Source organism: Atractosteus spatula, chromosome 5 (assembly GCF_055471065.1).
Source record: "Atractosteus spatula isolate fAtrSpa1 chromosome 5, fAtrSpa1.hap1, whole genome shotgun sequence".
Lineage (NCBI taxonomy): Eukaryota > Metazoa > Chordata > Actinopteri > Semionotiformes > Lepisosteidae > Atractosteus > Atractosteus spatula.
The window spans coordinates 10,746,972-10,891,150 of NC_142710.1; the positions used below are offsets into that span (position 1 = coordinate 10,746,972).

The 144,179-nt window shown below is 54.1% G+C and overlaps 5 protein-coding genes across 5 annotated transcripts in view; 1 reads left to right on the plus strand and 4 right to left on the minus strand.

Moving 5' to 3' along the window:
• Nucleotides 1-12,230: 12,230 nt before the first annotated feature.
• LOC148834062 (kinesin-like protein KIF22) lies at nt 12,231-25,439 on the minus strand. Its single transcript, XM_088915727.1, has 9 exons — nt 25,252-25,439; nt 20,317-20,525; nt 19,901-20,028; nt 19,561-19,721; nt 14,652-14,861; nt 12,865-13,103; nt 12,701-12,790; nt 12,525-12,626; nt 12,231-12,462 (listed from the first exon to the last, which is right to left on the minus strand). The coding sequence occupies exons 2-9, from the start codon at nt 20,517-20,519 to the stop codon at nt 12,231-12,233; spliced, it is 1,365 nt and encodes a 454-aa protein (XP_088771853.1). The 5' UTR covers nt 20,520-20,525; nt 25,252-25,439.
• A 323-nt stretch (nt 25,440-25,762) lies between these two features.
• pagr1 (PAXIP1 associated glutamate-rich protein 1) lies at nt 25,763-40,992 on the plus strand. The gene is made up of 5 exons (XM_088915694.1): nt 25,763-26,009; nt 27,850-28,067; nt 31,677-31,944; nt 34,506-34,594; nt 39,228-40,992. Exons 2-5 carry the CDS (start codon nt 27,854-27,856, stop codon nt 39,449-39,451), a joined length of 795 nt encoding a protein of 264 aa, XP_088771820.1. The 5' UTR covers nt 25,763-26,009; nt 27,850-27,853; the 3' UTR covers nt 39,452-40,992.
• A 1,604-nt stretch (nt 40,993-42,596) lies between these two features.
• mvp (major vault protein) lies at nt 42,597-75,902 on the minus strand. The gene is made up of 17 exons (XM_088915321.1): nt 75,717-75,902; nt 65,901-66,062; nt 62,291-62,486; nt 61,170-61,293; nt 60,011-60,142; nt 59,614-59,708; nt 58,531-58,767; nt 58,181-58,306; nt 56,716-56,913; nt 56,196-56,434; nt 55,072-55,269; nt 54,020-54,164; nt 50,793-51,004; nt 45,828-45,944; nt 45,616-45,742; nt 43,811-43,999; nt 42,597-42,928 (listed from the first exon to the last, which is right to left on the minus strand). Exons 2-17 carry the CDS (start codon nt 66,056-66,058, stop codon nt 42,803-42,805), a joined length of 2,619 nt encoding a protein of 872 aa, XP_088771447.1. The 5' UTR covers nt 66,059-66,062; nt 75,717-75,902; the 3' UTR covers nt 42,597-42,802.
• Nucleotides 75,903-88,019: 12,117 nt separating this feature from the next.
• LOC148834065 (ceramide synthase-like) lies at nt 88,020-109,297 on the minus strand. The gene is made up of 5 exons (XM_088917060.1): nt 108,114-109,297; nt 103,961-104,044; nt 100,027-100,243; nt 97,904-97,999; nt 88,020-93,358 (listed from the first exon to the last, which is right to left on the minus strand). The coding sequence occupies exons 1-5, from the start codon at nt 108,236-108,238 to the stop codon at nt 92,927-92,929; spliced, it is 954 nt and encodes a 317-aa protein (XP_088773186.1). The 5' UTR covers nt 108,239-109,297; the 3' UTR covers nt 88,020-92,926.
• Nucleotides 109,298-128,948: 19,651 nt separating this feature from the next.
• LOC148834066 (myc-associated zinc finger protein-like) overlaps nt 128,949-144,179 on the minus strand; it is a 35,158-nt gene continuing 19,927 nt past the window's right edge. Inside the window, exons 5-8 of the mRNA XM_088915396.1 lie at nt 137,271-137,334; nt 136,987-137,158; nt 132,078-132,417; nt 128,949-129,921 (exon numbers count right to left, since the gene is read on the minus strand). Of these exons, the coding sequence (XP_088771522.1) occupies nt 132,083-132,417; nt 136,987-137,158; nt 137,271-137,334 (571 nt within the window). The 3' untranslated portion in view covers nt 128,949-129,921; nt 132,078-132,082. The remainder of the gene's footprint in view (nt 129,922-132,077; nt 132,418-136,986; nt 137,159-137,270; nt 137,335-144,179) is intronic.

Genomic DNA, 144,179 nt, shown 5'->3' on the forward strand with positions numbered 1-144,179 from the left:
CAGAGAGTCCTGCACACACAGAGACACTGAGAGCACAGCACACACCCCTACACACACCACAACACACCCCTCACACACACACCACAGCCCAGAGAGTCCTGCACACACAGAGACACTGAGAGCACAGCACACACCCCTACACACACCACAACACACCCCTCACACACACACCACAGCCCAGAGAGTCCTGCACACACAGAGACACTGAGAGCACAGCACACACCCCTACACAACACACCTCTACACAACCCCACAACACACCCCTCACACACACCACAGCCCAGAGAGTCCTGCACACACAGAGACACTGAGAGCACAGCACACACCCCTACACACACCACAACACACCCCTCACACACACACCACAGCCCAGAGAGTCCTGCACACACAGAGACACTGAGAGCACAGCACACACCCCTACACACACCACAACACACCCCTCACACACACACCACAGCCCAGAGAGTCCTGCACACACAGAGACACTGAGAGCACAGCACACACCCCTACACAACACACCTCTACACACACACCACAGCCCAGAGAGTCCTGCACACACAGAGACACTGAGAGCACAGCACACACCCCTACACAACACACCTCTACACAACCCCACCACACACCACAGCCCAGAGAGTCCTGCACACACAGAGACACTGAGAGCACAGCACACACCCCTACACAACACACCTCTACACAACCCCACCACACACCACAGCCCAGAGAGTCCTGCACACACAGACACTGAGAGCACAGCACACACCCCTACACACACCACAACACACCCCTCACACACACACCACAGCCCAGAGAGTCCTGCACACACAGAGACACTGAGGGCATAGCACACACCCCTACACAACACACCTCTACACAACCCCACAACACACCCCTCACACACACACCACAGCCCAGAGAGTCCTGCACACACAGAGACACTGAGAGCACAGCACACACCCCTACACACACCACAACACACCCCTCACACACACACCACAGCCCAGAGAGTCCTGCACACACAGAGACACTGAGAGCACAGCACACACCCCTACACACACCACAACACACCCCTCACACACACACCACAGCCCAGAGAGTCCTGCACACACAGAGACACTGAGAGCACAGCACACACCCCTACACACACACCAACACACCCCTCACACACACACCACAGCCCAGAGAGTCCTGCACACACAGAGACACTGAGAGCACAGCACACACCCCTACACAACACACCAACACACCCCTCACACACACACCACAGCCCAGAGAGTCCTGCACACACAGAGACACTGAGAGCATAGCACACACCCCTACACACACCACAACACACCCCTCACACACACACCACAGCCCAGAGAGTCCTGCACACACAGAGACACTGAGAGCACAGCACACACCCCTACACAACACACCTCTACACACACACCACAGCCCAGAGAGTCCTGCACACACAGAGACACTGAGAGCACAGCACACACCCCTACACAACACACCTCTACACACACACCACAGCCCAGAGAGTCCTGCACACACAGACACTGAGAGCACAGCACACACCCCTACACACACCACAACACACCCCTCACACACACACCACAGCCCAGAGAGTCCTGCACACACAGAGACACTGAGAGCACAGCACACACCCCTACACAACACACCTCTACACACACACCACAGCCCAGAGAGTCCTGCACACACAGAGACACTGAGAGCACAGCACACACCCCTACACAACACACCTCTACACAACCCCACAACACACCCCTCACACACACACCACAACACACCCCTCACACACACACCACAGCCCAGAGAGTCCTGCACACACAGACACTGAGAGCACAGCACACACCCCTCACACACACACCACAGCCCAGAGAGTCCTGCACACACAGAGACACTGAGAGCACAGCACATACCCCTACACAACACACCTCTACACACACACCACAGCCCAGAGAGTCCTGCACACACAGAGACACTGAGAGCACAGCACACACCCCTACACACACCACAACACACCCCTCACACACACACCACAGCCGAGAGTCCTGCACACACAGAGACACTGAGAGCACAGCACACACCCCTACACAACACACCCCTCACACACACACCACAGCCCAGAGAGTCCTGCACACACAGAGACACTGAGAGCACAGCACACACCCCTACACACACCACAACACACCCCTCACACACACACCACAGCCCAGAGAGTCCTGCACACACAGAGACACTGAGAGCACAGCACACACCCCTACACAACACACCTCTACACAACCCCACAACACACCCCTCACACACACACCACAGCCCAGAGAGTCCTGCACACACAGAGACACTGAGAGCACAGCACACACCCCTACACAACACACCCCTACACACACACACCACAGCCCAGAGAGTCCTGCACACACAGAGACACTGAGAGCACAGCACACACCCCTACACACACACCAACACACCCCTCACACACACACCACAGCCCAGAGAGTCCTGCACACACAGAGACACTGAGAGCACAGCACACACCCCTACACAACACACCTCTACACACACACCACAGCCCAGAGAGTCCTGCACACACAGAGACACTGAGAGCACAGCACACACCCCTACACAACACACCTCTACACACACACCACAGCCCAGAGAGTCCTGCACACACAGAGACACTGAGAGCACAGCACACACCCCTACACACACCACAACACACCCCTCACACACACACCACAGCCCAGAGAGTCCTGCACACACAGAGACACTGAGAGCACAGCACACACCCCTACACAACACACCTCTACACAACCCCACAACACACCCCTCACACACACCACAGCCCAGAGAGTCCTGCACACACAGAGACACTGAGAGCACAGCACACACCCCTACACACACCACAACACACCCCTCACACACACACCACAACCCAGAGAGTCCTGCACACACAGAGACACTGAGAGCACAGCACACACCCCTACACACACACCAACACACCCCTCACACACACACCACAGCCCAGAGAGTCCTGCACACACAGAGACACTGAGAGCACAGCACACACCCCTACACACACCACAACACACCCCTCACACACACACCACAGCCCAGAGAGTCCTGCACACACAGAGACACTGAGAGCACAGCACACACCCCTACACACACCACAACACACCCCTCACACACACACCACAACACACCCTCACACACACACCACAGCCCAGAGAGTCCTGCACACACAGAGACACTGAGGGCATAGCACACACCCCTACACAACACACCTCTACACAACCCCACAACACACCCCTCACACACACCACAGCCCAGAGAGTCCTGCACACACAGAGACACTGAGAGCACAGCACACACCCCTACACACACCACAACACACCCCTCACACACACACCACAGCCCAGAGAGTCCTGCACACACAGAGACACTGAGGGCATAGCACACACCCCTACACAACACACCTCTACACAACCCCACAACACACCCCTCACACACACCACAGCCCAGAGAGTCCTGCACACACAGAGACACTGAGAGCACAGCACACACCCCTACACAACACACCTCTACACACACACCACAGCCCAGAGAGTCCTGCACACACAGAGACACTGAGAGCACAGCACACACCCCTACACAACACACCTCTACACACACACCACAGCCCAGAGAGTCCTGCACACACAGAGACACTGAGAGCACAGCACACACCCCTACACAACACACCTCTACACAACCCCACAACACACCCCTCACACACACATCACAGCCCAGAGAGTCCTGCACACACAGAGACACTGAGAGCACAGCACACACCCCTACACACACCACAACACACCCCTCACACACACACCACAGCCCAGAGAGTCCTGCACACACAGAGACACTGAGGGCATAGCACACACCCCTACACAACACACCTCTACACAACCCCACAACACACCCCTCACACACACCACAGCCCAGAGAGTCCTGCACACACAGAGACACTGAGAGCACAGCACACACCCCTACACAACACACCTCTACACAACCCCACAACACACCCCTCACACACACATCACAGCCCAGAGAGTCCTGCACACACAGAGACACTGAGAGCACAGCACACACCCCTACACAACACACCTCTACACACACACCACAGCCCAGAGAGTCCTGCACACACAGAGACACTGAGAGCACAGCACACACCCCTACACACACCACAACACACCCCTCACACACACACCACAGCCCAGAGAGTCCTGCACACACAGAGACACTGAGAGCACAGCACACACCCCTACACAACACACCTCTACACAACCCCACCACACACCCCTCACACACACCACAGCCCAGAGAGTCCTGCACACACAGAGACACTGAGAGCACAGTACACACCCCTACACAACACACCTCTACACAACCCCACCACACACCACAGCCCAGAGAGTCCTGCACACACAGACACTGAGAGCACAGCACACACCCCTACACACACCACAACACACCCCTCACACACACACCACAGCCCAGAGAGTCCTGCACACACAGAGACACTGAGAGCACAGCACACACCCCTACACAACACACCTCTACACAACCCCACCACACACCACAGCCCAGAGAGTCCTGCACACACAGAGACACTGAGAGCACAGCACACACCCCTACACAACACACCTCTACACACACACCACAGCCCAGAGAGTCCTGCACACACAGAGACACTGAGAGCACAGCACACACCCCTACACAACACACCTCTACACAACCCCACAACACACCCCTCACACACACACCACAACACACCCCTCACACACACACCACAGCCCAGAGAGTCCTGCACACACAGACACTGAGAGCACAGCACACACCCCTACACACACCACAACACACCCCTCACACACACACCACAGCCCAGAGAGTCCTGCACACACAGAGACACTGAGAGCACAGCACATACCCCTACACAACACACCTCTACACACACACCACAGCCCAGAGAGTCCTGCACACACAGAGACACTGAGAGCACAGCACACACCCCTACACACACCACAACACACCCCTCACACACACACCACAGCCGAGAGTCCTGCACACACAGAGACACTGAGAGCACAGCACACACCCCTACACAACACACCTCTACACACACACCACAGCCCAGAGAGTCCTGCACACACAGAGACACTGAGAGCACAGCACACACCCCTATACAACACACCCCTACACAACCCCACAACACACCCCTCACACACACCACAGCCCAGAGAGTCCTGCACACACAGAGACACTGAGAGCACAGCACACACCCCTACACAACACACCCCTACACAACCCCACAACACACCCCTCACACACACCACAGCCCAGAGAGTCCTGCACACACAGAGACACTGAGGGCATAGCACACACCCCTACACAACACACCTCTACACAACCCCACAACACACCCCTACACACACACACCACAGCCCAGAGAGTCCTGCACACACAGAGACACTGAGAGCACAGCACACACCCCTACACAACCCCACAACACACCCCTCACACACACACCACAGCCCAGAGAGTCCTGCACACACAGAGACACTGAGAGCACAGCACACACCCCTACACAACACACCTCTACACACACACCACAGCCCAGAGAGTCCTGCACACACAGAGACACTGAGAGCACAGCACACACCCCTACACAACACACCTCTACACAACCCCACAACACACCCCTACACACACACACCACAGCCCAGAGAGTCCTGCACACACAGAGACACTGAGAGCACAGCACACACCCCTACACAACACACCCCTCACACACACCACAGCCCAGAGAGTCCTGCACACACAGAGACACTGAGGGCATAGCACACACCCCTACACAACACACCTCTACACAACCCCACAACACGCCCCTCACACACACACCACAGCCCAGAGAGTCCTGCACACACAGAGACACTGAGAGCACAGCACACACCCCTACACAACCCCACAACACACCCCTCACACACACACCACAGCCCAGAGAGTTCTGCACACACAGAGACACTGAGAGCACAGCACACACCCCTACACAACACACCTCTACACACACACCACAGCCCAGAGAGTCCTGCACACACAGAGACACTGAGAGCACAGCACACACCCCTACACAACACACCTCTACACAACCCCACAACACACCCCTACACACACACACCACAGCCCAGAGAGTCCTGCACACACAGAGACACTGAGAGCACAGCACACACCCCTACACAACACACCTCTACACAACCCCACCACAGCCCAGAGAGTCCTGCACACACAGAGACACTGAGAGCACAGCACACACCCCTACACAACACACCTCTACACAACCCCACCACACACCCCTCACACACACCACAGCCCAGAGAGTCCTGCACACACAGAGACACTGAGAGCACAGCACACAGCCCTACACACACACCAACACACCCCTCACACACACACCACAGCCCAGAGAGTCCTGCACACACAGAGACACTGAGAGCACAGCACACACCCCTACACACACACCAACACACCCCTCACACACACACCACAGCCCAGAGAGTCCTGCACACACAGAGACACTGAGAGCACAGCACACACCCCTACACAACACACCAACACACCCCTCACACACACACCACAGCCCAGAGAGTCCTGCACACACAGAGACACTGAGAGCATAGCACACACCCCTACACACACCACAACACACCCCTCACACACACACCACAGCCCAGAGAGTCCTGCACACACAGAGACACTGAGAGCACAGCACACACCCCTACACAACACACCTCTACACACACACCACAGCCCAGAGAGTCCTGCACACACAGAGACACTGAGAGCACAGCACACACCCCTACACAACACACCTCTACACACACACCACAGCCCAGAGAGTCCTGCACACACAGACACTGAGAGCACAGCACACACCCCTACACACACCACAACACACCCCTCACACACACACCACAGCCCAGAGAGTCCTGCACACACAGAGACACTGAGAGCACAGCACACACCCCTACACAACACACCTCTACACACACACCACAGCCCAGAGAGTCCTGCACACACAGAGACACTGAGAGCACAGCACACACCCCTACACAACACACCTCTACACAACCCCACAACACACCCCTCACACACACACCACAACACACCCCTCACACACACACCACAGCCCAGAGAGTCCTGCACACACAGACACTGAGAGCACAGCACACACCCCTCACACACACACCACAGCCCAGAGAGTCCTGCACACACAGAGACACTGAGAGCACAGCACATACCCCTACACAACACACCTCTACACACACACCACAGCCCAGAGAGTCCTGCACACACAGAGACACTGAGAGCACAGCACACACCCCTACACACACCACAACACACCCCTCACACACACACCACAGCCGAGAGTCCTGCACACACAGAGACACTGAGAGCACAGCACACACCCCTACACAACACACCCCTCACACACACACCACAGCCCAGAGAGTCCTGCACACACAGAGACACTGAGAGCACAGCACACACCCCTACACACACCACAACACACCCCTCACACACACACCACAGCCCAGAGAGTCCTGCACACACAGAGACACTGAGAGCACAGCACACACCCCTACACAACACACCTCTACACAACCCCACAACACACCCCTCACACACACACCACAGCCCAGAGAGTCCTGCACACACAGAGACACTGAGAGCACAGCACACACCCCTACACAACACACCCCTACACACACACACCACAGCCCAGAGAGTCCTGCACACACAGAGACACTGAGAGCACAGCACACACCCCTACACACACACCAACACACCCCTCACACACACACCACAGCCCAGAGAGTCCTGCACACACAGAGACACTGAGAGCACAGCACACACCCCTACACAACACACCTCTACACACACACCACAGCCCAGAGAGTCCTGCACACACAGAGACACTGAGAGCACAGCACACACCCCTACACAACACACCTCTACACACACACCACAGCCCAGAGAGTCCTGCACACACAGAGACACTGAGAGCACAGCACACACCCCTACACACACCACAACACACCCCTCACACACACACCACAGCCCAGAGAGTCCTGCACACACAGAGACACTGAGAGCACAGCACACACCCCTACACAACACACCTCTACACAACCCCACAACACACCCCTCACACACACCACAGCCCAGAGAGTCCTGCACACACAGAGACACTGAGAGCACAGCACACACCCCTACACACACCACAACACACCCCTCACACACACACCACAACCCAGAGAGTCCTGCACACACAGAGACACTGAGAGCACAGCACACACCCCTACACACACACCAACACACCCCTCACACACACACCACAGCCCAGAGAGTCCTGCACACACAGAGACACTGAGAGCACAGCACACACCCCTACACACACCACAACACACCCCTCACACACACACCACAGCCCAGAGAGTCCTGCACACACAGAGACACTGAGAGCACAGCACACACCCCTACACACACCACAACACACCCCTCACACACACACCACAACACACCCTCACACACACACCACAGCCCAGAGAGTCCTGCACACACAGAGACACTGAGGGCATAGCACACACCCCTACACAACACACCTCTACACAACCCCACAACACACCCCTCACACACACCACAGCCCAGAGAGTCCTGCACACACAGAGACACTGAGAGCACAGCACACACCCCTACACACACCACAACACACCCCTCACACACACACCACAGCCCAGAGAGTCCTGCACACACAGAGACACTGAGGGCATAGCACACACCCCTACACAACACACCTCTACACAACCCCACAACACACCCCTCACACACACCACAGCCCAGAGAGTCCTGCACACACAGAGACACTGAGAGCACAGCACACACCCCTACACAACACACCTCTACACACACACCACAGCCCAGAGAGTCCTGCACACACAGAGACACTGAGAGCACAGCACACACCCCTACACAACACACCTCTACACACACACCACAGCCCAGAGAGTCCTGCACACACAGAGACACTGAGAGCACAGCACACACCCCTACACAACACACCTCTACACAACCCCACAACACACCCCTCACACACACATCACAGCCCAGAGAGTCCTGCACACACAGAGACACTGAGAGCACAGCACACACCCCTACACACACCACAACACACCCCTCACACACACACCACAGCCCAGAGAGTCCTGCACACACAGAGACACTGAGGGCATAGCACACACCCCTACACAACACACCTCTACACAACCCCACAACACACCCCTCACACACACCACAGCCCAGAGAGTCCTGCACACACAGAGACACTGAGAGCACAGCACACACCCCTACACAACACACCTCTACACAACCCCACAACACACCCCTCACACACACATCACAGCCCAGAGAGTCCTGCACACACAGAGACACTGAGAGCACAGCACACACCCCTACACAACACACCTCTACACACACACCACAGCCCAGAGAGTCCTGCACACACAGAGACACTGAGAGCACAGCACACACCCCTACACACACCACAACACACCCCTCACACACACACCACAGCCCAGAGAGTCCTGCACACACAGAGACACTGAGAGCACAGCACACACCCCTACACAACACACCTCTACACAACCCCACCACACACCCCTCACACACACCACAGCCCAGAGAGTCCTGCACACACAGAGACACTGAGAGCACAGTACACACCCCTACACAACACACCTCTACACAACCCCACCACACACCACAGCCCAGAGAGTCCTGCACACACAGACACTGAGAGCACAGCACACACCCCTACACACACCACAACACACCCCTCACACACACACCACAGCCCAGAGAGTCCTGCACACACAGAGACACTGAGAGCACAGCACACACCCCTACACAACACACCTCTACACAACCCCACCACACACCACAGCCCAGAGAGTCCTGCACACACAGAGACACTGAGAGCACAGCACACACCCCTACACAACACACCTCTACACACACACCACAGCCCAGAGAGTCCTGCACACACAGAGACACTGAGAGCACAGCACACACCCCTACACAACACACCTCTACACAACCCCACAACACACCCCTCACACACACACCACAACACACCCCTCACACACACACCACAGCCCAGAGAGTCCTGCACACACAGACACTGAGAGCACAGCACACACCCCTACACACACCACAACACACCCCTCACACACACACCACAGCCCAGAGAGTCCTGCACACACAGAGACACTGAGAGCACAGCACATACCCCTACACAACACACCTCTACACACACACCACAGCCCAGAGAGTCCTGCACACACAGAGACACTGAGAGCACAGCACACACCCCTACACACACCACAACACACCCCTCACACACACACCACAGCCGAGAGTCCTGCACACACAGAGACACTGAGAGCACAGCACACACCCCTACACAACACACCTCTACACACACACCACAGCCCAGAGAGTCCTGCACACACAGAGACACTGAGAGCACAGCACACACCCCTATACAACACACCCCTACACAACCCCACAACACACCCCTCACACACACCACAGCCCAGAGAGTCCTGCACACACAGAGACACTGAGAGCACAGCACACACCCCTACACAACACACCCCTACACAACCCCACAACACACCCCTCACACACACCACAGCCCAGAGAGTCCTGCACACACAGAGACACTGAGGGCATAGCACACACCCCTACACAACACACCTCTACACAACCCCACAACACACCCCTACACACACACACCACAGCCCAGAGAGTCCTGCACACACAGAGACACTGAGAGCACAGCACACACCCCTACACAACCCCACAACACACCCCTCACACACACACCACAGCCCAGAGAGTCCTGCACACACAGAGACACTGAGAGCACAGCACACACCCCTACACAACACACCTCTACACACACACCACAGCCCAGAGAGTCCTGCACACACAGAGACACTGAGAGCACAGCACACACCCCTACACAACACACCTCTACACAACCCCACAACACACCCCTACACACACACACCACAGCCCAGAGAGTCCTGCACACACAGAGACACTGAGAGCACAGCACACACCCCTACACAACACACCCCTCACACACACCACAGCCCAGAGAGTCCTGCACACACAGAGACACTGAGGGCATAGCACACACCCCTACACAACACACCTCTACACAACCCCACAACACGCCCCTCACACACACACCACAGCCCAGAGAGTCCTGCACACACAGAGACACTGAGAGCACAGCACACACCCCTACACAACCCCACAACACACCCCTCACACACACACCACAGCCCAGAGAGTTCTGCACACACAGAGACACTGAGAGCACAGCACACACCCCTACACAACACACCTCTACACACACACCACAGCCCAGAGAGTCCTGCACACACAGAGACACTGAGAGCACAGCACACACCCCTACACAACACACCTCTACACAACCCCACAACACACCCCTACACACACACACCACAGCCCAGAGAGTCCTGCACACACAGAGACACTGAGAGCACAGCACACACCCCTACACAACACACCTCTACACAACCCCACCACAGCCCAGAGAGTCCTGCACACACAGAGACACTGAGAGCACAGCACACACCCCTACACAACACACCTCTACACAACCCCACCACACACCCCTCACACACACCACAGCCCAGAGAGTCCTGCACACACAGAGACACTGAGAGCACAGCACACAGCCCTACACACACACCAACACACCCCTCACACACACACCACAGCCCAGAGAGTCCTGCACACACAGAGACACTGAGAGCACAGCACACACCCCTACACAACACACCCCTACACACACACACCACAGCCCAGAGAGTCCTGCACACACAGAGACACTGAGAGCACAGCACACACCCCTACACAACACACCCCTACACAACCCCACAACACACCCCTCACACACACATCACAGCCCAGAGAGTCCTGCACACACAGAGACACTGAGAGCACAGCACACACCCCTACACAACACACCTCTACACAACCCCACAACACACCCCTCACACACACACCACATCGAACCTGCAGCAGGCGGGTCAGCTGGCTGTCGCGGTAGGGGACCCCACACCCCCAGACCCCCAGACGGAGCCCCACACTCTCGAACCTGCAGCAGGCAGGTCAGCTGGCTGTCGCGGTAGGGGACCCCACACCCCCAGACCACCAGACGGAGCCCCACACTCTCGAACCTGCAGCAGGCGGGTCAGCTGGCTGTCGCGGTAGGGGACCCCACACCCCCAGACCACCAGACTGAGCCCCACACTCTCGAACCTGCAGCAGGCGCGTCAGCTGGCTGTCGCGGTAGGGGACCCCACACCCCCAGACCCCCAGACGGAGCCCCACACTCTCGAACCTGCAGCAGGCGGGTCAGCTTGCTGTCGCGGTAGGGGACCCCACACCCCCAGACCCCCAGACGGAGCCCCACACTCTCGAACCTGCAGCAGGCGGGTCAGCTTGCTGTCGCGGTAGGGCACCCCACACCCCCAGACCCCCAGACTGAGCCCCACACTCTCGAACCTGCAGCAGGCGCGTCAGCTGGCTGTCGCGGTAGGGCACCCCACACCCCCAGACCCCCAGACGGAGCCCCACACTCTCGAACCTGCAGCAGGCGGGTCAGCTTGCTGTCGCGGTAGGGGACCCCACACCCCCAGACCCCCAGACGGAGCCCCACACTCTCGAACCTGCAGCAGGCGGGTCAGCTTGCTGTCGCGGTAGGGCACCCTGCCCAGCCCCTGGCCCAGCGCGTCCACCACCTTGCTGAGCGTGAACAGCGAGCGGTTGATGGCGCTGCTCTCCTTCAGCCTCAGGCCCGCGTTGCCAGTGCGCCGGTTGTCCTCCGAGCCGGCCAGGTCCACCAGGTACAGCTTCCCCAGCAGCTGCCTGAAGGGGGCGACGTTCTGGGACTTCACCACCTGACACACACAGAGAGAGAGAGACAGAGGGGTTCGTACAGACAGAGAGAGAGAGACAGAGAGGGGTTCGTACAGACACACCCGACACACACAGAGAGAGAGAGACAGAGGGGTTTGTACAGACACACCCGACACACACAGAGAGAGAGACAGAGGGGTTCGTACAGACACACCCGACACACACAGAGAGAGAGACAGAGGGGTTCGTACAGACACACCCGACACACACAGAGAGAGAGACAGAGGGGTTCGTACAGACAGAGAGAGAGAGAGGGGTTCGTACAGACACACCGGACAGACAGAGAGAGAGAGAGGGGTTCGTACAGACAGAGAGAGAGAGAGAGAGAGAGAGAGAGAGGGGTTCGTACAGACACACCCGACACACACAGAGAGAGAGAGACAGAGGGGTTCGTACAGACACACCCGACACACACACACAGAGAGAGAGACAGAGGGGTTCGTACAGACACACCCGACACACACAGAGAGAGAGACAGAGAGGGGTTCGTACAGACACACCTGACACACACACACAGAGAGAGAGACAGAGGGGTTCGTACAGACACACCCGACACACACAGAGAGAGAGACAGAGAGGGGTTCGTACAGACACACCTGACACACACACACAGAGAGAGAGACAGAGGGGTTCGTACAGACAGAGAGAGAGAGGGGTTCTTACAGACAAACCCAACACACACAGAGAGAGAGACAGAGGGGTTCGTACAGACACACCCGACACACACAGAGAGAGAGAGAGGGGTTCGTACAGACAGAGAGAGAGAGGGGTTCGTACAGACACACCGGACAGACAGAGAGAGAGAGAGGGGTTCGTACAGATACACCGGACAGACAGAGAGAGAGAGAGAGAGGGGTTCGTACAGACAGAGAGAGAGAGGGGGGTTCGTACAGACACACCCGACACACACAGAGAGACAGAGAGGGGTTCGTACAGACACACCTGACACACACACACAGAGAGAGAGACAGAGGGGTTCGTACAGACAGAGAGAGAGAGGGGTTCTTACAGACAAACCCAACACACACAGAGAGAGAGACAGAGGGGTTCGTACAGACACACCCGACACACACAGAGAGAGAGAGAGGGGTTCGTACAGACAGAGAGAGAGAGGGGTTCGTAGAAGACACACCGGACAGACAGAGAGAGAGAGGGGGGTTCGTACAGACACACTGGACAGACAGAGAGAGAGAGAGAGAGAGAGAGAGGGGTTCGTACAGACAGAGAGAGAGAGAGGGGGGTTCGTACAGACACACCGGACACACACAGAGAGAGAGAGAGGGGTTCGTACAGACAGAGAGAGAGGGGGGTTCGTACAGACACACCGGACAGACAGAGAGAGAGAGAGAGAGGGGTTCGTACAGACAGAGAGAGAGAGAGAGAGAGAGAGAGAGAGAGAGAGAGAGAGAGAGAGAGAGAGAGAGAGAGAGAGAGAGAGAGAGGGGTTCGTACAGACAGAGAGAGAGAGAGAGGGGGGTTCGTACAGACACACCGGACAGACAGAGAGGGACGGACAGATGGGGACAGACCTTGACCAGCAGCACGGCGTGGCTGCGGCTGGAGCGCTGGTTGAGCCGCGTGCAGGCGGTGGTGCGCTTCAGGGACGCGGGGACGAACAGGCGGTCGAAGTCGCTGAAGGAGGACAGCGGGCGCAGCGCCAGCCCCGGGATCACGATGTTCCGCTCGCGGTCCTCACGGATCGGCAGGTCCTGGTCCCGGGGCTCCAGCAGGTCCAGCACCTGGGCAGGACAGGGCCGGGAGAGTGTGTCTCCTGTCTCTGAACTCTCACTCACACTCACAGGCTCCTGTCCCTGAACTCTCACTCACAGGCTCCTGTCTCTGAGCTCACACTCACAGGCTCCTGTCCCTGAACTCACACTCACAGGCTCCTGTCCCTGAACTCACACTCACAGGCTCCTGTCCCTGAACTCACACTCACACTCACAGGCTCCTGTCCCTGAACTCACACTCACACGCTCCTGTCTCTGAGCTCACACACTCACACTCACAGGCTCCTGTCCCTGAACTCACACTCACAGGCTCCTGTCCCTGAACTCACACACTCACACAGGCTCCTGTCCCTGAGCTCACACTCACATGCTCCTGTCTCTGAACTCACACTCACACTCACAGGCTCCTGTCCCTGAACTCACACTCACACTCACAGGCTCCTGTCCCTGAGCTCACACTCACACTCACAGGCTCCTGTCCCTGAACTCACACTCACAGGCTCCTGTCCCTGAACTCACACTCACAGGCTCCTGTCCCTGAGCTCACACACTCACACAGGCTCCTGTCCCTGAGCTCACACACTCACACAGGCTCCTGTCCCTGAGCTCACACACTCACAGGCTCCTGTCCCTGAACTCACACTCACAGGCTCCTGTCCCTGAGCTCACACTCACACGCTCCTGTCCCTGAACTCACACTCACAGGCTCCTGTCCCTGAACTCACACTCACAGGCTCCTGTCCTTGAACTCAAACTCACAGGCTCCTGTCCCTGAACTCACACACTCACAGGCTCCTGTCCCTGAACTCACACTCACAGGCTCCTGTCCCTGAACTCACACTCACAGGCTCCTGTCCCTGAACTCACACTCACAGGCTCCTGTCCCTGAGCTCACTCACACACACACTCACATGCTCCTGTCTCTGAGCTCACACGCTCACTCACACACACGCTCACTCACACACACGCTCACTCACAGGCTCCTGTCCCTGAGCTCACTCACACTCTCACTCACAGGCTCCTGTCTCTGAGCTCACTCTCACACACACTCACAGGCTCCTGTCCCTGAGCTCACACACTCACACACTCACACAGGCTCCTGTCCCTGAGCTCACACACTCACACAGGCTCCTGTCCCTGAGCTCACACACTCACACAGGCTCCTGTCCCTGAGCTCACACACTCACAGGCTCCTGTCCCTGAGCTCACTCACACACACACACACAGGCTCCTGTCCCTGAGCTCACACACTCACACACTCACAGGCTCCTGTCCCTGAGCTCACACACTCACACACTCACAGGCTCCTGTCCCTGAGCTCACTCACACACACACACACAGGCTCCTGTCCCTGAGCTCACACACTCAGACACTCACAGGCTCCTGTCCCTGAGCTCACACACTCACACACTCACAGGCTCCTGTCCCTGAGCTCACTCACACACACACACACAGGCTCCTGTCCCTGAGCTCACACACTCAGACACTCACAGGCTCCTGTCCCTGAGCTCACACACTCACAGGCTCCTGTCCCTGAGCTCACACACTCACAGGCTCCTGTCCCTGAGCTCACACACTCACAGGCTCCTGTCCCTGAGCTCACACACTCACACACTCAGTACCTTCTCGTTGTAGATCTCCAGGTAGGACATGCCGATGCTGCAGTCCCACTCGGAGCCCTGAGCTCACACACACACTCACACACTCACACACACACTCACAGGCTCCTGTCCCTGAGCTCACACACACATACACACACACACACACACACACACACACACACACACACACACACACACACACACACACACACACACACACACAGGCTCCTGTCCCTGAGCTCACACACTCACACACTCAGTACCTTCTCGTTGTAGATCTCCAGGTAGGACATGCCGATGCTGCAGTCCCACTCGGAGCCCTGAGCTCACACACACACTCACACACACACACACAGGCTCCTGTCCCTGAGCTCACACACTCACAGGCTCCTGTCCCTGAGCTCACACACTCACACACTCAGTACCTTCTCGTTGTAGATCTCCAGGTAGGACATGCCGATGCTGCAGTCCCACTCGGAGCCCTGAGCTCACACACACACTCACACACTCACACAGGCTCCTGTCCCTGAGCTCACACACTCACAGGCTCCTGTCCCTGAGCTCACACACTCAGTACCTTCTCGTTGTAGATCTCCAGGTAGGACATGCCGATGCTGCAGTCCCACTCGGAGCCCTGAGCTCACTCACACACTCACACACTCACACACTCACACACTCACAGGCTCCTGTCCCTGAGCTCACACACTCAGACACTCACACAGGCTCCTGTCCCTGAGCTCACACACTCACAGGCTCCTGTCCCTGAGCTCACACACTCACACACTCAGTACCTTCTCGTTGTAGATCTCCAGGTAGGACATGCCGATGCTGCAGTCCCACTCGGAGCCCTGAGCTCACACACACACTCACACACTCACACAGGCTCCTGTCCCTGAGCTCACACACTCACAGGCTCCTGTCCCTGAGCTCACACACTCACAGGCTCCTGTCCCTGAGCTCACACACTCACACACTCAGTACCTTCTCGTTGTAGATCTCCAGGTAGGACATGCCGATGCTGCAGTCCCACTCGGAGCCCTGAGCTCACACACACACTCACACACTCACACAGGCTCCTGTCCCTGAGCTCACACACTCACAGGCTCCTGTCCCTGAGCTCACACACTCAGTACCTTCTCGTTGTAGATCTCCAGGTAGGACATGCCGATGCTGCAGTCCCACTCGGAGCCCTGAGCTCACTCACACACTCACACACTCACACACTCACACACACACTCACAGGCTCCTGTCCCTGAGCTCACACACTCAGACACTCACACAGGCTCCTGTCCCTGAGCTCACACACTCACAGGCTCCTGTCCCTGAGCTCACACACTCACACACTCAGTACCTTCTCGTTGTAGATCTCCAGGTAGGACATGCCGATGCTGCAGTCCCACTCGGAGCCCTGAGCTCACACACACACTCACACACTCACACAGGCTCCTGTCCCTGAGCTCACACACTCACAGGCTCCTGTCCCTGAGCTCACACACTCAGTACCTTCTCGTTGTAGATCTCCAGGTAGGACATGCCGATGCTGCAGTCCCACTCGGAGCCCTGAGCTCACACACACACTCACACACACACACACAGGCTCCTGTCCCTGAGCTCACACACTCACAGGCTCCTGTCCCTGAGCTCACACACTCACACACTCAGTACCTTCTCGTTGTAGATCTCCAGGTAGGACATGCCGATGCTGCAGTCCCACTCGGAGCCCTGAGCTCACACACACACTCACACACTCACACAGGCTCCTGTCCCTGAGCTCACACACTCACAGGCTCCTGTCCCTGAGCTCACACACTCAGTACCTTCTCGTTGTAGATCTCCAGGTAGGACATGCCGATGCTGCAGTCCCACTCGGAGCCCTGAGCTCACTCACACACTCACACACTCACACACTCACACACACACTCACAGGCTCCTGTCCCTGAGCTCACACACTCAGACACTCACACAGGCTCCTGTCCCTGAGCTCACACACTCACAGGCTCCTGTCCCTGAGCTCACACACTCACACACTCAGTACCTTCTCGTTGTAGATCTCCAGGTAGGACATGCCGATGCTGCAGTCCCACTCGGAGCCCTGAGCTCACACACACACTCACACAGGCTCCTGTCCCTGAGCTCACACACTCACAGGCTCCTGTCCCTGAGCTCACACACTCACAGGCTCCTGTCCCTGAGCTCACACACTCACACACTCAGTACCTTCTCGTTGTAGATCTCCAGGTAGGACATGCCGATGCTGCAGTCCCACTCGGAGCCCTGAGCTCACACACACACTCACACACTCACACACTCACACACTCACAGGCTCCTGTCCCTGAGCTCACACACTCACAGGCTCCTGTCCCTGAGCTCACACACTCACACACTCAGTACCTTCTCGTTGTAGATCTCCAGGTAGGACATGCCGATGCTGCAGTCCCACTCGGAGCCCTGAGCTCACACACACACTCACACACTCACACACAGGCTCCTGTCCCTGAGCTCACACACTCACAGGCTCCTGTCCCTGAGCTCACACACTCACACACTCAGTACCTTCTCGTTGTAGATCTCCAGGTAGGACATGCCGATGCTGCAGTCCCACTCGGAGCCCTGAGCTCACACACACACTCACACACTCACACACTCACACACTCACACACTCACAGGCTCCTGTCCCTGAGCTCACACACTCACAGGCTCCTGTCCCTGAGCTCACACACTCACACACTCAGTACCTTCTCGTTGTAGATCTCCAGGTAGGACATGCCGATGCTGCAGTCCCACTCGGAGCCCTGAGCTCACACACACACTCACACACTCACACACTCACACACTCACAGGCTCCTGTCCCTGAGCTCACACACTCAGACACTCACAGGCTCCTGTCCCTGAGCTCACACACTCACACACTCAGTACCTTCTCGTTGTAGATCTCCAGGTAGGACATGCCGATGCTGCAGTCCCACTCGGAGCCCTGAGCTCACACACACACTCACACACTCACACACTCACACACTCACACACTCACAGGCTCCTGTCCCTGAGCTCACACACTCAGACACTCACAGGCTCCTGTCCCTGAGCTCACACACTCACACACTCAGTACCTTCTCGTTGTAGATCTCCAGGTAGGACATGCCGATGCTGCAGTCCCACTCGGAGCCCTGCGGCAGGGCCTGCTGCTCACGGACCAGCTGGAACAGCTCCCTGACGGCTCGCGGGATGATCCCAGGCTGCTCAGCGCTGCCCAGCATGGTGTGGGTCTTCCCTGCAGGGGTCAGGGGTCAGGGGTCAGGGGTCAGGGCAGCAGCAGAGGGGGTTTGGGGGTGAAGAGAGACAGGACAGTAGGAGAGGGGGAGACAGGGGATCAGGGTCAGGGCAGCTGGAGAGGGGGAGACAGGGGGGTGAAGAAAGACAGGGCAGCAGGAGAGGGAGACACGCACTGACCTGCCCCCGTGGGCCCGTAGGCGAAGACGCTGGCATTCTGTCCGGCCAGCAGGAAGGGGAGCACAGGCTTGACAGAGGAGAGGTAGACCTCCTGCTGGGAGCTCCTGTCCCCGTGGAGAATGTCAAACCTGCAGCAGAGCTGAGCGTCAGGGGTGGCCTCTGTTAGACACACACGGCTCCCGTCTCTCTCTCACACACAGACACACATGGCTCCCGTCTCTCTCAGGCACAGGCACAGGCACAGGCACAGGCACAGGCACAGGCACAGGCACAGGCACAGGCACAGACACAGACACAGACACAGACACAGACACAGACACAGACACAGACACAGACACAGACACAGACACAGACGGCTCCCGTCTCTCTCACACACAGACACGGACGGCTCCCGTCTCTCTCCCTCTCTGACTCACTGGTAGTGCAGTGTCTCGTTCGTGTTCCTCCAGTTGACGATCTCCAGGCCCTGTGTCCCAGCAGCCCTCACACACGGCCCCTCTTTCTTCTCGTCCTCCGCGGACATGAAGGGGCGTAGGCGCACGGCCACCCGCAGGTGAGCAGGGGGGGGGCGCCGTGACGCCCCGGCCTCTCCCGCGGCAACCCTCTGAGGCAGTGCCATCGCAACCTGGGGAGAGGGGAGAGGGGAGAGGGGCGCTGAGGGCATGACTTCGCCAGAGCGGCAGACCGGGCTGGACCGCTGTTGTGACCCGGTCAGTCTACAGAGCGAGGGCACAAGTGTACACGAGCGCACGTTTGTGTGAGCCTGTGTGCGTGAGCACGAGCGCACGTTTGTGTGAGCCTGTGTGCGTGAGCACGAGCGCACGTTTGTGTGAGCCTGTGTGCGTGAGCACGAGCGCACGAGTGTGTGAGCCTGTGTGCGTGAGCACGAGCGCACGTTTGTGTGAGCCTGTGTGCGTGAGCACGAGCGCACGTTTGTGTGAGCCTGTGTGCGTGAGCACGAGCGCACGTTTGTGTGAGCCTGTGTGCGTGAGCACGAGCGCACGAGTGTGTGAGCCTGTGTGCGTGAGCACGAGCGCACGAGTGTGTGAGCCTGTGTGCGTGAGCACGAGCGCACGTTTGTGTGAGCCTGTGTGCGTGAGCACGAGCGCACGTTTGTGTGAGCCTGTGTGCCTGAGCACGAGCGCACGAGTGTGTGAGCCTGTGTGCGTGAGCACGAGCGCACGAGTGTGTGAGCCTGTGTGCGTGAGCACGAGCGCACGAGTGTGTGAGCCTGTGTGCGTGAGCACGAGCGCACGAGTGTGTGAGCCTGTGTGCGTGAGCACGAGCGCACGTTTGTGTGAGCCTGTGTGCGTGAGCACGAGCGCACGTTTGTGTGAGCCTGTGTGCGTGAGCACGAGCGCACGTTTGTGTGAGCCTGTGTGCGTGAGCACGAGCGCACGAGTGCGTGAGCCTGTGTGCGTGAGCACGAGCGCACGAGTGTGTGAGCCTGTGTGCGTGAGCACGAGCGCACGAGTGTGTGAGCCTGTGTGCGTGAGCACGAGCGCACGAGTGTGTGAGCCTGTGTGCGTGAGCACGAGCGCACGAGTGTAAAAACCTTATTTTTCCACTCAGAAATATTGCCAGACGCTAACCGTTACTGAAAAGCTGGTCAACACTAGAACTGACCACTGTAACACTCCACTCGCTGGGGGGTTTCTGAATCCACCCTGAACAAACCCCAGTCTGTCCAGAGTCCTGCCCGGGTCCAGTGCAGGTGATCCCATCACTCCTGTCCTGGAGTCCCTGCACTGGCTTCCTGTCTGGTTTCATGTCCACGCCCAGATCCTCCTGCTCACCTGTAAGACTCTGCATGGCTCAGCGCCTCAGTACCTGTGTGAGCTGCTCTCGTCCTGCGCCCCACTCCTCTGACCCCACTCTCAGAGTGTAGACGTCTCCTGCTGCGCCCCCGAACCCCAGGAGCTGTATCCCCAGGGGTATCAGAGAGCCCCCCAGCCTGAGCTCTTCCACATCGTCTAATTCTGCTCTCCTGTCTGTCCCCCAAGACTGCCGACACTCTGGGGGTGACAGGGGCTTCTCCTGCTGCGCCCCAACACTCAGGAGCTGTATCCCCAGGTACAGGGGTATCAGAGAGCCCCCCAGCCTGAGCTCTTCCACATCGTCTAATTCTGCTCTCCTGTCTGCCCCCCAAGACTGCCCTGTCACCCCCAGAGTGTGGACTTCTCCTGTTGCGCCCCAACACTCAGGAGCTGTATCCCCAGGTGTGTCAGAGAGCCCCCCAGCCTGAGCTCTTCCACATCGTCTAATTCTGCTCTCCTGTCTGTCCCCCGAGACTGTCCTGTCACCCCCAGAGTGTGGACTTCTCCTGCTGTGCCCCAACACTCAGGAGCTGTATCCCCAGGGGTGTCAGAGAGCCCCCCAGCCTGAGCTCTTCCACATCGTCTAATTCTGCTCTCCTGTCTGTCCCCCAAGACTGTCGACACTCTGGGGGTGACAGGAGCTTCTCCTGCTGCGCCCCAACACTCAGGAGCTGTATCCCCAGGTACAGGGGTATCAGAGAGCCCCCCAGCCTGAGCTCTTCCACATCGTCTAATTCTGCTCTCCTGTCTGTCCCCCAAGACTGTCCTGTCACCCCCAGAGTGTGGACTTCTCCTGCTGCGCCCCAACACTCAGGAGCTGTACCCCAGGGGTGTCAGAGAGCCCCCCAGCCTGAGCTCTTCCACATCGTCTAATTCTGCTCTCCTGTCTGTCCCCCGAGACTGTCCTGTCACCCCCAGAGTGTGGACTTCTCCTGCTGCGCCCCAACACTCAGGAGCTGTACCCCAGGGGTGTCAGAGAGCCCCCCAGCCTGAGCTCTTCCACATCGTCTAATTCTGCTCTCCTGTCTGTCCCCCGAGACTGCCCTGTCACCCCCAGAGTGTGGACTTCTCCTGCTGCGCCCCAACACTCAGGAGCTGTATCCCCAGGGGTGTCAGAGAGCCCCCCAGCCTGAGCTCTTCCACATCGTCTAATTCTGCTCTCCTGTCTGTCCCCCAAGACTGTCGACACTCTGGGGGTGACAGGGGCTTCTCCTGCTGCGCCCCAACACTCAGGAGCTGTATCCCCAGGTACAGGGGTATCAGAGAGCCCCCCAGCCTGAGCTCTTCCACATCGTCTAATTCTGCTCTCCTGTCTGTCCCCCGAGACTGCCCTGTCACCCCCAGAGTGTGGACTTCTCCTGTTCCGCCCCAACACTCAGGAGCTGTACCCCAGGGGTGTCAGAGAGCCCCCCAGCCTGAGCTCTTCCACATCGTCTAATTCTGCTCTCCTGTCTGTCCCCCAAGACTGTCCTGTCACCCCCAGAGTGTGGACTTCTCCTGCTGCGCCCCAACACTCAGGAGCTGTATCCCCAGGTGTGTCAGAGAGCCCCCCAGTCTGAGCTCTTCCACATCGTCTAATTCTGCTCTCCTGTCTGTCCCCCAAGACTGTCGACACTCTGGGGGTGACAGGGGCTTCTCCTGCTGCGCCCCAACACTCAGGAGCTGTATCCCCAGGTACAGGGGTATCAGAGAGCCCCCCAGCCTGAGCTCTTCCACATCGTCTAATTCTGCTCTCCTGTCTGTCCCCCGAGACTGCCCTGTCACCCCCAGAGTGTGGACTTCTCCTGCTGCGCCCCAACACTCAGGAGCTGTACCCCAGGGGTGTCAGAGAGCCCCCCAGCCTGAGCTCTTCCACATCGTCTAATTCTGCTCTCCTGTCTGTCCCCCGAGACTGCCCTGTCACCCCCAGAGTGTGGACTTCTCCTGCTGCGCCCCAACACTCAGGAGCTGTATCCCCAGGGGTGTCAGAGAGCCCCCCAGCCTGAGCTCTTCCACATCGTCTAATTCTGCTCTCCTGTCTGTCCCCCGAGACTGCCCTGTCACCCCCAGAGTGTGGACTTCTCCTGCTGCGCCCCAACACTCAGGAGCTGTACCCCAGGGGTGTCAGAGAGCCCCCCAGCCTGAGCTCTTCCACATCGTCTAATTCTGCTCTCCTGTCTGTCCCCCGAGACTGTCCTGTCACCCCCAGAGTGTGGACTTCTCCTGCTGCGCCCCAACACTCAGGAGCTGTACCCCAGGGGTGTCAGAGAGCCCCCCAGCCTGAGCTCTTCCACATCGTCTAATTCTGCTCTCCTGTCTGTCCCCCGAGACTGCCCTGTCACCCCCAGAGTGTGGACTTCTCCTGCTGCGCCCCAACACTCAGGAGCTGTATCCCCAGGGGTGTCAGAGAGCCCCCCAGCCTGAGCTCTTCCACATCGTCTAATTCTGCTCTCCTGTCTGTCCCCCAAGACTGTCGACACTCTGGGGGTGACAGGGGCTTCTCCTGCTGCGCCCCAACACTCAGGAGCTGTATCCCCAGGTACAGGGGTATCAGAGAGCCCCCCAGCCTGAGCTCTTCCACATCGTCTAATTCTGCTCTCCTGTCTGTCCCCCGAGACTGCCCTGTCACCCCCAGAGTGTGGACTTCTCCTGTTCCGCCCCAACACTCAGGAGCTGTACCCCAGGGGTGTCAGAGAGCCCCCCAGCCTGAGCTCTTCCACATCGTCTAATTCTGCTCTCCTGTCTGTCCCCCAAGACTGTCCTGTCACCCCCAGAGTGTGGACTTCTCCTGCTGCGCCCCAACACTCAGGAGCTGTATCCCCAGGTGTGTCAGAGAGCCCCCCAGTCTGAGCTCTTCCACATCGTCTAATTCTGCTCTCCTGTCTGTCCCCCAAGACTGTCGACACTCTGGGGGTGACAGGGGCTTCTCCTGCTGCGCCCCAACACTCAGGAGCTGTATCCCCAGGTACAGGGGTATCAGAGAGCCCCCCAGCCTGAGCTCTTCCACATCGTCTAATTCTGCTCTCCTGTCTGTCCCCCGAGACTGCCCTGTCACCCCCAGAGTGTGGACTTCTCCTGCTGCGCCCCAACACTCAGGAGCTGTACCCCAGGGGTGTCAGAGAGCCCCCCAGCCTGAGCTCTTCCACATCGTCTAATTCTGCTCTCCTGTCTGTCCCCCGAGACTGCCCTGTCACCCCCAGAGTGTGGACTTCTCCTGCTGCGCCCCAACACTCAGGAGCTGTACCCCAGGGGTGTCAGAGAGCCCCCCAGCCTGAGGGGTGGGACTTCACTCGTGTGTCTGTGTTGTTACTGTGCGCAGCCGAAGCAGCTGGACGGACACCGGCTCTGTGTCTCAGCGAGGACTGTCAGAGCGGGTTTCGGTTGTTTTGCTGTTGTTCCGCTTTAAAAAAAACGTTATATAGAAATAAAGATACTCCAAAATAAGAAGAAATAAGAATAAGAAACCCCAAAAGAAGAAATAGAGCACAGCTTTCCAGAGTGAATTCATCCTCCACCCCGGCCCCGAACCCGGATCGGAACCGGCCGGCCTCTTACCGAACCTCGGCTCCAATCTCTCCCGGCGTGGCCCTCAGTCCCTCGGGTACGGGTACAGGTACGGGTACAGGTACGGGTGGAGGAGGTGAAATGAACCCAGGAGAAACACAGAGAAAAACCGGACACCGATCGTATCACAGCGCGGCTCCGCGGGCCGCACACGAACACGGGCCGTTACAGGATTTTCAAACCTGCGGGCTCCGGGCCACCAATCAGCGCCCGCCGATGGGCCCGACGTCACGCAGGCGAAGGGAGGGCGAGCTGCGATTGGGTGAGGCGATGAAGATGCCACCTCCAGTGGGCGGGGTTAGAAAGAGACACGGTGGCTGTGATTGGCTGGCGCAACGGGAAGGCTTGGGCAGTGATTGGTCGCGGCTCTGTGAAATCGCTGAGGCAGTAGCGTCCACAACACAAGAGCCCACCCAACTTTCAAAGGAGACCAATCACTAGAGCCTTTAACCAACCGAGCCAATCGGGATTGAGCGAGTGAGCTCACAACTGGGCCGGAAGTAGAGGAACGACAGACGGAAACCGGAAGAGGAAGTGGCCCAAGATGGCGCTTTGTTTACAGTCGATACTGGGCGCCGAAGGTTGAAAACTTTCTTCGCGGCGGGTTTTAATGACCCATGAATTTCACCTGTTGTAACACTGTCGATTTATCGTATCCTGCGTCATCAGTATCTCTGGGGTTCTCCTTCCATGTTTGTCTTCAACTCAGTGTCTTCGGCGCTGTTTTAGTACTTGGAAGACAGAGAACGGTAAATATCCCTGAGATATTGTGTGATCTGTCTCTCTCAGTCCAGTGTTAATGTACTGGAGTGTCCAGTCAGTGTGTGTGTATTAACCCCTCTCTCTCTCAGTGCAGTGTTAATGTACTGGAGTGTCCAGTCAGTGTGTGTGTATTAACCCCTCTCTCTCTCAGTGCAGTGTTAATGTACTGGAGTGTCCAGTCAGTGTGTCTGTATTAACCCCTCTCTCTCTCAGTGCAGTGTTAATGTACTGGAGTGTCCAGTCAGTGTGTCTGTATTAACCCCTCTCTCTCAGTGCAGTGTTAATGTACTGGAGTGTCCAGTCAGTGTGTCTGTATTAACCCCCCTCTCTCTCAGTGCAGTGTTAATGTACTGGAGTGTCCAGTCAGTGTGTCTGTATGAACCCCTCTCTCTCTCAGTGCAGTGTTAATGTACTGGAGTGTCCAGTCAGTGTGTGTGTATTAACCCCTCTCTCTCTCAGTCCAGTGTTAATGTACTGGAGTGTCCAGTCAGTGTGTGTGTATTAACCCCTCTCTCTCTCAGTCCAGTGTTAATGTACTGGAGTGTCCAGTCAGTGTGTGTGTATTAACCCCTCTCTCTCTCTCTCAGTGCAGTGTTAATGTACTGGAGTGTCCAGTCAGTGTGTCTGTATTAACCCCTCTCTCTCTCAGTGCAGTGTTAATGTACTGGAGTGTCCAGTCAGTGTGTCTGTATTAACCCCTCTCTCTCTCAGTGCAGTGTTAATGTACTGGAGTGTCCAGTCAGTGTGTGTATTAACCCCTCTCTCTCTCAGTGCAGTGTTAATGTACTGGAGTGTCCAGTCAGTGTGTCTGTATTAACCCCTCTCTCTCTCAGTGTAGTGTTAATGTACTGGAGTGTCCAGTCAGTGTGTGTGTATTAACCCCTCTCTCTCTCAGTGCAGTGTTGATGTACTGGAGTGTCCAGTCAATGTGTCTGTATTAACCCCTCTCTCTCTCAGTGCAGTGTTCATGTACTGGAGTGTCCAGTCAGTGTGTCTGTATTAACCCCTCTCTGTCTCTCAGTGCAGTGTTAATGTACTGGAGTGTCCAGTCAGTGTGTCTGTATGAACCCCCCTCTCTCTCAGTGCAGTGTTAATGTACTGGAGTGTCCAGTCAGTGTGTCTGTATTAACCCCTCTCTCTCTCAGTGCAGTGTTAATGTACTGGAGTGTCCAGTCAGTGTGTGTGTATTAACCCCTCTCTCTCTCTCAGTGCAGTGTTAATGTACTGGAGTGTCCAGTCAGTGTGTCTGTATTAACCCCTCTCTCTCTCAGTGTAGTGTTAATGTACTGGAGTGTCCAGTCAGTGTGTCTGTATTAACCCCTCTCTCTCTCAGTGCAGTGTTAATGTACTGGAGTGTCCAGTCAGTGTGTGTGTATTAACCCCTCTCTCTCTCAGTGCAGTGTTAATGTACTGGAGTGTCCAGTCAGTGTGTCTGTATTAACCCCTCTCTCTCTCAGTCCAGTGTTAATGTACTGGAGTGTCCAGTCAGTGTGTGTGTATGAACCCCTCTCTCTCTCAGTGCAGTGTTAATGTACTGGAGTGTCCAGTCAGTGTGTGTGTATTAACCCCTCTCTCTCTCAGTGCAGTGTTAATGTACTGGAGTGTCCAGTCAGTGTGTCTGTATTAACCCCTCTCTCTCTCAGTGCAGTGTTAATGTACTGGAGTGTCCAGTCAGTGTGTCTGTATGAACCCCTCTCTCTCTCAGTGCAGTGTTAATGTACTGGAGTGTCCAGTCAGTGTGTGTATTAACCCCTCTCTCTCAGTGCAGTGTTAATGTACTGGAGTGTCCAGTCGGTATGTGTGTATTGACCCCTCTCTCTCTCTCAGACTCATGCAGTCTGCAGAGTCCTCAGACTCCTGCCTCAGAGAGGGGATCCAGTCTCTGGGTGTTGGAGAGAAAGAGCGACCAGAGACAACAACACAGGCTGAGGACGGAGGAGAGGAGGAGAAAGAGGAGCAGGAAGAGCTCGAGGAGGAAGATGAAGATTGTGTCAGAGAGACAGGGGAGTCCCAGCAGGGAGAGGGAGAGAGGGACGGAGATAAAGGTAAAGTATGTGCAGTGTGTGTGTGTAGTGACCCCTCTCTCTCTCAGTGCAGTGTCAGTGTCCAGTCTGTGTGTGTGTGTAGTGACCCCTCTCTCTCTCAGTGCTGTGTCAGTGTCCAGTCTGTGTGTGTGTAGTGACCCCTCTCTCTCTCAGTGCGGTGTCAGTGTCCAGTGTGTATGTGTGTAGTGACCCCTCTCTCTCTCAGTGCGGTGTCAGTGTCCAGTGTGTGTGTGTGTAGTGACCCCTCTCTCTCTCAGTGCAGTGTCAGTGTCCAGTCTGTGTGTGTGTGTAGTGACCCCTCTCTCTCAGTGCAGTGTCAGTGTCCAGTCTGTGTGTGTGTGTGTGTGTGTGTGTGTGTGTGTGTGTGACCCCTCTCTCTCAGTGCAGTGTCAGTGTCCAGTGTGTGTGTGTGTAGTGACCCCTCTCTCTCTCAGTGCAGTGTCAGTGTCCAGTGTCCAGTGTGTAGTGACCCCTCTCTCTCTCTCAGTGCAGTGTCAGTGTCCAGTCTGTGTGTGTGTGTAGTGACCCCTCTCTCTCTCAGTGCTGTGTCAGTGTCCAGTCTGTGTGTGTGTAGTGACCCCTCTCTCTCTCAGTGCGGTGTCAGTGTCCAGTGTGTGTGTGTGTAGTGACCCCTCTCTCTCTCAGTGCGGTGTCAGTGTCCAGTGTGTGTGTGTGTAGTGACCCCTCTCTCTCTCAGTGCAGTGTCAGTGTCCAGTCTGTGTGTGTGTGTAGTGACCCCTCTCTCTCAGTGCAGTGTCAGTGTCCAGTCTGTGTGTGTGTGTGTGTGTGTGTGTGTGTGTGTGTGTGTGTGTGGTGACCCCTCTCTCTCAGTGCAGTGTCAGTGTCCAGTGTGTGTGTGTAGTGACCCCTCTCTCTCTCAGTGCAGTGTCAGTGTCCAGTGTCCAGTGTGTAGTGACCCCTCTCTCTCTCTCAGTGCAGTGTCAGTGTCCAGTCTGTGTGTGTGTAGTGACCCCTCTCTCTCTCAGTGCAGTGTCAGTGTCCAGTGTCCAGTGTGTAGTGACCCCTCTCTCTCTCTCAGTGCAGTGTCAGTGTCCAGTCTGTGTGTGTGTATAGTGACCCCTCTCTCTCTCAGTGCAGTGTCAGTGTCCAGTCTGTGTGTGTGTGTAGTGACCCCTCTCTCTCTCTCAGTGCAGTGTCAGTGTCCAGTCTGTGTGTGTGTATAGTGACCCCTCTCTCTCTCAGTGCAGTGTCAGTGTCCAGTCTGTGTGTGTGTAGTGACCCCTCTCTTTCTCAGTGCAGAGTCAGTGTCCAGTCTGTGTGTGTGTAGTGACCCCTCTCTCTCTCAGTGCAGTGTCAGTGTCCAGTCTGTGTGTGTGTAGTGACCCCTCTCTCTCTCAGTGCAGTGTCCAGTGTCCGTGTAGTGACCCCTCTCTCTCTCTCAGTGCGGTGTCAGTGTCCAGTCTGTGTGTGTGTGTGTGTGTGTGTGGTGACCCCTCTCTCTCTCAGTGCAGTGTCGGTGTCCAGTCTGTGTGTGTGTGTGGTGACCCCTCTCTCTCTCAGTGCGGTGTCAGTGTCCAGTGTGTGTGTGTGTAGTGACCCCTCTCTCTCTCTCAGTGCAGTGTCAGTGTCCAGTCTGTGTGTGTGTGTGTGGTGACCTCTCTCTCTCAGTGCAGTGTCAGTGTCCAGTCTGTGTGTGTGTGTAGTGACCCCTCTCTCTCTCTCAGTGCGGTGTCAGTGTCCAGTGTGTGTGTTTGTGTAGTGACCCCTCTCTCTCTCTCAGTGCAGTCAGTGTCCAGTCTGTGTGTGTGTGTAGTGACCCCTCTCTCTCTCTCTCAGTGCAGTGTCAGTGTCCAGTGTGTAGTGACCCCTCTCTCTCTCTCAGTGCAGTCAGTGTCCAGTCTGTGTGTGTGTGTAGTGACCCCTCTCTCTCTCAGTGCTGTGTCAGTGTCCAGTCTGTGTGTGTGTATAGTGACCCCTCTCTCTCACAGTGCAGTGTCAGTGTCCAGTCTGTGTGTGTGTAGTGACCCCTCTCTTTCTCAGTGCAGTGTCAGTGTCCAGTGTGTGTGTGTGTAGTGACCCCTCTCTCTCTCAGTGCGGTGTCAGTGTCCAGTCTGTGTGTGTGTGTAGTGACCCCTCTCTCTCTCAGTGCAGTGTCAGTGTCCAGTCTCTGTGTGTGTGTGTGTGTGTGTGTGTGTGGTGACCCCTCTCTCTCTCAGTGCAGTGTCAGTGTCCAGTGTCCAGTGTGTGGTGACCCCTCTCTCTCTCTCAGTGCAGTGTCAGTGTCCAGTCTGTGTGTGTGTGTGTAGTGACCCCTCTCTCTCTCAGTGCAGTGTCAGTGTCCAGTCTGTGTGTGTGTGTGTGTGTGTGTGTGTGTGTGTGTGTGTGTGTGTGACCCCTCTCTCTCTCAGTGCAGTGTCAGTGTCCAGTCTGTGTGTGTGTGTAGTGACCCCTCTCTCTCTCAGTGCAGTCAGTGTCCAGTCTGTGTGTGTGTGTAGTGACCCCTCTCTCTCTCAGTGCAGTGTCAGTGTCCAGTCTGTGTGTGTGTGTAGTGACCCCTCTCTCTCTCTCAGTGCGGTGTCAGTGTCCAGTCTGTGTGTGTGTGTGTAGTGACCCCTCTCTCTCTCAGTGCAGTGTCAGTGTCCAGTCTGTGTGTGTGTGTAGTGACCCCTCTCTCTCTCAGTGCAGTGTCAGTGTCCAGTGTCCAGTGTGTAGTGACCCCTCTCTCTCTCAGTGCAGTGTCAGTGTCCAGTCTGTGTGTGTGTAGTGACCCCTCTCTCTCTCAGTGCAGTGTCCAGTGTCCGTGTAGTGACCCCTCTCTCTCTCAGTGCAGTGTCCAGTGTCCAGTCTGTGTGTGTGTGTAGTGACCCCTCTCTCTCTCTCAGTGCGGTGTCAGTGTCCAGTCTGTGTGTGTGTGTGTGTAGTGACCCCTCTCTCTCTCAGTGCAGTGTCAGTGTCCAGTCTGTGTGTGTGTAGTGACCCCTCTCTCTCTCAGTGCAGTGTCCAGTGTCCGTGTAGTGACCCCTCTCTCTCTCTCAGTGCGGTGTCAGTGTCCAGTCTGTGTGTGTGTGTGTGTGTGTGGTGACCCCTCTCTCTCTCAGTGCAGTGTCGGTGTCCAGTCTGTGTGTGTGTGTGGTGACCCCTCTCTCTCTCAGTGCGGTGTCAGTGTCCAGTGTGTGTGTGTGTAGTGACCCCTCTCTCTCTCTCAGTGCAGTGTCAGTGTCCAGTGTGTGTGTGTGTAGTGACCCCTCTCTCTCTCTCAGTGCAGTGTCAGTGTCCAGTCTGTGTGTGTGTGTGTAGTGACCCCCCTCTCTCTCTCAGTGCAGTGTCAGTGTCCAGTCTGTGTGTGTGTAGTGACCCCTCTCTCTCTCAGTGCAGTGTCAGTGTCCAGTCTGTGTGTGTGTGTAGTGACCCCCCTCTCTCTCTCAGTGCAGTGTCAGTGTCCAGTCTGTGTGTGTGTGTGTGTAGTGACCCCTCTCTCTCTCTCAGTGCGGTGTCAGTGTCCAGTCTGTGTGTGTGTGTGTAGTGACCCCTCTCTCTCAGTGCAGTGTCAGTGTCCAGTGTGTGTGTGTGTGTGTAGTGACCCCTCTCTCTCTCAGTGCGGTGTCCAGTGTCCGTGTAGTGACCCCTCTCTCTCTCTCTGTGGTCCAGGTGGAGAGGTGGACGGAGTGCAGGAGGAGGAGTGGGGGGTGCCCTGCAGTGATGAGGAGATCGAGGACCCGGAGCACTGGACACCCCCCCCCGAGGAGATCAAGCGTCTGTACGGCATCCTCGCACAGGGGGGCGTCCTGGAGCTGAGCCTCCCCCCTCTGCCCCGCCGACCCCCCACGCCCGAGCACAGCAGCTCCCCCGAGAGAGACGGCGAGGACTCGGAGGAGGAGAGGGAGAGGAGAGAGAGGGAGGAGAGAGAGAGAGACAGGTGAGTCTGGATTCGCGGGAGGAGAGGGAGAGGAGAGAGAGGGAGGAGAGGGAGAGAGACAGGTGAGTCTGGACTCGCAGGAGGAGAGGGAGAGGAGAGAGAGGGAGGAGAGGGAGAGAGACAGGTGAGTCTGGACTCGCAGGAGGAGAGGGAGAGGAGAGAGAGGGAGGAGAGGGAGAGAGACAGGTGAGTCTGGACTCGCAGGAGGAGAGGGAGAGGAGAGAGAGGGAGGAGAGGGAGAGAGACAGGTGAGTCTGGACTCGCAGGAGGAGAGGGAGAGGAGAGAGAGGGAGGAGAGGGAGAGAGACAGGTGAGTCTGGACTCGCAGGAGGAGAGGGAGAGGAGAGAGAGGGAGGAGAGGGAGAGAGACAGGTGAGTCTGGACTCGCAGGAGGAGAGGGAGAGGAGAGAGAGGGAGGAGAGGGAGAGAGACAGGTGAGTCTGGACTCGGAGGAGGAGAGGGAGAGGAGAGAGAGGGAGGAGAGGGAGAGAGACAGGTGAGTCTGGACTCGCAGGAGGAGAGAGAGGGAGGAGAGGGAGAGAGACAGGTGAGTCTGGACTCGCAGGAGGAGAGGGAGAGGAGAGAGAGGGAGGAGAGGGAGAGAGACAGGTGAGTCTGGACTCGCAGGAGGAGAGGGAGAGGAGAGAGAGGGAGGAGAGGGAGAGAGACAGGTGAGTCTGGACTCGCAGGAGGAGAGGGAGAGGAGAGAGAGGGAGGAGAGGGAGAGAGACAGGTGAGTCTGGACTCGCAGGAGGAGAGGGAGAGGAGAGAGAGGGAGGAGAGGGAGAGAGACAGATGAGTCTGGACTCGCAGGAGGAGAGGGAGAGGAGAGAGAGGGAGGAGAGGGAGAGAGACAGATGAGTCTGGACTCGCAGGAGGAGAGGGAGAGGAGAGAGAGGGAGGAGAGGGAGAGAGACAGGTGAGTCTGGACTCGCAGGAGGAGAGGGAGAGGAGAGAGAGGGAGGAGAGGGAGAGAGACAGGTGAGTCTGGACTCGCAGGAGGAGAGGGAGAGGAGAGAGAGGGAAGAGAGGGAGAGAGACAGGTGAGTCTGGACTCGCAGGAGGAGAGGGAGAGGAGAGAGAGGGAGGAGAGAGAGAGAGACAGGTGAGTCTGGACTCGCAGGAGGAGAGGGAGAGGAGAGAGAGGGAGGAGAGGGAGAGAGACAGGTGAGTCTGGACTCACAGGAGGAGAGGGAGAGAGACAGGTGAGTCTGGACTCGCAGGAGGAGAGGGAGAGGAGAGAGAGGGAGGAGAGGGAGAGAGACAGGTGAGTCTGGACTCGCAGGAGGAGAGGGAGAGGAGAGAGAGGGAGGAGAGGAGAGAGACAGGTGAGTCTGGACTCGCAGGAGGAGAGGGAGAGGAGAGAGAGGGAGGAGAGGGAGAGAGACAGGTGAGTCTGGACTCGCAGGAGGAGAGGGAGGGAGAGAGACAGGTGAGTCTGGACTCGCAGGAGGAGAGAATGAGGGAGAGAGACAGGTGAGTCTGGACTCGCAGGAGAAGAGAATGAGGGGAGGAGAGGGAGAGAGACAGGTGAGTCTGGACTCGCAGGAGGAGAGGGAGAGGAGAGGGAGAGAGACAGGTGAGTCTGGACTCGCATGAGGAGAGAGAAAGGAGAGAGAGGGAGGAGAGGGAGAGAGACAGGTGAGTCTGGACTCGCAGGAGGAGAGGGAGAGGAGAGAGAGGGAGGAGAGGGAGAGAGACAGGTGAGTCTGGACTCGCAGGAGGAGAGGGAGAGGAGAGAGAGGGAGGAGAGGGAGAGAGACAGGTGAGTCTGGACTCGCAGGAGGTGAGGGAGAGGAGAGAGAAGGAGGAGAGGGAGAGAGACAGGTGAGTCTGGACTCGCAGGAGGAGAGGGAGAGGAGAGAGAAGGAGGAGAGGGAGAGAGACAGGTGAGTCTGGACTCGCAGGAGGAGAGGGAGAGGAGAGAGAAGGAGGAGAGGGAGAGAGACAGGTGAGTCTGGACTCGCAGGAGGAGAGAGAAAGGAGAGAGAGGGAGAGAGACAGGTGAGTCTGGACTCGCAGGAGGAGAGGGAGAGAGACAGGTGAGTCTGGACTCGCAGGAGGAGAGGGAGAGGAGAGAGAGGGAGAGAGACAGGTGAGTCTGGACTCGCAGGAGGAGAGGGAGAGGAGAGAGAAGGAGGAGAGGGAGAGAGACAGGTGAGTCTGGACTCGCAGGAGGAGAGGGAGAGGAGTGTCAGAGGGAGTGAGAGAGTGTCGGAGTGAGAGAGTGCTCACAGAGGAGTGAGAGAATGTCAGAGGGAGTGAGAGAGTGTCAGAAGGAGTGAGACTGCACACAGAGAGGAGTGAGAGAGTGTCAGAGGGAGTGAGAGACTGCACACAGGAGTGAGAGAGTCGGAGGTAGTGAGAGACTGCACACAGAGGAGTGAGAGAGTGTCAGAGGGAGTGAGAGAGTGCACACAGAGAGGAGTGAGAGAGTGTCAGAGGGAGTGAGAGACTGCACACAGAGAGGAGTGAGAGAGTGTCAGAGGGAGTGAGAGATTGCACACAGAGGAGTGAGAAGGATGTCCTGTGTTATTTCTCTCTTTATCTTCTGTTTATAGGGCTCCCAGTCCAACAGAGTTTGACTTTGATGATGAACCAACTCCTGTGACCCCGAAAAACACCTACATCAACCGTCGCAGAACTCCAGGTACCCCATTCTCTCTGCTCACCCTCCACTGTCCCCCTGTTTGCAGTCAGTGTGTCTGTATTAACCCCTCTCTCTCTCAGTGCAGTGTTAATGTACTGGAGTGTCCAGTCAGTGTGTCTGTATTAACCCCTCTCTCTCTCAGTGCAGTGTTAATGTACTGGAGTGTCCAGTCAGTGTGTGTGTATTAACCCCCTCTCTCTGTCAGTGCAGTGTTAATGTACTGGAGTGTCCAGTCAGTGTGTGTGTATTAACCCCTCTCTCTCTCTCAGTGCAGTGTTAATGTACTGGAGTGTCCAGTCAGTGTGTGTGTATTAACCCCTCTCTCTCTCAGTGCAGTGTTAATGTACTGGAGTGTCCAGTCAGTGTGTCTGTATTAACCCCTCTCTCTCAGTGCAGTGTTCATGTACTGGAGTGTCCAGTCAGTGTCTGTATTAACCCCTCTCTCTCTCTCAGTGCAGTGTTCATGTACTGGAGTGTCCAGTCAGTGTGTCTGTATTAACCCCTCTCTCTCTCTCAGTGCAGTGTTAATGTACTGGAGTGTCCAGTCAGTGTGTCTGTATTAACCCCCCTCTCTCTCAGTGCAGTGTTACTGTACTGGAGTGTCCAGTCAGTGTGACTGTATGAACCCCTCTCTCTCTCAGTGCAGTGTTAATGTACTGGAGTGTCCAGTCAGTGTGTGTGTATTAACCCCTCTCTCTCTCAGTGCAGTGATAATGTACTGGAGTGTCCAGTCAGTGTGTCTGTATTAACCCCTCTCTCTCTCAGTGCAGTGTTAATGTACTGGAGTGTCCAGTCAGTGTGTCTGTATTAACCCCTCTCTCTCTCTCAGTGCAGTGTTAATGTACTGGAGTGTCCAGTCAGTGTGTCTGTATGAACCCCTCTCTCTCTCAGTGCAGTGTTAATGTACTGGAGTGTCCAGTCAGTGTGTCTGTATGAACCCCTCTCTCTCTCAGTGCAGTGTTAATGTACTGGAGTGTCCAGTCAGTGTGTGTGTATTAACCCCTTTCTCTCTCTCAGTGCAGTGTTAATGTACTGGAGTGTCCAGTCAGTGTGTGTATTAACCCCTCTCTCTCTCTCAGTGCAGTGTTAATGTACTGGAGTGTCCAGTCAGTGTGACTGTATGAACCCCTCTCTCTCTCAGTGCAGTGTTAATGTACTGGAGTGTCCAGTCAGTGTGTCTGTATTAACCCCTCTCTCTCTCTCAGTGCAGTGTTAATGTACTGGAGTGTCCAGTCAGTGTGTCTGTATTAACCCCCCTCTCTCTCAGTGCAGTGTTAATGTACTGGAGTGTCCAATCAGTGTGTGTGTATTAACCCCTCTCTCTCTCTCAGTGCAGTGTTAATGTACTGGAGTGTCCAGTCAGTGTGTGTGTATTAACCCCTCTCTCTCTCAGTGCAGTGTTAATGTACTGGAGTGTCCAGTCAGTGTGACTGTATGAACCCCTCTCTCTCTCAGTGCAGTGTTAATGTGCTGGAGTGTCCAGTCAGTGTGTGTGTATTAACCCCTCTCTCTCTCTCAGTGCAGTGTTAATGTACTGGAGTGTCCAGTCAGTGTGTCTGTATTAACCCCTCTCTCTCAGTGCAGTGTTAATGTACTGGAGTGTCCAGTCAGTGTGTGTGTATTAACCCCTCTCTCTCTCTCAGTGCAGTGTTAATGTACTGGAGTGTCCAGTCAGTGTGTGTATTAACCCCTCTCTCTCTCTCAGTGCAGTGTTAATGTACTGGAGTGTCCAGTCAGTGTGTCTGTATTAACCCCCCTCTCTCTCAGTGCAGTGTTAATGTACTGGAGTGTCCAATCAGTGTGTGTGTGTATTAACCCCTCTCTCTCTCAGTGCAGTGTTAATGTACTGGAGTGTCCAGTCAGTGTGTGTGTATTAACCCCTCTCTCTCTCAGTGCAGTGTTAATGTACTGGAGTGTCCAGTCAGTGTGACTGTATGAACCCCTCTCTCTCTCAGTGCAGTGTTAATGTGCTGGAGTGTCCAGTCAGTGTGTGTGTATTAACCCCTCTCTCTCTCAGTGCAGTGTTAATGTACTGGAGTGTACAGTCAGTGTGTATGAACCCCTCTCTCTCTCAGTGCAGTGTTAATGTACTGGAGTGTCCAGTCAGTGTGTGTGTATTAACCCCTCTCTCTCTCAGTGCAGTGTTAATGTACTGGAGTGTCCAGTCAGTGTGTCTGTATTAACCCCTCTCTCTCTCAGTGCAGTGTTAATGTACTGGAGTGTCCAGTCAGTGTGTGTGTATTAACCCCTCTCTCTCAGTGCAGTGTTAATGTACTGGAGTGTCCAGTCAGTGTGTGTATTAACCCCTCTCTCTCTCTCAGTGCAGTGTTAATGTACTGGAGTGTCCAGTCAGTGTGTGTGTATTAACCCCTCTCTCTCTCAGTGCAGTGTTAATGTACTGGAGTGTCCAGTCAGTGTGTGTGTATTAACCCCTCTCTCTCTCAGTGCAGTGTTAATGTACTGGAGTGTCCAGTCAGTGTGTCTGTATTAACCCCTCTCTCTCTCAGTGCAGTGTTAATGTACTGGAGTGTCCAGTCAGTGTGTGTATTAACCCCTCTCTCTCTCTCAGTGCAGTGTTAATGTACTGGAGTGTCCAGTCAGTGTGTGTGTGTATTAACCCCTCTCTCTCTCAGTGCAGTGTTAATGTACTGGAGTGTCCAGTCAGTGTGTGTATTAACCCCTCTCTCTCTCTCAGTGCAGTGTTAATGTACTGGAGTGTCCAGTCAGTGTGTGTGTATTAACCCCTCTCTCTCTCTCAGTGCAGTGTTAATGTACTGGAGTGTCCAGTCAGTGTGTGTGTATTAACCCCTCTCTCTCTCAGTGCAGTGTTAATGTACTGGAGGGTCCAGTCAGTGTGTGTGTATGAACCCCTCTCTCTCTCAGTGCAGTGTTAATGTACTGGAGTGTCCAGTCAGTGTGTGTGTATTAACCCCTCTCTCTCTCAGTGCAGTGTTAATGTACTGGAGTGTCCAGTCAGTGTGTGTGTATTAACCCCTCTCTCTCTCAGTGCAGTGCTAATGTACTGGAGTGTCCAGTCAGTGTGTCTGTATTAACCCCTCTCTCTCTCAGTGCAGTGTTAATGTACTGGAGTGTCCAGTCAGTGTGTGTGTATTAACCCCTCTCTCTCTCTCAGTGCAGTGTTAATGTACTGGAGTGTCCAGTCGGTGTGTCTGTATTAACCCCTCTCTCTCTCAGTGCAGTGTTAATGTACTGGAGTGTCCAGTCGGTGTGTCTGTATTAACCCCTCTCTCTCTCAGTGCAGTGTTAATGTACTGGAGTGTCCAGTCAGTGTGTCTGTATTAACCCCTCTCTCTCTCAGTGCAGTGTTAATGTACTGGAGTGTCCAGTCAGTGTGTGTGTGTATGAACCCCTCTCTCTCTCAGTGCAGTGTTAATGTACTGGAGTGTCCAGTCAGTGTGTGTGTATTAACCCCTCTCTCTCTCAGTGCAGTGTTAATGTACTGGAGTGTCCAGTCAGTGTGTGTGTATGAACCCCTCTCTCTCTCTCAGTGCAGTGTTAATGTACTGGAGTGTCCAGTCAGTGTGTGTATTAACCCCTCTCTCTCTCAGTGCAGTGTTAATGTACTGGAGTGTCCAGTCAGTGTGTGTGTGTATTAACCCCTCTCTCTCTCTCAGTGCAGTGTTAATGTACTGCAGTGTCCAGTCAGTGTGTATTAACCCCTCTCTCTCTCAGTGCAGTGTTAATGTACTGGAGTGTCCAGTCAGTGTGTCTGTATTAACCCCTCTCTCTCTCAGTGCAGTGTTAATGTACTGGAGTGTCCAGTCAGTGTGTCTGTATGAACCCCTCTCTCTCTCAGTGCAGTGTTAATGTACTGGAGTGTCCAGTCAGTGTGTGTGTATTAACCCCTCTCTCTCTCTCAGTGCAGTGTTAATGTACTGGAGTGTGCAGTCAGTGTGTCTGTATTAACCCCTCTCTCTCTCAGTGCAGTGTTACTGTACTGGAGTGTCCAGTCAGTGTGTGTGTATTAACCCCTCTCTCTCTCAGTGCAGTGTTAATGTACTGGAGTGTCCAGTCAGTGTGTGTGTATTAACCCCTCTCTCTCTCTCTCAGTGCAGTGTTAATGTACTGGAGTGTCCAGTCAGTGTGTCTGTATTAACCCCTCTCTCTCTCTCAGTGCAGTGTTAATGTACTGGAGTGTCCAGTCAGTGTGTGTGTATTAACCCCTCTCTCTCAGTGCAGTGTTAATGTACTGGAGTGTCCAGTCAGTGTGTGTATATTAACCCCTCTCTCTCTCAGTGCAGTGTTAATGTACTGGAGTGTCCAGTCAGTGTGTGTGTATTAACCCCTCTCTCTCTCAGTGCAGTGTTAATGTACTGGAGTGTCCAGTCAGTGTGTCTGTATTAACCCCTCTCTCTCTCAGTGCAGTGTTAATGTACTGGAGTGTCCAGTCAGTGTGTCTGTATTAACCCCTCTCTCTCTCTCAGTGCAGTGTTAATGTACTGGAGTGTCCAGTCAGTGTGTGTGTATTAACCCCTCTCTCTCTCAGTGCAGTGTTAATGTACTGGAGTGTCCAGTCAGTGTGTGTGTGTATTAACCCCTCTCTCTCTCAGTGCAGTGTTAATGTACTGGAGTGTCCAGTCAGTGTGTGTATTAACCCCTCTCTCTCTCTCAGGGTCCTCAGCCCGCTCTCAGCGCCGGGAGGCCCGTTTAGACAAGGTTCTGTCCGACATGAAGCGTCACCGCAGGCTGGAGGAGCACATCCTGCAGACGGGCCGAGACCTGTTCAAGCTGGAGGCCTCCGAGGCGAGCCCCACGCCCATCCCCCCGCCAGCGCCGGGCTCGCAGAACCGCACAGACCCCAGCCACATCTTCTCCCCCCGCCAGCGCCGGTACTAGGAGCCGGGGCTTGGGGCGCTGTCTGTCTGTCTGTCGGGGTGGAGCTTGCATGGTCTCGCCCTGTTGGGGTGGGTTTCCTCTCCCAGTCCAGCGACATGCTGGGGGGTTAGTGGGCTACTGGGGAAACTGGCCCCGGGCTGGGAGTGTGCGTCTGGGTGTGTGGGTGTGTGTCCTGTGATGAACTTCTCCCTACAATGGTACAAAAACTCATTCAGCTCCCAGTCCAGTCAGACCAGTCCAGCCTGGAGAGTCTCAGACTGCTCTGTCAGTGTCAGTGGAGTCTGATTATAATCCCAGTTCAGAACTGATCCAGCTCCCAGTCCAGTCAGCCCAGTCCAGCCTGGAGAGTCTCAGACTGCTCTGTCAGTGTCAGTGGAGTCTGATTATAATCCCAGTTCAGAACTGATCCAGCTCCCAGTCCAGTCAGTCCAGTCCAGCCTGGAGAGTCTCAGACTGCTCTGTCAGTGTCAGTGGAGTCTGATTATAATCCCAGTGAAGAACTAATCCAGCTCCCAGTCCAGTCAGCCCAGTCCAGCCTGGAGAGTCTCAGACTGCTCTGTCAGTGGAGTCTGATTATAATCCCAGTTCAGAACTAATCCAGCTCCCAGTCCAGTCAGACCAGTCCAGCCTGGAGAGTCTCAGACTGCTCTGTTAGTGTCAGTGGAGTCTGATTATAATCCCAGTGAAGAACTAATCCAGCTCCCAGTCCAGTCAGCCCAGTCCAGCCTGGAGAGTCTCAGACTGCTCTGTCAGTGGAGTCTGATTATAATCCCAGTTCAGAACTAATCCAGCTCCCAGTCCAGTCAGACCAGTCCAGCCTGGAGAGTCTCAGACTGCTCTGTTAGTGTCAGTGGAGTCTGATTATAATCCCAGTGAAGAACTAATCCAGCTCCCAGTCCAGTCAGCCCAGTCCAGCCTGGAGAGTCTCAGACTGCTCTGTCAGTGTCAGTGGAGTCTGATTATAATCCCAGTTCAGAACTAATCCAGCTCCCAGTCCAGTCAGTCCAGTCCAGCCTGGAGAGTCTCAGACTGCTCTGTCAGTGTCAGTGGAGTCTGATTATAATCCCAGTGAAGAACTAATCCAGCTCCCAGTCCAGTCAGTCCAGTCCAGCCTGGAGAGTCTCAGACTGCTCTGTCAGTGTCAGTGGAGTCTGATTATAATCCCAGTTCAGAACTAATCCAGCTCCCAGTCCAGTCAGTCCAGTCCAGCCTGGAGAGTCTCAGACTGCTCTGTCAGTGTCAGTGGAGTCTGATTATAATCCCAGTGAAGAACTAATCCAGCTCCCAGTCCAGTCAGTCCAGTCCAGCCTGGAGAGTCTCAGACTGCTCTGTCAGTGTCAGTGGAGTCTGATTATAATCCCAGTTCAGAACTAATCCAGCTCCCAGTCCAGTCAGACCAGTCCAGCCTGGAGAGTCTCAGACTGCTCTGTCAGTGTCAGTGGAGTCTGATTATAATCTGTCAGTCACCAAACTATTTCCTTGTCTGTATAAATGCTTTGTACATATTTTTCATTTGGAATTAAACAGCCTGTCCCCACCTCGTTCTCCTGTCCCTGCTGATGCGTGACTCGGGTTTCCTCACACAGACAGAGGCGGGACGGTTCTGAGGTTCTTGTCCAGCACGTGATCTGTGGGCCCTGTGGGTCTGTCTGATCCCTGCAGCAGTGTTTTGAAGAACAATGCTGAACAGTGAACACTGAACCAAACCCTTGAACAGTTGGAACAGTAAAGCCGAACGTGCTGACAGCTGTGTGGTCAGGTCACCCCGAAAGATGCAGTTCGCCAGGGGCATTCATCTAGAGCAGACGCGGGTCAGGAAGAGCTGGTCTAGAGCAGACACGAGACAAGTGGTGATCTAGAGCAGACGCGAGTCAGGAAGAGCTGGTCTAGAGCAGACACGAGACAAGTGGTGATCTAGAGCAGACGCGGGTCAGGAAGAGCTGGTCTAGAGCAGACACGAGACAAGTGGTGATCTAGAGCAGGCGCGAGACAGGAAGAGCTGGTCTAGAGCAGACACGAGACAAGTGGTGATCTAGAGCAGACGCGAGTCAGGAAGAGCTGGTCTAGAGCAGGCACGAGACAAGTGGTGATCTAGAGCAGACGCGAGTCAGGAAGAGCTGGTCTAGAGCAGACACGAGACAAGTGGTGATCTAGAGCAGGCACGAGACAGGAAGAGCTGGTCTAGAGCAGACACGAGACAAGTGGTGATCTAGAGCAGACGCGAGTCAGGAAGAGCTGGTCTAGAGCAGACACGAGACAAGTGGTGATCTAGAGCAGACGCGGGTCAGGAAGAGCTGGTCTAGAGCAGACACGAGACAAGTGGTGATCTAGAGCAGGCGCGAGACAGGAAGAGCTGGTCTAGAGCAGACACGAGACAAGTGGTGATCTAGAGCAGACGCGAGTCAGGAAGAGCTGGTCTAGAGCAGGCACGAGACAAGTGGTGATCTAGAGCAGACGCGAGTCAGGAAGAGCTGGTCTAGAGCAGACACGAGACAAGTGGTGATCTAGAGCAGGCACGAGACAGGAAGAGCTGGTCTAGAGCAGACACGAGACAAGTGGTGATCTAGAGCAGACGCGAGTCAGGAAGAGCTGGTCTAGAGCAGACACGAGACAAGTGGTGATCTAGAGCAGGCACGAGACAGGAAGAGCTGGTCTAGAGCAGGCACGAGACAGGAAGAGCTGGTCCAGAGCAGACGCGAGACAGGAAGAGCTGGTCTAGAGCAGACGCGAGACAAGTGGTGATCTAGAGCACACACAACACACAGAAAGTGCTGATCTAGAACAGACAACAGGAAGTCCTGCTATAGAAGAGAGACACAGGAAGTCTTGGTCTAGAATAGACAACACAGGAAGGGCCGATCTAGAACAGACACAGGAAGGGCCGATCTAGAGCAGACACAGGAAGTCTTGTTCTAGAGCAGACACGAGACATGGGGAGCGCTGATGGAGAACAGGGTGTACACTCTGTATGAACACACCCGCCCCGTCAGCGGTTCTGAAAACCCGACCAGGGAAGGACGGGCTTGCCGCTCTGGGATCGTTTCAGACCACAGCCATCAGATACGCCGCCCTTCCTTACACAGAGGGCGGTGGGAGAGTGGAACAAGCAGCCCAGGCGCGTCACAGACAACACGAGAGACTCCTCTGCGATGAACCATCAGTTTATTGGACAATCCGAGAGGGATGATCACAGACGAGCCGGCAGACACGGCGAGTGGCTCACAGGCTCCGGCCGCGTCTGCCCCACCCACCCACCCAACTCCCACTTCAGAAGGGCAAATCAGCCATCGGAAAAAGCTCAGCGTCTGGCGTCGGGCCTTCTCCTTCCTCCCAGCTCCCCCCCCCACTCTCTCACTCCTTCGGCCCAGAGCTCGGCAGCGCCCCCAGCAGGCCGTTGGCGGTGGTGAAGAGATTGATGGGGGAAGAGCCGTCAGTGATCAGCGTGGACTGGAGACCCAGAGACTGGAGCATCTTCACCTGGAGAGAGAGAGAGAGAGAGAGAGAGAGAGAGAGAGAGAGAGAGAGAGAGAGAGGGGTTAATACAGACACACTGACTGGACACTCCAGTACATTAACACTGCACTGAGAGAGAGAGGGGTTAATACAGACACACTGACTGGACACTCCAGTACATTAACACTGCACTGAGAGAGAGGGGTTAATACAGACACACTGACTGGACACTCCAGTACATTAACACTGCACTGAGAGAGAGAGGGGGGTTCACACAGACACACTGACTGGACACTCCAGTACATTAACACTGCACTGAGAGAGAGAGGGGTTAATACAGACACACTGACTGGACACTCCAGTACATTAACACTGCACTGAGAGAGAGAGGGGTTAATACAGACACACTGACTGGACACTCCAGTACATTAACACTGCACTGAGAGAGAGAGGGGTTAATACAGACACACTGACTGGACACTCCAGTACATTAACACTGCACTGAGAGAGAGGGGTTAATACAGACACACTGACTGGACACTCCAGTACATTAACACTGCACTGAGAGAGAGAGGGGTTAATACACACACACTGACTGGACACTCCAGTACATTAACACTACACTGAGAGAGAGAGGGGTTAATACACACACACTGACTGGACACTCCAGTACATTAACACTGCACTGAGAGAAAGAGGGGTTCATACAGACACACTGACTGGACACTCCAGTACATTAACACTGCACTGAGAGAGAGAGGGGTTAATACAGACACACTGACTGGACACTCCAGTACATTAACACTGCACTGAGAGAGAGAGGGGTTAATACACACAGACTGGACACTCCAGTACATTAACACTGCACTGAGAGAGAGAGGGGTCAGTGCTCTGCAGACGCAGTACCTGAAGCTCGGGTCCAGCTCTGGCGATCTCTCGGATGGTCTCTGCTCCAATGCTCTCGATCATGTCCTTGAACTTCCGGCTCTCGATGGCGGCAAACTTCTCCTGCTTCTCCACCTCCAGCCTGTTCATCTCGCGCTGGTACTCCAGCTCCTGCTCTCGTGCCTTAGACAGGCGGGCCAGCTCGGCCTCCTGCACACAGACAGCAACACAGAGCCCCGAGCTCACACACAGACAGCAACACAGCCCCGAGCTCACACACAGACAGCAACACAGAGCCCCGAGCTCACACACAGACAGCAACACAGAGCCCCGAGCTCACACACGGAGAGTAACACAGAGCCCCATGTTCACACATAGACTCTCACACACAGACTCACACACAGAGCCATCGTGTTCACACACAGACAGCAACAGAGCCCCGAGTTCACACACAGACAGCAACAGAGCCCCGTGTTCACACACAGACAGCAGCACAGAGCCATCGTGTTCACACACAGACAGCAGCACAGAGCCATTGTGTTCACACACAGACAGCAGCACAGAGCCATTGTGTTCACACACAGACAGCAACACAGAGCCCTGTGTTCACACATAGACTCTTACACACAGACAGCAACACAGAGCCATCGTGTTCACACACAGACAGCAACACAGAGCCCTGTGTTCACACATCTTACACAGAGCCCTGTGTTCACACTCTTACACACAGACTCACACACAGAGCCATCGTGTTCACACACAGACAGCAACAGAGCCCCGAGTTCACACACAGACAGCAACAGAGCCCCGAGTTCACACACAGACAGCAACAGAGCCCCGAGTTCACACACAGACAGCAACAGAGCCCCGAGTTCACACACAGACAGCAGCACAGAGCCATCGTGTTCACACACAGACAGCAACACAGAGCCATCGTGTTCACACACAGACAGCAACACAGAGCCCCGAGTTCACACACAGACAGCAACACAGAGCCCCGAGTTCACACACAGACAGCAACACAGAGCCCTGTGTTCACACATAGACAGCAACACAGAGCCCTGTGTTCACACATAGACTCTTACACACAGACAGCAACACAGAGCCATCGTGTTCACACACAGCAACACAGAGCCCCGAGTTCACACACAGACAGCAACACAGAGCCCCGAGTTCACACACAGACTCACACACACAGACAGCAACCCAGAGCCCCGTGTTCACATACAGACTCACACATACAGACAGCAACACAGAGCCATCGTGTTCACACACAGACAGCAACACAGAGCCCCGAGTTCACACACAGACAGCAACACAGAGCCCCGAGCTCACACACAGACAGCAACACAGAGCCCCGAGCTCACACACAGAGCCCCGAGCTCACACACAGACAGCAACACAGAGCCATCGTGTTCACACACAGACAGCAACACAGAGCCCCGAGTTCACACACAGACTCACACACACAGACAGCAACACAGAGCCATCGTGTTCACACACAGACAGCAACACAGAGCCCCGAGTTCACACACAGACTCACACACACAGACAGCAACACAGAGCCATCGTGTTCACACACAGACAGCAACACAGAGCCCCTAGTTCACACACAGACAGCAACACAGAGCCCCGAGCTCACACACAGAGCCCCGAGCTCACACACAGACAGCAACACAGAGCCCCGAGCTCACACACAGAGCCCCGAGCTCACACACAGAGCCCCGAGCTCACACACAGACACACATACACACACACGCACACTCAGACACACGTACACACACACGCACACTCAGACACACGTACACACACGCGCGGCTCCTCACCGCCTCGATCTGCTGAGCCTCGGCCCTCAGTCTGGCCTCCGCGACGGCTGCCTCTCCCTGAATCTTCGCTGCCTCGGCCTTGGACTGGGCCTCAGCCTTGGCGGCGCCGGTGCTCTCCACCGCAGAGCTGGAGGGGCAGAGAGCAGGGGGCGGGCGTCAGCGCGGGGCGGGGCCCGAGCGGGGGGGGGGGCGGGGGTTTGGCGTGGGCTGACCTGAGCGCCTCCAGCTCCAGCAGCTCCCTGCGGGCCTTCTCTGCCTCCGCCTGGTCCGTGATCCGCTGCCTCTCCAGCCTCCCCTTGGCCTCCTGCTCCAGCCGCTCGGCCTCGTGGCTGACCACCGGGAGGGGGGGGAGAGAGGGAGAGAGATTGTCAGAGAGAGAGAGGGAACTGGCAGCCCAGTACGTGATCTCCTGTCCCAGCCTGAGGAACAGACAGTGAGCCTGTCTCTCAATAATAATAATACAGTGTGTGATCTCCTGTCCCAGCCTGAGGAACAGTGAGCCTGTCTCTCAATAATAATAATACAGTGTGTGATCTCCTGTCCCAGCCTGAGGAACAGTGAGCCTGTCTCTCAATAATAATAATACAGTGTGTGATCTCCTGTCCCAGCCTGAGGAACAGACAGTGAGCCTGTCTCTCAATAATAATAATACAGTGTGTGATCTCCTGTCCCAGCCTGAGGAACAGACGGTGAGCGTGTCTCTCAATAATAATAATACAGTGTGTGATCTCCTGTCCCAGCCTGAGGAACAGTGAACCTGTCTCTCAATAATAATAATACAGTGTGTGACCTCCTGTCCCAGCCTGAGGAACAGTGAGTCTGTCTCTCAATAATAATAATACAGTGTGTGATCTCCTGTCCCAGCCTGAGGAACAGACAGTGAGCCTGTCTCTCAATAATAATAATACAGTGTGTGATCTCCTGTCCCAGCCTGAGGAACAGACAGTGAGCCTGTCTCTCAATAATAATAATACAGTGTGTGATCTCCTGTCCCAGCCTGAGGAACAGACAGTGAGTCTGTCTCTCAATAATAATAATACAGTGTGTGATCTCCTGTCCCAGCCTGAGGAACAGTGAGCCTGTCTCTCAATAATAATAATACAGTGTGTGACCTCCTGTCCCAGCCTGAGCAACAGACAGTGAGCCTGTCTCTCAATAATAATAATACAGTGTGTGATCTCCTGTCCCAGCCTGAGGAACAGACAGTGAGCCTGTCTCTCAATAATAATAATACAGTGTGTGATCTCCTGTCCCAGCCTGAGGAACAGTGAGCCTGTCTCCCAATAATAATAATACAGTGTGTGATCTCCCGTCCCAGCCTGAGGAACAGACAGTGAGCCTGTCTCTCAATAATAATAATACAGTGTGTGATCTCCTGTCCCAGCCTGAGGAACAGACAGTGAGCCTGTCTCTCAATAATAATAATACAGTGTGTGATCTCCTGTCCCAGCCTGAGGAACAGACAGTGAGCCTGTCTCTCAATAATAATAATACAGTGTGTGATCTCCTGTCCCAGCCTGAGGAACAGACAGTGAGCCTGTCTCTCAATAATAATAATACAGTGTGTGATCTCCTGTCCCAGCCTGAGGAACAGACAGTGAGCCTGTCTCTCAATAATAATAATACAGTGTGTGATCTCCTGTCCCAGCCTGAGGAACAGACAGTGAGCCTGTCTCTCAATAATAATAATACAGTGTGTGATCTCCTGTCCCAGCCTGAGGAACAGACAGTGAGCCTGTCTCTCAATAATAATAATACAGTGTGTGATCTCCTGTCCCAGCCTGAGGAACAGTGAGCCTGTCTCTCAGTAATAATAATACAGTGTGTGATCTCCTGTCCCAGCCTGAGGAACAGACAGTGAGCCTGTCTCTCAATAATAATAATACAGTGTGTGATCTCCTGTCCCAGCCTGAGGAACAGACAGTGAGTCTGTCTCTCAATAATAATAATACAGTGTGTGATCTCCTGTCCCAGCCTGAGGAACAGACAGTGAGCCTGTCTCTCAATAATAATAATACAGAGTGTGATCTCCTGTCCCAGCCTGAGGAACAGTGAGCCTGTCTCTCAATAATAATAATACAGTGTGTGATCTCCTGTCCCAGCCTGAGGAACAGACAGTGAGCCTGTCTCTCAATTATAATAATACAGTGTGTGATCTCCTGTCCCAGCCTGAGGACCAGTGAGCCTGTCTCTCAATAATAATAATACAGTGTGTAATCTCCTGTCCCAGCCTGAGGAACAGACAGTGAGTCTGTCTCTCAATAATAATAATACAGTGTGTGATCTCCTGTCCCAGCCTGAGGAACAGACAGTGAGCCCGTCTCTCAATAATAATAATACAGTGTGTGATCTCCTGTCCCAGCCTGAGGAACAGACAGAGAGCCTGTCTCTCAATAATAATAATACAGTGTGTGATCTCCTGTCCCAGCCTGAGGAACAGACAGTGAGCCCGTCTCTCAATAATAATAATACAGTGTGTGATCTCCTGTCCCAGCCTGAGGAACAGACAGTGAGCCTGTCTCTCAATAATAATAATACAGTGTGTGATCTCCTGTCCCAGCCTGAGAAACAGACAGTGAGCCTGTCTCTCAATAATAATAATACAGTGTGTGATCTCCTGTCCCAGCCTGAGGAACAGACAGTGAGCCTGTCTCTCAATAATAATAATACAGTGTGTGATCTCCTGTCCCAGCCTGAGGAACAGACAGTGAGCCTGTCTCTCAATAATAATAATACAGTGTGTGATCTCCTGTCCCAGCCTGAGGAACAGACAGTGAGCCCGTCTCTCAATAATAATAATACAGTGTGTGATCTCCTGTCCCAGCCTGAGGAACAGTGAGCCTGTCTCTCAATAATAATAATACAGTGTGTGATCTCCTGTCCCAGCCTGAGGAACAGACAGTGAGCCTGTCTCTCAATAATAATAATACAGTGTGTGATCTCCTGTCCCAGCCTGAGGAACAGACAGTGAGCCTGTCTCTCAATAATAATAATACAGTGTGTGATCTCCTGTCCCAGCCTGAGGAACAGTGAGCCTGTCTCTCAATAATAATAATACAGTGTGTGATCTCCTGTCCCAGCCTGAGGAACAGACAGTGAGCCCGTCTCTCAATAATAATAATACAGTGTGTGATCTCCTGTCCCAGCCTGAGGAACAGACAGTGAGCCCGTCTCTCAATAATAATAATACAGTGTGTGATCTCCTGTCCCAGCCTGAGGAACAAACAGTGAGCCTGTCTCTCAATAATAATAATACAGTGTGTGATCTCCTGTCCCAGCCTGAGGAACAGACAGTGAGCCTGTCTCCCAATAATAATAATACAGTGTGTGATCTCCTGTCCCAGCCTGAGGAACAGACAGTGAGCCTGTCTCTCAATAATAATAATACAGTGTGTGATCTCCTGTCCCAGCCTGAGGAACAGTGAGCCTGTCTCTCAATAATAATAATACAGTGTGTGATCTCCTGTCCCAGCCTGAGGAACAGTGAGCCTGTCTCTCAATAATAATAATACAGTGTGTGATCTCCTGTCCCAGCCTGAGGAACAGTGAGCCTGTCTCTCAATAATAATAATACAGTGTGTGATCTCCTGTCCCAGCCTGAGGAACAGACAGTGAGCCTGTCTCTCAATAATAATAATACAGTGTGTGACCTCCTGTCCCAGCCTGAGGAACAGACAGTGAGCCTGTCTCTCAATAATAATAATACAGTGTGTGATCTCCTGTCCCAGCCTGAGGAACAGACAGTGAGCCCGTCTCTCAATTATAATAATACAGTGTGTGATCTCCTGTCCCAGCCTGAGGAACAGACAGTGAGCCTGTCTCTCAATAATAATACAGTGTGTGATCTCCTGTCCCAGCCTGAGGAACAGACAGTGAGCCCGTCTCTCAATAATAATAATACAGTGTGTGATCTCCTGTCCCAGCCTGAGGAACAGACAGTGAGCCCGTCTCTCAATAATAATAATACAGTGTGTGATCTCCTGTCCCAGCCTGAGGAACAGACAGTGAGCCCGTCTCTCAATAATAATAATACAGTGTGTGATCTCCTGTCCCAGCCTGAGGAACAGACAGTGAGCCCGTCTCTCAATAATAATAATACAGTGTGTGATCTCCTGTCCCAGCCTGAGGAACAGACAGTGAGCCTGTCTCTCAATAATAATAATACAGTGTGTGATCTCCTGTCCCAGCCTGAGGAAAAGACAGTGAGCCTGTCTCTCAATAATAATAATAATAATACAGTGTGTGACCTCCTGTCCCAGCCTGAGGAACAGTGAGCCTGTCTCTCAGTAATAATAATACAGTGTGTGACCTCCTGTCCCAGCCTGAGGAAAGGACAGTGAGCCTGTCTCTCAATAATAATAATACAGTGTGTGATCTCCTGTCCCAGCCTGAGGAAAAGACAGTGAGCCTGTCTCTCAATAATAATAATAATAATAATAATAATAATAATAATAATACAGTGTGTGACCTCCTGTCCCAGCCTGAGGAACAGTGAGCCTGTCTCTCAGTAATAATAATACAGTGTGTGACCTCCTGTCCCAGCCTGAGGAACAGACAGTGAGCCCGTCTATCAATAATAATAATACAGTGTGTGATCTCCTGTCCCAGCCTGAGGAACAGACAGTGAGCCTGTCTCCCAATAATAATAACACAGTGTGTGATCTCCTGTCCCAGCCTGAGGAACAGACAGTGAGCCTGTCTCCCAATAATAATAACACAGTGTGTGATCTCCTGTCCCAGCCTGAGGAATAGACAGTGAGCCTGTCTCTCAATAATAATAATACAGTGTGTGATCTCCTGTCCCAGCCTGAGGAACAGTGAGCCTGTCTCTCAATAATGCTCCATCTGTCTACAGTATATGTAAATATTTTATGATATGTGTTTGTTGTAAATGTCTGTAGATTTTATTTTACTTTTATTTTTTGTTTTGTTCCATGTTCATTTTATTATTTTTATCTGCTTTGGCAACACTGATTGTACCCATCGGTCATGCTAATAAAGCACCTTGAATTGAACTGAAATTGAATTGAGAGGGAGAGATTGTCAGAGAGAGAGAGACAGGCAGGGGGAGAGAGAGAAACTGGCCTTGTTGCTGAGAGAGAAAGGGGCTGGCCTCTTCACTAAGAGAGAGAGACAGGCAGGCAGGGAGAGAGAGAGAGAGAGAGAGAGACAGGTACCGGGCGGCTGCCTCCTGCGAGTTGGTGGTGATCTCGATGGCCAGCTGCACGCTCTTCTGCAGGGCGTCCCGGGTCCTCTGGTCCACAGGCTCCACCGACTGGATGTCCACGCTGGTGATGACCAGTCCGTTCTGGGGGAACCGCAGACTGGACCGGATCTTCATCGACTCGTCGAACCCGAACACCGCCGAGCAGATGATGCGGATTGAGTTCTAGACAGACAAGAGAAGAAAGAACTTAATACAGACCCAGAGACACTCCTCACACAGAGAGATGAACACAGACCCTAATACAGACCCCAGAGACACTCCTCACACAGAGAGATGAATACAGGCCCTAATACAGACCCCAGAGACACTCCTCACACAGAGAGATGAACACAGACCCTAATACAGACCCCAGAGACACTCCTCACACAGAGAGATGAATACAGACCCCAGAGACACTCCTCACACAGAGAGATGAACACAGACCCTAATACAGACCCCAGAGACACTCCTCACACAGAGAGATGAACACAGACCCTAATACAGACCCCAGAGACACTCCTCACACAGAGAGATCAATACAGACCCTAATACAGACCCCAGAGACACTCCTCACACAGAGAGATGAATACAGACCCCAGAGACACTCCTCACACAGAGAGATGAACACAGACCCCAGAGACACTCCTCAAACAGAGAGATGAATACAGACCCTAATACAGACCCCAGAGACACTCCTCACACAGAGAGATCAATACAGACCCTAATACAGACCCCAGAGACACTCCTCACACAGAGAGATGAATACAGACCCCAGAGACACTCCTCACACAGAGAGATGAATACAGACCCTAATACAGACCCCAGAGACACTCCTCACACAGAGAGATGAATACAAACCCTAATACAGACCCCGGAGACACTCCTCACACAGAGAGATGAATACAGACCCTAATACAGACACCAGAGACACTCCTCACACAGAGAGATGAATACAGGCCCTAATACAGACCCCAGAGACACTCCTCACACAGAGAGATGAATACAGACCCTAATACAGACACCAGAGACACTCCTCACACAGAGAGATGAACACAGGCCCTAATACAGACCCCGGAGACACTCCTCACACAGAGAGATGAACACAGACCCTAATACAGACCCCAGAGACACTCCTCACACAGAGAGATGAATACAGACCCTAATACAGACCCCAGAGACACTCCTCACACAGAGAGATGAATACAGACCCTAATACAGACCCCAGAGACACTCCTCACACAGAGAGATGAATACAGACCCCAGAGACACTCCTCACACAGAGAGATGAATACAGACCCTAATACAGACCCCAGAGACACAGCTCACACAGAGAGATGAATACAGACCCCAGAGACACTCCTCACACAGAGAGATGAACACAGACCCTAATACAGACCTCAGAGACACTCCTCACACAGAGAGATGAACACAGACCCTAATACAGACCCCAGAGACACTCCTCACACAGAGAGATGAACACAGACCCTAATACAGACCTCAGAGACACTCCTCACACAGAGAGATGAACACAGACCCTAGACACTCCTCACACAGAGAGATGAATACAGACCCTAATACAGAGCCCAGAGACACTCCTCACACAGAGAGATGAATACAGACCCCAGAGACACTCCTCACACAGAGAGATGAACACAGACCTTAATACAGACCCCAGAGACACTCCTGACACAGAGAGATGAATACAGACCCTAATACAGACCCCAGAGACACTCCTCACACAGAGAGATGAATACAGACCCCAGAGACACTCCTTACACAGAGAGATGAATACAGACCCCAGAGACACTCCTCACACAGAGAGATCAATACAGACCCTAATACAGACCCCAGAGACACTCCTCACACAGAGAGATGAATACAGACCCTAATACAGACCCCAGAGACACTCCTCACACAGAGAGATGAACACAGACCCCAGAGACACTCCTCACACAGAGAGATGAATTCAGACCCTAATACAGACCCCAGAGACACTCCTCACACAGAGAGATCAATACAGACCCTAATACAGACCCCAGAGACACTCCTCACACAGAGAGATGAACACAGACCCTAATACAGACCCCAGAGACACTCCTCACACAGAGAGATCAATACAGACCCTAATACAGACCCCGGAGACACTCCTCACACAGAGAGATGAACACAGACCCTAATACAGACCCCAGAGACACTCCTCACACAGAGAGATCAATACAGACCCTAATACAGACCCCGGAGACACTCCTCACACAGAGAGATGAATACAGACCCCAGAGACACTCCTCACACAGAGAGATGAACACAGACCCTAATACAGACCCCAGAGACACTCCTCACACAGAGAGATCAATACAGACCCTAATACAGACCCCAGAGACACTCCTCACACAGAGAGATGAATACAGACCCTAATACAGACCCCAGAGACACTCCTCACACAGAGAGATGAATACAGACACCAGAGACACTCCTCACACAGAGAGATGAACACAGACCCTAATACAGACCCCAGAGACACTCCTCACACAGAGAGATCAATACAGACCCTAATACAGACCCCAGAGACACTCCTCACACAGAGAGATGAACACAGACCCTAATACAGACCCCAGAGACACTCCACACACAGAGAGATGAACACAGACCCTAATACAGACCCCAGAGACACTCCTCACACAGAGAGATGAACACAGACCCTAATACAGACCCCAGAGACACTCCTCACACAGGGAGATGAACACAGACCCTAATACAGACCCCAGAGACACTCCTCACACAGAGAGATGAATACAGGCCCTAATACAGACCCCAGAGACACTCCACACACAGAGAGATGAACACAGACCCTAATACAGACCCCAGAGACACTCCTCACACAGAGAGATCAATACAGACCCTAATACAGACCCCGGAGACACTCCTCACACAGAGAGATGAACACAGACCCTAATACAGACCCCAGAGACACTCCTCACACAGAGAGATGAACACAGACCCTAATACAGACCCCGGAGACACTCCTCACACAGAGAGATGAACACAGACCCTAATACAGACCCCAGAGACACTCCTCACACAGAGAGATGAACACAGACCCTAATACAGACCCCAGAGACACTCCTCACACAGAGAGATGAATACAGACCCTAATACAGACCCCAGAGACACTCCTCACATAGAGAGATGAACACAGACCTTGTGGAAGTCGTCGAACTGCACAGAGGCCACGGCTCCTCGGATTCTCGAGGCCACGGCCTTGCAGGCGTCGCCGATGAAGTCAGGGACGGAGAAGATGCGGGACGCCTCCGCCGGGTTGCTCGGGTCCTTGATGTCGAAGTGCCTGGGGGGTGATGGGAGAAGGAGAGATGGAGACGCGTCTCTGTGGAGACAGCGGTGTGCTTGCCCCAGGACAGCCCTCCTCAGACCCCCTACCAGTCCGGCTTGGCCCATATCTCCCCAGTACTGGTACCAGTACCAGTCCAGCCCATATCTCCCCATGCAAATACCAGTCCAGCCCAGCCCATATCTACCCAGTACCAATACCGGTACCGCTCTGGCCCATATCTCCCCAGTACCGATACCAGTACCAGTCTGGCCCATATCTCCCCATACCAATACCAGTCCGGCCCAGCCCCTATCTACCCAGTACCAATACGGTACCAGTCTATGGTACCAGTCTGGCCCATATCTCCCCAGTACCGAAACCAGTACCAGTCTGGCCCAGCCTATTTCTCACCAGTACCAGTACTGTTACCAGTCCAGCTCAGCCCATATCTCCCCAATACCGGTACCAGTACCGGTCCAAATCCAATCCGCTATTACCCCAGTAACAGTCCTGGTACCAGTCCAGCCCAGTGTGCTCCACCAAGGCTCGCCCAGTACCCGTATCCAACCTGGTCATCTGCAGTCTGGCTCTCCACAGGTCCAGTCTGCTGACCAGCAGCAGTCCAGTCCCATCCAGTCCAGTCTGGTCGGGTCCGGTCGGGTCCGGTCAGCGGTCAGTACCAGTTGTAGGACAGCTGCAGCTGCAGCCGGGCGTGGTCCGCGGTCTCGATAGTGATGATGTCAGTGCAGAAGTCCAGTCCAGTCCGGTCCAGTCCGGTCCGGTCAGCGGTCAGTACCAGTTGTAGGACAGCTGCAGCTGCAGCCGGGCGTGGTCCGCGGTCTCGATGGTGATGATGTCGGTGCAGAAGTCCAGTCCAGTCCAGTCCAGTCCGGTCCAGTCCAGTCCGGTCAGCGGTCAGTACCAGTTGTAGGACAGCTGCAGCTGCAGCCGGGCGTGGTCCGCGGTCTCGATGGTGATGATGTCGGTGCAGAAGTCCGGCCCCAGCAGCAGGCAGATGGCCTTGATGACGTTGGAGCGTTTGGGCTTGTCACCGGACAGTGACAGAACCGTGAACTGCTCGTCCGGGCCCAGCATGACCAGCTCTGGCCCGAACACCACCCTGGGAGAGACAAAGAGGAACTTCAGAACCCGTCCTGCTGCCCACAGGGACCGGCCAGTCAGCCTGACCAAAACCCGGATCGACTCCACTGTCCAGTCCAGTTTAACACACAGCGCTGATCCCAGCAGACACGCTGTCTCACACTCAGTTTAACACACACACTGATCCCAGCAGAGACACTGTCTCACACTCAGTTTAACACACAGCACTGATCCCAGCAGAGACACGCTGTCTCACACTCAGTTTAACACACACACTGATCCCAGCAGAGACACTGTCTCACACTCAGTTTAACACACACACTGATCCCAGCAGAGACACTGTCTCACACTCAGTTTAACACACACACTGATCCCAGCAGAGACACTGTCTCACACTCAGTTTAACACACACACTGATCCCAGCAGAGACACGCTGTCTCACACTCAGTTTAACACACACACTGATCCCAGCAGACACGTTGTCTCACACTCAGTTTAACACACACACTGATCCCAGCAGACACACTGTCTCACACTCAGTTTAACACACACACTGATCCCAGCAGAGACACTGTCTCACACTCAGTTTAACACACACACTGATCCCAGCAGAGACACTGTCTCACACTCAGTTTAACACACACACTGATCCCAGCAGAGACACGCTGTCTCACACTCAGTTTAACACACACACTGATCCCAGCAGACACGCTGTCTCACACTCAGTTTAACACACACACTGATCCCAGCAGACACACTGTCTCACACTCAGTTTAACACACACACTGATCCCAGCAGAGACACTGTCTCACACTCAGTTTAACACACACACTGATCCCAGCAGAGACACTGTCTCACACTCAGTTTAACACACACACTGATCCCAGCAGAGACACTGTCTCACACTCTGGAACTGGGGAGCCCCGGGGGACCCCGATACTCTACCTGGCCTTCTTCTCCCTGTAGTCGTACACCTGCACCGCGGCGTTGTGGGGCACCCTGTAGGAGACGACGCGCGTCTTGTCCCTCTGGGTCGGCCGCGGCCCCTCGTTCCGGCGGTCCGAGCGTTCGGCCAGGGGGTCGCGGGCGGCGGTCAGCAGGGCCTCCACGTTGGAGGGCAGCTCCTTCGCCCACAGCTCCTCGTCCTGGTTCAGCATGTAGGTGCGGCCAATCACAGCGCGGACCTGCGGGGGGAGGCCGGCCAATCACTGCCATGGGTGAGGGGGAGAGGGCGGGACTCACGGCCGCTGCCATTGCGGCTCCAGCAGTTGCACTGGTGTAAAAGGAAGCTGCAGTAGAAACTGGAGCGCTGGGCACTCATGCGGCCGCCATTGTGGCTCCAGCAGTTGCACTTATATAAATGGGAGGTATAGTAGTAACGGGAGCGCTAGGCGCTCAGTGTGGCCGCCATTGTGGCTCTGGAAGGGATTGTGGGAAGGAGAACAGCCCCCTGCCCTCTCCTCACCTTCCCCGTCTTGATGTCCCGGACGTAGATCCCCTCGTTCTCGTCCAGTGGTATGGCCTGTTGCCGTAGCAACACCTCCACCCCCACGGGCGGCACGTACTCCAGCGGCCCGCGGAGCATCCAGCGGTCGCCGGGGCGACGGAGCGTGCCTCTCTGTGGCTCCTCCTCCTCCTCCTCCTCCCCCTCCCGTTCCTGCGGCTGAGAGAGAGAGACGGGTCACAACTCAGAACCAGAACCACGCTCCAGAACGGACACCAGCAGAGCCCAGGAACAGGACACCACCTGTCTCACCCCTCTGTATCCCCGACATCACCTCCCCCTGTCTCACCCCTCTTTGTACCGGACATCACCTCCCCCTGTCTCACCCCTCCCCCTGTCTCACCCCTCTGTGTCCCGGACATCACCTCCCCCTGTCTCACCCCTCTGTGTCCCTGTCATCACCTCCCCGTCTCACCTCTCTGTGTCCCTGACATCACCTCCCCCTGTCTCACCCCTCTGTGTCCCTGTCATCACCTCCCCCTGTCTCACCCCTCTGTGTCCCTGACATCACCTCCCCCTGTCTCACCCCTCTGTGTCCCTGTCATCACCTCCCCCTGTCTCACCCCTCTGTGTCCCTGTCATCACCTCCCCCTGTCTCACCCCTCTGTGTCCCGGACATCACCTCCCCCTGTCTCACCCCTCTGTGTCCCTGTCATCACCTCCCCGTCTCACCTCTCTGTGTCCCTGACATCACCTCCCCCTGTCTCACCCCTCTGTGTCCCTGTCATCACCTCCCCCTGTCTCACCCCTCTGTGTCCCTGTCATCACCTCCCCCTGTCTCACCCCTCTGTGTCCCGGACATCACCTCCCCCTGTCTCACCCCTCCCCCCGTCTCACCCCTCTGTGTCCCGGACATCACCTCCCCCCGTCTCACCCCTCTGTGTCCCCGACATCACCTCCCCCCGTCTCACCCCTCTGTGTCCCCGACATCACCTCCCCCCGTCTCACCCCTCTGTGTCCCGGACATCACCTCCCCCCGTCTCACCCCTCTGTGTCCCCGACATCACCTCCCCCCGTCTCACCCCTCTGTGTCCCGGACATCACCTCCCCCTGTCTCACCCCTCTGTGTCCCCGACATCACCTCCCCCCGTCTCACCCCTCTGTGTCCCCAACATCACCTCCCCCCGTCTCACCCCTCTGTGTCCCCGACATCACCTCCCCCTGTCTCACCCCTCCCCCCGTCTCACCCCTCTGTGTCCCCGACATCACCTCCCCCCATCTCACCCCTCTGTGTCCCCAACATCACCTCCCCCCGTCTCACCCCTCCCCCTGTCTCACCCCTGTGTGTCCCCGACATCACCTCCCCCTGTCTCACCCCTCTGTGTCCCGGACATCACCTCCCCCCGTCTCACCCCTCTGTGTCCCGGACATCACCTCCCCCCGTCTCACCCCTCTGTGTCCCTGTCATCGCCTCCCCCTGTCTCACCGCCTCTGTGTCCATGAAGGCCTCCACAGCCTTCAGCACCAGACCCTCCTCTTCCGACAGGACATAGACATCCTGAATCCCCTGTTCCAGGAGCTCTCCAGGCTGGAGGAAGAAGGACTTCTCCCCCTGAGAGAGAGACAGGTGAATACACCCAGTTCACACGGCACCGAGAGACAGAGACAGAGACAGAGACAGAGACCCAGTACACACGGCACCCAGAGACAGAGACAGAGACAGGTGAATAGACCCAGTTCACACGGCACCGAGAGACAGAGACAGAGAGATAGTGAGAGAGACAGAGAGACGGAGAGGGGGGTCAGGGTGAGGGTCAGGCAGAGACAGACACTGACCTTGACGACCCGTTTCTGGCCCAGCTGCGGCTTCCCATCAGCCCCCACGGGGTCGAGCACAACGCAGTACTGGCGGCTGCTGAGCGTGGTGACGTCGACGACCCCCACGACCTCCTCGCTGACCTCTGGGATGTGGGCCTCACAGTCCGCCAGCGTGATCAGCCACTCCTCCCCGGTCCGGCGGTCGTGACCCCGGCTGTCCCTGAAGGGCCTCAGAGCTCGGACATGGAGCGCTTTCTGACAGAGAGAGAGAGGGGTTAATACACACACACAGACTGGACACTCCAGTACATTAACACTGCACTGAGAGAGAGAGAGAGGGGTTAATACACACACACTGACTGGACACTCCAGTACATTAACACTGCACTGAGAGAGAGAGAGGGGTTCATACACACACACTGACTGGACACTCCAGTACATGAACACTGCACTGAGAGAGAGAGGGGTTAATACAGACACACTGACTGGACACTCCAGTACATGAACACTGCACTGAGAGAGAGAGGGGTTAATACAGACACACTGACTGGACACTCCAGTACATTAACACTGCACTGAGAGAGAGAGGGGTTAATACAGACACACTGACTGGACACTCCAGTACATGAACACTGCACTGAGAGAGAGGGGTCAATACAGACACACTGACTGGACACTCCAGTACATTAACACTGCACTGAGAGAGAGGGGTTAATACACACACACTGACTGGACACTCCAGTACATTAACACTGCACTGAGAGAGAGAGGGGTTAATACACACACACTGACTGGACACTCCAGTACATTAACACTGCACTGAGAGAGAGGGGGGTTAATACACACACACTGACTGGACACTCCAGTACATTAACACTGCACTGAGAGAGAGGGGTTAATACACACACACTGACTGGACACTCCAGTACATTAACACTGCACTGAGAGAGAGAGGGGTTAATACAGACACACTGACTGGACACTCCAGTACATTAACACTGCACTGAGAGAGAGAGGGGTTAATACACACACACTGACTGGACACTCCAGTACATTAACACTGCACTGAGAGGGGGGGTTCATACACACACTGTCCTGTACCTTGTCTGTCAGGACGAAGGCGTTGACGATGTCCATGACCTCCTCGTGGACTCCAGGCAGGTAGGCCCCCACCTTGCGCACGAGCCACTCCTCCCCTGTGGACAGAGGGGTCAGTCAGGCTGGTCAGCGCCAGGCTGGTGGGCTGGTGGGTCGGTCACTCGCCTGTCCGGTCACTCACTGGTCACTCACTGGTCACTCTGGTCCGGTCACTCAGTGGTCACTCAGTGGTCACTCAGTGGTCACTCACCGGTCCAGTCACTCACTGGTCACTCAGTGGTCACTCAGTGGTCCAGTCATTCACCGGTCACTCAGTGGTCACTCACCGGTCCAGTCACTCACCGGTCACTCAGTGGTCCAGTCATTCACCGGTCACTCTCGGGTCACCCTGGTCACTCACCGGTCACTCTCTGCACACCGCTGCGGTCTCGCCCCTCCTTGCGAGCGCGCAGCCGGATGGCCTGGTTGTGCTGGATGACCGTGGCCCTGACCGTCTCCAACACCTCCACCTCCTTCCTGGGGATGTAGGTGCCTGTCGCACAACACGCCAACAACACAACACAACCGTCACACAACACAACCTGCAGCTCTCATTAAGGGCACAAGACAACAACAACACAACACAACCGTCAGCTCTCATTGAGCTCACAGGACAACAACAACACAACACAACCATCACACAACACAACCTGCAGCGCTCATTAAGGGCACAACACGCCAACAACACAACCGTCACACAACACAACCTGCAGCTCTCATTAAGGGCACAAGACAACAACAACACAACACAACCGTCACACAACACAACCCGCAGCTCTCATTGAGCTCACAGGACAACAACAACACAACACAACCATCACACAACACAACCTATAGCGCTCATAAAGGGCACAGGACAACAACAACACAACACAACCCGCAGCTCTCATTGAGCTCACAGGACAACAACAACACAACACAACCGTCACACAACACAACCTGCAGCGCTCATTAAGGGCACAGGACAACAACAACACAACACAACCGTCACACAACACAACCCGCAGCTCTCATTGAGCTCACAGGACAATAACACAACACAACCGCCACACAACACCACCTGCAGCTCACATTGAAGGCACAGGACAATAACAACACAACCATCACACAACACAACCTGCAGCGCTCATTGAGGGCACAGGACAATAACAACACAACCATCACAGAACACAACCTGCAGCTCTCATTGAGGGCACAGGACAATAACAACACAACCTGCAGCTCTCATTGAGCTCACAGGACAACAACACAACCATCACACAACACAACCTGCAGCTTTCACTGAGACACAGGACAACAACACAACCGTCACACAACCTGCAGGTCTCACTGAAATCAAAGCACACTGGAAGGCTTCACTGAGCTCAGACAACAACAACACAACCATAATACAACACCACACAACAAGACAACTGTCACACAACAAACCCAACCCTGGCAACTCTCAACTCCACACACATCTTCCCTCACACAACACACAACACACAACACACAACACACAACACACAACACACACTGACCGGGCCCTTCAAACAGCCACTCATCTCCTGCAATCCTCTTCACCCCCCCCACATCCTCGAAGTCCAGCAGAGCCTGCAGACGCAGAGCAGAGTCCGGGAGCACAATCTGGAGAGCAGTCACATCCTGAGAGAGAGAGACAGGTTAGCACACACTGAGAGAGAGGGGTTCATACACACACACTGACTGGACACTCCAGTACATTAACACTGCACTGAGAGAGAGAGGGGTTAATACACACACACTGACTGGACACTCCAGTACGTTAACACTGCACTGAGAGAGAGAGGGGTTAATACACACACACTGACTGGACACTCCAGTACATTAACACTGCACTGAGAGAGAGAGAGGGGTTAATACACACACACTGACTGGACACTCCAGTACATGAACACTGCCCTGAGAGAGAGAGAGGGGTTAATACAGACACACTGACTGGACACTGCAGTACATTAACACTACACTGAGAGAGAGAGAGGGGTTAATACACACACACTGACTGGACACTCCAGTACACTAACACTGCACTGAGAGAGAGAGGGGTTAATACAGACACACTGACTGGACACTCCAGTACATTAACACTGCACTGAGAGAGAGAGGGGTTAATACAGACACACTGACTGGACACTCCAGTACATTAACACTGCACTGAGAGAGAGAGGGGTTAATACAGACACACTGACTGGACACTCCAGTACATTAACACTGCACTGAGAGAGAGAGGGGTTAATACACACACACTGACTGGACACTCCAGTACATTAACACTGCACTGAGAGAGAGTGGGGTTCATACAGACACACACTGACTGGACACTCCAGTACATGAACACTGCACTGAGAGAGAGAGAGGGGTTAATACAGACACTGACTGGACACTCCAGTACATGAACACTGCACTGAGAGAGAGAGAGGGGTTAATACAGACACACTGACTGGACACTGCAGTACATTAACACTGCACTGAGAGAGAGAGGGGTTAATACACACACACACTGACTGGACACTCCAGTACATTAACACTACACTGAGAGAGAGACGGGTCCGTACAGACGCACAGAGAGACAGACGGGTCTGTACAGACGCACAGAGAGACAGACGGGTCCGTACAGACGCACCTGCTCCAGCTCCTCTCCGGGATAAAGAGGGAAGGGCTCCTGGCTCAGTCGGATCTCCAGGTCGGCATGGCGAAGCTTGGCCTGGCCCGGCGGGTCGAACAGCACGTCGCCGTCGTCGTCGCGGGCGACGGGGTTCAGGATGACGCAGTAGTGGCGGGGCGGGACCACGATCATGCGGACCGGGGCAAACAGAACCCTGAGACAGAGAGACAGGTCCGTACAGGCACACTGAGACAGAGGGTGAGACAGGTCCGTACAGACACACTGAGACAGAGAGAGAGACAGGTCCGTACAGACACACTGAGACAGAGGGAGAGACAGGTCCGTACAGACACACAGAGAGAGAGAGCCCGGTCCGTACAGACACACTGAGAGAGAGAGACAGGTCCGTACAGACACACTGAGAGAGAGAGAGCCCGGTCCGTACAGACACACTGAGAGAGAGAGAGCCCGGTCCGTACAGACACACTGAGACAGAGGGAGAGACAGGTCCATACAGACACACTGAGAGAGAGGGAGAGACAGGTCCGTACAGACACACTGAGAGAGAGAGAGCCCGGTCCGTACAGGCACACTGAGACAGAGGGTGAGACAGGTCCGTACAGACACACTGAGACAGAGAGAGAGACAGGTCCGTACAGACACACTGAGACAGAGAGAGAGACAGGTCCGTACAGACACACTGAGAGAGAGAGAGCCCGGTCCGTACAGACACACTGAGACAGAGGGAGAGACAGGTCCGTACAGACACACTGAGACAGAGGGAGAGACAGGTCCGTACAGACACACTGAGAGAGAGAGAGCCCGGTCCGTACAGACACACTGAGACAGAGAGAGCCCGGTCCGTACAGACACACTGAGAGAGAGAGAGCCCGGTCCGTACAGACACACTGAGACAGAGGGAGAGACAGGTCCGTACAGACACACTGAGACAGAGAGAGAGAGACCGGTCCGTACAGACACACTGAGAGAGAGAGAGCCCGGTCCGTACAGACACACTGAGACAGAGGGAGAGACAGGTCCGTACAGACACACTGAGAGAGAGAGAGCCCGGTCCGTACAGACACACTGAGAGAGAGAGAGCCCGGTCCGTACAGACACACTGAGACAGAGAGAGAGACAGGTCCGTACAGACACACTGAGACAGAGAGAGAGAGACCGGTCCGTACAGACACACTGAGACAGAGAGAGAGAGACCGGTCCGTACAGACACACTGAGAGAGAGAGAGCCCGGTCCGTACAGACACACTGAGACAGAGGGAGAGACAGGTCCGTACAGACACACTGAGAGAGAGAGAGCCCGGTCCGTACAGACACACTGAGAGAGAGAGACAGGTCCGTACAGACACACTGAGAGAGAGAGAGCCCGGTCCGTACAGACACACTGAGACAGAGGGAGAGACAGGTCCATACAGACACACTGAGAGAGAGGGAGAGACAGGTCCGTACAGACACACTGAGAGAGAGAGACAGGTCCGTACAGACACACTGAGACAGAGGGAGAGACAGGTCCGTACAGACACACTGAGACAGAGGGAGAGACAGGTCCATACAGACACACTGAGAGAGAGGGAGAGACAGGTCCGTACAGACACACTGAGAGAGAGAGAGCCCGGTCCGTACAGACACACTGAGACAGAGGGAGAGACAGGTCCGTACAGACACACTGAGAGAGAGAGCCCGGTCCGTACAGACACACTGAGACAGAGGGAGAGACAGGTCCGTACAGACACACTGAGAGAGAGAGACCGGTCCGTACAGACACACTGAGAGAGAGAGAGCCCGGTCCGTACTGACACACTGAGAGAGAGGGAGAGACAGGTCCGTACAGACACACTGAGACAGAGGGAGAGACAGGTCCGTACAGACACACTGAGACAGAGGGAGAGACAGGTCCGTACAGACACACTGAGAGAGAGGGAGAGACAGGTCCGTACTGACACACTGAGAGAGAGAGAGCCCGGTCCGTACAGACACACTGAGACAGAGGGAGAGACAGGTCCGTACAGACACACTGAGACAGAGGGAGAGACAGGTCCGTACAGACACACTGAGACAGAGGGAGAGACAGGTCCGTACAGACACACTGAGAGAGAGAGACAGGTCCGTACAGACACACTGAGAGAGAGAGAGAGCCCGGTCCGTACAGACACACTGAGAGAGAGGGTGAGACAGGTCCGTACAGACACACTGAGACAGAGGGAGAGACAGGTCCGTACAGACACACTGAGAGAGAGCCCGGTCCGTACTGACACACTGAGACAGAGGGAGAGACAGGTCCATACAGGCACACTGAGAGAGAGAGTCAGGTTCATACTGAAGTAGGAAAACACTTATATGTATTATTGATGGAAAATCTATATATAATTTATCTGTATTCAACACTACAGTGTTGGTTCAGGCGCACTGTTTAATATGTCGGCTGTTTTAACATCTCTTAAGCAGCTCCAACAATTACAGCTACAGATCAAAGGACAGGACTTGGGACAGGACCAACCGGTCATCTCATGCTACATATCAAAGGGCAACACGAATACCACGAAGCTGTGAGAAAAAACCTCTTCCTGAGATCGTCCTGTGTGTAAGAGCTGGAAACCCTGCGGTCAGGCTGTCTGTCTGTCGGTCGTGCAGACCCCACGCGCGCTGATGTCATTATTGAGCTCAATAAAACAACTGAGTCCACAGAGACTGCGTCCTGCTCCCTGGAGGAGGGATTTCCCACAACAATACTGAGAGAGAGAGACAGGTCCATACAGACACACTGAGAGAGAGAGACAGGTTCATACTGAGAGAGAGAGAGACCGGTCCGTACAGACACACTGAGAGAGAGAGACAGGTTCATACTGAGAGAGAGAGAGACAGGTTCATACAGATTTTCAGGGGGGCAGTATTGTGTATTTTGGGGTGAAATTCAGGGGGGCAGTATTGTGTATTTTGGGGTGAAATTCAGGGGGGCAGTATTGTGTATTTTGGGGTGGGGGTGAAATTCAGGGGGGCAGGATTGTGTATTTTGGGGTGGGGATGAAATTCAGGAGGGGCAGGACTGTGTATTTTGGGGTGGGGATGAAATTCAGGGGGGCAGGACTGTGTATTTTGGGGTGAAATTCAGGGGGGCAGTATTGTGTATTTTGGGGTGAAATTCAGGGGGGCAGTATTGTGTATTTTGGGGTGGGGATGAAATTCAGGGGGGCAGTATTGTGTATTTTGGGGTGGGGGTGAAATTCAGGGGGCCAGTATTGTGTATTTTGGGGTGGGGATGAAATTCAGGGGGGCAGGACTGTGTATTTTGGGGTGGGGGTGAAATTCAGGGGGGCAGTATTGTGTATTTTGGGGTGGGGGTGAAATTCAGGGGGGCAGTATTGTGTATTTTGGGGTGAAATTCAGGGGGGCAGTATTGTGTATTTTGGGGTGGGGGTGAAATTCAGGGGGGCAGTATTGTGTATTTTGGGGTGAAATTCAGGGGGGCAGTATTGTGTATTTTGGGGTGGGGGTGAAATTCAGGGGGGCAGTATTGTGTATTTTGGGGTGGGGGTGAAATTCAGGGCGGCAGTATTGTGTGTTTTGGGGTGAGTGTGAAATTCAGTATTGTGTGTTTTGGGGTCACACTGACCTCTCATTGTCCTGCCGGATGTAGGTCTTGGGCCCGGTCTCGACCCGGGCGATGTTGCTGTTCTGGTCCAGCACGTGGATGTAGTGGTGGGGAGGGATCCGGATGATGGAGTCGCTAACAGCCTCCTGAGCCTCCATCCTGGGTTTCTTCACAGACATCACTCTGGGGGGGACAGGGACAGGGTTCGAGTGAGACAGGATTAGTGTGGAGTGTGTCTATACTGGCTCTTCACAGACAGCACTCTGGGAGAGAGAGAGAGACAGGGACAGGGTTCGAGTGAGACAGGATTAGTGTGGAGTGTGTCTATACTGGCTCTTCACAGACAGCACTCTGGGGGAGAGAGACAGGGACAGGGTTCGAGTGAGACAGGATTAGTGTGGAGTGTGTCTATACTGGCTCTTCACAGACAGCACTCTGGGAGAGAGAGAGAGACAGGGTTCGAGTGAGAGAGCATTAGTGTGGAGTGTGTCTATACTGGCTCTTCACAGACAGCACTCTGGGAGAGAGAGAGAGACAGGGACAGGGTTCGAGTGAGACAGGATTAGTGTGGAGTGTGTCTATACTGGCTCTTCACAGACAGCACTCTGGGAGAGAGAGACAGGGACAGGGTTCGAGTGAGACAGGATTAGTGTGGAGTGTGTCTATACTGGCTCTTCACAGACAGCACTCTGGGAGAGAGAGACAGGGACAGGGTTCGAGTGAGACAGGATTAGTGTGGAGTGTGTCTATACTGGCTCTTCACAGACAGCACTCTGGGAGAGAGAGACAGGGACAGGGTTCGAGTGAGACAGGATTAGTGTGGAGTGTGTCTATACTGGCTCTTCACAGACAGCACTCTGGGAGAGAGAGAGAGACAGGGTTCGAGTGAGACAGGATTAGTGTGGAGTGTGTCTATACTGGCTCTTCACAGACAGCACTCTGGGAGAGAGAGACAGGGACAGGGTTCGAGTGAGACAGGATTAGTGTGGAGTGTGTCTATACTGGTGCTTCACAGACAGCACTCTGGGAGAGAGAGACAGGGACAGGGTTCGAGTGAGACAGGATTAGTGTGGAGTGTGTCTATACTGGCTCTTCACAGACAGCACTCTGGGAGAGAGAGAGAGACAGGGACAGGGTTCGAGTGAGACAGGATTAGTGTGGAGTGTGTCTATACTGGCTCTTCACAGACAGCACTCTGGGAGAGAGAGAGAGACAGGGACAGGGTTCGAGTGAGACAGGATTAGTGTGGAGTGTGTCTATACTGGCTCTTCACAGACAGCACTCTGGGAGAGAGAGACAGGGACAGGGTTCGAGTGAGACAGGATTAGTGTGGAGTGTGTCTATACTGGCTCTTCACAGACAGCACTCTGGGAGAGAGAGAGAGACAGGGTTCGAGTGAGACAGGATTAGTGTGGAGTGTGTCTATACTGGCTCTTCACAGACATCACTCTGGGGGGGACAGGGACAGGGTTCGAGTGAGACAGGATTAGTGTGGAGTGTGTCTATACTGGCTCTTCACAGACAGCACTCTGGGAGAGAGAGACAGGGACAGGGTTCGAGTGAGACAGGATTAGTGTGGAGTGTGTCTATACTGGCTCTTCACAGACAGCACTCTGGGAGAGAGAGAGAGACAGGGTTCGAGTGAGACAGGATTAGTGTGGAGTGTGTCTATACTGGCTCTTCACAGACAGCACTCTGGGAGAGAGAGACAGGGACAGGGTTCGAGTGAGACAGGATTAGTGTGGAGTGTGTCTATACTGGCTCTTCACAGACAACACTCTGGGAGAGAGAGAGAGACAGGGACAGGGTTCGAGTGAGACAGGATTAGTGTGGAGTGTGTCTATACTGGCTCTTCACAGACAGCACTCTGGGGGAGAGAGACAGGGACAGGGTTCGAGTGAGACAGGATTAGTGTAGAGTGTGTCTATACTGGCTCTTCACAGACAGCACTCTGGGAGAGAGAGACAGGGACAGGGTTCGAGTGAGACAGGATTAGTGTGGAGTGTGTCTATACTGGCTCTTCACAGACAGCACTCTGGGAGAGAGAGACAGGGACAGGGTTCGAGTGAGACAGGATTAGTGTGGAGTGTGTCTATACTGGCTCTTCACAGACAGCACTCTGGGAGAGAGAGAGAGACAGGGACAGGGTTCGAGTGAAACAGGATTAGTGTGGAGTGTGTCTATACTGGCTCTTCACAGACAGCACTCTGGGAGAGAGAGACAGGGACAGGGTTCGAGTGAGACAGGATTAGTGTGGAGTGTGTCTATACTGGCTCTTCACAGACAGCACTCTGGGAGAGAGAGACAGGGACAGGGTTCGAGTGAGACAGGATTAGTGTGGAGTGTGTCTATACTGGCTCTTCACAGACAACACTCTGGGAGAGAGAGAGAGACAGGGACAGGGTTCGAGTGAGACAGGATTAGTGTGGAGTGTGTCTATACTGGCTCTTCACAGACAGCACTCTGGGAGAGAGAGAGACAGGGACAGGGTTTGAGTGAGACAGGATTAGTGTGGAGTGTGTCTATACTGGCTCTTCACAGACAGCACTCTGGGAGAGAGAGACAGGGACAGGGTTCGAGTGAGACAGGATTAGTGTGGAGTGTGTCTATACTGGCTCTTCACAGACAGCACTCTGGGAGAGAGAGAGAGACAGGGTTCGAGTGAGACAGGATTAGTGTGGAGTGTGTCTATACTGGCTCTTCACAGACAGCACTCTGGGAGAGAGAGAGAGACAGGGACAGGGTTCGAGTGAGACAGGATTAGTGTGGAGTGTGTCTATACTGGCTCTTCACAGACAGCACTCTGGGAGAGAGAGACAGGGACAGGGTTCGAGTGAGACAGGATTAGTGTGGAGTGTGTCTATACTGGCTCTTCACAGACAGCACTCTGGGAGAGAGAGAGAGACAGGGACAGGGTTTGAGTGAGACAGGATTAGTGTGGAGTGTGTCTATACTGGCTCTTCACAGACAGCACTCTGGGAGAGAGAGAGAGACAGGGACAGGGTTCGAGTGAGACAGGATTAGTGTAGAGTGTGTCTATACTGGCTCTTCACAGACAGCACTCTGGGAGAGAGAGACAGGGACAGGGTTCGAGTGAGACAGGATTAGTGTGGAGTGTGTCTATACTGGCTCTTCACAGACAGCACTCTGGGAGAGAGAGACAGGGACAGGGTTCGAGTGAGACAGGATTAGTGTGGAGTGTGTCTATACTGGCTCTTCACAGACAGCACTCTGGGAGAGAGAGACAGGGACAGGGTTCGAGTGAGACAGGATTAGTGTGGAGTGTGTCTATACTGGCTCTTCACAGACAGCACTCTGGGGGAGAGAGAGAGACAGGGTTCGAGTGAGACAGGATTAGTGTGGAGTGTGTCTATACTGGCTCTTCACAGACAGCACTCTGGGAGAGAGAGACGGGGACAGGGTTCGAGTGAGACAGGATTAGTGTGGAATGTGTCTATACTGGCTCTTCACAGACAGCACTCTGGGAGAGAGAGAGAGACAGGGACAGGGTTCGAGTGAGACAGGATTAGTGTGGAGTGTGTCTATACTGGCTCTTCACAGACAGCACTCTGGGAGAGAGAGACAGGGACAGGGTTCGAGTGAGACAGGATTAGTGTGGAGTGTGTCTATACTGGCTCTTCACAGACAGCACTCTGGGAGAGAGAGAGAGACAGGGACAGGGTTCGAGTGAGACAGGATTAGTGTGGAGTGTGTCTATACTGGCTCTTCACAGACAGCACTCTGGGAGAGAGAGACAGGGACAGGGTTCGAGTGAGACAGGATTAGTGTGGAGTGTGTCTATACTGGCTCTTCACAGACAGCACTCTGGGAGAGAGAGACAGGGACAGGGTTCGAGTGAGACAGGATTAGTGTGGAGTGTGTCTATACTGGCTCTTCACAGACAGCACTCTGGGAGAGAGAGAGAGACAGGGACAGGGTTCGAGTGAGACAGGATTAGTGTGGAGTGTGTCTATACTGGCTCTTCACAGACAGCACTCTGGGAGAGAGAGACAGGGACAGGGTTCGAGTGAGACAGGATTAGTGTGGAGTGTGTCTATACTGGCTCTTCACAGACAGCACTCTGGGAGAGAGAGAGAGACAGGGACAGGGTTCGAGTGAGACAGGATTAGTGTGGAGTGTGTCTATACTGGCTCTTCACAGACAGCACTCTGGGAGAGAGAGAGAGACAGGGACAGGGTTTGAGTGAGACAGGATTAGTGTGGAGTGTGTCTATACTGGCTCTTCACAGACAGCACTCTGGGAGAGAGAGACAGGGACAGGGTTCGAGTGAGACAGGATTAGTGTGGAGTGTGTCTATACTGGCTCTTCACAGACAGCACTCTGGGAGAGAGAGAGAGACAGGGACAGGGTTCGAGTGAGACAGGATTAGTGTGGAGTGTGTCTATACTGGCTCTTCACAGACAACACTCTGGGAGAGAGAAACAGGGACAGGGTTCGAGTGAGACAGGATTAGTGTGGAGTGTGTCTATACTGGCTCTTCACAGACAGCACTCTGGGAGAGAGAGACAGGGACAGGGTTCGAGTGAGACAGGATTAGTGTGGAGTGTGTCTATACTGGCTCTTCACAGACAGCACTCTGGGAGAGAGAGACAGGGACAGGGTTCGAGTGAGACAGGATTAGTGTGGAGTGTGTCTATACTGGCTCTTCACAGACAGCACTCTGGGAGAGAGAGACGGGGACAGGGTTCGAGTGAGACAGGATTAGTGTGGAGTGTGTCTATACTGGCTCTTCACAGACAGCACTCTGGGAGAGAGAGACAGGGACAGGGTTCGAGTGAGACAGGATTAGTGTGGAGTGTGTCTATACTGGCTCTTCACAGACAGCACTCTGGGAGAGAGAGACAGGGACAGGGTTCGAGTGAGACAGGATTAGTGTGGAGTGTGTCTATACTGGCTCTTCACAGACAGCACTCTGGGAGAGAGAGACGGGGACAGGGTTCGAGTGAGACAGGATTAGTGTGGAGTGTGTCTATACTGGCTCTTCACAGACAGCACTCTGGGAGAGAGAGAGAGACAGGGACAGGGTTCGAGTGAGACAGGATTAGTGTGGAGTGTGTCTATACTGGCTCTTCACAGACAGCACTCTGGGAGAGAGAGAGAGACAGGGACAGGGTTCGAGTGAGACAGGATTAGTGTGGAGTGTGTCTATACTGGCTCTTCACAGACAGCACTCTGGGAGAGAGAGAGAGACAGGGTTCGAGTGAGACAGGATTAGTGTGGAGTGTGTCTATACTGGCTCTTCACAGACAGCACTCTGGGAGAGAGAGACGGGGACAGGGTTCGAGTGAGACAGGATTAGTGTGGAGTGTGTCTATACTGGCTCTTCACAGACAGCACTCTGGGAGAGAGAGACAGGGACAGGGTTCGAGTGAGACAGGATTAGTGTGGAGTGTGTCTATACTGGCTCTTCACAGACAGCACTCTGGAAGAGAGAGACGGGGACAGGGTTCGAGTGAGACAGGATTAGTGTGGAGTGTGTCTATACTGGCTCTTCACAGACAGCACTCTGGGAGAGAGAGACGGGGACAGGGTTCGAGTGAGACAGGATTAGTGTGGAGTGTGTCTATACTGGCTCTTCACAGACAGCACTCTGGGAGAGAGAGACAGGGACAGGGTTTCGAGTGAGACAGGATTAGTGTGGAGTGTGTCTATACTGGCTCTTCACAGACAGCACTCTGGGGGAGAGAGACAGGGACAGGGTTCGAGTGAGACAGGATTAGTGTGGAGTGTGTCTATACTGGCTCTTCACAGACAGCACTCTGGGAGAGAGAGACGGGGACAGGGTTCGAGTGAGACAGGATTAGTGTGGAGTGTGTCTATACTGGCTCTTCACAGACAGCACTCTGGGAGAGAGAGACAGGGACAGGGTTCGAGTGAGACAGGATTAGTGTGGAGTGTGTCTATACTGGCTCTTCACAGACAGCACTCTGGGAGAGAGAGAGAGACAGGGACAGGGTTCGAGTGAGACAGGATTAGTGTGGAGTGTGTCTATACTGGCTCTTCACAGACAGCACTCTGGGAGAGAGAGAGAGACAGGGTTCGAGTGAGACAGGATTTGTGTGGAGTGTCTCTTTTCTGGCTCTTCACAGACAGCACTCTGGGGGGGACAGGGACAGGGTTTGAGTGAGACAGGATTAGTGTGGAGTGTGTCTATACTGGCTCTTCACAGACAGCACTCTGGGGGAGAGAGACAGGGACAGGGTTCGAGTGAGACAGGATTAGTGTGGAGTGTGTCTATACTGGCTCTTCACAGACAGCACTCTGGGAGAGAGAGACAGGGACAGGGTTCGAGTGAGACAGGATTAGTGTGGAGTGTGTCTATACTGGCTCTTCACAGACAGCACTCTGGGGGAGAGAGACAGGGACAGGGTTCGAGTGAGACAGGATTAGTGTGGAGTGTGTCTATACTGGCTCTTCACAGACAGCACTCTGGGAGAGAGAGACAGGGACAGGGTTCGAGTGAGACAGGATTAGTGTGGAGTGTGTCTATACTGGCTCTTCACAGACAGCACTCTGGGAGAGAGAGAGAGACAGGGACAGGGTTTGAGTGAGACAGGATTAGTGTGGAGTGTGTCTATACTGGCTCTTCACAGACAGCACTCTGGGAGAGAGAGAGAGAGACAGGGACAGGGTTCGAGTGAGACAGGATTAGTGTGGAGTGTGTCTATACTGGCTCTTCACAGACAGCACTCTGGGAGAGAGAGAGACAGGGACAGGGTTCGAGTGAGACAGGATTAGTGTGGAGTGTGTCTATACTGGCTCTTCACAGACAGCACTCTGGGAGAGAGAGAGAGAGACAGGGACAGGGTTTGAGTGAGACAGGATTAGTGTGGAGTGTGTCTATACTGGCTCTTCACAGACAGCACTCTGGGAGAGAGAGACAGGGACAGGGTTCGAGTGAGACAGGATTAGTGTGGAATGTGTCTATACTGGCTCTTCACAGACAGCACTCTGGGAGAGAGAGAGAGACAGGGACAGGGTTCAAGTGAGACAGGATTAGTGTGGAGTGTGTCTATACTGGCTCTTCACAGACAGCACTCTGGGAGAGAGAGACAGGGACAGGGTTCGAGTGAGACAGGATTAGTGTGGAGTGTGTCTATACTGGCTCTTCACAGACAGCACTCTGGGAGAGAGACAGGGACAGGGTTCGAGTGAGACAGGATTAGTGTGGAGTGTGTCTATACTGGCTCTTCACAGACAGCACTCTGGGGGAGAGAGACGGACAGGGTTCGAGTGAGACAGGATTAGTGTGGAGTGTGTCTATACTGGCTCTTCACAGACAGCACTCTGAGAGAGAGAGACAGGGACAGGGTTCGAGTGAGACAGGATTAGTGTGGAGTGTGTCTATACTGGCTCTTCACAGACAGCACTCTGGGAGAGAGAGACAGGGACAGGGTTCGAGTGAGACAGGATTAGTGTGGAGTGTGTCTATACTGGCTCTTCACAGACAGCACTCTGGGGGAGAGAGACAGGGACAGGGTTCGAGTGAGACAGGATTAGTGTGGAGTGTGTCTATACTGGCTCTTCACAGACAGCACTCTGGGAGAGAGAGAGAGACAGGGACAGGGTTCGAGTGAGACAGGATTAGTGTGGAGTGTGTCTATACTGGCTCTTCACAGACAGCACTCTGGGAGAGAGAGACAGGGACAGGGTTCGAGTGAGACAGGATTAGTGTGGAGTGTGTCTATACTGGCTCTTCACAGACAGCACTCTGGGAGAGAGAGAGAGACAGGGACAGGGTTCGAGTGAGAGAGCATTAGTGTACAGTATGTGTGTAGAGTACTGTAGTGTTAGAGTATTACTGTGGAGTATTAAGTGTGTCTATATATCGGTGCAGCACCACTCTGGAACTGTCTGGGTGGAGTCTGCATGTTGCCCCAGGGCTTGTCGTGAGTGCTGTCCCGTCCGCGAGAGTGGGGGGGCTGGGCTGGGCTGGGCTGCCCCCCCACCCCCGTCTCACCAGCACGTCGCCGGGGCACCTGTGTCATCAGACCCGTCAGACCAGAATTCCAGACCCTGGGAGCGGCGTCCGTCACCACGGCAATGGCCCGGGACTCAGTTACCTAGCAACCTCCCCGGCAACGCCCCAGACACAGCAGACACACACACACACACACACACACACACACAGTGTCAACATGGGTGGCCACACAGACCACTGCACACAGGAGAGACCGTCTCCACCCCACTGAAGCCCCAGCTGGACCAGTGCAACCCTGTCCCAGGGACTGGGAGCGACACCGCAGGGTCCCAGCAGGGGCTCCTGATAACCAGGACCCCCCCCAGCAGGGTGTCTTTCACCGGACAGTGAAAACACGAGGGCGAGAGTGATGTCATCGGGGTACTCATTGGTCCCTGATGATGTCATCAAAGGTGGAAGCAACGATGTAATTGGCAGACAGAGACCCAGAGACAGAGCTGGTCCTGTGGACAGACAGACTGACACCCAGAGACCCAGAGACCCAGAGACCCAGAGACCCAGAGACAGAGCTGGTCCTGTGGACAGACAGACTGACACCCAGAGACCCAGAGACCCAGAGACCCAGAGACCCAGAGTCAGAGCTGGTCCTGTGGACAGACAGACTGACACCCAGAGACCCAGAGACCCAGAGTCAGAGCTGGTCCTGTGGACAGACAGACTGACACCCAGAGACCCAGAGAGTGTCCTGGGGTCTGTACTGACCAGCGGACTGGACACCCCTACTCTTACTGACAGTGTCCTGGGATCTGTACTGACCAGTGGACTGGACACCCCTACTCTTACTGACAGTGTCCTGGGGTCTGTACTGACCAGCGGACTGGACACCCCTACTCTTACTGACAGTGTCCTGGGATCTGTACTGACCAGCGGACTGGACACCCCTACTCTTACTGACAGTGTCCTGGGATCTGTACTGACCAGCGGACTGGACACCCCTGCTCTTACTGACAGTGTCCTGAGGTCTGTACTGACCAGTGGACTGGACACCCCTACTCTTACTGACAGTGTCCTGAGGTCTGTACTGACCAGCGGACTGGACACCCCTACTCTTACTGACAGTGTCCTGGGATCTGTACTGACCAGCAGTCAGGACACCCCTACTCTTACTGACAGTGTCCTGGGATCTGTACTGACCAGTGGACTGGACACCCCTACTCTTACTGACAGTGTCCTGGGATCTGTACTGACCAGTGGACTGGACACCCCTACTCTTACTGACAGTGTCCTGGGATCTGTACCGACCAGCGGACTGGACACCCCTACTCTTACTGACAGTGTCCTGGGATCTGTACTGACCAGTGGACTGGACACCCCTACTCTTACTGACAGTCTCCTGGGGTCTGTACTGACCAGTGGACTGGACACCCCTACTCTTACTGACAGTGTCCTGGGGTCTGTACTGACCAGCGGACTGGACACCCCCTACTCTTACTGACAGTGTCCTGAGGTCTGTACTGACCAGCGGACTGGACACCCCTACTCTTACTGACAGTGTCCTGGGATCTGTACTGACCAGCGGACTGGACACCCAGCTCGGGGCTGGAGGAGTGTGAGTCCACGCGTGAGCAGAGCCCACCCGTGTCAGGCCCTCTCGCTCCACTGTCCACAGCCTCGCAAGGTCCGGCCTCACGCCCGGCCAGTGGTACCGGATCGGAGGAACCCGGGCCCGAACCGCAGCGGACGAGCCCCGAGCGACCCGGCCGCAGCCCCACCCCCGCTGGCGTCCGGAGACACAGCGAGCGAGCGAGCGAGCGAGCTGCCGTCCCCACCCTTGGAGTGGAATAAGTCGAGTTTCTCCTTTCCACTTTCGAATCCACGCACACGCACTCGCCTACCTGAAAACAGGACCGCGGGTAGGACCTCCTCTCGGACTGCGGGTAGTTCAGTTCAGTTCAGTTCAGTTTCTGGGTGGGTTGAGGCTGGGTGTAGCTGCCGCAGGGCTGCCGAACTCTGCCGTCTCGGGAAACTGAGCCACGCAGGAGCCTGAACTGAACACGGAAGAGGCGAGCGGAGACACGCCCTCCTTACCGTAACACCCCGGAGAGAGGCGCACCCCGCAAACCGTTAGCTGTGGGACGGGAAGCCGCCCCTCTCTGCGCTCTGCAAGATCTCCTTGAGCGATTTGAAGACTCGCGAGGTCGATACTGGACTCTGTCGTCCACGGGTGCGTGGGTTCGTCTCCTTGGCTTACCCCAGTATTTCTTCTCCCAACTAGTTTTAATGTGACAACAAACACGCATACAGTACAGAGGAGAGCACACACAGTGCCTGCCATTGTGCCTGGCCAGTACAGCGATCTCTTGTAACACCCTGGAAGAGCGAGCTTCTCTTCTCGGCCCGCGCTGCTGTGACACAATCACACTCTCAGAGCTGAGTTCCCTTTTCATTCCAGTTCTCTTTCAGAAGCGAAAGGCAAGACCTCCGAGGGGAATATGTCAGAAGGATCATTTTTAGTTTTTAACAATTGTGAATTCCCTCCAACTCCCAGCTCCCAGCCCACTGGAGCCCAGCAGGGGGAGCCTGGCCAGTACCTGGAGGGCAGACTCCTGGGAGAGGGGTGAGTGGGGCCAGCAGGGGGCGCTCTCACCCTGCAGTCTGTGTGGGTCCTGATGCCCCAGTACAGTGACGGGGACACTAGACTGTAAACAGGCGCTGTCCTTCGGATGAGACGTAAAACCGAGGTCCTGACTCTCTGTGGTCATTAAAAATCCTGGGGTGTTTCTGGAAAAGAGTCGGGGTGTAACCCCAGTGTCCTGGCCAAATTTCCCATTGGCCCTTACCAATCATGGCCTCCTAATAACCCCCCTCTCTGACCTGTCCTCATCACTCTGCTCTCCTCCCCACTGAGAGCTGGTGTGTGGGGAGCGTTCTGGCGCACTATGGCTGCCGTCGCATCATCCAGGTGGGGCTGCACACTGGTGGAGGGGTGGAGGGGATCCCCATTACCTGTAAAGCGCTTTGAGTGGAGTGTCCAGAAAAGCACTATATAAGTGTAAGCAGTTATTAATTATAATTATTACTGTGTGTTTGTGCATTGTTTAATGTGTGATTGTGCATTGTTCACTGTGTGATTGTACATTGTCCACTGTGTGTTTGTACATTGTTTACTGTGTGTTTGTGTATTGTCCACTGTGTGTTTGTGCATTGTCCACTGTGTTTGTACATTGTCCACTGTGTGATTGTACATTGTCCACTGTGTTTGTGCATTGTCCACTGTGTGGTTGTGCACTGTCTTGATGCACTGTGCACTCTTGTGTTGTACACTGTAGCAATGGAGAGACTCTCTGTCAGTAAGAGTCCCTCTGTACCAGTACCAGTACATGTACCGGGGACACACGACAGTGCAGTCCAAGTCCAGGACCAGACGAGCTGAACAAAGACAAGCTCTTCCAGCTCTCGTGTCCATGGAGTCTGTGAACCCTCCTTCACATCTGTGTCAAACTGCTCAAACACAGGGCTCCTCCTGGACCCTCTCACCTCCTGCGGGTGGAAACATGGACATCCAGCACACGAGACATCTCCGCGAGATTGTTAAAAGAACGTCCCTTTCTTTCAAAGCCATGTGAAAAGACACCGGCTGTGTGTTCGGCGTCTCTCGCCAGTGAACGATCACCGCACACGACAGCGGACAGACAACGAGCGCTAGACGAACAGGTCAGGGCGCATGGGGCTGTTGTGCTGTAGTGGAACTATTTCAGCTATCAGCCTCTTTTTTAGATTAATTTGCAGATCGGTCCAGAAAGTGTTTCACAACAGGACACAACTGAAATAAATGCTATAGGGTTTCAGGGCTGCGTCCACAGAGGACGCAGTTATCACCTGTATTCATCTGAGATCTCTGCACAACAGGGGTCTTTCCGGGGGTAAATTCGATTTATCACTTGATTTTATATGATGACACCTCCTGAACCTTATTGGTTATTTACAGTACTTGACGCAATCGCTTTTCCCAAACAAGTTCAGTTTACAGGATACTGTCAAGTTGCAAAAGGCATCTCAAAACGGAGGCTGACACCCGTAACTCAGTCTCCCCCCCTGCAGCCCGCCAGCGGCTGGAAATCGCCCGCAGCTCCTATTGGCCACCGGCCTCTCCGGAGGTCGCCCTGGCGCCAGTCGAGTATCGATCAGCAGAGAAAGAGCAGCCCGGTGCGGTGAGTGTTTCTCTTACAATGCTCCTTCTGTCTACAGTCTATGTCAACATTTTATAACATGTCTCTGGTGTAAATGTCTGTAATAGGTCTGTAGATTTTATTTTACTTCTATTTTTTGTTTTGTTCCATGTTAATTTTATTATTTTTATCTGCTTTGGCAACACTGATTGTACCCATCGGTCATGCTAATAAAGCACCTTGAATTGAAGTGAACAGACCGGGAGACGCTGGCTGTGTCTCGTGCCACTGACCGGGAGACGCTCGCTGTGTCTCTCGCCACTGACCGGGAGACGCTGGCTGTGTCTCTCGCCACTGACCGGGAGACGCTGGCTGTGTCTCTCGCCACTGACCGGGAGACGCTGGCTGCTCCTGCAGTGTCTTTCGCCACTGGCCGGGAGACACTGGCTGTGTCTCTCGCCACTGACCGGGAGACGCTGGCTGTGTCTCTCACTACTGGCCGGGAGACGCTGGCTGCTCCTGCAGTGTCTCTCACTACTGGCCGGGAGACGCTGGCTGTGTCTCTCGCCACTGGCCAGGAGACGCTGGCTGTGTCTCTCGCCACTGACCGGGAGACGCTGGCTGTGTCTCTCGCCACTGGCCGGGAGACGCTGGCTGTGTCTCTCGCTACTGACCGGGAGACGCTGGCTGTGTCTCTCACTACTGGCCGGGAGACGCTGGCTGCTCCTGCAGTGTCTCTCGCCACTGGCCAGGAGACGCTGGCTGTGTCTCTCGCCACTGACCGGGAGACGCTGGCTGTGTCTCTCGCCACTGGCCGGGAGACGCTGGCTGTGTCTCTCGCCACTGACCGGGAGACGCTGGCTGTGTCTCTCACTACTGGCCGGGAGACGCTGGCTGCTCCTGCAGTGTCTCTCACTACTGGCCGGGAGACGCTGGCTGTGTCTCTCGCCACTGGCCAGGAGACGCTGGCTGTGTCTCTCGCCACTGACCGGGAGACGCTGGCTGTGTCTCTCGCCACTGGCCGGGAGACGCTGGCTGTGTCTCTCGCCACTGACCGGGAGACGCTGGCTGTGTCTCTCGCCACTGACCGGGAGACGCTGGCTGTGTCTCTCACTACTGGCCGGGAGACGCTGGCTGTGTCTCTCGCCACTGGCCAGGAGACGCTGGCTGTGTCTCTCACTACTGGCTGGGAGACGCTGGCTGTGTCTCTCGCCACTGACCGGGAGACGCTGGCTGTGTCTCTCACTACTGGCCGGGAGACGCTGGCTGTGTCTCTCACTACTGGCCGGGAGACGCTGGCTGTGTCTCTCGCCACTGGCCGCTCGCCGCCCACGGCTGACGGCTGACGGACAGCGAGCGGCACACGAGCAGGTCGGAGCGGAAACTACTTCCATTGTATTTAAAAATGTGAAAAATGGTGAAGCCAGGAAAAACATTACATTTATGTAAAAAAAAAATATTTGTCACATAAATAATTCACCTCGTTCCTCCCTCTGGCAGTTGGTGGGTTTTTCTGTTGATGTTTCTCTCTCTCTCTCTGTATCTGTTTCCGCTCCTCTGGTTGTATTTGTATTTGTAAATTCTTTAGACGTCATTTTTTTAAAAAGGTCTTTTTTTAGAAGGGACTCGAGATGTTTTTCACCGTGTTCACGACACTGTCGCGCTGGCCTCTCGGGGATCCGCGTCACGGCCGCGTCTCTTCTTATAACATTATTATTTTTTTATTAAACGTATAAATAATTTACTAATACAACTACAGCCAGAGGATCGGCAACACGTACAAGAGAAAAAAAAACACAAACAAAAAAAAAACATTTAACCGCCGGAGGTGATGAAGTCAATGATGCGATCAGATGTTTTCCTTGCTTTATTATTTCTCAGTGTTTTTAATAGAATTGAAACAGTGGTTCAGCCGCACCTCAGAAGCACTAACAAGGGGAGGAGTATCATTAGACCAACTTGATTCAGGAATGTGAAACTGACCCAGAATGACTCGTACATTTACTATTAATGCTCGTTTTCAGCAGTACAGTAAAATATCAAAATCCTTCAATCTCCAAAAACACAGAACAAAGCAGCTTCACAAACCGACACCTCACACACAAAGGCACCAAAGCTCCCTTCAGCCCGACCACACACACACACCGCCCCGCTGAGGCCCGCGTGTAGAGAGCGCCCGTCTCACTGGGTACAACCCGAGAGCGGTCTGAGACGAGATCTTGTCCCGGCATTCCCCGTTCGGGAAAGGGCGTTGATGGGGAAAATGTGGATGAATCCCAATAAACATCGCATAACTAATAAGGTTCAGGAGGTGTCTTACAAAATGATTCATCGACTCGACCCGGTGAAGACTCTCGTTGTCCAGCGCGTTCAAATGGATATAGATGATCACAGTGTGTGTGTGTGTGAGAGAGAGAGAGAGACAGTAGCCCTGAAACTATTCAGTCTTTGTTTTGGTTATGGACCAGGGTAGAAACTTTCTGGACTGAGCTGCAGACTTCTATTAAGAAAGAGACCAGTGCTGATATTTGCTTTGATGAAAAAGGTGTTTCAGCCCCATCGAAAACCATACTAAAATATCACTTGTAATTAATTTAATTTTTATAATGGCACGTCACTGAGCCTGTCCTCTCTGGACAGCCAGGTCTGCCTGTGTCCAGTGTGTGTGTCCAGGCTGTGGTCACTGAGCCTGTCCTCTCTGGACAGCCAGGTCTGCCTGTGTCCAGTGTGTGTGTCCGGGCTGTGGTCACTGAGCCTGTCCTCTCTGGACAGCCAGGTCTGCCTGTGTCCAGTGTGTGTGTCCAGGCTGTGGTCACTGAGCCTGTCCTCTCTGGACAGCCAGGTCTGCCTGTGTCCAGTGTGTGTGTCCAGGCTGTGGTCACTGAGCCTGTCCTCTCTGGACAGCCAGGTCTGCCTGTGTCCAGTGTGTGTGTCCAGGCTGTGGTCACTGAGCCTGTCCTCTCTGGACAGCCAGGTCTGCCTGTGTCCAGTGTGTGTGTCCAGGCTGTGGTCACTGAGCCTGTCCTCTCTGGACAGCCAGGTCTGCCTGTGTCCAGTGTGTGTGTCTGGGCTGTGGTCACTGAGCCTGTCCTCTCTGGACAGCCAGGTCTGCCTGTGTCCAGTGTGTGTGTCTGGGCTGTGGTCACTGAACCTGTCCTCTCTAGACAGCCAGGTCTGCCTGTGTCCAGTGTGTGTGTCCAGGCTGTGTCACTGAGCCTGTCCTCTCTGGGAGCTGTGCAGGGTGACCGGCTGCTGTCTGGTCTGACTGGCATCTTCGAACTGACAGAACAGCCTCTGATCAACACAGGCAGGTCCAGGAGTACTGCTGCTGTCTGCTGCTCTGTCTGTCTGTCGCCTGCACACACACTGCCGCTGTGTGTGTGTGTGTGTGTGTGTGTGTGTGTGTGTGTGTGTGGACACGGTGTGGTGCCAGACCCTGTTCTGCGCAGATACCAGTCCCACTGAACAAGCACACGTTCAGTAGATGAGCCCCTCTGTCTGTCTAAGCCACATGAACTCATTCGCTCTTGATGAGAAAACCTATAGATCAGTCCCTATAGATATCTACTCAGTTCGATGTCTCAAGAAGTCCGGGTCCATTCTCCAGGACCCCAGTCACCCCAGTCTCAGACTGGTTTCCCGCTGAACAGTATCGAAGCATTCGGTCAAAGTCCAGCAGCTTCTGCCTCCAGGCAATAAGACGCTAACTAAATGAGATAAGATAAGAGCACTGTATTGCCCAGGTACAGTCTCTTGCGTCAGGACTCTGTCTTCCCACAGACCCCAGCTCGCTCTCCAGGAGACACACACACACACACACACACACACACACACACACACACACAGAGGAGCTGGGGGTCAGAGCGCAGGGTCAGACAGTTATACAGCACCCCTGAGGCAGCTGGGGTTCAGGGCCTTGCTCAGGGCAGGGGCCCAATGGAGTAGGATTCTTCTGCTGAGCCACAGGATTCAAACCAGCAACCCTCCAGCCCCAGGCACAGCTCCTGAGCCACGGAGCCAGCGCCCCACCACAGTCCCACCCTGCCGCTCCTTCAGCAGATCACCTGTACCGGCTACCCGGACACAGCTGTCACCACAGTCCTGGGACACCCTGTACCGCACACACACCCTGGACACATGGCAGCTCTGTGAATGTACTGTGACGGACTCTGTTCACTCTGAGCTCCGTCTGGGTGTGTTCTCTCCACTCTCTGTCGCACTGTTACCTGTCATCATGTCTCTTTAATTGTGTGATGTGTACCCCCTGCCCCCGGCGAGCTCGCAGAAAAGACATTTCATTGCCAGTCACTGTCGCTGGTGCCCGCTGTCTGCTTGTGCGCTTGACAGATCCACTTCGATCGATCGATCGATCGATTGAAACGAGTGGCCCCTGATTTAGGGGTATTACGGTAAAGACGGGGGCGCGTCCGGCGGCCTTGGGGGAAAATGACCTCGCCCACTGACTCACTCGCAGAGGGGGGACAGGGAGGGGTGGGTGTCGGTTCAAACCGCACCTTGGTCGTGTTGCGCGAAGACATTGTAAAATGCGCGCTTATCGCGCCAGGTGAGGTTTATCACCGTCGTTATTTTGTCGTGGGGCTTCCTGACGTGTCTATTCAGCGTGTTTTTCCGAGCGCCACCCCCCCCCCCTGCCCTGTTTGCGCTGGGCCGGCTGGTGCTGACGACGCGCGGCTAGCGGGGCGGGCCCGGTCCGCTCAGCGTCCGAGATCTGCGTGGGCGACGCTCGGGACGCCGGCGCTGAATGAGTCATCAATTTACCCCGAGCAGCGCCGCGGTCTCGGCCGGAGGGACGGGAGGCGGTTCCGGTTCCGGCCCAACACCTCCAGACCACGGGCCGCCTCGTTTTGAATAAAGTCACATCGGCGAAGAGCTCCTTTTCATCCCTGTGGAAATAGATTTCACTCTCCCTGTGTGTGTGTGTGTTCACCTGTCTTTCTCTCTCTACCTGTGTGTGTGTGTGTGTTCACCTGTCTTTCTCTCTCTACCTGTGTGTGTGTGCGCTCACCTGTCTCTCTGTCTCCCTGTGTGTGTGTGTGTGTGTGTTCACCTGTCTTTCTCTCTCTACCTGTGTGTGTGTGCGCTCACCTGTCTCTCTGTCTCCCTGTGTGTGTGTTCACCTGTCTTTCTCTCTCTACCTGTGTGTGTGTGCTCACCTGTCTCTCTGTCTCCCTGTGTGTGTGTTCACCTGTCTTTCTCTCTCTACCTGTGTGTGTGTGCGCTCACCTGTCTCTCTGTCTCCCTGTGTGTGTGTTCACCTGTCTCTCTCTACCTGTGTGTGTGTTCACCTGTCTCTCTCTCTCTACCTGTGTGTGTGTGCTCACCTGTCTCTCTGTCTCCTTGTGTGTGTTCACCTGTCTCTCTCTCTCTACCTGTGTGTGTGTGCGCTCACCTGTCTCTCTGTCTCCCTGTGTGTGTGTTCACCTGTCTTTCTCTCTCTACCTGTGTGTGTGTGCGCTCACCTGTCTCTCTGTCTCCTTGTGTGTGTGTTCACCTGTCTTTCTCTCTCTACCTGTGTGTGCGTGCGCTCACCTGTCTCTCTCTCTCCCTGTGTGTGTGTTCACCTGCCTCTCTCTCTCCCTGTGTGTGTGTGTGCTCACCTGTCTCTCTCTCTCCCTGTGTGTGTTCACCTGAATCTCTCTCTCTCCGTGTGTGTGTTCACCTGTCTTTCTCTCTCTACCTGTGTGTGTGTGTGCTCACCTGTCTCTCTCTCTCCCTGTGTGTGTTCACCTGAATCTCTCTCTCTCCGTGTGTGTGTTCACCTGTCTTTCTCTCTCTACCTGTGTGTGTGTGCGCTCACCTGTCTCTCTCTCTCCCTGTGTGTGTGTGTGTGTTCACCTGCCTCTCTCTCTCTCTCTCTCTCTGTGTGTGTGTGTGTGCGTGCGCTCACCTGTCTCTCTCTCTCCCTGTGTGTGTGTTCACCTGTCTCTCTCTCTCTACCTGTGTGTGTGTGCGCTCACCTGTCTCTCTCTCTCCCTGTGTGTGTGTTCACCTGTCTTTCTCTCTCTATCTGTGTGTAAGTGTACTCACCTGTCTCTCTCTCTCCCTGTGTATGTGTGTTCACCTGCCTCTCTCTCTCTCTCTCTGTGTGTGTGTGTGTGCGTGCGCTCACCTGTCTCTCTCTCTACCTGTGTGTGTGTGCGCGCTCACCTGTCTCTCTCTCTCCCTGTGTGTGTGTTCACCTGTCTTTCTCTCTCTATCTGTGTGTAAGTGTACTCACCTGTCTCTCTGTCTCCCTGTGTGTGTGTGTGTTCACCTGCCTCTCTCTCTCCCTGTGTGTGTGTGTGTGTGTGTGTTCACCTGCCTCTCTCTGTCTCTCCCTGTGTGTGTGTGTGTTCACCTGCCTCTCTCTCTCCCTGTGTGTGTGTGTGCTCACCTGTCTCTCTCTCTCCCTGTGTGTGTTTGTGTGTGTGCTCACCTGTCTCTCTGTCTCCCTGTGTGTGTGTTCACCTGCCTCTCTCTCTCCCTGTGTGTGTGTGTGCTCACCTGCCTCTCTGTCTCCCTGTGTGTGTGTTCACCTGCCTCTCTCTCTCCCTGTGTGTGTGTGTGCTCACCTGTCTCTCAATTCAGTTCGATTCAAGGTGCTTTATTAGCATGACCGATGGGTACAATCAGTGTTGCCAAAGCAAATGAAAGTAATGATATTTACATGAAACAAAACAAAAAATAAAAGTAAAATAAACTCTACAGACATTTACAACAAAGACATATTATAAAATATTGACATATACTGTAGACAGATGGAGCATTATTGGGAGACAGACTCACTGTTCCTCAGGCTGTGACAGACAGGAGATCACACACTGTATTATTATTATTGAGAGACAGATTCACTGTCTGTTCCTCAGGCTGGGACAGGAGATCACACACTGTATTATTATTATTGAGAGACGGGCTCACTGTCTGTTCCTCAGGCTGGGACAGGAGATCACACACTGTATTATTATTATTGAGAGACAGGCTCACTGTCTGTTCCTCAGGCTGGGACAGGAGATCACACACTGTATTATTATTATTGAGAGACGGGCTCACTGTTCCTCAGGCTGGGACAGGAGATCACACACTGTATTATTATTATTGAGAGACGGGCTCACTGTCTGTTCCTCAGGCTGGGACAGGAGATCACACACTGTATTATTATTATTGAGAGACAGGCTCACTGTTCCTCAGGCTGGGACAGGAGATCACACACTGTATTATTATTATTGAGAGACAGGCTCACTGTCTGTTCCTCAGGCTGGGACAGGAGATCACACACTGTATTATTATTATTGAGAGACAGGCTCACTGTCTGTTCCTCAGGCTGGGACAGGAGATCACACACTGTATTATTATCATTGAGAGACAGGCTCACTGTTCCTCAGGCTGGGACAGGAGATCACACACTGTATTATTATTATTGAGAGACAGGCTCACTGTCTGTTCCTCAGGCTGGCACAGGAGATCACACACTGTATTATTATTATTGAGAGACGGGCTCACTGTTCCTCAGGCTGGGACAGGAGATCACACACTGTATTATTATTGAGAGACAGGCTCACTGTCTGTTCCTCAGGCTGGGACAGGAGATCACACACTGTATTATTATTGAGAGACAGATTCACTGTCTGTTCCTCAGGCTGGGACAGGAGATCACACACTGTATTATTATTATTATTGATAGACGGGCTCACTGTCTGTTCCTCAGGCTGGGACAGGAGATCACACACTCTATTATTATTATTGATAGACGGGCTCACTGTCTGTTCCTCAGGCTGGGACAGGAGATCACACACTGTATTATTATTATTGAGAGTCAGGCTCACTGTCTGTTCCTCAGGCTGGGACAGGAGATCACATACTGGACTGCCAGTTCCCTCCTCCCTCTCCCAGTAGGATTGGGACCCATTGTGATTCTGGCAGGTGTGGGAACTCTGGGACTAGATTTCTGAGTTTAGGGAAGAATGTTTCTCTAATCCCAGAGTATCTGTCCCAGTGCAGTAGGAAGTGCACCTCTGTCTCTATTTCTCCCTGCTGGCAGTGGGAGCACAGCCTGTCCTCTCTGGGCATTCAGGTCTGCCTGTGTCCAGTGTGTGTGTCCAGGCTGTGGTCACTGAGCCTGTCCTCTCTGGACAGCCAGGTCTGCCTGTGTCCAGTGTGTATGTCCAGGCTGTGGTCACTGAGCCTGTCCTCTCTGAACAGCCAGGTCTGCCTGTGTCCAGTGTGTGTGTCCAGGCTGTGGTCACTGAACCTGTCCTCTCTGGACAGCCAGGTCTGCCTGTGTCCAGTGTGTGTGTCCAGGCTGTGGTCACTGAGCCTGTCCCCTCTGGACAGCCAGGTCTCTCTCTCTCTCTCTCACTGTGTGTGTGCTCACCTGTCTCTCTCTCTCTCTCTCTCTCTCTCTCTCTCTCTCTCTCTCTCTCTCTCTCTCTCTCTCTCTCTCTCTCTGTGTTCACCTGCCTCTCTCTCTCTCTCCCTCTGTGTGTGTTCACCTGCCTCTCTCTGTGTGTGTGTGTGCTCACCTGGCTCTCTCTCTCCCTGTGTGTGTGTGGTCACCTGCCTTTCTCTGTGTGTGTGTGCTCACCTGTCTCTCTCTCTCCCTGTGTGTGTGTTCACCTGCCTCTCTCTCCCTCTGTGTGTGTGTGTGTGTTCACCTGCCTCTCTCTCTCCCTGTGTGTTCACCTGTCTCTCTCTCTCTTCCTGTGTGTTCACCTGCCTCTCTCTCTCTCTCCCTGTGTGGGTGTGTTCACCTTTCTCTCTACCTGTGTGTGTGTGTGTGCTCACCTGTCTCTCTGTCTCCCTGTGTGTGTGTGTGTGTGTATGTGTTCACCTGCCTCTCTCTCTCCCTGTGTGTTCACCTGTCTCTCTGTCTCCCTGTGTGTGTGTTCACCTGCCTCTCTCTCTCCCTGTGTGTGTGTGTGTGTGCTCACCTGTCTCTCTGTCTCCCTGTGTGTGTGTGTGTGCTCACCTGTCTCTCTCTCCCTGTGTGTGTTCACCTGCCTCTCTCTCTCTCCCTGTGTGTGTTCACCTGCCTCTCTCTCTCTCCCTGTGTGTTCACCTGTCTCTCTCTTCCTGTGTGTATGTGTTCACCTGCCTCTCTCTCTCCCTGTGTGTTCACCTGGCTTTCTCTCACTGTGTGATCACCTGTCAGTGTCACACAGTCTCCTGTGTCAGTCAGTGTGTCAGACTCTCCTGTGTCAGTCAGTGTGTCAGATTGTCTCGTGTGTCAGACTCTCCTGTGTCAGTAAGTGTGTCAGACTGTCTCCTGTGTCAGTGTGTCTCCCTGTGTCAGTCAGTGTGTCTCCCTGGTCAGTCGTCAGTGTCTCAGACTCTCCTGTGTCAGACTGTCTCCCTGTGTCAGTCAGTGTCTCAGACTGTCTGCTGTGTCAGTGTGTCAGACTGTCTCCTGTGTCAGTCGTCAGTGTCTCAGACACTCCTGTGTCAGTCAGTGTGTCAGACTGTCTCTCTGGTTAGTCATCAGTGTGTCAGACTGTCTCCCTGGTCAGTTGTCAGTGTGCCAGACTGTCTCCCTGGTCAGACTGTCTCCTGTGTCAGTCAGTGTGTCAGACTGTTTCTCTGGTCAGTCGTCAGTGTGTCAGACTGTCTCTCTGGTCAGTCTCAGTGTGTCAGACTGTCTCCTGTGTCAGTCAGTGTGTCAGACTGTCTCCCTGGTCAGTTGTCAGTGTGTCAGACTGTCTCCTGTGTCAGTCAGTGTATCAGACTGTCTCCAGTGTCAGTCAGTGTGTCAGACTGTCTCTCTAGTCAGTCATCAGTGTGTCAGACTGTCTCCTGTGTCAGACTGTCTCCCTGGTCAGTTGTCAGTGTGTCAGACTGTCTCCTGTGTCAGTCAGTGTGTCAGACTGGCTCTTTGGTCAGTCGTCAGTGTGTCAGACTGTCTCCCTGGTCAGTCGTCAGTGTGTCGGACTGTCTCCTGTGTCAGTCAGTGTGTCACACTGTCTCCCTGGTCAGTCGTCAGTGTGTTGCAGGTCTCCTCCACCCCCAGACAGGACTCTCAGACAGCAGACAGCCATTCTGTTCAGAGTATATTGTTGCAAATTGTTATTACATTAACAATACAGCTTTAATATCGCAGAAAACAGCAAGCAGGAGCAGATATAGAAATATATATACTGTACATGTACAGGGAACTTAAATAAATCATTAAATAGACAAATAAATAAGTAAATAAATACTGAGATATACAGTACATTGTTTTAATACTCTTCCTAAACTCGGGCTCACACCGCATGTAAGTGGTTTACTAAACAGGGAAATAATTTCTATTTAGTTCTTGGGTTTATTCAATGACATGGGTCTGTCAGTGTGTCTGTATTAACCCCTCTCTCTCTCTCTCTCAGTGCAGTGTTAATGTACTGGAGTGTCCAGTCAGTGTGTGTGTATGAACCCCTCTCTCTCTCAGTGCAGTGTTAATGTACTGGAGTGTCCAGTCAGTGTGTCTGTATTAACCCCTCTCTCTCTCTCAGTGCAGTGTTAATATACTGGAGTGTCCAGTCAGTGTGTGTGTATTAACCCCTCTCTCTCTCAGTGCAGTGTTAATGTACTGGAGTGTCCAGTCAGTGTGTGTATTAACCCCTCTCTCTCTCAGTGCAGTGTTAATGTACTGGAGTGTCCAGTCAGTGTGTGTATTAACCCCTCTCTCTCTCAGTGCAGTGTTAATGTACTGGAGTGTCCAGTCAGTGTGTCTGTATTAACCCCTCTCTCTCTCTCTCAGTGCAGTGTTAATGTACTGGAGTGTCCAGTCAGTGTGTCTGTATTAACCCCTCTCTCTCTCTCAGTGCAGTGTTAATATACTGGAGTGTCCAGTCAGTGTGTGTGTATTAACCCCTCTCTCTCTCTCTCAGTGCAGTGTTAATGTACTGGAGTGTCCAGTCAGTGTGTCTGTATTAACCCCTCTCTCTCTCTCAGTGCAGTGTTAATATACTGGAGTGTCCAGTCAGTGTGTGTGTATTAACCCCTCTCTCTCTCAGTGCAGTGTTAATGTACTGGAGTGTCCAGTCAGTGTGTCTGTATTAACCCCTCTCTCTCTCAGTGCAGTGTTAATGTACTGGAGTGTCCAGTCAGTGTATCTGTATTAACCCCTCTCTCTCTCTCAGTGCAGTGTTAATGTACTGGAGTGTCCAGTCAGTGTGTGTGTATTAACCCCTCTCTCTCTCAGTGCAGTGTTAATGTACTGGAGTGTCCAGTCAGTGTGTGTGTATTAACCCCTCTCTCTCTCAGTGCAGTGTTAATATACTGGAGTGTCCAGTCAGTGTGTCTGTATTAACCCCTCTCTCTCAGTGCAGTGTTAATGTACTGGAGTGTCCAGTCAGTGTGTGTATTAACCCCTCTCTCTCTCAGTGCAGTGTTAATGTACTGGAGTGTCCAGTGTGTCTGTATTAACCCCTCTCTCTCTCTCAGTGCAGTGTTAATGTACTGGAGTGTCCAGTCAGTGTGTCTGTATTAACCCCTCTCTCTCTCTCAGTGCAGTGTTAATGTACTGGAGTGTCCAGTCAGTGTGTGTGTATGAACCCCTCTCTCTCTCTCAGTGCAGTGTTAATGTACTGGAGTGTCCAGTCAGTGTGTGTATTAACCCCTCTCTCTCTCAGTGCAGTGTTAATGTACTGGAGTGTCCAGTGTGTCTGTATTAACCCCTCTCTCTCTCTCAGTGCAGTGTTAATGTACTGGAGTGTCCAGTCAGTGTGTCTGTATGAACCCCCCTCTCTCTCAGTGCAGTGTTAATGTACTGGAGTGTCCAGTCAGTGTGTGTATTAACCCCTCTCTCTCTCAGTGCAGTGTTAATGTACTGGAGTGTCCAGTCAGTGTGTATGTATGAACCCCTCTCTCTCTCAGTGCAGTGTTAATGTACTGGAGTGTCCAGTCAGTGTGTATGTATGAACCCCTCTCTCTCTCAGTGCAGTGTTAATGTACTGGAGTGTCCAGTCAGTGTGTGTGTATGAACCCCTCTCTCTCAGTGCATGCTGAGGGGTGTGTCATCAATAAATCAGTGAGAGCCAAGTCAGTCTGGCCCCAGCACCTATTACAAGACATTAATTTGACAGATTTTTTTTACAGATCTTGCCCTGCCCTGCCCCCCCCGGGGAAATGGAATAGTCCGTTTGCCTTCATTGCCCATGCAGAGCCTGCATTGGGCTGCACCACCTTGTGGTGAGAAGGGGAGGTTATAGGGGTGGCGAGAGGAGGGGTTAGTGCCAGTGGTCGAGGTGTGAGGGGTCAGGTCACCTGACGGCAGTGGTGACCCCGACTGTGTATCCGTAACCCCACAACAGATCCGTAAACATACAGAGGTACAGTACAGGAAGAAGAGTCATTCCATCAGACAAATTCAAGTGACTCCAAGTTCAGCAGTCAGGACAAGATGGCAGGCCAGGGGTGTCCAGTCCTGTCCTGTAGGGGTCAGTGTGTCTGTGTCCAGTCCTGTCCTGGAGGGGTCAGTGTGTCCAGTCCTGTCCTGGAGGGGTCAGTGTGTCTGTGTCCAGTCCTGTCCTGGAGGGGTCAGTGTGTCCAGTCCTGTCCTGGAGGGGTCAGTGTGTCTGTGTCCAGTCCTGCTCCTGGAGGGGTCAGTGTGTCTGTGTCCAGTCCTGTCCTGGAGGGGTCAGTGTGTCCAGTCCTGTCCTAGAGGGGTCAGTGTGTCTGTGTCCAGTCCTGCTCCTGGAGGAGTCAGTGTGTCTGTGCCCAGTCCTGTCCTGGAGGGGTCAGTGTGTCTGCAGCAGGGCTGTCCAGTCCTGTCCTGGAGGGGTCAGTGTGTCTGTGCTCAGTCCTGTCCTGGAGGGGTCACTGTGTCTGCAGCAGGGCTGTCCAGTCCTGGTCCTGGAGGGGTCAGTGTGTCTGTGCCCAGTCCTGTCCTGGAGGGGTCAGTGTGTGTCTGCAGCAGGGCTGTCCAGTCCTGGTCCTGGAGGGGTCAGTGTGTCTGCAGCAGGGCTGTCCAGTCCTGCTCCTGGAGGGGTCAGTGTGTCTGTGTCCACTCCTGGTCCGAGCCAGACACTGTCCAGTTCCTCTGGGAGGGAGTCTTCCTTGTGGTCATCCTGAGCATCCAGAGGGTCCGGGGTCACTCCCCTGCAGTGGTCAGTGGTCAGTGGTCAAGCTCAGCCAGCGCAGAGGAGAACTGGACTCTGGCGCTGGTCAGTGGTCAGTGGTCAAGCTCAGCCAGCGCAGAGGAGAACTGGACTCTGGCGCTGGTCAGTGGTCAGTGGTCAAGCTCGGCCAGCGCAGAGGAGAACTGGCGCTGGTCAGTGGTCAAGCTCTGGACTCCAACTCCGGGAGAGTCCAAGGAAAAGGAGCAAGAGGGACAGGAGGCTACAGCCGATCCGAGCAGAGACACAGGAGTCCGGCTCTGGTCCAGGGAACTGTGTCTCCCATCGACTCCCAGTGAGCCACTCCTCCGACCTGATCCCTCATCATCTCTCTCACTGTGTCTCCCGTCCTGCGGAGTGTGTTTACTACTGAGGCAGTCTGTGATCTCCTCTCTCACTGTGTCTCCTGTCCTGCGGAGTGTGTTTACTACTGAGGCAGTCTGTGATCTCCTCTCTCACTGTGTCTCCTGTCCTGCTGTGTGTGTTTATTACTGAGGGATTCTCTGTGATCTCCTCTCTCTCACTGTGTCTCCTGTCCTGCTGTGTGTGTTTATTACTGAGGCAGTCTGTGATCTCCTCTCTCTCACTGTGTCTCCTGTCCTGCGGAGTGTGTTTACTACTGAGGCAGTCTGTGATCTCCTCTCTCACTGTGTCTCCTGTCCTGCTGTGTGTGTTTATTACTGAGGGAGTCTCTGTTATCTCCTCTCTCTCTCTCACTGTGTCTCCTGTCCTGCTGTGTGTGTTTATTACTGAGGGAGTCTCTGTGATCTCCTCTCTCTCTCACTGTGTCAACCTGTCCTGCTGTGTGTGTTTATCACTGAGGAACTTTCTGTGTCTCCAGTCCTGCTACATGTGTTATGAGAAACAGGAGACAATAAGCAGAATAGACCAAAGTATATCATCTTTTCTTCCATAATAAAAACTCCCTCATAAAATCTCCTGTCAGAAAATGCACTAAGTATAAAGAATAACAGTTAAAACAAAAATTCTGTTCCAATTGTTCAGAAATCTACAGCTAACCTGTCCAGACTAACCCATATACACAGGAAACTCCTACTTTATACATATGTAGTGTTTCAAAACTAATACAATCATATCTCAGACCCTCTCTCTCTCAGTGCAGTGTTAATGTACTGGAGTGTCCAGTCAGTGTGTGTGTATTAACCCCTCTCTCTCTCTCAGTGCAGTGTTAATGTACTGGAGTGTCCAGTCAGTGTGTGTGTTTTAACCCCTCTCTCTCTCTCAGTGCAGTGTTAATGTACTGGAGTGTCCAGTCAGTGTGTCTGTATTAACCCCTCTCTCTCTCAGTGCAGTGTTAATGTACTGGAGTGTCCAGTCAGTGTGTGTGTATTAACCCCTCTCTCTCTCAGTGCAGTGTTAATGTACTGGAGTGTCCAGTCAGTGTGTGTGTATGAACCCCTCTCTCTCTCAGTGCAGTGTTAATGTACTGGAGTGTCCAGTCAGTGTGTCTGTATTAACCCCTCTCTCTCTCTCAGTGCAGTGTTAATGTACTGGAGTGTCCAGTCAGTGTGTGTGTATTAACCCCTCTCTCTCTCAGTGCAGTGTTAATGTACTGGAGTGTCCAGTTGGTGTGTGTATTAACCCCTCTCTCCCCCAGTGTCCAGTCGGTGTGTGTATTAACCCCTCTCTCCCCCAGTGTCCAGTCGGTGTGTGTATTAACCCCTCTCTCCCCCAGTGTCCAGTCAGTGTGTGTATTAACCCCTCTCTCCCCCAGTGTCCAGTCGGTGTGTGTATTAACCCCTCTCTCCCCCAGTGTCCAGTCAGTGTGTGTGTATTAACCCCTCTCACTCCCAGTGTCCAGTCGGTGTGTGTATTAACCCCTCTCTCTCAGTGGGTCGTGTCCTCTCTGTCCAGCGCGCTGTACCCGTTGGCGTTGTTGTGCTCACAGTCCTTCCCCCAGCCGGGCGCCTGGGCGTGCCCGCAGGGCGAGGGCAGCGAGGAGGAGGAGGAGGAGGAGGAGGAGGAGGGGGAGGGCGGGGCGAGGCCGGGCGGGGGGGAGCCCGCGCGGGCCCGCGGGCGGAACAGCCGAAGAGCCCCCCGGCAGATGAGCGTGAACCAGTACACCTGCGGGGCCATGAGCAGCGCGGCCCCCAGGTTGCAGTGCCAGGGCAGGGAGGCGGGCACCAGGTACACAGGCAGCCCCGCGTGGCGGCCGTAGGCCCAGTACAGGTATGGGAAGAGCAGGATCCGGCACAGGAAGAAGGTGACCAGCATCAGGGCGCCGTTCACCTTGTGCAGCAGGGTGTGCTGCTGCTTATACTGCAGAGAGACAGAGAGAGAGACAGGTCAGTACATCAACACTGCTCTGAGAGAGAGGGGTTAATACACACACTGACTGGACACTCCAGTACATTAACACTGCACTGAGAGAGAGAGAGGGGTTAATACACACACACTGACTGGACACTCCAGTACATTAACACTGCTCTGAGAGAGAGGGGTTAATACACACACTGACTGGACACTCCAGTACATTAACACTGCACTGAGAGAGAGAGGGGTTAATACAGACACACTGACTGGACACTCCAGTACATTAACACTGGACTGAGAGAGAGGGGTTAATACAGACACACTGACTGGACACTCCAGTACATTAACACTGCACTGAGAGAGAGAGGGGTCAATACACACACACTGACTGGACACTCCAGTACATTAACACTGGACTGAGAGAGAGAGGGGTTAATACAGACACACTGACTGGACACTCCAGTACATGAACACTGCACTGAGAGAGAGGGGTTCATACACACACACTGACTGGACACTCCAGTACATTAACACTGCACTGAGAGAGAGAGGGGTTAATACAGACACACTGACTGGACACTGGGGGAGAGAGGGGTTAATACACATACCGACTGGACACTGGGGGAGAGAGGGGTTAATACACACACCGACTGGACACTGAGAGAGAGAGGGGTTAATACACACACCGACTGGACACTGGGGGAGAGAGGGGTTAATACACATACCGACTGGACACTGGGGGAGAGAGGGGTTAATACACACACCGACTGGACACTGAGAGAGAGAGGGGTTAATACACACACCGACTGGACACTGGGGGAGAGAGGGGTTAATACACACACCAACTGGACACTGAGAGAGAGAGGGGTTAATACACACACCGACTGGACACTGGGGGAGAGAGGGGTTAATACACACACCAACTGGACACTCCAGTACATTAACACTGCACTGAGAGAGAGAGGGGTTAATACACACACACTGACTGGACACTCAAGTACATTAACACTGCACTGAGAGAGAGAGGGGTTAATACAGACACACTGACTGGACACTCCAGTACATTAACACTGCACTGAGAGAGAGAGGGGTTAATACACACACACTAACTGGACACTCCAGTACATTAACACTGCACTGAGAGAGAGGGGTTAATACAGACACACTGACTGGACACTCCAGTACATTAACACTGCACTGAGAGAGAGAGAGAGAGGGGTTAATACACACACACTGACTGGACACTCCAGTACATTAACACTGCACTGAGAGAGAGGGGTTAATACACACACACTAACTGGACACTCCAGTACATTAAAACTGCACTGAGAGAGAGGGGTTAATACACACACACTGACTGGACACTCCAGTACATTAACACTGCACTGAGAGAGAGAGGGGTTAATACACACACACTGACTGGACACTCCAGTACATTAACACTGCACTGAGAGAGAGAGGGGTTAATACACACACACTAACTGGACACTCCAGTACATTAACACTGCACTGAGAGAGAGAGGGGTTAATACACACACACTGACTGGACACTCCAGTACATTAACACTGCACTGAGAGTACATGAGCTCAATTAAACATAAATGGCTCATCTAATTAAAGAAAAGCCCAGAGAGGTTTGAGCTCATAATCTTCTCCAGGTGAAAAGTAAAAATAGAAGCACAGCAGGAAGTGAAACAGCCACATAAAGTAACAAACACATGTTTTTCAAGAGACAATCACCCCAGAGTCTTTTATAAAAGCCGGTGCAGGTGTGTACAGAGACAGGAGCCCCAGAGTCTCTTATAAAAGCCAGTGCAGGTGTGTACAGAGACAGGAGCCCCAGAGTCTCTTATAAAAGCAGGTGCAGGTGTGTACAGAGACAGGAGCCCCAGAGTCTCTTATAAAAGCAGGTGCAGGTGTGTACAGAGACAGGAGCCCCAGAGTCTCTTATAAAAGCCGGCGCAGGTGTGTACAGAGACAGGAGCCCCAGAGTCTCTTATAAAAGCCAGTGCAGGTGTGTACAGAGACAGGAGCCCCAGAGTCTCTTATAAAAGCCGGCGCAGGTGTGTACAGAGACAGGAGCCCCAGATTCCCCTGTATAAGCCGGATAGTAAGGGTCAGGAGGAGGGAGAGCAGGACAGTGGGATCACTGTCACCCAGGTGCAAGTATCCTGCTCCTATATTAGGAACAGGAGCAGGTGTTTGGGTTGCAGTGACTGTGCAAACAAGTGCTCACTAACCCTGCCTCTCACACACACACACAGAGATCTGCAGCCTCTCCACAGCCCCCTGCAGCACACAGGAGAGACCCACTCCAGCCCCCTGCAGCACACAGGAGAGACCCACTCCAGCCCCCTGCAGCACACAGGAGAGACCCACTCCAGCCCCCTGCACACAGGAGAGACCCACTCCAGCCCCCTGCAGCACACAGGAGAGACCCACTCCAGCCCCCTGGACACAGGAGAGACCCACTCCAGCCCCCTGCACACAGGAGAGACCCACTCCAGCCCCCTGCACACAGGAGAGACCCACTCCAGCCCCCTGCAGCACACAGGAGAGACCCACTCCAGCCCCCTGCAGCACACAGGAGAGACCCACTCCAGCCCCCTGCACACAGGAGAGACCCACTCCAGCCCCCTGCAGCACACAGCAGAGACCCACTCCAGCCCCCTGCACACAGGAGAGACCCACTCCAGCCCCCCTGGACACAGGAGAGACCCACTCCAGCCCCCTGCACACAGGAGAGACCCTCTCCAGCCCCCTGCAGCACACAGGAGAGACCCTCTCCAGCCCCCTGCAGCACACAGGAGAGACCCTCTCCAGCCCCCTGAAGCACACAGGAGAGACCCACTCCAGCCCCCCTGCACACAGGAGAGACCCACTCCAGCCCCCTGCAGCACACAGGAGAGACCCACTCCAGCCCCCTGAAGCACACAGGAGAGACCCACTCCAGCCCCCTGCACACAGGAGAGACCCACTCCAGCCCCCTGCAGCACACAGGAGAGACCCACTCCAGCCCCCTGCAGCACACAGGAGAGACCCACTCCAGCCCCCCTGGACACAGGAGAGACCCACTCCAGCCCCCTGAAGCACACAGGAGAGACCCACTCCAGCCCCCTGCACACAGGAGAGACCCACTCCAGCCCCCTGCAGCACACAGGAGAGACCCACTCCAGCCCCCTGCACACAGGAGAGACCCACTCCAGCCCCCTGGACACAGGAGAGACCCACTCCAGCCCCCTGAAGCACACAGGAGAGACCCACTCCAGCCCCCTGAAGCACACAGGAGAGACCCACTCCAGCCCCCTGCACACAGGAGAGACCCACTCCAGCCCCCCTGGACACAGGAGAGACCCACTCCAGCTCCCTGGACACAGGAGAGACCCACTCCAGCCCCCTGAAGCACACAGGAGAGACCCACTCCAGCCCCCTGCACACAGGAGAGACCCACTCCAGCCCCCTGCAGCACACAGGAGAGACCCACTCCAGCCCCCTGCACACAGGAGAGACCCACTCCAGCCCCCTGCACACAGGAGAGACCCACTCCAGCCCCCTGAAGCACACAGGAGAGACCCACTCCAGCCCCCTGAAGCACACAGGAGAGACCCACTCCAGCCCCCCTGGACACAGGAGAGACCCACTCCAGCCCCCTGAAGCACACAGGAGAGACCCACTCCAGCCCCCCTGGACACAGGAGAGACCCACTCCAGCCCCCTGAAGCACACAGGAGAGACCCACTCCAGCCCCCTGCACACAGGAGAGACCCACTCCAGCCCCCTGCAGCACACAGGAGAGACCCACTCCAGCCCCCTGCACACAGGAGAGACCCACTCCAGCCCCCTGAAGCACACAGGAGAGACCCACTCCAGCCCCCTGGACACAGGAGAGACCCACTCCAGCCCCCTGAAGCACACAGGAGAGACCCACTCCAGCCCCCTGAAGCACACAGGAGAGACCCACTCCAGCCCCCTGCACACAGGAGAGACCCACTCCAGCCCCCTGAAGCACACAGGAGAGACCCACTCCAGCCCCCTGAAGCACACAGGAGAGACCCACTCCAGCCCCCTGAAGCACACAGGAGAGACCCACTCCAGCCCCCTGCAGCACACAGGAGAGACCCACTCCAGCCCCCTGCACACAGGAGAGACCCACTCCAGCCCCCTGGACACAGGAGAGACCCACTCCAGCCCCCCTGCACACAGGAGAGACCCACTCCAGCCCCCCTGGACACAGGAGAGACCCACTCCAGCCCCCCTGGACACAGGAGAGACCCACTCCAGCCCCCTGCACACAGGAGAGACCCACTCCAGCCCCCCTGGACACAGGAGAGACCCACTCCAGCCCCCCTACATCACACAGGAGAGACCCACTCCAGCCCCCTGAAACACAGCAGTCCCACTACACTACTGGATGAGACCCTCTGCTCAGGGCAGGAGGCTCTACTTTCTACTGTACACAAAGGGTGGTGGGGGTGTGAAACAAGCTTTCCCCTGAATCCAGACACAGGAGGACAGGGTCTGGCCCGGTTCCCCATTTGACCCGGACTCTCACCTGGATCAGGATCTTCCCCAGGCAGACAGAGGGCGTGCTGAGCTCTGCCAGGAACATGCAGCCCTGGAAGTAGTCTCCCCTTCCCTGACGCCAGAACTGACAGACAGACAGACAGACAGACAGAGAGAGAGAGAGAGAGAGAGAGAGAGAGAGAGAGAGGGGTTAAACACTGACTGGACACTCAGTTAGGAAGATTAAAGGAGAACTGCCTTCCCTGTTTCTCAGTCTGGTTTGTAAAGCTCGTCAAAATTCATTGACGTTTTGGGAAAAATTGACAAATTTCGAATTCAGCAGAAAATTTGTGACCTTTGTGAAAGTGCTGTAAGTCACCATGTATTCACAAAATCACAGCGTTTCCTGCTCACTAGTCCCTGTACTGACTGATGTACTGTGACGTGAAGCAGCTTTTCCTGCTCACTAGTTCCTGTCCTGACTGATGTACGGTGATGTGAAGCGACCTTTCCTGCTCACTAGTCCCTGTACTGACTGATGTACTGTGATGTGAAGCGACCCTTCCTGCTCACTAGTCACTGTACTGACTGGTGTACGGTGATGTGAAGCAACCCTTCCTGCTCACTAGTCCCTGTACTAACTGATGTACTGTGATGTGAAGTGACCCTTCCTATTCACTAGTCCCTGTACTGTGATGTGAAGAGGCCCTTCCTGCTCACTAGTCCCTGTACTGTAAAGTGAAGAGGCCCTTCCTGCTCACTAGTCCCTGTACTGACTGGTGTACTGTGATGTGAAGCGACCCTTCCTGCTCACTAGTCCCTGTACTGACTGATTTACTGTGATGTGAAGCAGCTTCTCCTGCTCACTAGTCCCTGTACTGACTGGTGTACTGGGATATGAAGCAGACATTCCTGCTCACTAGACACTGTACTGCCTGCTGTACTGTGATGTTAAGCAGCCCTTCCTGCTCACTATTCCCTGTACTGACTGGTGTACTGTGATATGAAGCAGACATTCCTGCTCACTAGACGCTGTACTGACTGGTGTACTGTGATGTGATGCAGCCCTTCCTGCTCACTAGTCCCTGTACTGACTGGTGTACTGTGATATGAAGCAGACATTCCTGCTCACTAGACGCTGTACTGACTGGTGTACTGTGATGTGATGCAGCCCTTCCTGCTCACTAGTCCCTGTACTGACTGGTGTACTGTGATGTGAAGCGACCGTTCCTGTTCACTAGTCCCTGTACTGACTGATGTACTGTGATGTGAAGCAATCCTTCCTGCTCACTAGTCCCTGTACTGATTGGTGTACTGTTGTGAAGCAGCCATTCCTGCTCATTAGTCCCTGTACTGATTGGTGTACTGTGATGTGAAGCAGCCATTCTTGCTCACTAGTCCCTGTACTGACTGGTGTACTGTGATTTGAAGCAGTCCTTCCTGCTCACTAGTCCCTGTACTGACTGATGTACTGTGATGTGAAGCAGCCATTCTTGCTCACTAGTCCCTGTACTGACTGGTGTACTGTGATGTGAAGCAGCCATTCTTGCTCACTAGTCCCTGTACTGACTGGTGTACTGTGATGTGAAGCAGCCCTTCCTGCTCACTAGTCCCTGTACTGACTGATGTACTGTGATGTGAAGCAGCCATTCTTGCTCACTAGTCCCTGTACTGACTGGTGTACTGTGATGTGAAGCAGCCATTCTTGCTCACTAGTCCCTGTACTGACTGATGAACTGCAATATATGAGCGAATACGTACAGTTCGTGCAGGAGATATTTCACCAACGAGGTAACAAGTAAACAGTATTAGTCGGCAAAACCGTGTTGAAATCGAAAGTAATATGTCTGTTGGATTAAAACAATCCTGCTTGTTTACAGTGTAAAAGGGAAGCAGCACATCGCCAGCTGTTCTGCTGCGTGATTCTGAATCACAGAACATGGCGCTGCGCGTACCTGTAAATGCTGTCTAGTTTGTTGTGGAATTTGGAGGTTTTACAAGTTACTAATTCTTTCTCACACCAAACAAAAAATGTTGCAGTTCCCCATTAACACTGCACTGAGAGAGAGAGGGGGGTTCATACAGACACTGAGAGAGACAGGTCTAGTCAGAGAGAGAGACTATCAGCCATGCAGATACTACAGTTAGTTGAATGTGACAGAGCCCAGTTACCACAGAGACGGGGAAGCAGACGGTCACCATGACAACGTGATGCAGCACCATGAGAAACTCTCGGCGCAAGTAGCTCCGCAGAGCTGTCGTTAGTGTGCCTGGGCCAGAGCCATGACCTTTGACCTGCAGCTTGTGCCAGTAGCACATGAACATGGCATAGATATCATAGATGAAGTAAGGTACAGCGAAGAGGATGTAGGAGCTGGTCAGCCAGTGTCTACGAAACAGAGAGAGAGAGGGGTTAATACAGACACAGTCATAGCCTGGACACTCCAGTACATGAACACTGCACTGAGAGAGAGAGGGGTTAATACAGACACAGTCATAGCCTGGACACTCCAGTACATGAACACTGCACTGAGAGAGAGAGGGGTTAATACACACACACTGACTGGACACTCCAGTACATTAACACTGCACTGAGAGAGAGAGGGGTTAATACACACACACTGACTGGACACTCCAGTACATTAACACTGCACTGAGAGAGAGAGGGGTTAATACACACACACTGACTGGACACTCCAGTACATTAACACTGCACTGAGAGAGAGAGGGGTTAATACAGACACACTGACTGGACACTCCAGTACATTAACACTGCACTGAGAGAGAGGGGTTAATACAGACACACTGACTGGACACTCCAGTACATGAACACTGCACTGAGAGAGAGAGGGGTTAATACAGACACACTGACTGGACACTCCAGTACATTAACACTGCACTGAGAGAGAGAGGGGTTAATACAGACACACTGACTGGACACTCCAGTACATTAACACTGCACTGAGAGATAGAGGGGTTAATACAGACACACTGACTGGACACTCCAGTACATTAACACTGCACTGAGAGAGAGAGGGGTTAATACACACACACTGACTGGACACTCCAGTACATTAACACTGCACTGAGAGAGAGAGGGGTTAATACACACACACTGACTGGACACTCCAGTACATTAACACTGGACTGAGAGAGAGAGGGGTTAATACAGACACACTGACTGGACACTCCAGTACATTAACACTGCACTGAGAGAGAGGGGTTAATACAGACACACTGACTGGACACTCCAGGACATTAACACTGCACTGAGAGAGAGAGGGGTTAATACACACACACTGACTGGACACTCCAGTACATTAACACTGCACTGAGAGAGAGAGGGGTTAATACACACACACTGACTGGACACTCCAGTACATTAACACTGCACTGAGAGAGAGAGAGGGGTTAATACACACACACTGACTGGACACTCCAGTACATTAACACTGCACTGAGAGAGAGAGGGGTTAATACACACACACTGACTGGACACTCCAGTACATTAACACTGCACTGAGAGAGAGAGGGGTTAATACACACACACTGACTGGACACTCCAGTACATTAACACTGCACTGAGAGAGAGAGGGGTTAATACAGACACACTGACTGGACACTCCAGTACATTAACACTGCACTGAGAGAGAGAGAGGGGTTAATACACACACACTGACTGGACACTCCAGTACATTAACACTGCACTGAGAGAGAGAGGGGTTAATACACACACACTGACTGGACACTCCAGTACATTAACACTGCACTGAGAGAGAGGGGTTAATACAGACACACTGACTGGACACTCCAGGACATTAACACTGCACTGAGAGAGAGAGGGGTTAATACAGACACACTGACTGGACACTCCAGTACATTAACACTGCACTGAGAGAGGCTAATGGAGACACAAAGGATTACAATCCCTTAACACTGTGGATTTCATTCGCATAAGCTAATTAGGTTGGGATCTAATTAGATTAAGAAGGACAAAAGGTTGATGTTAAGGCAGAGGCAGAGGAAGAGACGGAGACTCAGACTGCAGTGAACTCGAAGACACGTGTCAGGCTGTGATGTCTGTGCTTTTCATACCTGTGCAACTAGGAGAATTTATGACCAAACACATCTTTAGCTGCTGAGGTTTACAGACAGTATTAATCCACATACAGCAGGCTGTACATGAGGACACTGGTCAGGCCCTGACTCTCTCAGGCTCTGTGTTGTACAGGGATGGGCGAGTTGATCCCAGACGTGCTCAGTGGGGCTGGTGTGTGTGTGACTGGTCAGGCCCTGACTCTCTCAGGCTCTGTGTTGTACAGGGATGGGCGAGTTGATCCCAGACGTGCTCAGTGGGGCTGGTGTGTGTGTGTGACTGGTCAGGCCCTGACTCTCTCAGGCTCTGTGTTGTACAGGGATGGGCGAGTTGATCCCAGACGTGCTCAGTGGGGCTGGTGTGTGTGTGTGACTGGTCAGGCCCTGACTCTCTCAGGCTCTGTGTTGTACAGGGATGGGCGAGTTGATCCCAGACGTGCTCAGTGGGGCTGGTGTGTGTGTGTGACTGGTCAGGCCCTGACTCTCTCAGGCTCTGTGTTGTACAGGGATGGGCGAGTTGATCCCAGACGTGCTCAGTGGGGCTGGTGTGTGTGAGACTGGTCAGGCCCTGACTCTCTCAGGCTCTGTGTTGTACAGGGATGGGCGAGTTGATCCCAGACGTGCTCAGTGGGGCTGGTGTGTGTGTGTGACTGGTCAGGCCCTGACTCTCTCAGGCTCTGTGTTGTACAGGGATGGGCGAGTTGATCCCAGACGTGCTCAGTGGGGCTGGTGTGTGTGAGACTGGTCAGGCCCTGACTCTCTCAGGCTCTGTGTTGTACAGGGATGGGCGAGTTGATCCCAGACGTGCTCAGTGGGGCTGGTGTGTGTGTGTGACTGGTCAGGCCCTGACTCTCTCAGGCTCTGTGTTGTACAGGGATGGGCGAGTTGATCCCAGACGTGCTCAGTGGGGCTGGTGTGTGTGTGTGACTGGTCAGGCCCTGACTCTCTCAGGCTCTGTGTTGTACAGGGATGGGCGAGTTGATCCCAGACGTGCTCAGTGGGGCTGGTGTGTGTGTGTGACTGGTCAGGCCCTGACTCTCTCAGGCTCTGTGTTGTACAGGGATGGGCGAGTTGATCCCAGACGTGCTCAGTGGGGCTGGTGTGTGTGTGACTGGTCAGGCCCTGACTCTCTCAGGCTCTGTGTTGTACAGGGATGGGCGAGTTGATCCCAGACGTGCTCAGTGGGGCTGGTGTGTGTGTGACTGGTCAGGCCCTGACTCTCTCAGGCTCTGTGTTGTACAGGGATGGGCGAGTTGATCCCAGACGTGCTCAGTGGGGCTGGTGTGTGTGTGACTGGTCAGGCCCTGACTCTCTCAGGCTCTGTGTTGTACAGGGATGGGCGAGTTGATCCCAGACGTGCTCAGTGGGGCTGGTGTGTGTGTGTGACTGGTCAGGCCCTGACTCTCTCAGGCTCTGTGTTGTACAGGGATGGGCGAGTTGATCCCAGACGTGCTCAGTGGGGCTGGTGTGTGTGTGTGACTGGTCAGGCCCTGACTCTCTCAGGCTCTGTGTTCAGGGATGGGCGAGTTGATCCCAGACGTGCTCAGTGGGGCTGGTGTGTGTGTGTGACTGGTCAGGCCCTGACTCTCTCAGGCTCTGTGTTGTACAGGGATGGGCGAGCTGATCCCAGACGTGCTCAGTGGGGCTGGTGTGTGTGTGTGACTGGTCAGGCCCTGACTCTCTCAGGCTCTGTGTTGTACAGGGATGGGCGAGTTGATCCCAGTGGGCTGGTGACAGACAGTCAGGAGTTAAAAAAGCTCAAGAAAGGTTACTGATCACAAGAGGCCAATGTGCCTGTTTAGCTTGGTAGTTAGTAGTTAATTAATCTCAGTGTCTCACCCAGCTGCATCCTGAGAGAAGTCAGGGTATCAGCTTGTTCCACACTCCCACCCCTCTCTGTGCACAGTAGTGTGTCCTGTCCAGGATAACCAGGACCCTCCCAGCAGCGCGTCTTTAACAGGACAATAAAAACTCGAGGGCAAGAGGAGAGTGATGTCATCGGGGTACTCACTGGTCCTCGATGATGTCATCGCAGGAAGTGGCAATGATGTAACCAGCTGTCGACGCCATGATGGCTTGGATGGACGAAACCAGCCTGGATAAAGACAGAGAGAGCAGATCTAAATGTACTGGAGTGTCCAGTCAGTGTGTCTGTATTAACCCCCCTCTCTCTCAGTGCAGTGTTAATGTACTGGAGTGTCCAGTCAGTGTGTCTGTATTAACCCCTCTCTCTCTCAGTGCAGTGTTAATGTACTGGAGTGTCCAGTCAGTGTGTCTGTATTAACCCCTCTCTCTCTCAGTGCAGTGTTAATGTCCTGGAGTGTCCAGTCAGTGTGTCTGTATTAACCCCTCTCTCTCTCAGTGCAGTGTTAATGTACTGGAGTGTCCAGTCAGTGTGTGTGTATTAACCCCTCTCTCTCAGTGCAGTGTTAATGTCCTGGAGTGTCCAGTCAGTGTGTCTGTATTAACCCCCCTCTCTCTCAGTGCAGTGTTAATGTACTGGAGTGTCCAGTCAGTGTGTCTGTATGAACCCCTCTCTCTCTCAGTGCAGTGTTAATGTCCTGGAGTGTCCAGTCAGTGTGTGTGTATGAACCCCTCTCTCTCTCAGTGCAGTGTTAATGTACTGGAGTGTCCAGTCAGTGTGTGTGTATTAACCCCTCTCTCTCTCAGTGCAGTGTTAATGTACTGGAGTGTCCAGTCAGTGTGTGTGTACTAACCCCTCTCTCTCTCTCTCAGCGAGTCCAGTCAGTCAGTGTGTGTGTACTAACCCCTCTCTCTCTCTCTCAGCGAGTCCAGTCAGTCAGTGTGTGTGTACTAACCCCTCTCTCTCTCTCTCTCAGCGAGTCCAGTCAGTCAGTGTGTGTGTACTAACCCCCCTCTCTCTCTCTCAGCGAGTCCAGTCAGTCAGTGTGTGTGTACTAACCCCTCTCTCTCTCTCAGCGAGTCCAGTCAGTCAGTGTGTGTGTACTAACCCGTCTCTCTCTCTCAGCGAGTCCAGTCAGTCAGTGTGTGTGTACTAACCCCTCTCTCTCTCTCTCAGCAAGTCCAGTCAGTCAGTGTGTGTGTACTAACCCCTCTCTTTCTCTCAGCGAGTCCAGTCAGTCAGTGTGTGTGTACTAACCCGTCTCTCTCTCTCTCAGCGAGTCCAGTCAGTCAGTGTGTGTGTACTAACCCCTCTCTCTCTCTCTCTCAGCGAGTCCAGTCAGTCAGTGTGTGTGTACTAACCCCTCTCTCTCTCTCTCTCAGCGAGTCCAGTCAGTCAGTGTGTGTGTACTAACCCCCCTCTCTCTCAGCGAGTCCAGTCAGTCAGTGTGTGTGTACTAACCCGTCTCTCTCTCTCTCAGCGAGTCCAGTCAGTCAGTGTGTGTGTACTAACCCCTCTCTCTCTCTCTCTCAGCGAGTCCAGTCAGTCAGTGTGTGTGTACTAACCCCTCTCTCTCTCTCTCAGCGAGTCCAGTCAGTCAGTGTGTGTGTACTAACCCCTCTCTCTCTCTCTCTCAGCGAGTCCAGTCAGTCAGTGTGTGTGTACTAACCCCCCTCTCTCTCTCTCAGCGAGTCCAGTCAGCCAGTGTGTGTGTACTAACCCCTCTCTCTCTCTCTCAGCGAGTCCAGTCAGTCAGTGTGTGTGTACTAACCCCTCTCTCTCTCTCTCAGCGAGTCCAGTCAGTCAGTGTGTGTGTACTAACCCCTCTCTCTCTCTCTCTCAGCGAGTCCAGTCAGTCAGTGTGTGTGTACTAACCCCCCTCTCTCTCTCTCAGCGAGTCCAGTCAGTCAGTGTGTGTGTACTAACCCCTCTCTCTCTCTCAGCGAGTCCAGTCAGTCAGTGTGTGTGTACTAACCCGTCTCTCTCTCTCAGCGAGTCCAGTCAGTCAGTGTGTGTGTACTAACCCGTCTCTCTCTCTCAGCGAGTCCAGTCAGTCAGTGTGTGTGTACTAACCCCTCTCTCTCTCTCTCAGCGAGTCCAGTCAGTCAGTGTGTGTGTACTAACCCCTCTCTTTCTCTCAGCGAGTCCAGTCAGTCAGTGTGTGTGTACTAACCCGTCTCTCTCTCTCTCAGCGAGTCCAGTCAGTCAGTGTGTGTGTACTAACCCCTCTCTCTCTCTCTCTCTCTCTCAGCGAGTCCAGTCAGTCAGTGTGTGTGTACTAACCCCTCTCTCTCTCTCTCTTAGCGAGTCCAGTCAGTCAGTGTGTGTGTACTAACCCCTCTCTCTCTCTCAGCGAGTCCAGTCAGTCAGTGTGTGTGTACTAACCCGTCTCTCTCTCAGCGAGTCCAGTCAGTCAGTGTGTGTGTGTACTAACCCCCCTCTCTCTCTCTCAGCGAGTCCAGTCAGTCAGTGTGTGTGTACTAACCCCTCTCTCTCTCTCTCAGCGAGTCCAGTCAGTCAGTGTGTGTGTACTAACCCCTCTCTCTCTCTCAGCGAGTCCAGTCAGTCAGTGTGTGTGTACTAACCCCTCTCTCTCTCTCTCTCTCTCAGCGAGTCCAGTCAGTCAGTGTGTGTGTGTACTAACCCCCCTCTCTCTCTCTCAGCGAGTCCAGTCAGTCAGTGTGTGTGTACTAACCCCCCCTCTCTCTCTCAGCGAGTCCAGTCAGTCAGTGTGTGTGTACTAACCCGTCTCTCTCTCTCAGCGAGTCCAGTCAGTCAGTGTGTGTGTACTAACCCCTCTCTCTCTCTCTCTCAGCGAGTCCAGTCAGTCAGTGTGTGTGTACTAACCCCTCTCTCTCTCTCAGCGAGTCCAGTCAGTCAGTGTGTGTGTACTAACCCGTCTCTCTCTCAGCGAGTCCAGTCAGTCAGTGTGTGTGTGTACTAACCCCCCTCTCTCTCTCTCAGCGAGTCCAGTCAGTCAGTGTGTGTGTACTAACCCCTCTCTCTCTCTCTCAGCGAGTCCAGTCAGTCAGTGTGTGTGTACTAACCCCTCTCTCTCTCTCAGCGAGTCCAGTCAGTCAGTGTGTGTGTACTAACCCCTCTCTCTCTCTCTCTCTCTCAGCGAGTCCAGTCAGTCAGTGTGTGTGTGTACTAACCCCCCTCTCTCTCTCTCAGCGAGTCCAGTCAGTCAGTGTGTGTGTACTAACCCCTCTCTCTCTCTCTCAGCGAGTCCAGTCAGTCAGTGTGTGTGTACTAACCCCTCTCTCTCTCTCAGCGAGTCCAGTCAGTCAGTGTGTGTGTACTAACCCCTCTCTCTCTCTCTCTCTCTCAGCGAGTCCAGTCAGTCAGTGTGTGTGTGTGTACTAACCCCCCTCTCTCTCTCTCAGCGAGTCCAGTCAGTCAGTGTGTGTGTACTAACCCCCCTCTCTCTCTCAGCGAGTCCAGTCAGTCAGTGTGTGTGTACTAACCCGTCTCTCTCTCTCAGCGAGTCCAGTCAGTCAGTGTGTGTGTACTAACCCCTCTCTCTCTCTCTCTCAGCGAGTCCAGTCAGTCAGTGTGTGTGTACTAACCCCTCTCTCTCTCTCAGCGAGTCCAGTCAGTCAGTGTGTGTGTACTAACCCGTCTCTCTCTCAGCGAGTCCAGTCAGTCAGTGTGTGTGTGTACTAACCCCCCTCTCTCTCTCTCAGCGAGTCCAGTCAGTCAGTGTGTGTGTACTAACCCCTCTCTCTCTCTCTCAGCGAGTCCAGTCAGTCAGTGTGTGTGTACTAACCCCTCTCTCTCTCTCAGCGAGTCCAGTCAGTCAGTGTGTGTGTACTAACCCCTCTCTCTCTCTCTCTCTCTCAGCGAGTCCAGTCAGTCAGTGTGTGTGTGTACTAACCCCCCTCTCTCTCTCTCAGCGAGTCCAGTCAGTCAGTGTGTGTGTACTAACCCCCCCTCTCTCTCTCAGCGAGTCCAGTCAGTCAGTGTGTGTGTACTAACCCGTCTCTCTCTCTCAGCGAGTCCAGTCAGTCAGTGTGTGTGTACTAACCCCTCTCTCTCTCTCAGCGAGTCCAGTCAGCCAGTGTGTGTGTACTAACCCGTCTCTCTCTCAGCGAGTCCAGTCAGTCAGTGTGTGTGTACTAACCCCTCTCTCTCTCTCAGCGAGTCCAGTCAGTCAGTGTGTGTGTACTAACCCGTCTCTCTCTCTCAGCGAGTCCAGTCAGTCAGTGTGTGTGTGTACTAACCCCCCTCTCTCTCTCTCAGCGAGTCCAGTCAGTCAGTGTGTGTGTACTAACCCCTCTCTAACCCGTCTCTCGCTCACCTGGCAGACACTATCACGGCGTCCGCTTCGCCCCAGCGCAGGGCGGGCAGGTGCCGGAGGCAGCGCTTGCTCAGCACGAACAGGCCGGGGAAGAAGAGGGAGCCGGCGGCCAGGGTGGCCAGCATGGTGCCGGGGCGGGCAGGGGGGCTCACACGGACGAGGACGAGGACGGACACGGACACGGACACGCACGACGAGCGGCCCCGTGTCGGGTGCCGTGGTTTTCTCTCGCCTTCCCGCCTGTTTGTTTGTTTGTTTGTTTGTTTGTTTGTTTGTTTGTTTGTTTTCCTCCCGTTTCGGCCGTTAACGGCCGCGCTCGCGAGCCCCGGCTGCGTCTCTAAGTTTGTTTGTTTGTTTGTTTGTTTGTTTTAAACTGTTTTGTCAATAAAATCCCGGAAACCTCCCGCTCCGGAGAGTTTCTCCGAGACGCGGCAAGCGTGCGGCGCGGCTTTGTTTTCGTGTTTCAAACACAGTCTTCCCCGCCCCCGCCGGCTCGTGTGACAAACACCGGGAGCACGACTAGTAGTCCTAGTATTACTAGTGGTAGTAGTCCTATTATTACTAGTATTACTAGTGGTAGTAGTAGTAGTAGTAGTATTGCTCCGGCAGTACTCGTTAAAGATCACCAATCGAAACGGCAGCGACGAAGACGAACAATAATTTAAAAAAAAAAAGGTCTCGGTTTTTTTTCCACTAGCAAATCTCGCCGTTGCCCTCAGTCCCTCCTTCCCGCCCCCCGCTCCTGCCCCCCGGTCCGGCCCCCTGGTCCGTCCGGCTGTCTCTCTCTCTCCGCTCCGGGCCTCCGCCGCCGAGCCCTGACCCGCTCCTGTCGGGATCTCTCCGTCCTCTTCCCGGCAGCAGGCGAAGGAGCCGGGGAGCCGGAGGGGAGAGGAGGAGGGGTGGGCTTGTGGTGAAACAGACCGAGTCACAATAACACAACGGGAGTCGCTCTCCGGCTGCAGAAATCCGTCTCCGTGGGGATCGCAGCCCCGGGCGGGTCGGGATCGTGGTATTTCACTGGGATGCTGTTCGGATCCCGCGATGATCTGAATTAGCCGAGAGGGAATATGGCCGGAGGAGCGCTCTCCTCTCCTCTCCTCTCTCTCTCTCCTCTGTACTGCCGATCTCTCCTCTCTCTCCTCTCTCCTGTCTCCCTCCTGCTCCCGGTGTCTCCGGGTCAGCTGAAGGCTCGGCCTGGCTCGGGCCCGGATGATGTCCCGGGAGGGGGAGTGGGATTAGGGGGAGGTGCCAGATCTCCGGGCTGCTCCGGGGGCTGAGAGAGAGAGAGAGAGAGAGAGGGAGAGAGAGAGAGAGAGAGAGAGAGGGGTCACCACACACACACACTGGACACTGACACCGCACTGAGAGAGAGAGGGGTCACCACACACACACACACACTGGACACTGACACCGCACTGAGAGAGAGAGGGGTCACCACACACACACACACACACACACACACACACACACTGGAGAGAGCAAGAGAGAGAGCCCCCTGAGCCAGCTGGTCCTGAGGCTCACCGACCTGAGCCACACCGACACTAACCAGCCTCAGGACAGCACTGCAACAACACAAGACACACAACACTGCCTCACACACGGACACACGAGCTGAGCCCAAAACACAGCCCCCTGAGCCAGCTGGTCCTGAGGCTCACTGACCTGAGCCACACACAACACACAACCAGCCTCAGGACAGCACTGCAACAACACAAGACACACAACACTGCCTCACACACAGACACACGAGCTGAGCCCAAAACAGAGCCCCCTGAGCCAGCTGGTCCTGAGGCTCACCGACCTGAGCCACACCGACACTAACCAGCCTCAGGACAGCACTGCTAGAGCACCACAACCCAGACTCCACCACATCACAGCACAACACACACAACACACAACCAGCCTCAGGACAGCACTGCTAGAGCACCACAACCCAGACTCCACCACATCACAGCACAACACACACAACACACAACCAGCCTCAGGACAGCACTGCTAGAGCACCACAACCCAGACTCCACCACATCACAGCACAACACACACAACACACAACCAGCCTCAGGACAGCACTGCTAGAGCACCACAACCCAGACTCCACCACATCACAGCACAACACACACAACACACAACCAGCCTCAGGACAGCACTGCTAGAGCACCACAACTCAGACTCCACCACATCACAGCACAACACACAACCAGCCTCAGGACAGCACTGCTAGAGCACCACAACCCAGACTCCACCACATCACAGCACAACACACACAACACACAACCAGCCTCAGGACAGCACTGCTAGAGCACCACAACCCAGACTCCACCACATCACGGCACAACACACACAACACACAACCAGCCTCAGGACAGCACTGCTAGAGCACCACAACACAGACTCCACCACATCACGGCACAACACACACAACACACAACCAGCCTCAGGACAGCACTGCTAGAGCACCACAACCCAGACTCCACCACATCACAGCACAGATCAAACAGCAATATCTCACACACTGGGACACACACACACAAACACAACACAAACTGGAATGCTACAGAACCCTAAACAGACAACACACACTAGCCGAATATTCAGTTCAGTGACCACAGCCTGGACACACACACTGGACACAGGCAGACCTGGCTGTCCAGAGAGGACAGGCTTAGTGACCACAGCCTGGACACACACACTGGACACAGGCAGACCTGGCTGCCCAGAGAGGACAGGCTCAGTGACCACAGCCTGGACACACAGACTGGACACAGGCAGACCTGGCTGTCTAGAGAGGACAGGCTCAGTGACCACAGCCTGGACACACACTGGACACAGGCAGACCTGGCTGTCTAGAGAGGACAGGCTCAGTGACCACAGCCTGGACACATACACTGGACACAGGCAGACCTGGCTGTTCAGAGAGGACAGGTTCAGTGACCACAGCCCGGACATTCACACTGGACACAGGCAGACCTGGCTGCCCAGAGAGGACAGGCTGTGCTCCCACTGCCAGCAGGGAGAAATAGAGACAGAGGTGCACTTCCTACTGCACTGTGACAGATACTCTGGGATTAGAGAAACATTCTTCCCTAAACTCAGAAATCTAGTCCCAGAGTTCCCACACCTGCCAGAATCACAACGGGTCCCAATCCTACTGGGAGAGGGAGGAGGGAACTCAGTTGAACTGGCAGCCCAGTATGTGATCTCCTGTCCCAGCCTGAGGAACAGACAGCGAGCCTGTCTCTCAATAATAATAATACAGTGTGTGATCTCCTGTCCCAGCCTGAGGAACAGTGAGCCTGTCTCTCAATAATAATAATACAGTGTGTGATCTCCTGTCCCAGCCTGAGGAACAGACAGTGAGCCCGTCTCTCAATAATAATAATACAGTGTGTGATCTCCTGTCCCAGCCTGAGGAACAGACAGTGAGCCCGTCTCTCAATAATAATAATACAGTGTGTGATCTCCTGTCCCAGCCTGAGGAACAGACAGTGAGCCCGTCTCTCAATAATAATAATACAGTGTGTGATCTCCTGTCCCAGCCTGAGGAACAGTGAGCCTGTCTCTCAATAATAATAATACAGTGTGTGATCTCCTGTCCCAGCCTGAGGAACAGTGAGCCTGTCTCTCAATAATAATAATACAGTGTGTGATCTCCTGTCCCAGCCTGAGGAACAGACAGCGAGCCTGTCTCTCAATAATAATAATACAGTGTGTGATCTCCTGTCCCAGCCTGAGGAACAGTGAGCCTGTCTCTCAATAATAATAATACAGTGTGTGATCTCCTGTCCCAGCCTGAGGAACAGACAGTGAGCCTGTCTCTCAATAATAATAATACAGTGTGTGATCTCCTGTCCCAGCCTGAGGAACAGACAGTGAGCCTGTCTCTCAATAATAATAATACAGTGTGTGATCTCCTGTCCCAGCCTGAGGAACAGACAGCGAGCCCGTCTCTCAATAATAATAATACAGTGTGTGATCTCCTGTCCCAGCCTGAGGAACAGACAGCGAGCCTGTCTCTCAATAATAATAATACAGTGTGTGATCTCCTGTCCCAGCCTGAGGAGCAGACAGTGAGCCTGTCTCTCAATAATAATAATACAGTGTGTGATCTCCTGTCCCAGCCTGAGGAACAGACAGTGAGCCTGTCTCTCAATAATAATAATACAGTGTGTGATCTCCTGTCCCAGCCTGAGGAACAGACAATGAGCCTGTCTCTCAATAATAATAATACAGTGTGTGATCTCCTGTCACAGCCTGAGGAACAGACAGTGAGCCTGTCTCTCAATAATAATAATACAGTGTGTGATCTCCTGTCCCAGCCTGAGGAACAGACAGTGAGCCTGTCTCTCAATAATAATAATACAGTGTGTGATCTCCTGTCCCAGCCTGAGGAACAGACAGTGAGCCCGTCTCTCAATAATACTACAGTGTGTGATCTCCTGTCCCAGCCTGAGGAACAGACAGTGAGCCCGTCTCTCAATAATAATAATACAGTGTGTGATCTCCTGTCCCAGCCTGAGGAACAGTGAGCCTGTCTCTCAATAATAATAATACAGTGTGTGATCTCCTGTCCCAGCCTGAGGAACAGTGAGCCTGTCTCTCAATAATAATAATACAGTGTGTGATCTCCTGTCCCAGCCTGAGGAACAGACAGTGAGCCTGTCTCTCAATAATAATAATACAGTGTGTGATCTCCTGTCCCAGCCTGAGGAACAGTGAGCCTGTCTCTCAATAATAATAATACAGTGTGTGATCTCCTGTCCCAGCCTGAGGAACAGACAGTGAGCCTGTCTCTCAATAATAATAATACAGTGTGTGATCTCCTGTCCCAGCCTGAGGAACAGACAGTGAGCCTGTCTCTCAATAATAATACTACAGTGTGTGATCTCCTGTCCCAGCCTGAGGAACAGACAGTGAGCCTGTCTCTCAGTAATAATAATACAGTGTGTGATCTCCTGTCCCAGCCTGAGGAACAGACAGTGAGCCTGTCTCTCAGTAATAATAATACAGTGTGTGATCTCCTGTCCCAGCCTGAGGAACAGACAGTGAGCCTGTCTCTCAATAATAATAATACAGTGTGTGACCTCCTGTCCCAGCCTGAGGAACAGACAGTGAGCCTGTCTCTCAATAATAATAATACAGTGTGTGATCTCCTGTCCCAGCCTGAGGAACAGACAGTGAGCCCGTCTCTCAATAATAATAATACAGTGTGTGATCTCCTGTCCCAGCCTGAGGAACAGTGAGCCTGTCTCTCAATAATAATAATACAGTGTGTGATCTCCTGTCCCAGCCTGAGGAACAGTGAGCCCGTCTCTCAATAATAATAATACAGTGTGTGATCTCCTGTCCCAGCCTGAGGAACAGTGATAATGACACAGTATGGGACAGGGGACTGGGATAGAGACAGGAAGCTGGGATTTCTTCATCAGGAAACCTCGGTGAAGCAGCCGGGCTCGTGCTCGCGATTCGCTCCATCTCAGCTGGGGGGGGGGGGGGGGGGCAGCTCTCCGACCCCCACCTCTGCCCCGCGCCCGCTGTCGCCGACAGGGACCCGTGATCGCGACAGGCGGCACGGGCCAGCCCGCCACCCCAGCGAGCGCGCGCGCAGGAGGAGGAGGAGGGGGGGTACCCCAGCACTGCGCGAGGGAAAAAGGCGCATTGCGCCGCGCGCGCAGGAGAGACCCCCGAGGCGCGCGACACCGAGGCGAGAGTACCCTGATCTTCACGGGGAATCGCACACGCAGACGCAGGCGACAGCACTGACCTCCACCTCCGGCGATCCGCGACACGGGCGGCGTGGGACAGATCCGACTCTCCCGGCTGCTGCGTGGGTCCGGCCGGTCCCGTGGCGCGCGCGCGCGGTGGGTGTGTGTGGAGGATGATGGTCCTGATGCTGCTGAGGATGGAGAAGATGGCGGCGGGTCTCTCTCTCTCTCTCTCTGTGTGTGTGCCTTTCCTTCCCCTCTCCTGCGACCTCAGCTCTCGCAGCGGGGGTCCGGCCCGGCGGCTCGTCCTCGGCGGCGGCGGTTCTGCTCGCTGTGGGGGGGAGCGCTCGTACACTGACGCGCAGGCGCGGCGTGACTGCGTGTCCTCCGTGCGCGTGTGTGTGCGTGTGTGTGAGAGAGAGAGAGAGTCGTGTCTGCCGCCGGTCCGAGTGTGGACCTGTGGCACCCTGGGCGGCCGGACAGGCGCGGATGGGCGGCGGTGCGGGCTCGCGGTGTTATTATAACCCTCGCTCTCTTGTTCCCAGTCTCCTCCTCCCCCTCATCCACACCACCCCACCGCCCGTGGAAGAGCGCGCAGAGGGTGAAATTTGTTTTGCAAACACACGCAAAACCAAACCACCGCTGTACACCAGTGTGGGTGTCATTGTGTGTCCTTGTGTCAGACAGAAAGTGTAAACCTGGAGTCTGACTGCACTGTCACACCTGGAGCGGATCAGACTGCTGCACACTGGGGGTCTGACAGCACTGTCACACCTGGAGCGGATCAGACTGCTGCGCACTGGGAGTCTGACAGCACTGTCACACCTGGAGCGGATCAGACTGCTGCGCACTGGGAGTCTGACAGCACTGTCACACCTGGAGCAGATCAGACTGCTGCGCACTTGGAGTCTGATTGCACTGTCACACCTGGAGCGGATCAGACTGCTGCGCACTGGGAGTCTGACAGCACTGTCACACCTGGAGCGGATCAGACTGCTGCGCACTGGGAGTCTGACAGACAGCACTGTCACACCTGGAGCGGATCAGACTGCTGCGCACTGGGAGTCTGACTGACAGCACTGTCACACCTGGAGTGGATCAGACTGCTGCGCACTGGGAGTCTGACAGCACTGTCACACCTGGAGTGGATCAGACTGCTGCGCACTGGGAGTCTAACAGACAGCACTGTCACACCTGGAGCGGATCAGACTGCTGCGCACTGGGAGTCTGACTGACAGCACTGTCACACCTGGAGCGGATCAGACTGCTGCGCACTGGGAGTCTGACTGACTGCACTGTCACACCTGGAACGGATCAGACTGCTGCGCACTGGGAGTCTGACTGACAGCACTGTCACACCTGGAGTGGATCAGACTGCTGCGCACTGGGAGTCTGACTGCACTGTCACACCTGGAGCGGATCAGACTGCTGCGCACTGGGAGTCTGACTGACTGCACTGTCACACCTGGAGCGGATCAGACTGCTGCGCACTGGGAGTCTGACTGACAGCACTGTCACACCTGGAGCGGATCAGACTGCTGCGCACTGGGAGTCTGACAGCACTGTCACACCTGGAGCGGATCAGACTGCTGCGCACTGGGAGTCTGACAGCACTGTCACACCTGGAGCGGATCAGACTGCTGCGCACTGGGAGTCTGACAGACAGCACTGTCACACCTGGAGCGGATCAGACTGCTGCGCACTGGGAGTCTGACAGCACTGTCACACCTGGAGCGGATCAGACTGCTGCGCACTGGGAGTCTGACAGACAGCACTGTCACACCTGGAGCGGATCAGACTGCTGCGCACTGGGAGTCTGACAGCACTGTCACACCTGGAGCGGATCAGACTGCTGCGCACTGGGAGTCTGACTGACAGCACTGTCACACCTGGAGCGGATCAGACTGCTGCGCACTGGGAGTCTGACTGACTGCACTGTCACACCTGGAGCGGGTCAGACTGCTGCGCACTGGGAGTCTGACAGACAGCACTGTCACACCTGGAGCGGATCAGACTGCTGCGCACTGGGAGTCTGACTGACTGCACTGTCACACCTGGAGCGGATCAGACTGCTGCGCACTGGGAGTCTGACAGCACTGTCACACCTGGAGCGGATCAGACTGCTGCGCACTGGGAGTCTGACAGACAGCACTGTCACACCTGGAGTGGATCAGACTGCTGCGCACTGGGAGTCTGACTGACAGCACTGTCACACCTGGAGCGGATCAGACTGCTGCGCACTGGGAGTCTGACAGCACTGTCACACCTGGAGCGGATCAGACTGCTGTGCACTGGGAGTCTGACAGCACTGTCACACCTGGAGCGGATCAGACTGCTGCGCACTGGGAGTCTGACTGACAGCACTGTCACACCTGGAGCGGATCAGACTGCTGCGCACTGGGAGTCTGACAGCACTGTCACACCTGGAGCGGATCAGACTGCTGCGCACTGGGAGTCTGACTGACAGCACTGTCACACCTGGAGCGGATCAGACTGCTGCGCACTGGGGGTCTGACTGACTGCACTGTCACACCTGGAGCGGATCAGACTGCTGCGCACTGGGAGTCTGACAGCACTGTCACACCTGGAGCGGATCAGACTGCTGCGCACTGGGAGTCTGACAGCACTGTCACACCTGGAGCGGATCAGACTGCTGCGCACTGGGAGTCTGACTGACAGCACTGTCACACCTGGAGCGGATCAGACTGCTGTGCACTGGGAGTCTGACTGACAGCACTGTCACACCTGGAGTGGATCAGACTGCTGCGCACTGGGAGTCTGACAGCACTGTCACACCTGGAGCGGATCAGACTGCTGCGCACTGGGAGTCTGACAGCACTGTCACACCTGGAGCGGATCAGACTGCTGCGCACTGGGAGTCTGACTGACAGCACTGTCACACCTGGAGCGGATCAGACTGCTGTGCACTGGGAGTCTGACTGACAGCACTGTCACACCTGGAGTGGATCAGGCTGCTGCGCACTGGGAGTCTGACAGCACTGTCACACCTGGAGCGGATCAGACTGCTGCGCACTGGGAGTCTGACAGCACTGTCACACCTGGAGCGGATCAGACTGCTGCGCACTGGGAGTCTGACTGACAGCACTGTCACACCTGGAGCGGATCAGACTGCTGCGCACTGGGAGTCTGACAGCACTGTCACACCTGGAGCGGATCAGACTGCTGCGCACTGGGAGTCTGACTGACTGCACTGTCACACCTGGAGCGGATCAGACTGCTGCGCACTGGGAGTCTGACAGACTGCACTGTCACACCTGGAGCGGATCAGACTGCTGCGCACTGGGAGTCTGACAGCACTGTCACACCTGGAGCGGATCAGACTGCTGCGCACTGGGAGTCTGACTGACAGCACTGTCACACCTGGAGCGGATCAGACTGCTGCGCACTGGGAGTCTGACAGCACTGTCACACCTGGAGCGGATCAGACTGCTGCGCACTGGGAGTCTGACTGACTGCACTGTCACACCTGGAGCGGATCAGACTGCTGCGCACTGGGAGTCTGACTGACAGCACTGTCACACCTGGAGCGGATCAGACTGCTGCGCACTGGGAGTCTGACTGCACTGTCACACCTGGAGCGGATCAGACTGCTGCGCACTGGGAGTCTGACTGACTGCACTGTCACACCTGGAGCGGATCAGACTGCTGCGCACTGGGAGTCTGACAGCACTGTCACACCTGGAGCGGATCAGACTGCTGCGCACTGGGAGTCTGACTGACAGCACTGTCACACCTGGAGCGGATCAGACTGCTGCGCACTGGGAGTCTGACAGCACTGTCACACCTGGAGCGGATCAGACTGCTGCGCACTGGGAGTCTGACAGCACTGTCACACCTGGAGCGGATCAGACTGCTGCGCACTGGGAGTCTGACTGACTGCACTGTCACACCTGGAGCGGATCAGACTGCTGCGCACTGGGAGTCTGACTGACTGCACTGTCACACCTGGAGCGGATCAGACTGCTGCGCACTGGGAGTCTGACTGACTGCACTGTCACACCTGGAGCGGATCAGACTGCTGCGCACTGGGAGTCTGACTGACTGCACTGTCACACCTGGAGCGGATCAGACTGCTGCGCACTGGGAGTCTGACAGCACTGTCACACCTGGAGCGGATCAGACTGCTGCGCACTGGGAGTCTGACAGCACTGTCACACCTGGAGCGGATCAGACTGCTGCGCACTGGGAGTCTGACTGACAGCACTGTCACACCTGGAGTGGATCAGACTGCTGCGCACTGGGAGTCTGACAGCACTGTCACACCTGGAGCGGATCAGACTGCTGCGCACTGGGAGTCTGACAGCACTGTCACACCTGGAGCAGATCAGACTGCTGCGCACTGGGGGTCTGACAGCACTGTCACACCTGGAGCGGATCAGACTGCTGCGCACTGGGAGTCTGACTGCACTGTCACACCTGGAGCGGATCAGACTGCTGCGCACTGGGAGGGTTAGGGAAGCCCGGCTCTGAGCACAGGTGCCAGACCGTCCTGAACACAACATCGGTCAGCAGTAGAATCTGCTCTGTCTTGTTGAAGAACTGCAGTAACTCTCAGACTTCATACCGGCTGACTGTGTGAGTGAGTGAGTAAGTGAGTGAGTGTCTGTTTGTGTGTATGAGTAAGTGAGTGTGTGTCTGTGTGTGAGTGTGTATGAGTGAGTGAGTGTGTGTGTGTCTGTGTGTGAGTGAGTGTGTGTCTGTTTGTGTGTGTGTGTGTCTGTGTGTGAGTGTGTATGAGTGAGTGTGTGTGTGAGTATGTCTGTGTGTGAGTGAGTGAGTGTGTGTGTGTCTGTGTGTGAGTGAGTGTGTGTCTGTTTGTGTGTGTGTGAGTGAGTGAGTGTGTGTGTCTGTCTTTTCATCAGTTAGCAGTAGAATTTTCTCGTTCTGCAGTAGCTGCAGTAACTCTCAGTCTTCATACCGGCCCACTGTGTGTGAGAGTGTGAGAGTGTGTGAGTGTGTGTGTCTGTCTTTTCATCGGTCAGCAGTAGAATCTACTCTGTCTTATTGAAGAACTGCAGTAGCTGCAGTAACTCTCAGTCTTCATACCGGCCGACTGTGTGAGTGTGTGTGTGTGTGTGTGTGTGTGTGTGTGTGTGTGTGTGTGTGTGTGTGAGTGAGTGAGTGAGTGAGTGTGAGGGCCACTCTGTCTCTCTCACAGCTCACCTCCTGATGGGCCACTCTGTCTGTCCCCTGCTCCCTCCTCCTGCTCCTCCTCTCTCACAGCTCTCCTCACCTCTCCTGACTCCACACCTCCTGATGGGCCACTCTGTCTGTCCCCTGCTCCCTCCTCCTGCTCCTCCTCTCTCACAGCTCTCCTCACCTCTCCTGACTCCACACCTCCTGATGGGCCACTCTGTCTGCCCCCTGCTCCCTCCTCCTGCTCCTCCTCTCTCACAGCTCTCCTCACCTCTCCTGACTCCACACCTCCTGATGGGCCACTCTGTCTGCCCCCTGCTCCCTCCCCCTGCTCCTCCTCTCTCACAGCTCTCCTCACCTCTCCTGACTCCACACTTCCTGATGGGCCACTCTGTCTGTCCCCTGCTCCCTCCTCCTGCTCCTCCTCTCTCACAGCTCTCCTGACTCCACACCTCCTGATGGGCCACTCTGTCTGTCCCCTGCTCCCTCCTCCTGCTCCTCCTCTCTCACAGCTCTCCTGACTCCACACCTCCTGATGGGCCACTCTGTCTGTCCCCTGCTCCCTCCTCCTGCTCCTCCTCTCTCACAGCTCTCCTCTCCTCTCCTGACTCCACACCTCCTGATGGGCCACTCTGTCTCTCCCCTGCTCCCTCCTCCTGCTCCTCCTCTCTCACAGCTCTCCTCACCTCTCCTGACTCCACACCTCCTGATGGGCCACTCTGTCTGCCCCCTGCTCCCTCCTCCTGCTCCTCCTCTCTCACAGCTCTCCTCACCTCTCCTGACTCCACACCTCCTGATGGGCCACTCTGTCTGCCCCCTGCTCCCTCCTCCTGCTCCTCCTCTCTCACAGCTCTCCTGACTCCACACCTCCTGATGGGCCACTCTGTCTGCCCCCTGCTCCCTCCTCCTGCTCCTCCTCTCTCACAGCTCTCCTCACCTCTCCTGACTCCACACCTCCTGATGGGCCACTCTGTCTGTCCCCTGCTCCCTCCTCCTGCTCCTCCTCTCTCACAGCTCTCCTCACCTCTCCTGACTCCACACCTCCTGATGGGCCACTCTGTCTGTCCCCTGCTCCCTCCTCCTGCTCCTCCTCTCTCACAGCTCTCCCTCCTCTCCTGACTCCACACCTCCTGATGGGCCACTCTGTCTGCCCCCTGCTCCCTCCTCCTGCTCCTCCTCTCTCACAGCTCTCCCTCCTCTCCTGACTCCACACCTCCTGAAGGGCCACTCTGTCTGTCCCCTGCTCCCTCCTCCTGCTCCTCCTCTCTCACAGCTCTCCTCACCTCTCCTGACTCCACACCTCCTGATGGGCCACTCTGTCTGCCCCCTGCTCCCTCCTCCTGCTCCTCCTCTCTCACAGCTCTCCTCACCTCTCCTGACTCCACACCTCCTGATGGGCCACTCTGTCTGTCCCCTGCTCCCTCCTCCTGCTCCTCCTCTCTCACAGCTCTCCCTCCTCTCCTGACTCCACACCTCCTGATGGGCCACTCCGTCTGTCCCCTGCTCCCTCCTCCTGCTCCTCCTCTCTCACAGCTCTCCCTCCTCTCCTGACTCCACACCTCCTGATGGGCCACTCTGTCTGCCCCCTGCTCCCTCCTCCTGCTCCTCCTCTCTCACAGCTCTCCTCACCTCTCCTGACTCCACACCTCCTGATGGGCCACTCTGTCTGTCCCCTGCTCCCTCCTCCTGCTCCTCCTCTCTCACAGCTCTCCTCACCTCTCCTGACTCCACACCTCCTGATGGGCCACTCTGTCTGTCCCCTGCTCCCTCCTCCTGCTCCTCCTCTCTCACAGCTCTCCTCACCTCTCCTGACTCCACACCTCCTGATGGGCCACTCTGTCTGTCCCCTGCTCCCTCCTCCTGCTCCTCCTCTCTCACAGCTCTCCCTCCTCTCCTGACTCCACACCTCCTGATGGGCCACTCTGTCTGTCCCCTGCTCCCTCCTCCTGCTCCTCCTCTCTCACAGCTCTCCCTCCTCTCCTGACTCCACACCTCCTGATGGGCCACTCTGTCTGTCCCCTGCTCCCTCCTCCTGCTCCTCCTCTCTCACAGCTCTCCCTCCTCTCCTGACTCCACACCTCCTGATGGGCCACTCTGTCTGCCCCCTGCTCCCTCCTCCTGCTCCTCCTCTCTCACAGCTCTCCCTCCTCTCCTGACTCCACACCTCCTGATGGGCCACTCTGTCTGCCCCCTGCTCCCTCCTCCTGCTCCTCCTCTCTCACAGCTCTCCCTCCTCTCCTGACTCCACACCTCCTGATGGGCCACTCTGTCTGCCCCCTGCTCCCTCCTCCTGCTCCTCCTCTCTCACAGCTCTCCTGACTCCACACCTCCTGATGGGCCACTCTGTCTGCCCCCTGCTCCCTCCTCCTGCTCCTCCTCTCTCACAGCTCTCCTGACTCCACACCTCCTGATGGGCCTTTCTGTCTGCCCCCTGCTCCCTCCTCCTGCTCCTCCTCTCTCACAGCTCTCCTCACCTCTCCTGACTCCACACCTCCTGATGGGCCACTCTGTCTGCCCCCTGCTCCCTCCTCCTGCTCCTCCTCTCTCACAGCTCTCCTCACCTCTCCTGACTCCACACCTCCTGATGGGCCACTCTGTCTGTCCCCTGCTCCCTCCTCCTGCTCCTCCTCTCTCACAGCTCTCCTCACCTCTCCTGACTCCACACCTCCTGATGGGCCACTCTGTCTGTCCCCTGCTCCCTCCTCCTGCTCCTCCTCTTTCACAGCTCTCCTCACCTCTCCTGATTCCACACCTCCTGATGGGCCACTCTGTCTGTCCCCTGCTCCCTCCTCCTGCTCCTCCTCTCTCACAGCTCTCCCTCCTCTCCTGACTCCACACCTCCTGATGGGCCACTCTGTCTGCCCCCTGCTCCCTCCTCCTGCTCCTCCTCTCTCACAGCTCTCCTCACCTCTCCTGACTCCACACCTCCTGATGGGCCACTCTGTCTGCCCCCTGCTCCCTCCTCCTGCTCCTCCTCTCTCACAGCTCTCCTCACCTCTCCTGACTCCACACCTCCTGATGGGCCACTCTGTCTGTCCCCTGCTCCCTCCTCCTGCTCCTCCTCTCTCACAGCTCTCCTCACCTCTCCTGACTCCACACCTCCTGATGGGCCACTCTGTCTCTCCCCTGCTCCCTCCTCCTGCTCCTCCTCTCTCACAGCTCTCCTCACCTCTCCTGACTCCACACCTCCTGATGGGCCACTCTGTCTGCCCCCTGCTCCCTCCTCCTGCTCCTCCTCTCTCACAGCTCTCCTCACCTCTCCTGACTCCACACCTCCTGATGGGCCACTCTGTCTGCCCCCTGCTCCCTCCTCCTGCTCCTCCTCTCTCACAGCTCTCCTGACTCCACACCTCCTGATGGGCCACTCTGTCTGCCCCCTGCTCCCTCCTCCTGCTCCTCCTCTCTCACAGCTCTCCTCACCTCTCCTGACTCCACACCTCCTGATGGGCCACTCTGTCTGTCCCCTGCTCCCTCCTCCTGCTCCTCCTCTCTCACAGCTCTCCTCACCTCTCCTGACTCCACACCTCCTGATGGGCCACTCTGTCTGTCCCCTGCTCCCTCCTCCTGCTCCTCCTCTCTCACAGCTCTCCCTCCTCTCCTGACTCCACACCTCCTGATGGGCCACTCTGTCTGCCCCCTGCTCCCTCCTCCTGCTCCTCCTCTCTCACAGCTCTCCCTCCTCTCCTGACTCCACACCTCCTGAAGGGCCACTCTGTCTGTCCCCTGCTCCCTCCTCCTGCTCCTCCTCTCTCACAGCTCTCCTCACCTCTCCTGACTCCACACCTCCTGATGGGCCACTCTGTCTGCCCCCTGCTCCCTCCTCCTGCTCCTCCTCTCTCACAGCTCTCCTCACCTCTCCTGACTCCACACCTCCTGATGGGCCACTCTGTCTGTCCCCTGCTCCCTCCTCCTGCTCCTCCTCTCTCACAGCTCTCCCTCCTCTCCTGACTCCACACCTCCTGATGGGCCACTCTGTCTGTCCCCTGCTCCCTCCTCCTGCTCCTCCTCTCTCACAGCTCTCCCTCCTCTCCTGACTCCACACCTCCTGATGGGCCACTCTGTCTGCCCCCTGCTCCCTCCTCCTGCTCCTCCTCTCTCACAGCTCTCCTCACCTCTCCTGACTCCACACCTCCTGATGGGCCACTCTGTCTGTCCCCTGCTCCCTCCTCCTGCTCCTCCTCTCTCACAGCTCTCCTCACCTCTCCTGACTCCACACCTCCTGATGGGCCACTCTGTCTGTCCCCTGCTCCCTCCTCCTGCTCCTCCTCTCTCACAGCTCTCCTCACCTCTCCTGACTCCACACCTCCTGATGGGCCACTCTGTCTGTCCCCTGCTCCCTCCTCCTGCTCCTCCTCTCTCACAGCTCTCCCTCCTCTCCTGACTCCACACCTCCTGATGGGCCACTCTGTCTGTCCCCTGCTCCCTCCTCCTGCTCCTCCTCTCTCACAGCTCTCCCTCCTCTCCTGACTCCACACCTCCTGATGGGCCACTCTGTCTGTCCCCTGCTCCCTCCTCCTGCTCCTCCTCTCTCACAGCTCTCCCTCCTCTCCTGACTCCACACCTCCTGATGGGCCACTCTGTCTGCCCCCTGCTCCCTCCTCCTGCTCCTCCTCTCTCACAGCTCTCCTGACTCCACACCTCCTGATGGGCCACTCTGTCTGCCCCCTGCTCCCTCCTCCTGCTCCTCCTCTCTCACAGCTCTCCCTCCTCTCCTGACTCCACACCTCCTGATGGGCCACTCTGTCTGCCCCCTGCTCCCTCCTCCTGCTCCTCCTCTCTCACAGCTCTCCTGACTCCACACCTCCTGATGGGCCACTCTGTCTGCCCCCTGCTCCCTCCTCCTGCTCCTCCTCTCTCACAGCTCTCCTGACTCCACACCTCCTGATGGGCCTTTCTGTCTGCCCCCTGCTCCCTCCTCCTGCTCCTCCTCTCTCACAGCTCTCCTCACCTCTCCTGACTCCACACCTCCTGATGGGCCACTCTGTCTGCCCCCTGCTCCCTCCTCCTGCTCCTCCTCTCTCACAGCTCTCCTCACCTCTCCTGACTCCACACCTCCTGATGGGCCACTCTGTCTGTCCCCTGCTCCCTCCTCCTGCTCCTCCTCTCTCACAGCTCTCCTCACCTCTCCTGACTCCACACCTCCTGATGGGCCACTCTGTCTGTCCCCTGCTCCCTCCTCCTGCTCCTCCTCTTTCACAGCTCTCCTCACCTCTCCTGATTCCACACCTCCTGATGGGCCACTCTGTCTGTCCCCTGCTCCCTCCTCCTGCTCCTCCTCTCTCACAGCTCTCCCTCCTCTCCTGACTCCACACCTCCTGATGGGCCACTCTGTCTGCCCCCTGCTCCCTCCTCCTGCTCCTCCTCTCTCACAGCTCTCCTCACCTCTCCTGACTCCACACCTCCTGATGGGCCACTCTGTCTGTCCCCTGCTCCCTCCTCCTGCTCCTCCTCTCTCACAGCTCTCCTCACCTCTCCTGACTCCACACCTCCTGATGGGCCACTCTGTCTGCCCCCTGCTCCCTCCTCCTGCTCCTCCTCTCTCACAGCTCTCCTCACCTCTCCTGACTCCACACCTCCTGATGGGCCACTCTGTCTGTCCCCTGCTCCCTCCTCCTGCTCCTCCTCTCTCACAGCTCTCCTCACCTCTCCTGACTCCACACCTCCTGATGGGCCACTCTGTCTGTCCCCTGCTCCCTCCTCCTGCTCCTCCTCTCTCACAGCTCTCCTCACCTCTCCTGACTCCACACCTCCTGATGGGCCACTCTGTCTGTCCCCTGCTCCCTCCTCCTGCTCCTCCTCTCTCACAGCTCTCCTCACCTCTCCTGACTCCACACCTCCTGATGGGCCACTCTGTCTGTCCCCTGCTCCCTCCTCCTGCTCCTCCTCTCTCACAGCTCTCCTCACCTCTCCTGACTCCACACCTCCTGATGGGCCACTCTGTCTGTCCCCTGCTCCCTCCTCCTGCTCCTCCTCTCTCACAGCTCTCCTGACTCCACACCTCCTGATGGGCCACTCTCTGTCACTCTGCCGGCGCCCGAGTGGTACCTCTGCCCCCTGGGCAGAGCGCTGGCTCTGCGGCTCAGGACCTGTGCCTGGGGCAGGGAGGTTGCCGGTTCGAATCCTGCAGCCCAGCAGAGGAATCCTCTTCTGTGGGGCCCCTGAACCCCAGCTGCTCCAGGGGTGCCGTATAATTGTCTGACCCTGCACTCTGACCCTCAGCTCCTCTCTCCCTGGGTGTGTGTGTCCTGGAGAGCTGGGGGTCTGTGAGAAGACACCCTCCTCACCCAGGAGACTGTACATGGCCGATACAGCGATCATGTGCACACAAGTCCTCTATCACCATCTGCTGGGGAACGGAGGTATTGCAGCCTGGAGGCCAGGCCCTCTCTCCCTGCCTGTGCAGGTCAGGAGGGAGTGTGTTCCTGCAGGGTGTACAGTACTGGTATTACTCACACGGTTTTTTACATGTATATAGTGCCTTTCCTCTCAAATGATACCAGGGTACTGCACACACAGGAGGGCGAGACACCCCTACTCTTACTGACAGTGTCCTGGGATCTGTACCGACCAGCGGACTGGACACCCCTACTCTTACTGACAGTGTCCTGGGATCTGTACTGACCAGCGGACTGGACACCCCTACTCTTACCGACAGTGTCCTGGGCTCTGTACTGACCAGCGGACTGGACACCCCTACTCTTACCGACAGTGTCCTGGGCTCTGTACTGACCAGCGGACTGGACACCCCTACTCTTACCGACAGTGTCCTGGGATCTGTACTGACCAGCGGACTGGACACCCCTACTCTTACCGACAGTGTCCTGGGATCTGTACTGACCAGCGGACTGGACACCCCTACTCTTACCGACAGTGTCCTGGGGTCTGTACTGACCAGCGGACTGGACACCCCTACTCTTACCGACAGTGTCCTGGGGTCTGTACCGACCAGCGGACTGGACACCCCTACTCTTACCGACAGTGTCCTGGGATCTGTACCGACCAGCGGACTGGACACCCCTACTCTTACTGACAGTGTCCTGGGATCTGTACTGACCAGCAGGCTGGACTCCGGGGTCGACACCCCTACACTTACCACAGTGTCGTGGTGCACAGCGAAGGGTGCCCCCTACTGGACGACCAGCAGCAGTGACACCCCGACACGGCTCACTGCCTGACCTTCACCCTCTCACACTCGCACCCGAGCTGAAGACCCCAAGGACCCGGCTCGCCGCCCGACCTTCACCGTCTCACACTCGCACCCGAGCTGGAGACCCCAAGGACCCGGCTCGCCGCCTGACCTTCACCCTCTCACACTCGCACCCGAGCTGAGACCCCAAGGACCCGGCTCACTGCCTGAGGAGCCAGAGTCCATCTCTCTCCTCCGGTCCCGAGTGCTTTAATGACCCCAGTGTCTCTGGCCTGTTCCACACCCCCACCCCTCTGTCTGTAAAGACCAGCCCTCTGTCCTGACTTCCTAACACACACACACACACACACGTGCTCAGGACAGACTCAGACCACACCACCGCAGAAAATGTAAATGTAGTTGTTATTCTTATATGTCTGTATTTACATCGATCTGTACATCAGCTCCCTGTCCAGGTGTGGAGACACGGGCAGAGTGTGGAGGACGAAAGCAAAGAGTTACAGTGAGCCTATTTACACAGAGTACATCACCTGGGAGCAGAGAGAGAGACAGGTACAGAGAGAGAGACAGGTACAGAGACAGTGAGCCTATTTACACAGAGTGCATCACCTGGGAGCAGAGAGAGAGACAGGTACAGAGACAGTGAGCCTATTTACACAGAGTGCATCACCTGGGAGCAGAGAGAGAGACAGGTACAGAGACAGTGAGCCTATTTACACAGAGTGCATCACCTGGGAGCAGAGAGAGAGACAGGTACAGAGAGAGAGACAGGTACAGAGACAGTGAGCCTATTTACACAGAGTGCATCACCTGGGAGCAGAGAGAGAGACAGGTACAGAGACAGTGAGCCTATTTACACAGAGTACATCACCTGGGAGCAGAGAGAGAGACAGGTACAGAGAGAGAGACAGGTACAGAGACAGTGAGCCTATTTACACAGAGTGCATCACCTGGGAGCAGAGAGAGAGACAGGTACAGAGACAGTGAGCCTATTTACACAGAGTACATCACCTGGGAGCAGAGAGAGAGACAGGTACAGAGAGAGAGACAGGTACAGAGACAGTGAGCCTATTTACACAGAGTACATCACCTGGGAGCAGAGAGAGAGACAGGTACAGAGAGAGAGACAGGTACAGAGACAGTGAGCCTATTTACACAGAGTGCATCACCTGGGAGCAGAGAGAGAGACAGGTACAGAGACAGTGAGCCTATTTACACAGAGTGCATCACCTGGGAGCAGAGAGAGAGACAGGTACAGAGACAGTGAGCCTATTTACACAGAGTACATCACCTGGGAGCAGAGAGAGAGACAGGTACAGAGAGAGAGACAGGTACAGAGACAGTGAGCCTATTTACACAGAGTGCATCACCTGGGAGCAGAGAGAGAGACAGGTACAGAGAGAGAGACAGGTACAGAGACAGTGAGCGTATTTACACAGAGTGCATCACCTGGGAGCAGAGAGAGAGACAGGTACAGAGACAGTGAGCCTATTTACACAGAGTGCATCACCTGGGAGCAGAGAGAGAGACAGGTACAGAGAGAGAGACAGGTACAGAGACAGTGAGTGTATTTACACAGAGTGCATCACCTGGGAGCAGAGAGAGAGACAGGTACAGAGAGAGAGACAGGTACAGAGACAGTGAGCGTATTTACACAGAGTGCATCACCTGGGAGCAGAGAGAGAGACAGGTACAGAGACAGTGAGCCTATTTACACAGAGTGCATCACCTGGGAGCAGAGAGAGAGACAGGTACAGAGAGAGAGACAGGTACAGAGACAGTGAGTGTATTTACACAGAGTAGTTCAGGTGGGGAGCTGCGTCAGCATGTGTAGGCTGCAAAGGAACAAGTAATAGGTTTATTCCATGCTGAAAAAAAGAAGAAAGAGAACACAACGTTTCGGCCGTGGAGCCTTCTTCAGGTGTGAGAGAGACAGGGCAGTAGGCAAAGGTAAAGTAGCGGGAGAACAAAGGTTGGGAGGGAAGAGGAGTGAGAGGCGGGAGCAGGGGATAGAAAGAGAGGCCAATCAAGAGGTGTGAAGTCAGAATGGGTGCAGAGAGGTGTGAAATGAAACTTCCAATGAATGGAGAAAATTTAAAAGAACAGGAGTCTGTCGTTAAGGGAAGGGAGAAGGTGTGATCCTAGCTGCAGAATAATTTTAGTTTCGGTGGTCTTTCTGATGTATGAGAAACATTTCACCTCTGACGGCCACGACCACTCTAATCTCTCCGTCTGTGTTCTCAAAGACGGTTTTCCGAACTCATACATCAGAAAGACCACCGAAACTAAAATTATTCTGCAGCTAGGATCACACCTTCTCCCTTCCCTTAACGACAGACTCCTGTTCTTTTAAATTTTCTCCATTCATTGGAAGTTTCATTTCACACCTCTCTGCACCCATTCTGACTTCACACCTCTTGATTGGCCTCTCTTTCTGTCCCCTGCTCCCGCCTCTCACTCCTCCTCCCTCCCAACCTTTGTTCTCCCGCTACTTTACCTCTGCCTACTGCCCTGTCTCTCTCACACCTGAAGAAGGCTCCACGGCCGAAACGTTGTGTTCTCTTTCTTCTTTTTTTCAGCATGGAATAAACCTATTACTTGTTCCTTTACACAGAGTATACCACCTGGGAATCAGGACTGGAGCAGACAGACACAGGCAGAGAGAGAGACAGGTACAGAGACAGACAGATATAGGGACAGACAGGCAGAGAGACACAGATACAGAGAGAGACAGGCAGAGAGACAGGCAGGTACAGAGACAGGCAGGCAGGTACAGAGAGTGTAACAGACTCAGCGACAGACTGAAGCAGGCAGAGACAGACACAGAAAACCACTCCTTGTGATTTAATGCACAGAGGTTACAGGAATGTGGACATCTTAATAATAATAATAATCACAATAATAATAATAATAATAATAATAATATTGATAACAATAACAGTTTGTGATCCTGTGGCATTCTCCTCTCCAGGCGTCACCAGCTGCTACTTCATCAGACTCGCTAACGAACACCAGTCAGCTAATTAACTCGCAGAGGAAAAAGAACCGTCACCCCTCTCACCCCCTCTCACTCCTCCCTCTCTCACCCCCCCTCACTCCTCCCTCTCTGTGTCTCCTCTGTCCCAGGACTGTCTGGTCTCTCTCTCCTCTGTCCTAGGACTGTCTGTGTCTCCTCTGTCCCAGGACTGTCTGGTCTCTCTCTCTCCTCTGTCCCAGGACTGTCTGTGTCTCCTCTGTCCCAGGACTGTCTGGTCTCTCTCTCCTCTGTCCCAGGACTGTCTGTGTCTCCTCTGTCCCAGGACTGTCTGGTCTCTCTCTCTCCTCTGTCCCAGGACTGTCTGTGTGTCCTCTGTCCCAGGACTGTCTGGTCTCTCTCTCTCCTCTGTCCCAGGACTGTCTGTGTGTCCTCTGTCCCAGGACTGTCTGGTCTCTCTCTCTCCTCTGTCCCAGGACTGTCTGGTCTCTCTCTCTCCTCTGTCCCAGGACTGTCTGGTCTCTCTCTCCTCTGTCCCAGGACTGTCTGGTCTCTCTCTCCTCTGTCCCAGGACTGTCTGGTCTCTCTCTCCTCTGTCCCAGGACTGTCTCTCTCTCCTCTGTCCCAGGACTGTCTGGTCTCTCTCTCCTCTGTCCTAGGACTGTCTGGTCTCTCTCTCCTCTGTCCCAGGACAGTCTGTCTGTCTCAGGAGGGCGGGGAGGAGGAGTGGAACTGGTGGGCGGAGACTGCGTTTCCACGGTGACCGGACTGTTCCGGGCCCCGCCCCTGATGGCTGAAGCCACAATCTGATTGGAGAACAGCAACCAGCTGGAGAGAGAGAGAGAGAGAGAGAGAGAGAGAGAGAGAGAGAGAGAGAGAGAGAGAGGAGTGAGAGGAGTCAGAGGGAGAGGAGTGAGTGAGAGGGAGATGGAGAGAGAGGGAGAGGAGTCAGAGTGAGATGGAGAGAGAGGGAGAGGAGTGAGAGTGAGAGAGAGGAGTGAGAGAGAGGGAGTGAGAGTGAGAATGAGAGAGAAAGGAGAGAGAGGAGACGAGCGAGTGAGAGGGTGAGAGGAGTGAGAGTGAGATGGAGTGAGAGGGTGAGAATGAGAGAGAGAGGGGGAGAGAGGGGGAGAGGAGTGAGTGAGACGAGCGAGGCAGAGAGGAGTGGGAGTGAGAGTGAGATGGAGTGAGACGGAGAGAGTGTGAGGGAGAGTGAGAGGAGTGAAAGTGAAAAAGAGTGAGGTGAGAGGAGTGAGAGAGATGGAGAGGGAGAGGAGTGAGAGGAGGGAGAGTGAGAGGAGTGAAAGTGAAAAAGAAGAGTGAGGTGAGAGAGGAGTGAGAGAGTGAGATGGAGAGAGAGAGACGGAGAGAGAGGGAGAGAGAGGAGAGAGAGGAGTGAGAGGGAGACTGAGATGGAGTGAGACAGAGAGAGTGTGAGGGAGAGTGAGAGGAGTGAAAGTGAAAAAGAGTGAGGTGAGAGGAGTGAGAGAGATGGAGAGGGAGAGGAGTGAGAGGAGTGAGTGTGAGGGAGAGTGAGAGGAGTGAAAGTGAAAAAGAAGAGTGAGGTGAGAGAAGGGTGAGAGAGAGGAGTGAGAGAGTGAGATGGAGAGAGAGAGACGGAGAGAGAGGGAGAGAGAGGAGAGAGAGGAGTGAGAGGGAGACTGAGATGGAGTGAGACAGAGAGAGTGTGAGGGAGAGTGAGAGGAGTGAAAGTGAAAAAGAGTGAGGTGAGAGGAGTAAGAGAAGAGAGGAGTGAGAGGAATCAGGGAGAGGAGTGAGAGTGAGATGGAGAGAGAGGAGTAAGAGGGAGAGAGAGAGTGAGAGGAGGGAGAGAGAGGAGTCAGAGGGAGAGAGGTGAGAGAAGGGTGAGAGAGGAGTGAGAGTGAGAGTGAGGAGTGAGAGTGAGAGAGAGAGGGAGTGAGACGAGCGAGGGAGAGAGGAGTGAAAAAGAAGAGAGTGTGATGAGTGAGATGAGAGGGGTGAGATGAGAGAGAAGGGTGAGAGAGAGGGAGATGAGGAGTGAGAGAAGGGTGAGAGAGAGTGTGATGAGTGAGATGAGAGGGGTGAGATGAGAGAGAGAAGGGTGAGAGAGAGGGAGATGAGAGAGGAGTGAGAGAGGTGAGAGAAGGGTGAGAGAGAGGGAGATGAGAGGAGTGAGAGAGAGGGAGATGAGAGAGGGAGGTGAGAGAGGAGTGAGAGGGAGATGAGAGAGGAGTGAGAGAGGTGAGAGAAGGGTGAGAGAGAGGGAGATGAGAGAGATGAGAGAGGGAGGTGAGAGAGGAGTGAGAGAGGGAGATGAGAGAGGAGAGAGAGGGAGATGAGAGAAGGGTGAGAGAGAGGGAGATGAGAGGAGTGAGAGAGGGAGATGAGAGAGGAGTGAGAGAGAGGGAGTTGAGAGAGGGAGGTGAGAGAGGAGTGAGAGGGAGATGAGAGAGGAGTGAGAGAGGTGAGAGAAGGGTGAGAGAGAGGGAGATGAGAGAGAGATGAGAGAGGGAGGTGAGAGAGGAGTGAGAGAGGTGAGAGAAGGGTGAGAGAGAGGGAGATGAGAGAGAGATGAGAGAGGGAGGTGAGAGAGGAGTGAGAGAGGGAGATGAGAGAGGAGAGAGAGGGAGATGAGAGAGGAGTGAGAGAGGGAGATGAGAGAGGAGAGAGAGGGAGATGAGAGAGGAGTGAGAGAGGTGAGAGAAGGGTGAGAGAGAGGGAGATGAGAGAGGAATGAGAGAGGGAGATGAGAGAGGAGAGAGAGGGAGATGAGAGAGGAGTGAGAGAGAGGGAGGTGAGAGAGGGAGGTGAGAGAGGAGTGAGAGAGAGAGGAGTGAGAGAGGGAGGTGAGAGAGGAGTGAGAGAGGAGTGAGAGAGAGAGAGGAGTGAGAGAGGAGTGAGAGAGGAGTGAGAGAAATGATGGCAGCAGGAGTGAGCCGAGAGTGAGAGAGAGGAAGAGTGCTGCTACATGCACAGGCACAGAGAGGAGGGAGACCACCTGCCTCTGCTAACTGCGGCCTGCGGTCAGCGAGCTGGCCACGCTGGGGACCAGGGGCTCGGCAGGGTGGGCGCCCGCGATGGCCGTGCTCACGCTGGCGATGGCGCTGGCGAGGGCGGCGGCGTTGGCGCTGGCGGCGCCATCGCTGACGCCGGCGTTGGCATGGACCTCCATGTGGCCCTGCAGCTGGGTGGCCGTCTTGCAGTGAACCCCACACAGCTGGCACAACAGCACCCCCCCCACGCCCCCCGCGCCCCCCGACCCCCGCAGGGCGCCCAGCTCCCGCCAGTCCTGCCCATGATGCTTCTGGGCGTGAACCCGTAGGTATGCCAGCGTGGTGAAGCCTGGAGACACAGAGAGAGAGACAGACCTTAGAGCACAGGACACTGTCTCTGTCCACAGCCTGAGGAACAGACAGTGAGCCCGTCTCTCAATAATAATAATACAGTGTGTGATCTCCTGTCCCAGCCTGAGGAACAGACAGTGAGCCCGTCTCTCGATAATAATAATACAGTGTGTGATCTCCGGTCCCAGCATGAGGAACAGTGAGCCTGTCTCTCAATAATAATAATACAGTGTGTGATCTCCTGTCCCAGCCTGAGGAACAGACAGTGAGCCTGTCTCTCAATAATAATAATACAGTGTGTGATCTCCTGTCCCAGCCTGAGGAACAGACAGTGAGCCTGTCTCTCAATAATAATAATACAGTGTGTGATCTCCTGTCCCAGCCCGAGGAACAGACAGTGAGCCTGTCTCTCAATAATAATAATACAGTGTGTGATCTCCTGTCCCAGCCTGAGGAACAGTGAGCCTGTCTCTCAATAATAATAATACAGTGTGTGATCTCCTGTCCCAGCCTGAGGAACAGACAGTGAGCCTGTCTCTCAATAATAATAATACAGTGTGTGATCTCCTGTCCCAGCCTGAGGAACAGACAGTGAGCCTGTCTCTCAATAATAATAATACAGTGTGTGATCTCCTGTCCCAGCCTGAGGAACAGACAGTGAGCCCGTCTCTCAATAATAATAATACAGTGTGTGATCTCCTGTCCCAGCCTGAGGAACAGACAGTGAGCCCGTCTCTCAATAATAATAATACAGTGTGTGATCTCCTGTCCCAGTCTGAGGAACAGACAGTGAGCCTGTCTCTCAATAATAATACAGTGTGTGATCTCCTGTCCCAGCCTGAGGAACAGACAGTGAGCCTGTCTCTCAATAATAATAGTACAGTGTGTGATCTCCTGTCCCAGCCTGAGGAACAGTGAGCCTGTCTCTCAATAATAATAATACAGTGTGTGATCTCCTGTCCCAGCCTGAGGAACAGACAGTGAGCCTGTCTCTCAATAATAATAATACAGTGTGTGATCTCCTGTCCCAGCCTGAGGAACAGACAGTGAGCCTGTCTCTCAATAATAATAATACAGTGTGTGATCTCCTGTCCCAGCCTGAGGAACAGACAGTGAGCCTGTCTCTCAATAATAATAATACAGTGTGTGATCTCCTGTCCCAGCCTGAGGAACAGACAGTGAGCCCGTCTCTCAATAATAATAATACAGTGTGTGATCTCCTGTCCCAGCCTGAGGAACAGACAGTGAGCCTGTCTCTCAATAATAATACTACAGTGTGTGATCTCCTGTCCCAGCCTGAGGAACAGACAGTGAGCCTGTCTCTCAATAATAATAATACAGTGTGTGATCTCCTGTCCCAGCCCGAGGAACAGACAGTGAGCCTGTCTCTCAATAATAATAATACAGTGTGTGATCTCCTGTCCCAGCCTGAGGAACAGACAGTGAGCCTGTCTCTCAATAATAATAATACAGTGTGTGATCTCCTGTCCCAGCCTGAGGAACAGACAGTGAGCCTGTCTCTCAATAATAATAATACAGTGTGTGATCTCCTGTCCCAGCCTGAGGAACAGACAGTGAGCCTGTCTCTCAATAATAATAATACAGTGTGTGATCTCCTGTCCCAGCCTGAGGAACAGACAGTGAGCCTGTCTCTCAATAATAATAATACAGTGTGTGATCTCCTGTCCCAGCCTGAGGAACAGACAGTGAGCCCGTCTCTCAATAATAATAATACAGTGTGTGATCTCCTGTCCCAGCCTGAGGAACAGACAGTGAGCCTGTCTCTCAATAATAATACTACAGTGTGTGATCTCCTGTCCCAGCCTGAGGAACAGACAGTGAGCCTGTCTCTCAATAATAATAATACAGTGTGTGATCTCCTGTCCCAGCCCGAGGAACAGACAGTGAGCCTGTCTCTCAATAATAATAATACAGTGTGTGATCTCCTGTCCCAGCCTGAGGAACAGACAGTGAGCCTGTCTCTCAATAATAATAATACAGTGTGTGATCTCCTGTCCCAGCCTGAGGAACAGACAGTGAGCCCGTCTCTCAATAATAATAATACAGTGTGTGATCTCCTGTCCCAGCCTGAGGAACAGACAGTGAGCCCGTCTCTCAATAATAATAATACAGTGTGTGATCTCCTGTCCCAGTCTGAGGAACAGACAGTGAGCCTGTCTCTCAATAATAATACAGTGTGTGATCTCCTGTCCCAGCCTGAGGAACAGACAGTGAGCCTGTCTCTCAATAATAATAGTACAGTGTGTGATCTCCTGTCCCAGCCTGAGGAACAGTGAGCCTGTCTCTCAATAATAATAATACAGTGTGTGATCTCCTGTCCCAGCCTGAGGAACAGACAGTGAGCCTGTCTCTCAATAATAATAATACAGTGTGTGATCTCCTGTCCCAGCCTGAGGAACAGACAGTGAGCCTGTCTCTCAATAATAATAATACAGTGTGTGATCTCCTGTCCCAGCCTGAGGAACAGACAGTGAGCCTGTCTCTCAATAATAATAATACAGTGTGTGATCTCCTGTCCCAGCCTGAGGAACAGACAGTGAGCCCGTCTCTCAATAATAATAATACAGTGTGTGATCTCCTGTCCCAGCCTGAGGAACAGACAGTGAGCCTGTCTCTCAATAATAATACTACAGTGTGTGATCTCCTGTCCCAGCCTGAGGAACAGACAGTGAGCCTGTCTCTCAATAATAATAATACAGTGTGTGATCTCCTGTCCCAGCCCGAGGAACAGACAGTGAGCCTGTCTCTCAATAATAATAATACAGTGTGTGATCTCCTGTCCCAGCCTGAGGAACAGACAGTGAGCCTGTCTCTCAATAATAATAATACAGTGTGTGATCTCCTGTCCCAGCCTGAGGAACAGACAGTGAGCCTGTCTCTCAATAATAATAATACAGTGTGTGATCTCCTGTCCCAGCCTGAGGAACAGACAGTGAGCCTGTCTCTCAATAATAATACTACAGTGTGTGATCTCCTGACCCAGCCTGAGGAACAGACAGTGAGCCTGTCTCTCAATAATAATACTACAGTGTGTGATCTCCTGTCCCAGCCTGAGGAACAGACAGTGAGCCCGTCTCTCAATAATAATAATACAGTGTGTGATCTCCTGTCCCAGCCTGAGGAACAGACAGTGAGCCTGTCTCTCAGTAATAATAATACAGTGTGTGATCTCCTGTCCCAGCCTGAGGAACAGACAGTGAGCCTGTCTCTCAATAATAATAATACAGTGTGTGATCTCCTGTCCCAGCCTGAGGAACAGACAGTGAGCCTGTCTCTCAATAATAATAATACAGTGTGTGATCTCCTGTCCCAGCCTGAGGAACAGACAGTGAGCCTGTCTCTCAGTAATAATAATACAGTGTGTGATCTCCTGTCCCAGCCTGAGGAACAGTGAGCCTGTCTCTCAATAATAATAATACAGTGTGTGATCTCCTGTCCCAGCCTGAGGAACAGACAGTGAGCCTGTCTCTCAGTAATAATAATACAGTGTGTGATCTCTTGTCCCAGCCTGAGGAACAGACAGTGAGCCTGTCTCTCAATAATAATAATACAGTGTGTGATCTCCTGTCCCAGCCTGAGGAACAGACAGTGAGCCTGTCTCTCAATAATAATACTACAGTGTGTGATCTCCTGTCCCAGCCTGAGGAACAGACAGTGAGCCTGTCTCTCAATAATAATACTACAGTGTGTGATCTCCTGTCCCAGCCTGAGGAACAGTGAGCCTGTCTCTCAGTAATAATAATACAGTGTGTGATCTCCTGTCCCAGCCTGAGGAACAGTGAGCCCGTCTCTCAATAATAATACTACAGTGTGTGATCTCCTGTCCCAGCCTGAGGAACAGACAGTGAGCCTGTCTCTCAATAATAATACTACAGTGTGTGATCTCCTGTCCCAGCCTGAGGAACAGTGAGCCTGTCTCTCAATAATAATAATACAGTGTGTGATCTCCTGTCCCAGCCTGAGGGACAGACAGTGAGCCTGTCTCTCAGTAATGCTCCATATGTTTAAATAAAAATATCTTATGATGTGTCTGTATTATAAATGTCTGAAGATGTTTCAGTTAATTGTATTTGTTTTGCTTTGGCAACACTGATTGTACTCAGGGGTCATGCCAATAAAGCACCTTGAAGTGAGTTGAGAGAGACAGGCAGAGAGAGGGGAGAGAGAGATGGAGGAAGAATGGACCTGTAGTAGGTGAAACAGAGACAGACGAAAAGACAGCAGACAGGGAGAGACAGCAGACAGCAGACAGAGAGACAGGAGACAGGAGACAGGAGACAGGAGACAGGAGACAGGAGACAGGAGACAGGAGACAGGAGACAGGAGACAGAGAGAGACAGGAGACAGGGAGAGACAGGAGACAGCAGAGGCCGGGCCTGACGCACCGCGGCTGCAGAGCTCACACACGTGGTGCTGCGCCTGGTTGTGCACACGCATGTGGTCACTGATGTAGGACAGGAGAGACAGGAGACAGAGAGAGACAGGAGACAGCAGACAGAGAGAGACAGGAGACAGAGAGAGACAGCAGAGGCCGGGCCTGACGCACCGCGGCTGCAGAGCTCACACACGTGGTGCTGCGCCTGGTTGTGCACACGCATGTGGTCGCTGATGTAGGCGGCGGACAGCAGCTTGCCGCACACGTGACACGGCACCTTGTCCTCGTGGCGGATCATGTGGGCGCGCAGGCGGTCGCGCGTGGCGAAGGCCGACTCGCACGTCTGCGGAGAGAGAGCGAGACGGGCACAGGGTGGGCGGCCATGATGGGGCCCAACACCCCCGAACAGCACCAGCGCCTGCGAGACACGGCGAGATCGAGCTCGGGAGGGTTACCTCACACTTGAAGGGTCTCTCAGTAGAGTGGACCTGTCGCACATGACTGTTGAGATGATCAGGCCTGAGAGAGAGAGAGAGGGGTTCATACAGACACACTGACTGGACACTCCAGTACATTAACACTGCACTGAGAGAGAGAGAGGGGTTAATACACACACACTGACTGGACACTCCAGTACATTAACACTGCACTGAGAGAGAGAGAGGGGTTAATACACACACACTGACTGGACACTCCAGTACATTAACACTGCACTGAGAGAGAGAGGGGTTCATACAGACACACTGACTGGACACTCCAGTACATTAACACTGCACTGAGAGAGAGAGGGGTTAATACAGACACACTGACTGGACACTCCAGTACATTAACACTGCACTGAGAGAGAGAGAGGGGTTCATACAGACACACTGACTGGACACTCCAGTACATTAACACTGCACTGAGAGAGAGAGGGGTTAATACAGACACACTGACTGGACACTCCAGTACATTAACACTGCACTGAGAGAGAGAGGGGTTCATACACACACACTGACTGGACACTCCAGTACATGAACACTGCACTGAGAGAGAGAGGGGTTAATACAGACACACTGACTGGACACTCCAGTACATTAACACTGCACTGAGAGAGAGAGGGGTTCATACACACACACTGACTGGACACTCCAGTACATTAACACTGCACTGAGAGAGAGAGGGGTTAATACACACACACTGACTGGACACTCCAGTACATTAACACTGCACTGAGAGAGAGAGGGGTTAATACAGACACACTGACTGGACACTCCAGCACATGAACACTGCACTGAGAGAGAGAGGGGTTAATACACACACTGACTGGACACTCCAGCACATGAACACTGCACTGAGAGAGAGAGGGGTTAATACACACACACTGACTGGACACTCCAGTACATTAACACTGCACTGAGAGAGAGAGGGGTTCATACAGACACACTGACTGGACACTCCAGTACATTAACACTGCACTGAGAGAGAGGGGGGTTAATACAGACACACTGACTGGACACTCCAGCACATGAACACTGCACTGAGAGAGAGAGGGGTTAATACAGACACACTGACTGGACACTCCAGTACATTAACACTGCACTGAGAGAGAGGGGGGTTAATACAGACACACTGACTGGACACTCCAGTACATTAACACTGCACTGAGAGAGAGGGGGGTTAATACAGACACACTGACTGGACACTCCAGTACATTAACACTGCACTGAGAGAGAGGGGGGTTAATACAGACACACTGACTGGACACTCCAGTACATTAACACTGCACTGAGAGAGAGAGGGGTTAATACACACACACTGACTGGACACTCCAGCACATGAACACTGCACTGAGAGAGAGAGAGGGGTTAATACACACACACTTACTGGACACTCCAGCACATGAACACTGCACTGAGAGAGGGGTTAATACAGATACACTGACTGGACACTCCAGTACATTAACACTGCACTGAGAGAGAGGGGGGTTAATACAGACACACTGACTGGACACTCCAGTACATTAACACTGCACTGAGAGAGAGGGGGGTTAATACACACACACTGACTGGACACTCCAGCACATGAACACTGCACTGAGAGAGAGAGGGGTTCATACACACACACTGACTGGACACTCCAGCACATGAACACTGCACTGAGAGAGAGAGGGGTTAATACAGACACACTGACTGGACACTCCAGTACATTAACACTGCACTGAGAGAGAGAGGGGTTAATACACACACACTGACTGGACACTCCAGTACATTAACACTGCACTGAGATAGAGAGGGGTTCATACACACACACTGACTGGACACTCCAGCACATGAACACTGCACTGAGAGAGAGAGGTGTTCATACACACACACTGACTGGACACTCCAGTACATGAACACTGCACTGAGAGAGAGAGGGGTTAATACAGACACACTGACTGGACACTCCAGTACATGAACACTGCACTGAGAGAGAGAGGGGTTAATACACACACACTGACTGGACACTCCAGTACATCAACACTGCACTGAGAGAGAGAGGGGTTAATACACACACACTGACTGGACACTCCGGTACATTAACACTGCACTGAGAGAGAGGGGGGTTAATACACACACACTGACTGGACACTCCAGCACATGAACACTGCACTGAGAGAGAGAGGGGTTCATACACACACACTGACTGGACACTCCAGTACATTAACACTGCACTGAGAGAGAGAGGGGTTAATACACACACACTGACTGGACACTCCAGTACATGAACACTGCACTGAGAGAGAGAGAGAGAGGGGGGTTAATACACACACACTGACTGGACACTCCAGCACATGAACACTGCACTGAGAGAGGGGTTAATACAGATACACTGACTGGACAGTCCAGTACATTAACACTGCACTGAGAGAGAGGGGGGTTAATACAGACACACTGACTGGACACTCCAGTACATTAACACTGCACTGAGAGAGAGGGGGGTTAATACACACACACTGACTGGACACTCCAGCACATGAACACTGCACTGAGAGAGAGAGGGGTTCATACACACACACTGACTGGACACTCCAGCACATGAACACTGCACTGAGAGAGAGAGGGGTTAATACAGACACACTGACTGGACACTCCAGTACATTAACACTGCACTGAGAGAGAGGGGGGTTAATACAGACACACTGACTGGACACTCCAGTACATTAACACTGCACTGAGAGAGAGAGGGGTTAATACACACACACTGACTGGACACTCCAGTACATGAACACTGCACTGAGAGAGAGAGGGGTTAATACAGACACACTGACTGGACACTCCAGTACATTAACACTGCACTGAGAGAGAGAGGGGTTAATACAGACACACTGACTGGACACTCCAGTACATTAACACTGCACTGAGAGAGAGAGAGAGAGAGGGGTTAATACACACACACTGACTGGACACTCCAGTACATGAACACTGCACTGAGAGAGAGAGGGGTTAATACAGACACACTGACTGGACACTCCAGTACATTAACACTGCACTGAGAGAGAGAGGGGTTCATACAGACACACTGACTGGACACTCCAGTACATTAACACTGCACTGAGAGAGAGAGAGGGGCTCATACACACACACTGACTGGACACTCCAGTACATTAACACTGCACTGAGAGAGAGAGGGGTTAATACACACACACTGACTGGACACTCCAGTACATTAACACTGCACTGAGAGAGAGAGAGGGGTTAATACAGACACATTGACTGGACACTCCAGTACATTAACACTGCACTGAGAGAGAGAGAGAGAGGGGTTAAAACAGACACACTGACTGGACACTCCAGCACATGAACACTGCACTGAGAGAGAGAGAGGGGTTAATACAGACACACTGACTGGACACTCCAGTACATTAAGACTGCACTGAGAGAGAGGGGGGTTAATACAGACACACTGACTGGACACTCCAGTACATTAACACTGCACTGAGAGAGAGAGGGGTTCATACACACACACTGACTGGACACTCCAGTACATTAACACTGCACTGAGAGAGAGAGGGGTTCATACACACACACTGACTGGACACTCCAGCACATGAACACTGCACTGAGAGAGAGAGGGGTTAATACAGACACACTGACTGGACACTCCAGTACATTAACACTGCACTGAGAGAGAGGGGGGTTAATACAGACACACTGACTGGACACTCCAGCACATTAACACTGCACTGAGAGAGAGGGGGGTTAATACACACACACTGACTGGACACTCCAGCACATGAACACTGCACTGAGAGAGAGAGGGGTTCATACACACACACTGACTGGACACTCCAGCACATGAACACTGCACTGAGAGAGAGAGGGGTTAATACAGACACACTGACTGGACACTCCAGTACATTAACACTGCACTGAGAGAGAGAGGGGTTAATACACACACACTGACTGGACACTCCAGTACATTAACACTGCACTGAGAGAGAGAGAGGGGTTAATACACACACACTGACTGGACACTCCAGCACATGAACACTGCACTGAGAGAGAGAGGGGTTAATACACACACACTGACTGGACACTCCAGTACATTAACACTGCACTGAGAGAGAGAGAGGGGTTAATACACACACACTGACTGGACACTCCAGCACATGAACACTGCACTGAGAGAGAGGGGTTAATACAGACACACTGACTGGACACTCCAGTACATTAACACTGCACTGAGAGAGAGAGAGGAGTTAATACAGACACACTGACTGGACACTCCAGTACATTAACACTGCACTGAAGAGAGAGGGGTTAATACACACACACTGACTGGACACTCCAGTACATGAACACTGCACTGAGAGAGAGAGAGGGGTTAATACACACACACTGACTGGACACTCCAGCACATGAACACTGCACTGAGAGAGAGAGGGGTTAATACACACACACTGACTGGACACTCCAGTACATTAACACTGCACTGAGAGAGAGGGGGTTAATACACACACACTGACTGGACACTCCAGTACATGAACACTGCACTGAGAGAGAGAGAGGGGTTAATACACACACACTGACTGGACACTCCAGCACATGAACACTGCACTGAGAGAGAGAGAGGGGTTAATACACACACACTGACTGGACACTCCAGCACATGAACACTGCACTGAGAGAGAGGGGTTAATACACACACACTGACTGGACACTCCAGCACATGAACACTGCACTGAGAGAGAGAGGGGTTAATACACACACACTGACTGGACACTCCAGTACATTAACACCGCACTGAGAGAGAGAGGGGTTAATACACACACACTGACTGGACACTCCAGTACATGAACACTGCACTGAGAGAGAGAGAGGGGTTCATACAGACACACTGACTGGACACTCCAGTACATTAACACTGCACTGAGAGAGAGAGAGGGGTTAATACAGACACACTGACTGGACACTCCAGCACATTAACACTGCCCTGAGAGAGAGAGGGGTTAATACACACACACTGACTGGACACTCCAGTACATTAACACTGCCCTGAGAGAGAGAGGGGTTAATACAGACACACTGACTGGACACTCCAGTACATTAACACTGCACTGAGAGAGAGAGAGGGGTTAATACAGACACACTGACTGGACACTCCAGTACATTAACACTGCACTGAGAGAGAGGGGTTAATACAGACACACTGACTGGACACTCCAGTACATCAACACTGCACTGAGAGAGAGAGGGGTTAATACAGACACACTGACTGGACACTCCAGTACATTAACACTGCACTGAGAGAGAGAGGGGTTAACACACACACACTGACTGGACACTCCAGTACATTAACACTGCACTGAGAGAGAGAGGGGTTAATACAGACACCCTGACCAGACACTCCAGTACATTAACACTGCACTGAGAGAGAGAGGGGTTAATACACACACACTGACTGGACACTCCAGTACATTAACACTGCACTGAGAGAGAGAGGGGTTAATACACACACACTGACTGGACACTCCAGTACATTAACACTGCACTGAGAGAGAGGGGGGTTCATACACACACACTGACTGGACACTCCAGTACATTAACACTGCACTGAGAGAGAGAGGGGTTAATACAGACACACTGACTGGACACTCCAGTACATTAACACTGCACTGAGAGAGAGGGGTTCATACAGACACACTGACTGGACACTCCAGTACATTAACACTGCACTGAGAGAGAGGGGGGTTCATACAGACACACTGACTGGACACTCCAGCACATTAACACTACACTGAGAGAGAGAGGGGTTAATACACACACACTGACTGGACACTCCAGTACATTAACACTGCACTGAGAGAGAGAGGGGTTAATACAGACACACTGACTGGACACTCCAGCACATGAACACTGCACTGAGAGAGAGAGAGGGGTTAATACAGACACACTGACTGGACACTCCAGTACATTAACACTGCACTGAGAGAGAGGGGTTAATACAGACACACTGACTGGACACTCCAGCACATTAACACTGCACTGAGAGAGAGAGGGGTTAATACACACACACTGACTGGACACTCCAGTACATTAACACTGTACTGAGAGAGAGAGGGGTTAATACAGACACACTGACTGGACACTCCAGTACATTAACACTGCACTGAGAGAGAGAGGGGTTAATACAGACACACTGACTGGACACTCCAGTACATTAACACTGCACTGAGAGAGAGAGGGGTTAATACAGACACACTGACTGGACACTCCAGTACATTAACACTGCACTGAGAGAGAGAGGGGTTAATACACACACTGACTGGACACTCCAGTACATTAACACTGCACTGAGAGAGAGAGGGGTTAATACACACACACTGACTGGACACTCCAGCACATTAACACTGCACTGAGAGAGAGGGGGGTTAGTACAGACACACTGACTGGACACTCCAGTACATTAACACTGCACTGAGAGAGAGTGGGGTTCATACAGACACACTGACTGGACACTCCAGTACATCAACACTGCACTGAGAGAGAGAGGGGTTAATACACACACACTGACTGGACACTCCAGTACATTAACACTGCACTGAGAGAGAGAGGGGTTCATACACACACACTGACTGGACACTCCAGTACATTAACACTGCACTGAGAGAGAGAGGGGTTAATACACACACACTGACTGGACACTCCAGTACATTAACACTGCACTGAGAGAGAGAGAGGGGTTAATACAGACCCACTGACTGGACACTCCAGTACATGAACACTGCACTGAGAGAGAGAGGGGTTAATACAGACACACTGACTGGACACTCCAGTACATTCACACTGCACTGAGAGAGAGAGGGGTTAATACAGACACACTGACTGGACACTCCAGTA

Coding starts and splice junctions, on each gene's coding strand:
- LOC148834062 (XM_088915727.1), bottom strand. CDS start 20,519: ATGGCACTGCCTCAGAGGGTTGCCGCGGGAGAGGCCGGGGCGTCACGG. Junction 14,862..19,560: donor TGGAGATCTACAACGAGAAG/GTACTGAGTGTG, acceptor TGTCCTGCCCAG/GTGCTGGACCTGCTGGAGCC. Junction 13,104..14,651: donor ACGCCGTGCTGCTGGTCAAG/GTCTGTCCCCAT, acceptor TGTGTGTGTCAG/GTGGTGAAGTCCCAGAACGT.
- pagr1 (XM_088915694.1), top strand. CDS start 27,854: ATGCAGTCTGCAGAGTCCTCAGACTCCTGCCTCAGAGAGGGGATCCAG. Junction 28,068..31,676: donor AGAGAGGGACGGAGATAAAG/GTAAAGTATGTG, acceptor TCTGTGGTCCAG/GTGGAGAGGTGGACGGAGTG. Junction 31,945..34,505: donor GAGGAGAGAGAGAGAGACAG/GTGAGTCTGGAT, acceptor TTCTGTTTATAG/GGCTCCCAGTCCAACAGAGT.
- mvp (XM_088915321.1), bottom strand. CDS start 66,058: ATGTCTGTGAAGAAACCCAGGATGGAGGCTCAGGAGGCTGTTAGCGAC. Junction 56,435..56,715: donor GGGACATCAAGACGGGGAAG/GTGAGGAGAGGG, acceptor CTCCCCCCGCAG/GTCCGCGCTGTGATTGGCCG. Junction 45,945..50,792: donor TCGCAGGAGGCAGCCGCCCG/GTACCTGTCTCT, acceptor CCCGGTGGTCAG/CCACGAGGCCGAGCGGCTGG.
- LOC148834065 (XM_088917060.1), bottom strand. CDS start 108,238: ATGCTGGCCACCCTGGCCGCCGGCTCCCTCTTCTTCCCCGGCCTGTTC. Junction 104,045..108,113: donor GCCGTGATAGTGTCTGCCAG/GTGAGCGAGAGA, acceptor GTCTTTATCCAG/GCTGGTTTCGTCCATCCAAG. Junction 100,244..103,960: donor GATGACATCATCGAGGACCA/GTGAGTACCCCG, acceptor TCTGTTTCGTAG/ACACTGGCTGACCAGCTCCT.